The sequence below is a fragment of the Centroberyx affinis genome, unplaced genomic scaffold (assembly GCF_046629955.1).
Source record: "Centroberyx affinis isolate AG114_WGS23_722 - 3 ecotype Tasmania unplaced genomic scaffold, CSIRO-AGI_Caff_v1 ptg003635l_1, whole genome shotgun sequence".
NCBI lineage: Eukaryota > Metazoa > Chordata > Actinopteri > Beryciformes > Berycidae > Centroberyx > Centroberyx affinis.
This window is the reverse complement of record NW_027281544.1, coordinates 330,269-435,493: the sequence shown is the minus strand read 5'-3', so window position 1 is coordinate 435,493 and position 105,225 is coordinate 330,269. Positions and strand designations below refer to the sequence as shown.

Genomic DNA, 105,225 nt, shown 5'->3' with positions numbered 1-105,225 from the left:
GCATGTATATTAATAAGGAAGCAGAGAGGAGGAGGATGGAGTGGTGGAGGGAGAGAGCAGCACAGCCAGTCAACCGCAGTGTGTGGCAGGTAGGAGCCAGAGGGATGAATGAGGAGCTGACAGCTTAAACGGACTCGCTTGTTTGAAGTGCCAAACGTGAGTGGTGTTTTGAAAAAACTGGCGGGGCGGTTATGTCTAAACTGGACATGAGCTGTCCAATGCCCCAGTATTGTTTGATTGGGCCAGTAATGGATGGTTTGCCTCATTCCTATGTCTGCTGAACAGGCACACAAACTTGCTGCCACCCACACAAGCCCCACCTACCACCAAGCCCCCCTTTGGCCAGTTGGTGTGAAAAGTTAATCAGCTGTTCCTTGTCTCATGACCAACCTTTCCACAAGGCTTTATGGTGTTACGTGAATCTGTTCAGAAGTTATATGCCTTTTTATGTGGAGCCACGCCCACTGCTACGCCACGCCCCCCCTTTGGCCAATTGGTGTGAAAAGTTAAAAAGTTTCTACTTTGTGTATCATGCCACTGTCTTTTGTACTACTGGCCAGTGCTGGTGGATATTTTTGTTTTACGTTTCCTAGTAGTTTATATCTGAATTTTACACCAGTGTACCACACGATTGATGGATTCTTGCTCACCCCATAGCGGCTGGATACACTCTGGTGTACAGTAGCATCCACAGCTCCCAGGCGAACGTTTCCCTTAGTCTGCTCCTTGACTGCTGTGGCTGCAGCAGCCCACTCAGGCTCCAGGCTGGTGACAATGGAAGCGAGTGATGATAAGAAAAACCAAACATGATGTATATAAAGAGTTTCATCCCAAAGTGAGGTATTTACCATTTTAAACAAGAAGTGACATCTTGACGCAAAACTATGGAATATCATTCAAACTAATGTAAGACTTTTGATTGCAAAAATGTAATTAGGTTGAGGATGTAATCATCTGTGCTTCTGAAATACTGACTGAAAAATAGCTTGAAGTGAAAATGTCTAGAAATAGCTGCACAGGGTTTTGGAATGAAATCTCACACACTGTCACAACTGTAGGTGGTGTAGTTAATTCAAAGCCAACTACAGCAGTTATTTATGATCCTCAAGAGACTAAATGTGTGAAATCTGGTTTGCTGTAGTGAGACTGGACTCACTACTTACTACACACCAAGGCGGGCTGTGCCAAGCAGCAAACTCACTTCTTGCAGTGTCCACACCAGGGGGCAAAGAACTCCACCATCCACACAGCATCACCGTCCAGCACCAGCTTGTCAAAGTTGTCATCAGTGAGCTCCACCACATCCTTTTTACTGCCGCCGCTGCTGCCGCCACCGCCGCCGCCGCCACTCTGGTGGAACACAATTGTGCTTTAGTTATCCATGTGCCCTTACCATGTTTGATTTCCAACAACTGGGACAGATAATTGTGCAGGTTCACTACTTCCTGTACCTGTCTGCTGTAGTCAGAGCCGCTCAGCCTGTCCTTCACCAGGGAGCGCAGAGCATTCAGAGCTCCATCCACAATCGCCTGGCTGCTGCGTCCACCTGGGGGGTGAAGGGAATGCACAGATCAGTTTGAAAGTCTAGGTCCATACTTCATTGCAGCAAAATGTAGTACTTAATTACACCACTTGTGTGACCTCACCAACAATCTCACAATTTCCAAACAGGTAATGTAAGCAAATGATTGGTTTACCAGGCAAGCACCAGTGCTCATCTCTTTGTTGCATGGGCTTGGACTGTACCTTGGTAATCCTCTGGCTTGTTCTTGTTCACTCCAAAGATCTTGATGGTTGGGAAGCCTTTGACATTATACTGGCTGCCCAGGGACCGGTGCTGATCTGCGTCTACAGCACCAACCTTGACGACACCCTGAAGAATTTCAGAACAAAACAGGTTGGGATACGCTGCCTCAACTATTAATTACAGCAAAATCTAGCAATTGTGCCAAACATTTTTAACTCTGGAGCAAAACTGCTCATTTGAGAGGTTTGAAAATCTACTGATCTTCCTCAATGAATTGCTGTTCCTGATATTTATAGAGTAATTTATCTGCAGTTACACCTTTGGGTCCATCCCTATTTTTTCATAAAATGTTCAACAAATGTTTAGGGCAACAGAAGACTTGGTAGAGCTGTGCTCTCACCGCCAGTCATTCTTGTCAAGTGCTGGGCTATGAGATAAGATCCTCTATTAGCTGAGAGCACTGCATAGGAAAATGGATGCTTTAATTAGCTGTGCAATATAATCGATTTATTTTTGATATAATTAATAAGTGCATTAATTACATGCATTAATTATTATTATTTGAGTTTTTATTTGTAAAAGGTTGTGACCCTTTGTTGTTAAATAGTTTAAATTGTTGAAATGTTTAGGTTATCACACTGAAAATGCTTTTAACCCAACAGAGGAATTAATGTCAGGACTATCTTTATTAAATTAATAAATTCAATTAATTTGAACTTGTCATCTTCTTCAACATCCATTTATTTGTCAGATAAAATAAATTACATGTCTTAACAGGAAGGGCCAAAGTGTGCCAACTGTCATCCTATAGAGGAAACTATAAATGTCTACCTCACTGCAGGACCAGGGATAAATAATTGTAGGCATTGTAATTATTTACATAAGACAGGATTATTGTTTGGGTTGAACAGACAGGTGATGTGCACAAGTTTCACATCTCTGGCAGTCAGTCACTAAGTGTATGGACAACAACTTATTTGTATGTAGGACCTGTTCGCACAAACAATGCGGGTTCGAGAAATAAGATTAGAGGTGATAACAAATATGTGCGTAAAAGCACATTCCACCAAGCAAACAATGAGTCTTTTTTTATTTACTGATTTTTTTTATCTGAAACACAGTTCATATTATTAATTTATTAACAACTGACTGGTCCCATGTCTACCCACGGCTTCGGTCTGATTCTCACTATTGTATTACAACAAACTTCTGAATGTTTTGGTGGGATTGTAGACTATGACTGCTAAACATACAGCTACAGTAAATGGATGGTTGAAGCCTTTTCGTGGAAAACGCCTGTAGGTGAGACAGGAGTCAGCCAGTAGCCTGTAGCTCAACTGGTAAAAATCAGCAAACTCACTTGGCAACCAAGTGTGATCTATCATAGACCTTCAGTTTACCTTAAGGGCTGTGGCTGCCTTCTTCCACTCAGGAGCTAGGTTTTTGCAGTGGCCACACCTGTAGTGAGAAACAGTGGAGACACATGGAGTTTTTTCGTCACTAGAGGTGAATTATACATCAAATCCATACTGACGTTGCTGTGATAAAAGATTTCAATCTCTATATTGCAAAAACCACAATATGTGCACTTTCATAGACACTGTAGTTTTACAATAAACACAGACTCCATGAGTGAGTGAGCAGTGAGAATGAACATATGGTAGACATGCATCATCCAAGTCCAGAAATACTTCATAATATCAGGAGAAGGTCAGCCTTGCTAATCTAATGGGAGATATTCCCACAGTCTACCACTGTGAATGCATTCAAAACACAGAAGTCAATGTAGGCTAAACTTGATGCTTGGTATGAAGAAAATCCTACTGCAACTCACCTATTTTGCAGTCAGTGTTGTTCAGTCTTATTAGCCACTGGGGCAAATTATCCAATACTAACACAACCAGCAAATTTAAAAACATCTTTCGTCCATAAAAACACAATATATACGCTACCAAAATCAAGTAGGAACTACCAGTTTTGCATATAGGTCTCTACATACTCTTCCTTAACCAAGCGGTTAAGCAATACTGTAAGCTTCTGCCAAGATGAGCAGTTACTAGCAGCTGACTGAACCATTACCTGGTCTATCCACAGTTACTTGTGTATTGTAATGAACTTAGTCTACATTATGGTCATTGTGTGATTACTTGGGTCTTCTGGAGAGAGTTGTTAACATTGATTCGTGCCCACAGCAGTTACATGGACTCACCAGGGAGCGTAAAACTCAACCAGCCACAGGCTGTCACTCTGGATCACCTCCTTGTTGAAGTTGGAGGGGGTGAGCTCAACAACATCACCAAGTGTGTCGAAACCTTGGACAGCCAGGACCAGGGAGCACCCCAACACACCTGGAAAAAGAGAGGTAAAGAATAAAGAACAAGCTTCACGCTCTGCAAGCAAGTGTGTATGTCTGTGTGTTCAATAAATCACACAATTACACAGCACTGTGTAACAGCAGCTACTGAAAAGATACGACAAGCCTACCTAAGTATAGTTTATGCGCAGACTTATTGCACAAGTATTACACTAGCAAACAGTTAGCCAAGCAGAGTTTTGTTATACTATCAAACCATTGCTGTAACGTTACCAGCGGCCTACGGTGTATCACTGTGCACCTTAACTTGGCTGTTCTAGCAAACCAAAGAGGGAAATTGCAGTCAAATACCGCTGCTAATAACAAATTGGCTAACATAACATGTTTACATTAACAGAAATTGCGTTGCTGTTGTAGCTCACCAAGTAAAAGCGGTCTCATGGTTGTAGCAGCTCTCTACACGTCTCCTCAGTTTGCAACACACAGCGACTGGCGCTGCGCCGCCTAGAAAAGTAGATCGACAAATCTCACCGTGGCCCACGCTGATTGGTGCGCTGGTAGCGACGCTGCACCGCAGCCAATCAGCGTGCGCCGTGTAGTTCTATTACCGGTACCGAAGAAGAAAAGATAGCCGGGAGGGATGAACAACCACATGTAAGAGCACCAAGAGAGGATGTGAGATGTGTTACTGCTGACTCAGTCTAAGATTGGATGGAACGTAAACACACATGAAGTCAGGTTAAACACCTTCTGCAGTGTAAAACAGCACGTCAACATTTTAAAATGGTATAATTCAGTGATAAACTACACATTTGTAAAGTTACATTTTAGTAGGCTGCATTTACATCTATTCAGTGGAATCAGACTGCGTTACAAGAAATGGGTCTTTTCTAGAAAATAAAATACAAAATAGGCCCATAGGATAAATAATTATAGTTATATTAAATGTATTATAGCCTAGACATTTTACACGTACAACACGTCTATTAGGCTACTACAGCAAGACTATAGGTCCTCATAGGAATATTAGACTGTAGGAGACAAAAAAATAACCATAAAGTTTGATAAGTTCATTATAAACTAAATACATTTTTGTCCTTATCGTGAACACCGACTGGAATTCATTAGTCATAGTTCACCTTTTTAATTTAGCACTAAGTTACATCACAAAACGTGTCTGTATTGCAGGTTTTGTTTCAGAGGCTTTTTGTGGTTTGATGATATAACCAAAGCTTGTCCTCGGGATTTTATACATCAATTATTAATTTATTCCTATCCTCCATAGTTTGCACCATTTCTTACCAACTTAGAACTAAAGTTTTGGTCTCCTTTACTGTAATGTTAGGTTTGTCATCGCTAGGTGGAGACAAACAATAAGACACAATATGCAGGCCTACCATATTATACTGCTGAGCTGCTCTATGAGCAGTTAGTAGACAAGGAGTGATTCACTTGCCAATCAATCAATAATCCAGTGTGCCATGCGCAAATCTGTTCACTTTAAATCAAAAACAAGTCCTAAACAACCTTATCCACATTAGAGCCCATTGTACACGACATAAAAGAAAAATCACGATAATATTCCTATAATAGGCTATTCCTACTGGGACTTGTAGTGTATCGAAGGTAGACCTACTCGGCAGCTTGTATTCACCTTTTCTTACTTTTAATCCAATATGGTATCATTGTAATCCTATAATAATATTCCTTATAACAGGATATTTTAGTTTTGCTGATATATTTGTATAATATCTTTCTAAATGTATTAAATGAGTCGTTTTCGATATAGGGCTATTTGGTGATAGCCTATAATAATACATTCATATGGGATACTGGATGTGGGGTGGGATATTGGTTGCATGTAGCAAGGGAAGTAAGATGGGATAGCCTATTGATTGCCACAAGATTTTAATCGATTATCTTTAATAGGCTAATTGTTTTTCTTCGGGCTTATATAAAATATAATGCAGTCCACACGGAGTGCATATTCCTGTTTCCATCCACTCTTGTTTGCTACTTCACTATTCATCAAACGCCGTGGAGATTTATGATCTGCTGAGCCCCTGGTACACTGCGCTGCGTCAAGCCAGCCAGAGACAGCCAGAGTACAACCGGAAGTCAGGCAATTTGCCTTCAAAATAAAAGCATAGAATTCAAGGAAACAGAAGTAGGCCTATGTATTAGGGTGGACAGAACAACAAAGATCATATTCAATGTATCAGTCAGTTAATTAGATTGGATGTCGAGCGAAACTATAGCTGTAGAATAGTAACTGAAAAGATAACATTCTTGCAAGGTGTGTTCACACTATTTCTCATTTTTCAAAGTGCCATTGCTTTTTTTTTTACATTAAAGTCAATGGAGAGTGGAAAGCCACTGCAGCTGGCTGCTTTTAGGCTTCTTTTTAAGAAGAGCAGAACACTGTCTAGGATTGAGAACAGTTCCACTTTTTAGAGGTGAAGTGAACAAATAACACTAATAACAAGTAAAATGAGATCTGGTCATAAAGAGTCAGTAGGCTATTATATGGGGCACACTGGCTGTGAGTTTGACAGACAGTAGGCCTACTATTTAGTGGCAGCTTATGACGGAAGTGAAGATCTGCTTTTTGAATTTATCAGCATAAGATGTGATTGAGGGAGTGTTTTTATACAGCGATAATAGTGTGAAATGCCTTTAATCTTCACATTGGTTTGTATTACAAAAAAACCCCAAATCAATTAGGATTTTATTTTGAAAGTTATGACCGGATGTCGTACGGTTTAATTCTGGCTGACTCGACATTGCGCGCACTTCCACGCCAACTTTCCCAGCGCGCACAGGCGCACTCTTCACTGCCAAACACGGGTGTAGGCTACACTAGAGCAGACAAGTCTTCATATTGCAGCCACCCCCGAGCAAAGATACTTGTTTTTCCGATTAAAACACAGACGATCCAACGAGTCCAGGAGGTTTTACGCACGGCGCCGGGGCTTCTGGTGACCTGCGTGATCTAAAAGACTTTGGGAGTTGTTACGGTTTGGCGACAATTTCGATCAATTAGGCTATTTTGGGGCGGACTTCGTGTTAACATATAAGGGACATCATGTGGGGGATCCAGAGGACGCGGTATGCTGATTGCAACGGCTCCGAAGCCAGTGAGGAGACAGAGATTGTTGTTAACATCGGTGGGGTGAAACAGGTGTTGTACGGGGACGTGTTGAATCGCTACCCGGAGACCCGGCTGGCAGAACTGGTGAACTGTTCGCTGGGGAGTTCAGAGGACCTGTCTTCACTGTGCGACGACTACGACCCGGACACGGGAGAATTCTATTTTGACAGGGACCCCGAAGCGTTTAAGTGTATAATCGAGCTGTATTATTATGGGGAGATACACATGAAACGGGGCGTCTGTCCGATTTGTTTTATGAAGGAGATGGAGTTCTGGAAAATCGACTCGGATTTCCTCGACGAGTGCTGCAAGAGCAGCCTGAAGGAGGTGGAGGACGAACTTGCGGAGATCGCCGAGAAAGTGAGAACTATCCTGGTGGACCGGGAGGGGGATCCGTCGGCCGGGGGCTGGCAGCGCATCCAGATGTGGCTGTGGAGACTCATGGAGAAGCCGGAGTCCTCGTTCCCCGCGCGCGTCATCGCCGTGGTTTCGTTCTTCTTCATCCTCGTCTCCTCCGTGGTGATGTGCGTGGGGACCATCCCGGACCTGCAGGTGGAGGACTCGGAGGGAAACCTCATGGAGCATCCCACTCTGGAGGTCATTGAGACGATGTGCATCGGCTGGTTCACTGTTGAATACGTCCTGCGTCTGATCTCCTCCCCGAACAAAGTCAAATTCATGCTGTCTTTCATGAACATCATCGACTTCATGGCGATCATGCCTTTTTTCGTGGTGCTGACTTTAACCTCCCTCGGCGCAGGGATGATGGAGCTGGCGAATGTGCAGCAGGCGGTGCAGGCTTTGCGCATAATGCGCATTGCGCGCATTTTCAAGCTGGCACGCCATTCTTCTGGACTCCAGACCCTAACATCTGCCTTGAAGAGCAGCTTCAAAGAGCTGGGTCTGCTGCTCATGTATATGGGCGTGGGGGTCTTCCTCTTCTCGGCGCTGGGCTACACTATGGAGCAGAATCACCCGGACACCTTGTTTACGAGCATCCCACAGTCCTTCTGGTGGGCGGTGATCACCATGACCACGGTGGGGTACGGAGACGTCTACCCCAAAACCACTTTGGGTCGGTGCAACGCGGCCGTCAGCTTTCTATGCGGGGTGATCGCCATAGCGCTGCCTATACACCCCATCATCAACAATTTTGTCATTTTCTACAACAAGCAACAGGTGCTGGAGACTGCGGCCAAGCATGAGATTGAGCTGATGGCCTTGCGCTCCGGCGATGCCGAGCCGAAGGCCGCGGCCAGCTCTCATAAACCTGTTGGCGGAGCCGGGGTGTGGGACAGCGCCATGCGCGCCTCTCAGAGCGACACCCACATCCCTCTACTGAAAGACCCCCGGGCAGCAGCAGGGGTCCAGACCCCCAGCATGGACACCAGCTTCGACAGCACAGCCGAGGCCACTGAATATTTTATCTCATGAACAATTAAGACCCGCTACACAAGAAAAGACACTGCAAAAGATTAATAACAAGAACAATCTCACAGGATGCTTTTTTTATGTCTCAGTACATAATTAATTATTGTAGACATGTTTTAACTCATCCTGCACAATGTAGGGTTGATGATAAAACGATGACTGGTGAGATATTGTAAATAGCCTCGTAGAAATAATAGGCCCGCAGTAATCTACAAGGGCCTTGGATACATTGTGAGCAATTGCGCCTATTAAAGGGATGTACAGTGAGATATTGACTTGATGAGCTGCGTCTTTGCGCAGTTAGTCCCTGCGGGCTGTGGGGTGCTGTTTGAACAGCCAGCGCAGTGATTCCCCATGTAGGCTACTTATATAACACCCCCCAACCCCGATCCCCAAACTCATACTGTATGCACTGCTGTCCTGTAGCCTACTCCTCTGTACATCATATTGTATTGTTTTTTTTTTCATACTGCAGATAGACAATTCCTCAAACATCCCCGCCTTAAAAGAAGTGTGTAATGTAATGTAGTAATCCTATGAGTTTTAGAAGGGCATAAACATCAAAGCAAAATTCTAAGTCACTATAGGAATATAGGAATTTTAGTGATGAAAAAATGCCATACATTTCGATGAGGTCACTATAAAGTCACTATTGAGCACCACAAACACACTGTAAGTCCCTATAGGAACATCATAGGAATGTTATTGTTGGGGTAGCAAATAAAAGCAACATATTGTTGTCATCAGGTTTGTTTTGGTATTTCATGACATAAATGAAACTGCCCATCTTATAGGCTTTGGCACCAGGCAATGTATTTTTTGCATCTGTGATTCAAATTGTATGATTGTGAGTTAACATGTCACAGATTAAGCACGACTGGGGAACTTTACACTGTCAACTCATTAGTGTCTAGCTGTTGAAAGCAGTGGCTGTCTGTGCCAGTGAGCTGCAGTCCCAGATGGGAACAGCTGACTGACACCGGGACCTGCCTGCTTCCTTGGCTGCAGGACATGCTCCTAATGGGCTTAAATTTTGCAGCAGCCATCACCGCTGCTCCCTGGAGGATGAATAGTAGGCTAACTTGACCACCCAGTTGAGCTTGTGGGCGAGGGGAAGGAGCAAGTTGGAGTTTTAGTTATACAGAGATAATCTCATTGGTTGAGGTAAACATCAGTGGGCGGAGCTAAAGGAACCACAGTTTTTTGGAGTGCAACTTAGCTACCTGGCAAACTTGAATGGCAAAGAGCGAACTCTGGTCAAATAAATAAGGTCAAAATTTTTAGCTCAAATGTGATTTTGCAGACACCACTTGTCCGATTTTGATGAAAGTTGGAGGGATGATGCATTTCGACACTGTGTTCTGGTGTTTAAAACCTTACACTGATTGGCCTGATGGAGGTGCTATAATTAATGATCACAATTTCAAACTTTGAAAGGCCATAACTGCCACACCACCGGTTCGATTTTGATGAAACTTGGAGGAACGATGCATCTAGTTACTGATCATTCATGGGTCTGCATCATTCATGGGGAATGACATGTTTATTTGTTTCAGTGAGTAGCAAGTAGTACCGGTGTCTTTTACACTGGGCTTCAGTGTAAGTTACTTAGCCAGAGAGAAGGTCATGAAGGTTAGTCCTGGCCCGTCAGCCTGTCCACCCACACACGTCCTGCACCGGACTCTGCTATCTCTCCCGGCAGGGGCCAGCAGCAGATTCACACATGTCAAAGCCTGGGAGAAAGGCCTTTGTACAGCCTGACAGGTGGAGCTGGAATGTTAAAGGCGCGCATTGTGTGAAGGAACAATGTTCCTCCGGCTGCCTCAGATGCATATGCAAATACACATGCACCTTCACGTTCAAATTTAGATTTACAAGCGCACGCACTGGCGTGTCCAAACATCCCCCTCCACTCCACCGCCCACGCACAAGTGCACACACACACACACACACACACACACACACACACACACACACACACACACACACACACACACACACACACCTCTCTTTCTAATGCTCCTTCACCCATATCCCCACAGGCATGTGTGATCTACTCCACAGTGACCTACTGTGATCCTTTGCCTGATCACCAGTTTTTACACCCACGAACTAGCCATTCAGTGGGCGTTCAAGATCAGGAGTAATTATGAGCCATTTACAGAAAATTGTGCTCATCAGCCTTTCACCAAAATAGCCAAAATTCTTGTGAGATTTCCTATATATCAAATGATTATTGATACTGTATCACTGCATTTTCCAGGTGCTCATCAGGGTCTTGGTTATATCTTGAGGTTTTGGAGTGATTACTGAGCTTTTTTTCCACAATTTCTGGAGATTGGTGTAGGTGGAGTTGGTGTAGTTAATATGGATTGCGTACATTTGTGCATCAACCCAAGACTTGGTAGAGTAATTGATGGTAATGACTTTTAAATGAGGTCGATATAGTGTCATTTCTCACACACTTTTTTGAATTTGAATAGACAAGATGGATTAGGTATGTTCAAACATGTGAATGTGACAATATGAAGTTTGTCCACAGATTGTAACACTACCAGACTGCAGTTCAATATGTGACTGCTGGAGTCAAATCATAGATCACTGTAATCCACTGCTTGAAATCTCTGCTTGCAGGATGCTGTAAATAAAGACATTCTGACATTCAGCCTCTATAGTGCGCACTCAAACACGTCCAAATGCTATTAAAATTTTTTTTTCCAGATATAGATTATGCTTATAAACTGAAACACAGTCTTTGCTGACAGGACAGGAGTGCAACCAGCAGTGTGTGTTTTCATGTTTCAGGTATGCAAAGTGACTGAAGTCTCAAGAGCTGGAGCTCACGTGTCCCATCCAGCTGACTGCTAGATTGTTTTGCTGTGACACACAGGCATACATCAGTATTGAGTTACACCAGCCATTTTGATGAGAGCACGGACAGACAGACACCCCCCCCCCTCTCTCCCCTCTCCCCTCTCCCCTCTCCCCTCCCAGTCTCCCTCTCCCTCGACCTTTAGGACAGGGATTTTCTACTTGTCTAAAAATAGGGAAATCTCTTTAGCTATCCTGTATACGAATGGTACAGACAACTGGAAGCTAAAGAGAAATGAAAGATCATTGTGCATTAAATACTCGTGCATGTGTGTCCCTCAACAGCCATTCGAGTTCAAATTATACCAAATTTTGGGGGAACGTGATTACACAACGCACAACTGCAAAAGAGTTATATGCAAAGTGAGCACTGAAGCTCTCTTTCTAATTACAGACTTTTTTCCCCAACTCCCAAGTTTAAGATGAAAGAAAGTTTTAACTTAACGTTTAAATAGCTGAGCATGCATTCTCTTTTTCCGCACTGCGCTGCTTCCCATATCATTCACTGAGCCGCTCTACTGGCACAGCCGGGGGTTAAAATTGTTGCTCAAGGGCACCTTGTTGATAAGGGAGAGGAGAGTAGCACATTCACGTTCCCCATTCACACTTACACTAGTCTGAGGATCTGAAATCTGTGATCTTTCGGTCACAAATGTGGTATTATTATGATGCAGTGAAATAGGTGGACAGATCACGGTTTTGCTCAGATATACAGTATGTTGTCGGAGTAGAATGCAAACCCAACTCCAAAAGCAAAGATGCCCAAGTAGGGTCAAAAAAAGAAAGGAAAGGAAAGGAAAGGAAAGGAAAGGAAAGGAAAGGAAAGGAAGCAAAACAAAAAACTTGAGGCGTTCAAAAACGTTGTGGGTGAAATATTTATCTTGAGTCAGACTGCACTGAAGCCAGTTGGTGCCTACCTTCAAACAGTACAAATGAGATATTTTAATAGAGGGATTCATATTCACCAGAAGATGGTCAGATGCATCAATTTGAATAAGAATGTGGGTGCATAATGGTATGGCTTAACAGCCTAGCCCTGGTGGCACTATCTCTGTTTGACGGATATTTTCAGCTGAAGGAGAGGGAAAGGTAATCTCCCTGATGGCAGATTCAGAAGCAGAGGGAAAACATTTTCCAGGGCATTATTGTGTGCTGAATGAGTTTTATTCTTTCAGCAGGAAAGTTTAAAAAGCTGCGTAGGTGCACCCTGGAGCACTCTGATTCAGCCACAGAGCTGCATAAAATTGCAAGACAATAATTACATAGATTAAATATGACCTTCTACAAAGTAGCCGAACCCGCTGAAGCTCTTACGAGTCATTATTTCAAATGACTTCCATATCTGTTTTTTCTTCCATAGCCATATCACCTCTTCCATTTCTTTTTTCTTGCAAAATGTCTTTTTTTTCCCCTTGCAAAATCATCACACGGGCGCTCGTTGGCTTTTTAGAACAAATAGCAAAAATAGCTTGGGAAAATTTATGGAACACTCAGAATGTAACTCAATTTCATTTGGAGAACCCAATAATCTGTGCCCAGCCAATGTATTGTTTCAAATGCATTACTAAATGGCTTTGCAGCTGACTACGCCTGAAGCCACCAAGAGTGGAGTCAATGTAAAATGTTAAACAGTTAAAATCAATACAATTATGCCACTGCAGCCTTCATCTGAAATACTGACTACAGGACAATTAAACTGCAGGTTTCTCCGGTGCGTTACCCGCCGTCTGCTCATGGCTTTACTGGGCTCATAAAAGTGGAAAAAAATAGACTTGTGTAAATGCAACATGCTGTACACCAAGCATGCAAAAATACCAGAGAGAGAGAAAATTGATTTGCCTGTAAAATAGTTTGTCACTAGCCTTTTCATCAGAGGGTCTAATGCAGTGGCCTGATGCAATGCTTTTGCTCCTGCAGAAAGATGGATGAAGGCGAGCAAACACTGTAACACACTGCATGAGGGGGATGCAGGACCGTAGTCATGGGTGTACTGGTAGAGGAGGTGTGTGTACTGTGAACCCACCATTCAATATAAACCAGTAGTGATTAACGTAATGGATGGGGATCCTGTATTCAGCCCAGTGGGTAAACTCTCAAATAACCATTGTCAACAAAGACCAGATGTAACTTGTTCCCTATTTTTATTGATGAAAATAAAGCTTTGTGTGATTGAAGGGGACTACAGAGTTAGGGCTGCAGCTAATGATGATTTTCATTAGGGATTTATCTATCAATTGTTTTTTTTTTAATTAATAAATGACTCATTTAATCTATAAAATGTTAAAAATAATGACAAATACCCATCCTAAATTACCAGACTCCAAAGTGATGTCTTAAAACCGCTTAGTCTGACCAGCAGCCAAAAAAACTCCAAAGTATTAATTTTATAATGACATGGAACAGAGAAAAGCAGCAAATCTTAGCATTTGTGAAGCTGTAACACGCAAATGTTTGGTATTTTTACTTGATAAATTACTAAAATTATTAATCAGTTATCAAAATTATAATCAATGAATTTTCTGTTGAGTAATAGACTAATTGTTTGAGCACTAGCAGAGTTCAAAATTAAACTTTGTTGTTCTCGAAACTAAAGTAGCATGCAGAAGAGAACTTTAAATCCAAAAGCTTCTATAGACAGCCCGGCTCGGACCGAAACACATTCCAGTATGGTTCCGAGGATTTTAAGGAGCTGATATATCTCGCCACATTTACACTTCAAAAGCAGATCAGGTAGTCGGTGTGCGCTCTGGAGTTCAGCGCTGCCTTTGGTCTCTGTGTCTTGAGAGTTGGCAGGAAAGTTATGGCCTCATTTCTCCAGGTTGTTATCTGAAGAGTTTTACGATGCCTCTTACATGGTGTGGAGGGCGGGCGGCTGCGAGACAACAGAGTTTAATTCTGAGCCTTCTGGAGGTTTTGTGGCCCTAACTGTGCTGGAACTCACTCAATAACCCCGGTGATATACCGGCTCTCAGTCAGTCCTCTAAGAACGAGCCAGGTGTCTATGTCGGCTCAAGGGACAGTTACATCAGATCCTGTGTATTGTCTGATTTGGGTTATCACACCTAAGTGATGATAATATGATATGAAAGCAATTACAAGCTATCAATTAAATGCCAGTTTATGAACTTATTTTATTAACTTGCATTCAAGCCATATTTTTATTTCTTTCATTACACTATAGTAGTTTTGTTCATTTGTTTTTTGGGAGTCTAATACGGGCCTTAATGGAGCAAGCGATGCAAGTATTCCCTTTATTATAGCCGATTATTCGTGAATATGCGTGTTCTGTTCTTTGTAGTTTACACCCCTGTGTAACTTTGTTAAAGCTATGCAAGAATTTTTATGCGGAAATCCAGCTCTCTCATCAGCATAAACCCCAAAATCTCACTAATTAAGACCCTGTAGATTTGCCCAAATGAAATCAGGCATGTACACTTCTAGGCTCACAAGAAGGGATGAATCGAAACTTAAGAATGAATTACAAACCGAAAGTTGAACTCACCAGCATATACATCTTTTACCACTCTTGTCCCTTTGGTATAAAGCATCACAGATCAGCCAGGCTGGTAAACATGAGCATGTTGTGTTCAGTTTACTGACATCACCTTACAGGATTTCTGGATGCTGAAGTTCAAAGTTTTCAAACCGTTACCTCTCCCCCTGCCAACGTGTGAAGTTGCCTAGTGCCACTTTAAGAAAAGTGCAATTCAAAATATAATTAAGATTGCCCATCAGGATCAGACAGCCATGAAGGTCATAGGAGTGAGGCAGCACTTTTCTCTTCGGGCCATATTTGAACAGACCATCTTGAACGAGGCCAGGAACATAATTTTAGATCCCTGCCTTATACTCCGTCCTGAGCTTCAGCTTCTCCCTTCAGGCGCACACTGCAGAGTCCCCGAGTGTAAAGCAAACAAACAAGCATTCGACGAATATGAATATGTAAATCATGAGGCAGGCTCCTGGAATATTTATTTATATAGTTACCCGGTTATTATGTATTGTATTGTATTGTGATTTGGTTGTATTGTGCTGTGTGTTGCATGGCTTTCTGCAGTGTCATTGTGGCAACTCTGGGATCAGCTTCTGACAGTCTCCAAATAAAAACCGTGTCCACTCAATTAACTTGTTGAAAGCTGCTCTGGGTTGTTTAAAATTCAAGTTTATTGCATGAGATTTTACAAACTGGCAAATGAATATAATTATAAGGGTATAAACAGCAACACATAGAAGAAAGAAACTGCTTTTTTGCATACTTCTGCATAACAAAGACTTACGACTCTCAATCACTTAGTCTGTGCCCTTCTCTGACGCTCTGAGCCTCCAAAATGGCCTACGAAGGGCACATTTCACTGCATCAGCCATGTTCTAGTGGCCCTGTGTCACGTCTGCTGATAAATGCATGGACATCTAATTAAGGAAATTGGCCTTGAGAGACCCAAGCCATAGAGATAGATCTGTCCTGCTCGCTGATGATCTTGCCGCTGCTGATTATCTCATCCAAAGACAATGATTTTTTATGGAGCGGAACATCCCCCTCCCGCAGTGGCTTGCCACAATGATTACAATTAATTTAGGGCGGGAGGTCGTAAAAACAATATTTACTGGGGGGCCTCGTCAGGATCATTCCTCCTCCGGGACGTGAGATTTATTTCTGTCACAGGTTTGCTCAAACATGCATTTTCCATATGTCAAAGTATGGCAGCTGTGCATAATTGAAATGTGCCGCCCTGGGCGCGCACCCCGAGCTAATGCAACACTCCGAGGGAAGTTTCATTCCAAAATGAGATATCCATCTTTTTGAAAAATGCAACAAATACACTTACAAATTGATTGCTGGCACAAAAGTAAAATTCACTTTTGAGTATTATTGAAGTTATGAGCTATCTTGAGGCCCTTGCTTACAAAATGCATTTTAGATGTTGTGATTATGTGTGTTATTGTTACATGTAAAGCAAGGAAACCATTGTATAGCATTTTAGAATGAAGCCGTTCAATTTTCAAAGCTGGAGAAACTCTGTTGGAACATATGTCACACGCATGAATCAATAAGTTGTTAAACGAGTGCCTCCGCTCGTGAGGATTTCTCCGACGTTTCATCTCCGTCCGCCCCCAGGAAGCTTTGATCTGACCCTCTCTCTCACCGCCCCATTAGCGACACATGATCTTCCTCAGTAGCCCTGACCTTGTGTCTCTGTGCTGTGCGCGTAACAACAGGCATGCGATAGCCGCAGTTGCCTCTGCGGGGCTCAGCGCTGACCGCACAGACAACAGGTGAAGGGGCTGTTACGGGCCTCCCAGTAAAGCCCTCCGGGAAAAAAAGACGCACCCTGATGAACCGGGATGAGCTTCCAGAGGACGATAATCCATACGAGCCTGGTGTGAAAACCGGTTAACAATGGTCAGGGGGAACTTAAGGGAGCTTAGAGAACACATAATATAGATTTGGAGTTGCCCTGCAAAGGATGTGAGGAGTCACCGGAGAGATTTAGACATGGGACAGTGATGGAATGTGGTGTCCTTGCTTGTGTGTCGCGAGGTAATTAAAGTTTCCTGCGTGGGTCAGTGTGGGTGATTACAGACGGACGGCAATGTGGAAATCAATCCGCCTCCAATAAAATGACTGATGTGCCTGGAAAGAAAAATTGAGAGTTAAACATAGAGAAGAATAGCGGGGACAGTATGCAACATCCATATCGTAAGGAGCCTTAGCTAATGGTTTTTAAAGCCTTGGTCCTCTTCTGCTTCTGCGGATCAAACGAAGCTGCAGGGAATATGAACGCTGCAGTGTAACAGAGTTGTGGCGAAGAGTGTGACGGGAAGCGCTGAGGTTTAAGGAGAGAGGAAAGGTCAGGAAAGGTCGGGCATTTCTGGGCGAAGCTATGAGGATGCCAGTAGGGGATCGGAGAGAGAAGAGGGTTTGGTTTGGTTCTTCGTGGGTCAGCTAATAGCAAGACGTTCTGCCTCCTGTGGGCCAGATGATGGTCGGACAGAAAAGCGAGGCCTGGTGTTGAATTCTGCCCTCCGCTGTCCCATCAGGTGGTTATTTAGTCCAGCAGAGCCAAACATCTGGCTGCTCCAAACCTGATCTGTGTGTCGGCTGGCTGTCATCCTTGTCCTTAAATTCTAGGTTTTTTGATTCTGTTGAGCTGAGATGCTTTTTTGTTTTTTATTGCACCTTCACAATCTGTATATCTTCCTCTTCTATCTGCATTAGTCCATTGTGTGAACGGTGCTCATGACGGATAAATAGCTGTTATATTTCTTGGAAGGTTAATGCGTTCTCCAGCTGGTTTCACGTCTTACTCTGTATGTCTGAAGGTATTGAGTGGGCTTCCATCAAAGCCTTTATTCCTGCAATAAAAGCAGCCCAGATTTGTGGCACGGTGTTAAACGCGGCGTCCATCAGGGAAGAGCCTCCTAATAGCCCATTTCCCCGGGGAGCACTGGAGGCCATTTACAACAACCAATCATACAGTGGAGGGAAGCGGCCTGGGTCCCCATCGCCAATAACCAGATAATGCACAAAGGCAACAACACATTGCTATTCCTGTGTTTACGTTTTCAAGTAGAGAAGTGATACACAAATACGGGAATGAGATGAATAAAACGCATGAAGGATTATGATGCGGGTTAATGCATGCCGTTGTGCTATCATGAAAATAATAAATAATGAAAATAATAACAATCCCCTGCAAAAGCTCGGTGAGTGTTTTGCTGTTGTTCACTGATTGCACGGTAATGGCCCCAAGCTCCCAGAGGCCGCTACGACTCCTCTCACCCAGCTCCAGGTAGGCTTTTAATGAGTCTAACAACCTCCTCTCTTGTTTCACACTGAGCTTTGAACACACACAACGCAGAAGGTCACCGTGACCTGCAGACTCTGAAGGTGGACGATGAAAAGTGCTCTATGGCGTCGATGCTTTGTTGCAGCGCAGGTAAAGAACAGAGGGAACTTTGCCTTGGGATTTTGTAACTTTGGGATTAATTGTCCTTCAAACCATAATCTTAGGTTCAACAATCCGAGGAAGTTTTGGGGTTATACTGATGAAGGTTGTGTAGGTGGAACATGACGAGACTGCTGAATACAAACTCAACTCATTCATTCATTTTTTTTTTCAAGAGTGCTGCCAATTTTTTTTTTTTCTATTTTGGATATTTGAGCTCAGCATTTCCAACCTCTATTTGTATTCTACCCATGGATGCTGGCGATGATTTGTTTGCACTCTTTGACATTGTGCTATCCAAGTATTCCCAGGAAGGAGACAACAGCTTAATGGGGTAAGGATTTATTTAAACTGTGCAACGCAAGTCAAGATGTGCAATGTCACTATATGGTGCAGTGAATTAAGGGAAGTATACTGAACAAACTATAGAGCATACAGAAGACTTTGGGCATCAAGGAATGGGATGTTTTGAAATTTGGGATTTTATTCTGTTTTTTCATGGCATTTGTCATGACAAGGAAAAAAAGTTTCTATAATGGCCATTCAGCTTTCCCAATACACCTTTCTCTCATTAACATTCAGCATTATCATTTTGTATTGAAATGTATCTTAAAAACACGAAAAAGCGAGCTAATGAGCTAGCTAGAAGCTACTATAGCAATACTGTTAGCTTGAATTAGGAAAGCTAATGCTAACAAGCTGTTTCACAGGAGTGGGTGAAGAAATAATTTCACGATACTGTCACTTATTTAGTTGTAGTTTATTTGCACAGTAATGAAATGTAAAAGCAAAGGGATAAAAACATGAACAGAATAAATTTAAGTCAAAAAACAGAAAGAAGAGAAATAAGTTGCTAATTTGTGTGCAAGTACGAAAAAAAGAAAATCATCTCACTCCAAAATAAAACAATAATAAAACAAAATCAAGATGACTTGCAAAGATGCAACTGAATTAAGTCTGTTATCTGGAAAAATCATTTTAAAAATGTCGAGGTGTCCATTTTCCACCGGCCAATTATGACAAAAATGTCAACATTAATTGGTCCACTATTATGCGATCATGAGCAGCTAACAGACATGATCCCGTCTCAGTTATTACAGCTCAAAGTCAGAAAGGCCAAAGTGATTTTTACGTGCATGAAAACCTTTGCCAGTGACCTTTTTATTTCACCATCAGTCCGTCATCACAGCGGCAGGCTGCCAGACAACATGCTCCGCTCCCCCATACTGATCAGGGAGGAGGGAGGACTACCTATACCTACCCAAGGAACGTATGCTGAACACGCATGCTCTTTTTCTGTGACACCCTGCCTCAGCGGTTACAAGCGCCACGCCTGGGAGCTCAAAGGAGCAGATGGAGATTAATCAGACATCAGAGATTAATCAATCAATCAATCAATTGTGGTGCCTCGGTCAAGACTACCTTGGCTGAATCAGGGAGAACACACTCATTCACATTTCTCCAACCAGATTTTCCCAGCCGGTCTAGGGATTCGACCTTAACCTTTAACCTTTGGAATGAGTAGCGCTGTGTACCCAGTGAAGCTGAGGGAGGAGAACAGGACACACACTTCAAACCTCTTGAGTTTTGGTTCTGTTCTTTGGGGAGCTTTTACGAACAAGGTTTAATTTTCATAAGTAACGGCCTCTAGAGGAGGCAATGCTTTATGTTTTATAAGAGTCATAAATTACTGTCTGGCGCACTCACAGTAATCAAGGCTTCCTGAGGACAGGGGGACCGTGGGCATACAGAGGGCATACACACATATGCACACACACACACACACAGCATGAGTGAGAGAGACAGACACAAGGAAAGAGAGACAGAGCGATGCAAACACATACAGATGAGTTGAGCTGGAAGACTCAACCGTTGCACTGCCCACACACTCCCACATGCACAACATCATTAAAAACAAAAGGGCAAGACTGAAACAATGCTGCGGTCTATGATGCATCTAACAAGTGAGAAAGAACTGGGAGAGTAAGGATCCACCATAAGAATCTGAAACCACATTAAGACGAGGTAGGAAGAGAGCTGTTTGGTTGAATATCCTGTGATTTTCTGCCACCGTTGATGTCCATTTCTTTGCTTCATCATAGAAAAGTGTGTGCTGGAGAATGCTCCTCATTTCTAAAAATGTTATTTGATTGCATCCTTCATTCCATATTTCAATCATTTCAAAGATGAAAACATCTATTGCATTCATACTTTGAAAAATGATCATGATTTATCTTGTGATACATCACAGAAAATTGAAAAATCAATATAACCTACAAGTTTTGGCATCAATATTAATTTTTCGTAACACACCTTTTGGCTCGGATTTAGTAAGCACAAAATTGGTACATAAAAGTCTCTTATAAATGAGGCTCAGTGACTGTCCAGCTCATTGCTTTTGAAAATTTATTGTGTGTCTTACGCCACCCAGTGGGCTGGACAATATCCAAATAATGAAGTCAAAGAGAGATTGCGAGAAAGAGAGAACAAACTAAAAAGGGAAATTAGGTGAATTAACATGAGAAACCAAGGAAACTGATTTATAAGTAATAAGTTGAAATGACAGTATTGGACACAAGGGATGAATCAGTATACTTTAGGGGAACAACAGTGGAGTATCAATAATTCTTAATCTGACATAAGATTTTAATGGAATTTGGAGGCTAAATCATGAATAATGCAACTAAATATGCACATCTTTTCTGATCCATCCCATTGCTAATTATGAATCTTGCTTCATTTTACAAGACCAAGCTCATTCTCAGTCAAAGAGGCCACTTGTCGACGTTTGAGAGCCTCGGGTCCAGCACATATCACCTCCTCCAGAAAGAAGACATTCTGGGGATGGATACTGAGCCACTTCCACAGATACTCCATCTTCTCATCACACACCCAGGGGTTTCCTGTCAAGATCACCAAAATTGGGGAGTCTCTCTCACCCAGCAGACCTGAAGGGAGCTGCCGCAACTGGTTTTGATTGAGCAGCAGCATTTTCAGGTGTTGAAGGCCCTGCAGCAGGGTCGCAGGAAGCTCCTGTAACCGATTCTCCTGCAGAAACAGTTGAGTTAGTTGTGGGGTGTTGGTGAAGGTTGTGGGTCTCAGGGTGCTTAGATTGTTACCGGCAAGGTTCAGGGACTCTAAATGGTGCAGGCGGTCCAGTGCGTCCGCTTGCAGTTCTTTCAGATTGTTATCACTAAGGTCCAGATTCACCAGATGGGGCAGTTTATGAAGCAGAGCTGACGGGACGTCTGTCAGACGGTTCCCGGACAAGTCCAGCCAGGTCAGGCTGCTGTTGTCAGGAAGCCACTCGGCATCCGCTTTTTCAATCAGGTTGTTCTTGAGCACCAGACTGAAGAGCGGGGTGTGGCTGAAGACATTGGGAGGTAGGTGAACCAGTTGATTCCCTGTGAGATCCAAGGTGTTGAGGCGAGGAACGCCTCTCAGCAGGTCAGAGGGAAGGCTCTGCAGCTTGTTATGGTACAGATGGAGCTTGTTCAAAAGCGGCACCGCACTCAAATGACTGGTTGTGATAATGCTGAGGTTGGTGGATTGGATGGATAATTGAGTGGTGTCGCGAGATAAATCTTCTACGGGAAAATGTGTAAGGGAACTTTGGCTGCAAACCACCTCTGCCCCCGAAAGTGAGCAGGAGCACAGATCTGGGCAGCATTGGGTGCCTTGTTTTTGACAACGGCAGTCAGCCAGAACAATGAGAGCCAGGAGCAGCCACAGGTTCATCTTTAAACCACTGCACAGAAAAAACATGAGAGTACAGGATATAAGAGTTAAAGTATAGGATATCAGAAGAGTGCAGTAATATAAGTTGTATGTGTGAAGACATTCTTATTGCATTGTGAAAACATCCATACATATTCCATATTCCTGTCCTAAATTCCAGTTTTTTGTCTTGTACTAACTTGTAAAATATTTTGTTACTCAGTATGATCATAAATGTCTCATCTTACCTGAGAGGCACAGCAGAATTCCCTCTGTTTGTGATGGCGGACTTGCTTTTATATAATGTCACTCCTGTGTCTTTTTCATTCCCAGCAATGCGTGGGGAGGAAATGTCGCAAGAGATAAACAAAGCCAAGCAAACAATCCTGTTCTTCAATCGGTGAGTGATTTTTTTTTTCTGTACTTTCCAAAAAGATGTTGCCACACACAAATCAATATTTTTAACTTCTATTTTCATCCCTGTAAGAATAGTTTATTCATAGTATTATAAAAAAAAATGAAATAAAAAATGAAATAAAAAGTAATTGATGAAAAGTTTATTTCATTATATCCTTTCCTCCGTTTTCAAAATCACACATTCTTGTTATTTGCATATCATCTTGTAAAGAACATCTGATCAGTTGACAACACGTTTAAACCCTAAAAAAAGTTTCAGGACAGACAGAAAATCCTCAAAGCAAGAATGCTTCACTCACATTATCTTTATATTTTATATTTTATTAAACTTACATTGCACCGATAAAAAAGATGATTTCAGTGATTACATTTTTTAAGACAGCCGAGACAGACTGAATGATGATTTACTAGCATATCACATAATGAAAGGTAAGAGGATGAGATGAGTTAAGACTGGAGGTTTAGCTCGCTCTCTGTCAGTGACACAACAGGGCGTCCCGCTAGAGACTGAGGTTTAGCACATATGATGCTCTCTGCTAGGAAAGCGTGCTTCTTGTTCTTCTGCAGCCATCTCCACAGGTACTCAACCTTCCCATCGCACAGCCAGGGGTTGGTGGTCAAGTCCAGTCCCGCTTCATCCAAAGAAGACACCTGGTCCAGCAGACCTGACGGGATATGACTCAACAGGTTGTCTTCCAGACCCAGGACGCTGAGCTGAGCGAGGCCCTGGAAAAGGCTTTGGGGGAGCTTCTCGAGCCGGTTCTGAGGGAGGAACAGGTACGTCAGGTTACGGGTGTTCCGAAATACAGACGCATCCAGGCTGCCTAGCTTGTTCTCCTTCAGGTTAAGCCTCTCAAGCTTGGTCAGCGGGTCCAGGGAATTCGCGGGGATCTTCTCCAGACGGTTGTAGGACAGGTCCAGGTTCTCCAGATGGGGCAGCTTCCGAAGCAGAGCCGACGGAACTTCCGTCAGACGGTTCCCGGACAAGTCCAGCCAGGTCAGGTTGCTGTTGTCGGGAAGCCACTCAGCATCCGCTTTGCTAATCATGTTGTTCTTGAGCACCAGACTGAGGAGCGGGGCATGGCTGAAGACATCGGGAGGCAGGTGAACCAGTTGATTCTCTGTGAGATCCAAGGTGTTGAGGCGAGGAACGCCCCGGAGAAGATTGGAGGAGAGGTTCCTCAGCTTGTTGCTGTACAAGTGGAGCCCCTGCAGCAGGGGCGTGGCGCTCAGGTGGTGCTCGGAGATGGAGGTGATGTTGGTGAACTGGATTGTCAGCAGGGTGGTGTTCTCCGGGAGACCCTCGGAGGGGAACTCGGTCAGGGGAACTTCATTGCAGACCACCTCGGCACTTCTGTGGTAGCATTTGCAAAGTGCCGGGCAAGACAGAGTGCCATGGCCAAAATATGCCAGCCACAGGAAAGCAAGGCTGCACCAGGTTTTCATTACTAGGAGACAAGAAAGGAGGAGTAGTTTTAATTCTGAGGAAAACGACACATCAGAAAACTTAAAGATATATATAAGATATTTCCTTTTACAATGACCAAACCGATGCAAAATATTTGACCACAAATAAGACCAGTTCAGTTGACTAATCATTTACAGTCCATGCACGTAATGTCCAGTAACATGAATAACAAAATCAAACTTACTGTTGTTTTGAAGCTTAAACCGAATGAATGTCAGCCAAACTGCTCCTTATATCAGATTCAGCAGTCCTCACTTGCAACATACCGTGTCATTTGGGGAGCAGATTCCCACAGACATAATCATTATTTATTGAGTAAACAAGGACCCGTCACTCTGCTGTCATTTGCCAAGGACAGACAGTTGCAAAAGGCTGTATGACACAAACCTGCAGGGAAAGTACCAGATCTGGTAACCTAGTTTTTGTTGGTTTTTTGAAACATAAACAAAAAAATATGTTTTTTTTTGTGTGTGTTTTTGATGCTGAAATATGCTGTTGAAGTCTGTGCTTCTGAAATGTTGGAAGGTTACACTTTTGAAGTTCATGAATGTCTGATGGTTTGCTACTAACGGAAGATAAGTTAGGTGTTTACATTATTTTGTACTTTGGATTTTTGGAAAGAGGTTGGAGGGAGGGATTGAAGGAGAGAGAGAGAGAGAGAGAGAAAGAGGTTATAGAGCTAAAATCAACCATTTAGTTTATAATATATGTCTTATTTTGCAATTTTTGATTAGTTGGCATACACCATGATGCTGAGATTGTGTAAAAACCTTGTAACTGTTTTTACGTTGTGCTTTAAAGATTCAACACCCATGATAATATATGAAAAATCCATGATCATCAATCTGAAAATAAGATTTATTTGATTTTCTTTGTTGAAAATCAATTCAAAAATCTGAAAACTTTTTTAAGATACAGCGTTTTCGCTCAACAATTGCAAACAAAACTGCAAAATCCATAGCTCAAGATGCAAACAATTTCAGGTTGTCTGACAGTTCTATAGCAGTAAGCTTTACCCACCCAAACAGTTTTGGACCCGTCACCTGTGTGCTTGTCTAAGACCAGTTTGCATCTTTAAGGAATACCTTGACATTTTGAATTTTAGTTACTTATTTTACTTCACCAACGAACGTCTCACATTGGGGGAAACATTTTCCATTTGCTTGTTAGCATTGTGCGTATTCCTCATTTAATCCAAGGTACACTGCTAAGATGAGGCATGCCCACAATGTTAATATGCCATTTTAGGGAAACTAAAGCAGGAACATGCAAAGTGTCTAGTGGAGGACAAATAACCAATTAAATTCAAAATGTCAATGTATTCCATAAATAATGACAAAATCCAGACTCAGGATCCATTTATTCAGTATTGCCCACAAACTACCTTAACTCTCAGCTACAGTCTGGTGCTTGTTATTTGGAGTTTGGGCTATACATGTATTCTACTTGTACTTTTATTATCCATGTCTTTATCAGTTTTTGTGTTTCTAGTTTCCTGCAAAGTTCTTCATAAACTTGGACTGACTTTTCGAAGTTTATTATAAATTAACAATAACACAGAAATTGACATAAAAAGCAACATTACTCTAAAAAGTCAGAGTAATACTTAAAGAGGTATATTTCCCATGATTAATGTTATTTGTTATGATGGAAAATAGCAAAAGAACTATACCCCTCCTTCACACATTTTCCTTCTCTTTAACCCACACACACACAGTGGCAGCAGAGCAGTGTACTCTATACAATATTCATGTCTATTTCACTCTCAGTGATGTGATTGACTGATCTGTTAGAGTCCTGGGACGCACACAGGTGATAGATGATGGAGAAAACGTATTTTCCATCTTCATCTGAATTCATGAAGAACAATTTCATACAGATAACCCATCTCCTCATTGCAGGACCAGGGGCTCCCTGCTTGGTCCAGATTCAATAGAGGACAGCTGGTCCAGTAAACCTGCAGGGATGTGACTCAGCAGGCTGTGATCCAGCAGGTAGGAAACTCTCTTAGTCACTTGCTTGTGAGAAGCAGGTAAGACAATCTGCAGTTATTGTAGACCGCAGAGTTCAGAGGAGGGATAGACCAACATACCGGTTTGCCAATACATCGGGCCAATATTGGCCTTTATTAAACATCAGATTTTGGCTGATATGATGATGGTTCCTCCCTGACCACAGCTATATAAAACCATTCTGTAAAATGTATTTTAAGGAGCTGCTAACCACCTAAAAGGATTTCATCAGTATGGGTTTCAGTGGAGAGTTTTGGTGTCCCTTGAGGGTTTAAATGCTGCCAAGACTAGAATTTTGGGGGAAATTGTCAATGAAGTGATTTTCATAGGGAGACCGTCAGAAGTGAGGGGAACTCCTTTACAGCTCACTATGGGATGTTCTCAAGTAACATTTGCAAAACGCTAGGCAAGAGAGTTTGCCATGAAAAGACACCAAAACCATAAGAGCAGCAAGGAGCCAAATAAAAAAAGACAGATGACTTTTGCTGTACACACTGAGGCCGAGATATGTTTTCATTCTTGACAACTTGAAAATGTTTGATATTGCGCCTGTGTTGTTGACTAATGATTACTGTGGGTGCGTTGGCTGAAAAAACAAAGTTCAAAGACACCATCAAAAGAGAGAAGGAGTCCACATACCAGTTAGGGCATCAAGCCTCAAAAAAAGACACTGTAAAAAAAAAAAAGTTTTTTTTAATGTGACAAGGTGCATTCTTGATAAAATGATAAAATAATGAGGAAGGTTACAGATACATATGTTTTGATTTTTGCCTATATGATTCATGAGTGAATGGCTAGGACATGAGAAGAAAGACATTTTTCTTTTTTAAATCTACATTTAAAAACTTTAGGAAAAATAAATAATTTGAGGAATTAAAAGATGTACTTCAGGTGTGGGTAGATTACTGATGGTGATGATGGTGTTGATGATGATGGTGATGATGAGGCTCCTTGCAACCCCCTACAACTGTAGGTCATGGTGGTTGGTACAGTAATGCTATATAACAAATTAGAACATAGAGTCTGAGAGCTGATGGAGAATAGATTAGGCCGGCAGTGTGAAATATGATTTGAAGCAGTTGGGCAACACGATGAGCCATTACATTATGTATGATGAGTGCCAGTTTGCTTTAGGCTGTTCTGAAAGATTTATTTCAGTCAAGCCCACTCACTCCACATGCACTTGCAAGATAGAGACAGACCTATCCTGGCATAATTCTGATAGTTCCTTGAAATAAACTATAGTCAGATATTACACTTTTGGAGAATCACTGAAATATTCCTATAATATTTCTGGATTTGTAACATGTCTGTGGCCTTATATTGTCTTTTATACCATTTTTTTTTTTAATCTCCTGTGGTATCACTTTAATATTTCTATAGGATATTATAGATAGGCCTATTTTATAGTTTTGCTGTGATATTTGTATCTAAAATGTATTATAGTTTGGCATATAGTTCTTAAAGAATTTTCATAAGGAATGTGTAAAGAACTGTTGAATCACTTTAAGTTAAAAGGCCATCACACATATCAACAGGACAATATGTTGCTTTTGTAACTGGACAGCCAGTCCTATAGCTGCCCTGCATGTTTTTTCTGAACAGGCTCTCATGTTCTGGGTATTACTGTCACCTGTCAAGCCTCTGCCTGTGCGACACACTTCAGCTCACTGCAAAGCTGCACTATAGAGGCGATGGAAGTGCACGGCGCTCTTTTAAACATCGCCACGTACAGCACATTTCTGATTTGTCTGGTTCTTAAACTCCCACAGATTCTCATCCTGACGAAAGCGAAGTCGTCCAAAGGTCTGAGCTTAACGGGCTTACTGCTCGAGTTGGCAGGGTAAGTAAGGGAGACCAGACAATTGCACTCAGTCTCTGCATTGCTTCGGCTGAAAGCAGGCCATCTCGAGATGCGCACGGTGTGCCTCATCTAATGTGTGATGTTCTTCTAAGTAAGTTTTTCACTGGAGATTTTTACTGTTGTTGTTTGTTTTCTTTGAACTGCCCCTCTAATTGGTGTTATGTAACGGTAGGTGTGGGTTGGACATAATTGAGCCAAGAGTAATTATACCAAGCGAGCATCAAAACATTTCTATATCTGCTGTTTTGTTTGTTTTCTGTCTAAGACAGTAACCTGGTGCAAGATGTCAGTCTCTCAGCTGTTGAGAACAGAGCAGGCCCATACGGTTCAATTTAATTAAGTCTCAACCTGACCAGTAACCTTTACTTTAATGTAAATACCTAGACTTTTTATTCACAAGTTATATTTTCATTTGAGTAGGCTACTTGTTATTTCAAGGTATTGTGAGGTCTGTTATTTCTCCGCTGTTTCACATCTAATCATATCACTCCGCAGGCATGCGCAGGCAAGTCCGGTCCATTTTGCTCGTGTCTAATCAAATTAGCTCGCGACACAAGGCGTTACACCTTGATTAGGCTACTACCTTGATTATTAGATAAGTCTACTTCCAGACTATTTTTGGCGGAAGCTTGCAAGTTTACTTTAGCTTGTAGTCATTTTAAATCAATATTTCTTATCAACGATTAATGTCTTTGATATGTAGCCATATAATATAAGCGGGATAATTTAGTTAGCGTCGGGGTCATAATTGAATCACCCTGTCGGGGCCTATTTTGCGATAATGACCGGCTAGCTAGCTATACCGTAGGCCGATATTAACGACATTGTTTATAACGATGGTGACATGATTTTGTAAAGTGACACTGCAGAGACAGTCAGTCACAAGACATGAGAGGAGTTGAAGGAGAGGGGTCAAAGACTGAAAACATTCATCCTCTGCTCTCAGTATAGCTCTGCAGCTGTGGGACCCTGTAACTCCGACAGTCCCATACTGTACAGTAAAGGTCAGCTGGAGGCGGATGGGCCGGTGGAGGGTGAAGGGCAGCAGAGGGGCAAACAGGCTGCTGGTCGTCCATTTGAAAATATCACTGCGCTTTTAATTACTTATTTTTTTTAACGCTTTGTCCCAACAGTACCCTTACACTATAGCACTACCATAGTAAAGCCAAACTTTAAAGAACAGGCTACATCAAACATTTTAAATATGCAGTTAATATAGAGAAAAATGACAGCACAGACATAGTAATAGCCTATCATAGGGGATCAGAGTAGGATAAGGTCACTAAACTCACTTGAGTAGCCTACAGATATGGCATTAGTCCCCATTATAATAATATTATAATTATTTTTCGACAAAATGTTATTTTCATTCCAGATATATTGTGTTTGTGACCTACCAGCGGCATCATAACCATCCAATTTCCACATACATTGAATTTCCAGCACTGATTTTGCAAGGTACTGTGGCTCCTATTTCTCTGTTCACTGAGTCATGCATGCTTCTTATGAAATGTAGTCCTATATAAACAAGAAGCAACAAAACATATTAATACATTTTAAAAGGATACTAAACAAATGGCACAGAAAATATAGCCCAAGTCCCTATAGCAATATTATGGGAATGTTATTGTGATACCATAGTGTGATAAGGTCACTATAAACTCACTCTGGAGTGCCACAGTCACACTTACAGTCCCTACAGGAACATGATAGCCTTGGATATTATATATCTATTGATTTTTTGTCAAGGATACTTTGCTTTGATATCTGAGCAATATGATCCTCATATCAGGATTGTAACAATACCACAAGAGTAAATGAAATCCAACCCTCCTCTATTTCAGACACCATCCTGCTGATTCTCCTCCTCAACTACAGCGGCAGTTTGAGACAGAGCCTCGCCTACAGCGTGCTGTATCCTCTAATGCTGGGAATCAGATCTGTGTCCTTTATAACCATAACCATACTTTAATATCAATACACCATCATATTTTTTAGTCATATGTAGTCATATGCTTTGAATGGTTCATCCCACCTGTTGTAGTCTTTAATTTTTTCCTCCAGATTTGTATGCGGATGGCAACTACTGACAGTACAGGGATGGATCATTGATATGGTCATGGTGAGCTTTTGTAGTTGTACTGCTCTCGTAGTTGTACTTTGAATGCTTCAGTCTCACTCAGTTGTCATTTGATCTGTGAAGCCGCGAGTTGAATCTGTGACCTGAGACCAGACAGAACGAGGACATGAAACAGACAAAAACTAACTTCCAACTGCCCCCTTGATATCGTTCTTGTGGGGAAAAAAGTCCCTGTCCACTTTCAAATTCACAAACTGCTTGTGGCTTCAAAATGAACATTCAAAATCAGTGATAAAATGGTAGGTAAACTAAACTCTCTTTCACAAAAAGTGTAGGCACAGTAGACTGGGTTTATTGTAGATGAGTTTACCATCTACTGCATCCCTGTTCATAACACCAGCTCTCTCTCCTTCTCAGAGTGTGTCTACTGTCATCAGTGCCAGCAGTAAGTTTGTCCAGCTGCAGTCTCTGTGGCAGTCCCAGGACTCTTCCCAGGTTAGTGCCCTCTCCTGGGGCATGTCCACCTACACCTGCCTTGGTAAGCACTCTAAACACTGTATATCCATTCTGAAAGATTTTTGTTGTGTAACTACAAATGCTTCTACCCTCAGCTTTCTATTTTCGTAACCAAAGGTCTTAACATACTTAGAAACTTTGCTGAAGTTCTGTAGCGAGTTTTGCTTTCATGCCTGCTATCAGTATGTAAGCAAATGTGTCACAAATGATGACTATCTCTCTCTGGAATGAAACATTTTGTGCCCCTTCAGCAAGGACATTCACTACGCTGATGACAACAGATGACAAGCAGGGTCAGTATATTGGCTTGTAGTTAAAATCAATACTGTTGAATATACATGTAAGACTAATGCATTTGTACATGGAGTGTTAGCATACACATGTTCAAATTGCTGTGGGATACTCTTGAATTTTAGATTTGAAACATGTTTTTCCTATACGCTAGGACAGTTCCATCTGTAGAAGTTAGATTTTAATTAAATAAGAGAGAAACGCTTGCCCCTTCCCTGGGTATTTGGGCTACAAATTATATTTATATTTTGGAAGTAGAAGTGACAGCACTACTACTAACATAAGGCTTGTTTGGTTAGTAGAAATTCTGACAAACATTAACGAACGCATAAGTCCACAACTCAGTCTCCCATTCATTGTCCATGAGGAAGAAGGGTACTGGTCCTCTGGTTTCTACAACTGGGATAGAGCGGTCTATATTTGCCAATACTGACTCTGGTGTCTTCGGCTCCTCCAGTTCTCCTGCGGATCTGTGTCTTGACATCGTTGAATTCCTGGGTGCTGGCGACCATATTCCACTACAGACGAGGCAGCAAAAAGCAAGACTGATTGTAACCCAACGTTTCACGGGAGGTTGGAGAAGTTGGCTTGTGACCAGAACGTTGATGATTTGAATACCAGACAGGCTGGGATGATCTGGGTGGGGAAGGTGGATTAGAAATTCTCTCCCCATCCTCAACATCTACTGTTTAAGTGCCTTTGAGCAAAGCACCGAACCCCAAATTGCTTCTCCTACTAGCGACAGTAGAAGACAGTTGAAGACAGTTGAAGATATGTCATCAGTCAACTTTCCTGATATAAGTAAAAAAATGATTCCAGTGACAGAGGTCTTACACACTGGTCTTAAAGATAGATTTAATTAAGGTTTAGTGGTTTTAGCAGGTCCTAGCTTTTTTACCAGTAAACCAGATTTTGATCTTTCAGATTATTTTATGGGACACACACTTGCATGTGTGTGGTATCAGCAAGTAAACGTCTTTTAAGTCTCAAAAGTTAAAGTCATTAGGTTAAATAAGACATTTAATTTAATCCAGTATTAAAGGAAAACCATGATAAACATTTTTTGATTTTGTTTATACTGTGTTGTATTTATTATTGCAGTTCTTTAAAGCAAGCCTGTGGAGGATCTCAAATCCAAATTCATTAGCGCTACATTTTATCGCCTCTGTGGGCTTGACTCTGTCAGTATATTTCATTATGCCCGTCTCTGCTGCTTTTGATGCATTATGTACAATATACTGGAAGGGATTTTTTTTGTGTGGAATCAAGACTGAGCGCTCCCAAATATTACATAAAAGCACAAAGTGGATCATTAGGGCCGCTGTTTGCTATGGTGACAGACAAGCCTTTTTGCTGGCTTTCATCCCATGGCAATATACCGAGAAAATCCTGCACATTTTTAAATATGAATGCATTAATTATTCCTTGTCTGGGTAGCAGTATTTATTTGATTTTGTCATGAATGGCAAGAGGAAAATATATAGGAATACACTGTTTCTGTTCACATTATTCTGTCATGTGCTGTAACATTTTTTGCTTGTTTTTGCTTGAAATATGTCCAAAGAACGTCAAGACTGACTAGGATGTAAAACCGTCCATTCATTAAAACTGTCTATTCGTACATTTACAGGTCAAGAATATATAGTATGTGCTGAGATATATAGTATCCATAAAAATAAAACTATCACATACTGTGAGCTACAGTTTCTGTGCTGCAATACACACACACAGACCTCTCACTCATATATACAAATGTTCACACACATGCCTAACACAAAACTTCACAAAACCAAATTTAATTGAGTCAATGTATCTGAGAAAATACTGGTAAAATGTCCATGTCTGTCAGCTTGTGTTGAGGTGTTTCATTTTTCCTCCCGATGGTGAAAGTCTCACTGTAGATCATACATTAGATGAACACTGTGTTTATGTCCTTGTAAAAGTGACATGGAGAGTCCCAGTTCCCATGATGAAAGCCAGTTTCTGCGAATGTTTCTGTCCATGCTTGGCATTTTGCAGTCCATGTCCCTGAACAAACAACACATGTAGGCACTGCGTCCAGACCGTGGTCAATAATCCACATTGGTGAAAATACACATCTCTGAGCAGCCAGGGTTAACTGTGAAAAGAGAGGGAATGAAAATGATGTGAAATTCTGGGATGCTTGAAACAGCATGGCACGATTTCAAATGCACGCCCACACCAAATACACACATAACAAAAAGGAAGCTACCCAGTAGCCACACAGTGCTTAAGTAAAATATGCCTAAAAAGCAGACTGAATTGAGAATAATCTTGGTCTGTGTATTTACAAGAGGTAAACTATATGCAAAAATCAAGTTCATCGTTGATTTGGACACAAATTCAAAACCACAGAGCATGCATCTGGCCACATGAAGGCCTCCTACTAACTGCAAACACACATCTATCAGAGGCGTCTCATGCAGAGGTGCAGTTACCCTCTGTAACCCCTCTTTCTCTTCCTCAGAAGAACATATCATCATCATCATCGACATCATCCAACGACCAACTCCAGTCTTTCAGGCCAAACTCAAGCAATCTGAAACAGTACGGGGTTCACCAAGGGGGTCAACCTTCAGTACTACACAAACCTGTTGGTACAATACATGCCTCGTTCACCAGGGGGCAGTACAGAGTTGTAAGTAGTTCATGACTCCTGCCTAGACATATGCTGCTGTATGTGAGGAGAAGTTTGGCAGGTTAATAGGCACAGCGTGGCACAGCGGTGCAGCGGACGGACAGGCACACTGCAGGTCTGCTACTTACAGTCTCCCAGCATGAGAGACATTAGAATGGTGAGGGTCAGAGGTGAAGAGGTCAGAGGTCAGTGGAGGATGATGCGGAGCATGGGGCCAGCGCTGGGGGATGAGAGCCGGTTAGTCGTGGCTGAGCTGTGAGAGGGCATACTGAGTGTGTCTTAATCAGTCACACTTATGTGCAGAAAACAAGAACGATACCGTCAGCAACTCCCTTAGAGGTTTGGTACCTTTGCTTCCTTCCTTGCCATTAACACAAATGTGATAGACTCTAATGGGAAAGAACTATTGGGGGATGTGATGTGCTCAAAGCATTAGTGTGTGGCTATCTAGGCCCAGTTGGAGCATTAATCCTGCATGTAGCATTATGCAAGTACTAAAGGTTCAATAAGCTTGCTTGTGTCAGCCACAGCTTTATGCCCTTTCTATTGCACTCTACTGCACTAGACAGCATAGTAGCCGCAGTGAGTGTGAGTTTATGAATGAGATTGTCTAATGGTGTGTGAACAGTCAATGCAGTCAGATGAAAAGACTACAGAAATAAACTGGATTTTAACATGGGCGAAAGTTGCGAGGGACTAACTTAAATGCAAACAGTTTGTGAACCCAGTAAAAGCCCGGAGAGTCCCTCACCTGGGCTTCCCTGCAGGCTGCTGCTGTCTGCTGCTGGGCTGGACCTTGATGGCTCCGCGGTGGGACGACAAGTGAGGGGAGCCCCTGGGTGAATGGCGGGGGGAGATGAGCGGAGAGGAGCGCGACGTCGGCTCGGGAGGGTGGGCCTGCGCCGCGGAGGTGGGGCTGGTGGTCGGGTGCTTCCTGGGGATGCGCTTGATGAGCCGGCTGACCCAGCGCTGCTGCTCCTCCTGAGAGTTGGCCAGGAGGAGCAGCTCTTTGGCGGTGGACATGTCGTAGTTCACTGTAGAAGAAAACAGATAAAATATGGATTAAAGGGCATGTATTGCAAGCAGGGATGAGGAAGGTTTCTTTCCTTTCACTGAGAGATCAATTCATTTGATGTACCGCTCACATGGTTCTGTGGTTTTTAAGGCGTTTTTCATGATTTTTGGCAGCCAACTCAACATCACTCTTTGATGGATAATTGCCTAACTGTGTCACGCAGGCTAAACTTCATTTGGATGAGATCTTTCAGTATGTTACTGTAATTGTTTAGGAATCTTCCAGCCCATCTGTTAGATCTATCAGCCAAGCCAGTTCTCAACCAGTCACATAATCAGGAGAGGCAGTGGGTGTTGCCTAGTGTGGAGAGGCTTAGAACTCTGCGCCTACTCTGTATACTTCTGTTATTAAATAAAGATGATAGTCAACTGATAAATTGTCAACAAATTTTATATTGTTTAAGTCATAATTCCAGAACAAATGGCAGCAGCAGAAAAAAAGCAGATTGATGGTGTTTGATGGATTTCCTATACTTACTAAATTTCGCATTTTAGTTAATCAAGCAACATAGCTTAGCTCAGTGCACTTTGGATGCATTTTTTGTGCGTTATATACATATGCACACAGGCTTGTACAGTTCATGTTTTAATAAATTAGTTTTTAAAATGCATTTGTAAATTGTTTTGCCACCTGCATCACTACATAGATTTTAGGAACCCCACTGTTGGTGAAAACATGTAGGCCTATATATGGCTTGCCAAATGGGTAAAAACGTGTATACATTACGCTTTTCTCACATAACAAACACATTTGATAATGACCAATCAAAACAATTTCACTGTCAGACTGGCCAATCACATTCTTCTCTGTACATATCTAAAGAAATGTTCAGAAAAGAATGTGATTGGTGCATCCAAGAGTAAAGTCATTTCGATTGGTCATTATCAAAACACGTTTGTTATGTAGGTAACATGTAAATGCGTACATGTTTTGACCCATTTGGCTTGCCATATACCTATACTCCAAACGAACATTAGAGACACCATGGTACCATGGTGACATGAAAAAGCTCTATATGAATTCTGTGTGAACCCTCGACTCAGTAGACTCACCCTTGCAAGGCGCGATGACCTCCTCCTTTCGGTCCACGTGGTCTTTGTGGCACTTGGTGTGGCAGCGGCGGCACTCGAGGGCCGGCGGGGGCTTGAAGACGTTCCACAGCGGGCGGGTGCACGCCTCGCAGCTGGAGGGGAAGTGATAGAGCGTGGGGATGAACTCGTGGCCCTTGTGGCCGATGTAGGAGGGACGCTCGCCGAAGGGCAGCGGCTCCACCGCGTACTCCTGGTCCCGTTTGCTCTCTCCCTCGTTGGCATACAGGATCTGGGAACGGGAGGAGAAGGCAATTTTATTGAAGCTTTACTGGAGCGGACAGGTGAAATTGAGAAAAACAAACCTGATTTATAGCGACACGCTGGCAAAGAGGGAGAGGGGACAGAAAGAAAAGGGAACGGGGGGGGGGGGGTCTCAGTTTATGGGATAGCTCCCAGAATAACAAGCTCACTGAGAAAAATGTATTATTTATGTGATATGATTACATTACCTGGAATATCCTTGGGATTTCTTTGGCTTCTGCACGGTACACATCGGTCTGAGTGACTGAGCGGACGTGGAACAGCTTACTGTGTGAGGGAGAGATATGGCAGAGTTAAGCCTCCTTCTCACCTAGGACAATAACTGTAATGATTAAAGTATAGAGAGATTTAAATCATTCTAAGTAAACAGAATGACTGTGTTCCCACCACAATAACGACTACAAACACTGACAGAAGGAAGACTATTTTCTTGGATCACACTCCAGTGACTTTTGTTGATGCACAAAAAACAATAAAGCATTTGCAGCGAATCACAATGGGTTCTTATCTCCACTAAGTGTGCAGAAAATCATTGTGTATGCTGAAGACACAGTTATAGTGAAATATTGAAGCCAGAGTTACAGCGAAATACTCAAACTGTGCACACAGGACAGAAGGAGGGCGTTTGAGTGACTCACTCGATGTCCAGGATCATAAAGGGGTTGGACTGCTCTCTGTCCAGCTCACTGTGGTAGAACAGGATCTTCTTACTGCTCACCACCACATACTACAAAAGGGAGAGGGGGGAGGGGGCAAGGGCAAAAAAAAGGTTATTGGGAAAAATGACACTATAGCAATGGTGATTAAAAAAAATAATCTGTGGAGACAAGGAATAATGATGGGGATGTCACCTTTTTGTCCCAGCCAAATCGCTTTGTGTTCTTGGCAAGCAGGGAGAGCCAGCCCTCCAGTCTGGTGTCTATGGAGAGGAAACGGGAAGATGTTCACACAGAAGGGAGAGCTGCCTTTGATTGTGTGAAGAGCTTAAAGGAATACTGTGACATTTTGAAACTGAGGTGGCAGCTTTTTTTTTTCTCCTTCACCACACACTCATCGCATTGTGGGAAACGTTTCCTCGTTGAAACCAAGGGGCACAGACAGCCTCAAACCTGATTTCAATAACAAATGCTAATAATGCTAACAAGCCACTCTGAGGAAACAAAGGGACAAATACAAAAATGTTTTCCCACAAGTGCCTGGTGAAGAAAAATAACCTAAAAGGTCAAGGTATTCCTTTAAGTTTAGGAGTAACGCCGCACAGCAAACTTCACTCTCTCAAACAGTCCAACAATGTGGATGAAAACATGTTTTTTCCCCACATCTCTTGTAGTGGAATTGATTTTAACACAGCAGGGGAAAGTCAAGCTGAGTATTTGCATGTCTGCTGAACATAAAACAGGATTAAAGCACAGCAGAGATAGAGACAGAGTCAAAACAGAGACGGAGGAGAAGGGTTATGCTGGAACTTTGTCGGGCTTGAACCAGAGTTGGGGGGGGTATTTCACTCTCAATTCCAAAACACTGGAAATGTTTTGGTGGATAAAGGCTGTAAAGTGTTTGAGAATCAGGACTACCATTATTATTGCAGTTTCAATTTTCCATTTTGAAATGACTGAACCCCAACCCAGGTTTGAGCCACCATGCAGGGTCACCTGCACGCTCAGGCTCTGCGGGCTGCTCGTAGGTGAGGGCCAGGGGACGGCGGCCCTCCTCCACCCGCCCGTCCCCCCCGCAGCCTCCTTCTTCTTCCTCGGAGTCAGAGTCCGAGTCGAAGAGGGCGCGAGCCGAGCGGAGGTCGGGCCGGGTGCCGATGGACACCGATTTGTGCGTGCGCTGGTAGGTGAAGGACATTGACTCTGAGGTGTGGGAGTGAGTGATGCGCACTGCGCCGCACCCAGGGGAGAGGTGTTGAGGTGAAATGAGGGGAAAGGAAGTGTATAAGGGAAAACAAAAACAAAAAAAGGAAGAGGGGATAAGTGGAAAAGGTCAAAAACAACTGGCCTGGAAGATAAAGGGGACGGCAAGTGAAAACAGGAGGCGACTGAAAGGAAACAGGAAGAACACAGGAAGGGAGACTGCACAAAGAGGAATGCAGAAAGTGCAGAAAGAGTTTGCGTGTATTTTTTTCTTTGAGAAATGGGCATTGAGAATTTGAATGGACATGTTGGTGCCAGATCATGAGGTGATGAGTATGAGATTGTTGTCTACCTGGGTATCCGTCATCCATGTCCAGGTCGTTGCCGCTGCTGATGCTGGTGGAGTCCAGGGAGTGAACGCTGAGGGAGGTGATCTGGCAACGCAGCTGCTCGATGTCGCTGTCCTTGCTGTCCAAAGCCATCTGAAGCTCCAGACGAACCTGGCTCTCATCCGCTATCAGCTGCACCACACACACACACACACACACACACACATGAACAGAGACTAATCAGTATTGGTTCACAATGGAAGAGATGGGAATACAGAGAGATCCTTCCTCCTACTAATCTCTATTCAGCTGCACTCGCTTTTACACAATCCATGTCTCTGTTGGTCCAAGGATTAAAGGGGCATTAGGTAATCTATGACCGTTAACGACTTCTACTAGTGACCAGTAGGAATTGCAACAACATTGCTACAACTTATCTCTGAATTACTGCAGCCTGTACCTGACCCAAACAATAAAGTCACATTTCCACAATTGAGGCAAGTAAGCTAGCTAATTACAGCAGAGATCCAACAGAAACGTCTAGCGAAGATGTAATATATCACAATGCAAAATACTAGAATAATAATACTGCTTTGTCATCTGAATTGTTTTGACTTGAGAACGAGGCGTTTTAGCCTTTGCAGCTGAAATGTCCTGTGACGCCCGTCGCTTGCTCAGCAGCACCGTCCTCCATTGTTGAGCAGCTGAAAATGCCAGTCGGGGAAAGGGCAAATCTCAGCACCTGGCAAAGTAACTGTTGAGTCACTGGTACTGATCAACAATCCCTATCAACCCCTGATCATTTAGTGCTATGGGGCAGCAAAAATCGTGCTTATTGCCCCTATAAAATCCTTTTTCTACAGTATCTCATCCCCTTCCTTTTTTTTTACAGTATCTCATCCCCTTCATTTCCATCTCCCCCATCATGAAGTGGACTCCCAGATCCACCTAGTCAGTATCTCACAGAAGCAGCAGGTGCTATGTTGGCATTTTGTATCGAGTGATGCCATTCGCTGGTGCGCTGCCAGTGTGGGCGTACTGACCGCCTGCATCTCGTTCAGCTCCCTCTGGTATTTGATGATGGTGCTGTTGAGTTTCTCCTTCTCCGATCGCAGCTCCAGTTGCAGCTTCCTGTTCTCCTTCTCCTTCCTGCGCACCTCCGTCTCGTTGCCGCGGTGACCGCCCCGCACCGTCTCCCTCCTGGCCATGACCTCGGCCAGCTTGTTGACGGCCTGGGAGCGACGATACAGTTACAAATGTATAATAATGATTCTTTCCATACTTTAGATAGATCTGTAAATTATCAAACTGATTTTCCATATTTCTCCTACATTTCCTGACACACACACACAACCACACACCTGAATCTTTAGTGTCCTCTCATTCTGCAGCAGCTTTTCAAAGGAGATCTTGACACAGTTCATCTGCTTCTCCCCATCCTTGGCTTTGTGGAGCTCTGAATAAACAGCGAGAGATGAATATAAACATCAATACAGAGCTCCTATATATTTTTACATAACAGAGTCCATGACCTTTCCATAACTATTGGATAACATACAGCATAGTGCAATTTTCAAGATCAATATTTTGCTAGCATCTGTGTTCAGATATTTCATATTTTGTTGAATAGTTGGAAAGCCCCAGGTCTTCATCTATTACATACAATACTTTGAGTTATTATTCTTTGAGTTAACTAGCTCTGCCAGCAGCCAATCAAACAGACACTTGCTGAAGAAAAGATTATCAACAAATTTCTACAACATTTCTAAAACTTGTTCCCCGTAAATCCTCTGGGCATGTAAAACACAATTTTACATCTCTGGGACATCATCATCATCATCTCTATTGCACTACAGTAGTCCTTGGCTCAAAGAGACACTCACGCTGCTGCATTTCCTTGAGCTGGTTGTTGAGCTCCTCTTTCTCGCTGGCCAGGTTGGCCACATCCACTGTCAGAGTGCGATTGGACTCTTCCAGCTGTAGGGGGCGTCAGGGGAGAGATGAGTGCGCCTAATAACTTGATAAACAACCATTTGAATGATTTCTTGGAGGAAACCATGTCACAACATATTTGTACCAGGACTATCATTTGACTAAATTCAAATGGAAATTTAAAGTCCTACTCAGATAATAACAACAGAGCCTCCGTTCTTAAATATTTCTTGGTGGATTGGATGTAAGATCCTCATTCTGGCCAAAGTCTTACAGTGTTGGAATTTCAAGAAAACCCACTTCCTGAATTAAATCAATTGAAAATGATTTGACCCAAACTGCCAACTACCCAAATTACAGGGTATCATCATATTTGCTCTTTATTGATCACCCTCCTGATCCTGTCTAGTCTATTCTAGTCTAGTCTTTTTTATTTATAGAGCCCTTTATCACAGTCAAGTCTCAAAGGGCTTCAGATACCATCATATACTATATCATACACTACATTATGTACTACATAATATACCATCATATCTCATTCCCACCGTCTTCCCCAATCTGCCTCCTTCCCTTGCTCTCCTTTCCCCCCTTCCCTCTCTCTCTTTGTCTGTCTCCCTCTCTCTCTCTTTCTCTCTCACCGAGCTGATGGTGGCCTCCTTGTCGCCGAGCTCCTGCTTGTGTCTCGCCATCATGTCTTTGATCTCCAGCTCCTTCATGATCTTCTCCTTCTCCAGGTCGGAGTACTGCTCCTCAGCGATGGAGCGAGCCAGCTGCTCGGAGTCGGCCTTGGTCAGACTGACTTCCAGCTGGGTTGTCAGGGAATCCCTGCGGAGGGAAGGCGGGAGGGAATATGAAAATTGTTAGTATTGGATAAAAACTCAGGGACTTCTCCGCAAAAATACTGACAGCTGTCATTAGGCCAGAAGGAAATTACTTATGGTCTGGACGTAATATCTGACTGACCTCATCCTCAAGGCGTGGTTTCAAACAGTTTCTCTGAGTGAGAGCTACTCTGGATCCGCTATGATTGAACCAGTTGTGTCCACAGTTATTGTGGGTCTTCATGCTGCTAATCTGGTTAACCCTCACTTATCCACTTAAAAGTCCAAATCCTCTTAGCTGGCTGTGATGTGAATTTACAGTTGGCTAATAACACTAATCTGGATAAGTCTGTTACATTATTAAAAAGTCAAACAAATGTCGATATTGTGGTGTTATGCTACGGGTCCCTCAACTGTATTTTATCTGTTTATCTGTACTCTGTAGAGTAGTAACCAAGAAGTGACAATTGCATCCCATAATTCATTGCATTCATGGGGAAGGTGTCCTCTATATGGGACCATAATCATGGCCGGAAAGGGAGTAAAAATCTGACATTTAAGTGTAAAAACTCACCATCTGTGAGGATTATCAGGTAATTTCACTGGTTCAAAGACACCTTGACACTTGATTTATCAGCTGCCAGCAATGTTAATTTTCCATAACGGATGATTTCAGATGATTTAATGAGTCAAAAGAATGCGTTTACCGAAAGCATCGCCTATGCAACACTACTTGCCGACTCCTTGTTTTAGTGCTTCTAGACTGGAAACAGAGACAGCTGGTGGTCCAGGCAGACCAGTTACCTCTCCTCCTGGTACTCCTCCAGTCTCTGCTGGGCCTCTTTGTACATCTTATTCCTCTCATCACACTCCTCCTTCAGCTCACGGATCTGTGTCTTGTAAAGGGTCTTGGAGGAAGACAGCAGAACATTCATTTCATAACACAAGTGAGGTAGTAGAGTATGTATAATACATTACAAAGACAAGAGATTACAGATAGTTTACATAGATACAGGCAGAGAAATGGGGTGAAGTGGGGAAAAGACTCATAGATTCCCATTCAAATCACATATTTTCAGATAGTATTGTATTTTTTGTGATGTTATGTCATGTTAGCTATGCTGACGTTCACAACAGGCTGTAAAATTAAATAATAACATTGTAATGATAACTGGCATGAAGAGAGACTATGAGCAATGCTAACGAGCTGTTGCATCCCACAAGTACCAGGTGTGAAACTGGGTCGATGGACAAAGGAAGCTTGATGGGTAGAGTTACCGTGAAATATTGCTCCGCCTCCAGTTGGTCCTTCAGCTCCTTCAACTGGCCATCAGCCTCTTGCCTCTCCCTGCGATTGGACGACACAACTGTCAATCATTCCTACGGACCAACCGAACACCTGAGCCAAAGCATTTGTACTTGTGTGCGTGTTTGACCTGCGTAGCTCCTGGTTCTGCTTCTCCAGGCTCTGCTTCATGTCCAGCAGGTGGTTGAGCTCCTGTTTGAGCTGCTTCTCTGAGGAGCGCAGCATGGACACCTGCTGGCTCTGCACCTTCAGGTCGTTCTGGCTCAGACTCCGCTTCTGGATCTCCTGCTCCAGGCGCAAGCTCAGGGTTTTCACCTGGGACAGGAACACACACACAAAATCTTTAACGGTTCTCTCACTGGCACAGTTAGGGGGGCATATGTTAGGAACTCAATTCAAACTGCAGAAAGAAGAAGCAGAGTGACACACACCTCATCAGAGAGTTTATCCTTGTGTGCCTGCAGCTCATCCAGCTTGTTCTGGGCCTGCTTGTAGTCACAGTCCAGCATGGAGTGCTCCTTCTCTAGTTGGAGCATCTTGCCCTCCACCTGTAGCTTCAAGCTGCGCTCCTCGTGGAGGGTGCACTCTATCTCTGGACCACAGAAAATGGCCAGGAAAACAATCAGAGAGGTTATCTACATTGCACTCAATAGCAGAACTGGGTCACACAGTTCTCGCTGTTTGTTTTAACCTGCTGGGAGAAGTTTCAGAAAGACAATCACAGCAAAGTATCTGAAGGTCAATTTATTATACTTTTCTGACAGCTTACCTGACACTAACTAAACTGAACAAGACAGAATTATTTGCCAATGCTATTTGACCAAGGTCTGCTCTATCAATCAACCCTAAGTACCATTGGAGGTTTCTCCACCCTTCCTTAATAGCTGAAGATTTATGTTTTATGTTTCAGTTTTATGATTGCTAATACTTCTTTGCTTGATTTTTTTTGCTTTATTACCTCAGTGTATTCAGACACTTCTGTGTAAAATACACTTTAAACTACACTGACTAAATGCCTATGCTTTAAATCCCCCAGCCCTGTTGCACTCTTTTGTCCTCCCTCTCGCTCACCTTTCATGGCCCCTGACTTGGCCTCCTCGATGGACTGGTAGATCTTGTTTTTATCAGCGAGCTTGGCTCTGGTGGCCTTGTGCTCTGCCTCCTCCTGCTCCAGACTCTGCTGGAGGGACTTCAGCTTGAACGTCAGGTCAATCTCCTGGTTGTTCTTCTCCTACGGAGCCAAGGGGGATATTATGGCACTTGCTGCTATTATTTCATATACATTTTGTATTGATTGTGTGTACTTTTTAAACTTATTGCATAGGAGAAGCCAAAGGCAAATTTTCACAATGCTGGACAACAATATCTGGCCTAATCTAAAAAAAGTCAACATTAAGTTTGTGGAAGGAGCATCTATTGAACTAGCCTGGAAACTCATCCCATGTTAGCAATTAGCCATTGGAAATAAAAACCGACCTTCTCAAGGTCAATGAGCTTCTGCTGGAGCTGCTTCTTCTCATTCTGGGCCTTGGAGAGAGACGACTTGACCTCTTTCACCTCTTCTTCCAGGCCAGAGATACGCCCTGAGATGGAGGAATGGAAACATGGAGGAGGAAGGGAGCAAAAGAGGGCTTGTAACATTTGACATGGTGTTGATATTATTGCTAGGATTTAACTGTATGATACATCTGTATATTTCATCTCTGTTCAATCTGTAACAATCTTGTCCAGTACGTGTGTACGCAGACTACCGTTATTGAATTGTTATTTGTCGTGCGTGTGTTTTAACATTTGCATAACATGTGACACAAGCTTGTAATGAAACATAGAAACTACATGGAAATGTGTGCACCTGCACAGTTCAGCTTCAATCATACACATGATCCTAGGTGAGACATTACATAATGCCCCTGCACACATTTGGCCTCTAATGTGCCAAAACAACACACCAATATTTATTTTCCCTCTCCCCAGCTCCACCCAAATGGAGACTTTTACCAGGAAAAAAAGCATGAGGCATCACTGCAAACAGGCGACACTCTTATTACGGTCCGTCCCCTCTGGCTGTAGTGAATGGCCCAGTCTGCATGGACTGAGTATCCTGGAGTTTGCAAACAAAGGGTCTCACAAGAGGTGCTGGCTCTGGTCTGGCTTTGGCTTTTACAGCCTCTTGCTTCAGTCACTCTAAGCCTTCTGAACAGATGTTTCCATCTATGATCAGATCTTTCCCCAGGCCTGGTCCAAAACAACAATCCACATCTAAAACCCTGTCCAGCTCTAAGCTCCAATTTCTGTGTAATTCCTTTTCCCTGCTACCCAGTGGACATGTAGTTCAGTAGCTTTCCCTGTGCCGGCCCATTAAGTCCTGTATTTTCAGATCCTTAACAGTTTCATTACCTGTAGTTACGGTAGTGAATTAACTTTTTTGCCTGGTGGATTCCAGATTTGCCAGCATTTAACTATTTTTAAAGCCAAATTGACTTTTGGAATAGAAAGGAACCTCTAAATAATGGTTGGTTGCCTGCCAAAGTGGGGAGTAGAGTAGAAACTTAACAGCCACACATTAGCAGCATTTTTCTCGTGTTTAGTGCCCCTCTCTGTCTGTAGAATGTGTGTAAACAGGCTTTCTCAACTCTATGGGGTTCATTATTCAGCATATTAAAACACCTCTGAACCCTCCAGTCTAACAGATTGTCACGTCTCACCCTGCAGGTCAGCGATGGTCTCTGTCCCGAGGTTGCGGTCTCTCCTCTCAGCCTCCAGCTCCGCCTGCAGGCCCATCAGCTGCTTCTCCAGCTCCATCTTGCCGTTTTCCAGCTGGCTGCACCTGTCCTGCATCTCCCTGAGGCTCACCTCCAGGCCCTGGGCCTGCTTCTGCACCTCTGCGTGACTCTTCTTCAGCCGCCCGGCCGCCTCCTGCTCAGCCTCCAGCACGGCGGTGGCCTCCTCTAGCTGGAGATGGAGAGCACAGGGAAGATAAGGTGAAACTTTATTGATCCCTGCGGGGGGAAAAAGGTTGTTGCAGCAGCAAAAGTGAAAGGATTCAGTGAGGAAACAAGACAAATACAATATAAGCATACAAATAGAATATAAAAAAAAACATTAAAACAATAAAGCAATAAATTAGAATCCAAACTGTGAGGTTATATGGTTATATGTTGGTAACAATTTAAACATGTTAAGGAGCTTAAGTTACAGATATTACCAGTCACAACTGCTTGCTTAAATATGGATTAAATTGGAGAAGTATCGATAAAATGTAAAAAAAAAATAAAAATAAAAATATGTATACAGTATGAAACAATGGAACCATTATGAAAATATTAATATATGCAGAATATAACAATGAGGGAGCTATGTGAAAACTATTTCATGGCATACATAATAGTGCAATTTAATATTTGCATTCAACATTCAAGGAAATGTATTTTTCTGGGTTAACTGAAGACATGAGCTGAAGTCTGAACAGCTCCTCCTCACTTGTCTCTGCAGCTGAAGGTTCTTCTCCGTGGAGATCTGGGAGTTCTGGTTCCTCCTCTTCAGCTCCTCCAGCTGGTCCCTCAGGTTGTTCACTGATGAGCGAATGCAGACAAATAAGAGAGAGGAGATGAAAACAACTGCAGCCCTGCGAGAATACAGAGTACGTCTGCGTGACTGGGCTGATTTCTCACCGGAAAAACAGCTCACCAAGAAACCACAACAATTTTAAGACCTCTGCATGGGAATTTAAGAGTTATAAAGCTATATTTAACGGCATGCGAGACCTTTTAAGGCCTTGGGTTTAGATATTAGACAGATATAGACACATTTTAAGACTTCTCCAGACACTTCTTCTTGCGGACACGCTGGTTTAATTAAAATAGCAGGTTCCTCACGTTCGTTCTCCAGGCTGCGCTTCCTGTCCGTCTCGATCTCCACCTTGCGCAGGTTCTCGGCACTCTGGTGCTGCAGCAGCGCTCGCTCTCTCTCCAGCTGCCTCAGAGATGACTCCACTCTCTGCCTGCTGCTCATCTGGGGGGGGGGGGGGGGGGGGGGGGGTGAGTTCACAAACAAAGTCACCAAGATGACAACGTAGCAAGCAAATGGTTAAAATGGCATCCATCCATTCACCCGGTCCTTACCTCCTCGTCTAATTCTTTGACCAGCTTCTCTAAACGGTTGGTGGTATTTCTGGGGAGGGAAGAGCAACGGGTATCTTACAGACAAGTATTAAAAATTACTGAGAAGTACATTAAAATATGCAGTGTGTGTGTGTGTGTCTGCGATAGAGCCAGCCAAGGGGACGATTCACTGAAGTTAGTTTCAGTCCTTAGAATATTCCTAATTCCTGCTTGCACCATAACAAATAGTAAGTTCTTCATGCAGTGTAGGCACATTCTTCTGATCGGGAGCGAGAGCAGAGAGTGTGGCTGATAGAGAACTTGATTCAAAGTGGTATCAATTTGGAGTCAATTAGGCTAATCGTTTGTGTTAAATCTATGGCAGTCGTATCGAGTTTGCACTGTCAAGAGGCAGGCAAATTCATTTTTTAACGATTTAGCCCCAGCTTCAGGCTTTTTATTTTAGACACCAGAATCAATCCCCAATTTGAGCTAGATAATATTAACACCCCTAATACACATTCAAGACAGGACCATCTATTTTTATGTGTGCAATCATTTCAAATCTGCTGACTGGGCAGAAGTTGGATGACGGAAAATCATATTAAATGACCCTGTCGCTGACTTGATCGAGGTTTGATCTCCCTTATATGACAGCAGGCGCTGCTCTGCCATCAACAAAGACGGGCCGAAGATTCTTATGTTCTGTTAATGCTGATCAACATAATAATTATACACTAATATGTTTTCTGTTTCTGTAGGAATCAAAAAGGTAGGTATCAGGTAGCATTTTTAACATCAATATATTATCGTCAAATTAATTGTGATACCTTGGTATAATTACTGTAAACAAATGAGACCATGGTAGAGGTGACTGGAAGCCTCTATCTCACACCAGTGGCATTGTTAGTGCTATAGTGTGTCCCAAAATAAGCACCACATTTCCCATAAACCCTGTTGCTTCCTGTCATAAAGAGGATGTTGCTATGTACAAAGATCTGACACAGTGGTACACAATGTAAAATACAATGTAGACACTGCCAGTCTTCTTGATTCAGTTTAGAAAAGCCAACTGCATGTAAAAATGTAACACAGACAAACACATGACTTGGTGATTTACCGCATAATGAAACATTCCAATGGAAAGGAAGCAGAAAGTTATGATTTTAGAACTGGTATAAAATTTGAAATATTTTATACCAGAGCCCCATGTGTGTGTGTGTGTGTGTGTGTGTGTGTGTGTGTGTGTGTGTGTGTGTGTGTGTGTGTGTGCTTCAAGTCCAGCCGTACTTGCACTTCTGTTCCAGGTCATCTTTGACCTGCATTTCATGGTTGAGCTGCTCCTCCAGCCGATGAAGCTTCTTCTGCAGCTGGTCAGACAGAGGAACAGCAGACAAGAAGACTATTATCTGATGGCACAATCTATCCTGCATCTGTTCTCCCTAATCTGTTACCATATTACCAAATAATCTGCAAATATACATTCTATTAAAGGTGTTTGGTGTTATTCAGGATTGCTTGAGCATCTTTCTTCCAAAGTTGGAGAAGAGAGAACCAGGACTCTTGATCTGCTCCACTGACCATTAATGGGACTTTGACTAAACTGAATGTTTGATGGGATTTTACACCCAAATAAGCTTTATATTATGGAGGTTCTATAAATGATGAACCAGAAAATGTATCCCTAGCCTCTGAAAAACCATCCTAGGTAGTTTAAAAATCTAATTTTCTATCTATTTCATTGCATCCATGGTGGTGTATATCAGTCTGACATTAAGGAGAAAGACAAACTACTCTGCTTAGTCTCTGTCCATGCGGGACAATCCACTAATATGAACTTGCTGAAGTTCACTGGTATTTCAGATGAATTATACTGAGAATGATGTGTATTATTTCAGTACTGCGGAATTAGTATTGTCAAGTGAGTTGTAGACCTTCCACAATATTAAATTTCAACTGCACATTTCTCTCATCTGCTCTGAAAATGCAGTGTGGCAAACACACACATGAAAGCACCTACCTCTCCCTTACTGTCTGAGCAATACTCCTTTTCCTCTGAGTTATCCTTGCAGTCTTCTGAATCCTCCACAGAGCCGCCTTTATTTCCACTCAGCAGCCTGAGAGGGAGGGGAGGGACAGAGGAGAGGAGTGGGTGTACGGCTGTAATTGAATTTACCTGGAGGTGCCTGAGGTGGTTTTCCAGCCATGACGGCTTCCCTCGCTGTCCGAGGGCCCGCCTTCTGCAACCGAGTGACACATCTTGCCCTAACCATCTGCAATGCCCATGCCCATTGACTGATCAAGGCCAGGGAAAGGAGGGGTATGCACATCCAAAATACTGACTAGGTGCTTGATACAGAAGGTGATAGAATGAATTAAAATATACAGGGGGTGGACAAAATAATGGGAAAAACCCATGAAAAAGGACTAACTTTGAAGTGACTCAATCACAATTACAAAGGCAGCTACACGCAAACCATATTTAGCTGAATGTGAAGTAGAAATATGTGTCAGCTTTAAAAAAAGGTCTGACAGGCACCACTTTTATAAGCGAGTTTTCAAAGCAACGTGAGGCAACTAACAGATCCAAAAAGGCCAAATAGTTGGTGCCTGATCAATGGTATATCGGCCACAAAACCTGTAACATTATTTACTGTGCCAAGAGGAACAATAACAAAAATCATGACAACATATGCCAAATACTGACTAACTGCATTGCCAAAGAGGAACAGTGGTTGCAGGCAAAGCTCACTGACAGCCATACATGGACACTTAACAGGACAGTTGCTAAACACCACAAAACTACAACCTCAAAAATGAACACCAAACTGAATCACCACCTCTATGACACAGTCTCAACAAAAGCTGAAAATTGTGAGCTTCACAGAGCAGAGATAATATGTCAGGGCTGCCAGTGCCACTAAGAAACAGTGTGTATCCATAAACACGCATAACCTGGTGTAAGGAGCACAAAACTGTACAATGGAAAAAAAAGTCATAGTCGTTTTCACCCTTTTTCCTACATCTGGATGGGTTTACCTTTGGAGAAAGTCAAAGGATGCCTACAACCCAGAATGTCTGTTGCCAACTGTTAAACATGGTGGATCTTTAATGGTGGGCAGCAATCTCTGGGAGTCATTAGTTCCAATGATTGCTCCACATGGTTATTTAACGCCCAAGGAATCCGAGGCCATTTTACAGAACCAGGTGCAAACCCTGTTCCCTCATGATGTTTCCATATCCAAAGATGATTATGCCCCCCATATACACTGCTAAACAAATTCCAGAGCGGTTTCAGGAACACCAGGAACGGCTTACATCGCCTCCCCAATCTCCAGATCTAAACATCATCGAACCTTTATGGGAAGCACAGTGTCTGAAGTCGATTTCCCCCGTCTTCATCCTTCAGAGAACTGGAGGCTTTCCTCACTTTTGACCTAGACTGTTTTTCGCCAGAGACTAAAGACTCATGTCAAAGAGAAGTACTGTAAAAGGCGAAGAATGTCTGATTGAGTCTTTAGATCCTTCAGCTTTATGAATAAATGGCTGAAAAAAATCCCTTGTGGTTGAAACGTTGCCGATTAAACCGCTAAGGGAGCGTCAGTCCAATACACAGGTATCGTTTTTTTCTATTACATTCAATGATCTAGACCGGGGTTTACTAGACTTTATCATGGGCGAAGAGCGCTTAGTTAAAGGGGGTGTCAGAACAAGGCGGCAGTGTGGAGCTGGAACAGGCATACAGTGTCTGACTGGTGTAGGACTGTATTAAAGGTATGGGTGTGAAGCTGACTTTCTGTACCGCTCTCAAGCTTTAGGCACAGTGCTGACCTTAAGCCCATTTCCTGAGAGCACAGAGGCCCTTACAGCAGTACACGCACACATGAAAAATGTAGCTTTTATAAAATTCCAATATTACTAACAAATGTATATTATGTTCAAAATACACAGCAGAAGTATGAAGTGAGCAAATATAACCTAACCCATATGAATCATGAAGAAAAAACAACTATGAGCACAACAGCATCGACAAGATACAATACTACAAGACAGTATTAGAATAAAACAGAACACTTACTGGTCTTCCTTGAAGTAAGTAAAGCCCACAAATGGTAGCTGGTTGCCAACAAAGGCTCTGGGTGGAGGGAAGGTCTCACCGGCGCCTTTATCATCCTCTATTTCATCAAAGTTGCTGGTGTCTATGTCACTGCTCAGTTCTGGCACAACTGGAGCCACAGCTGGGAGAGAGAGAGAGAGAGAGAGAGAGAAAGGGGGAGAGAGGCAGGGAGGGAAAGGGGAGAAGGAAGAGGTGGAAACAGAGGAGGGAGGGTGGGGGGGGTGAGAAAAGGGAAAGATGATGTCTTACATTAGCTGACTATCAGTGAAATGGCTTTCAATTAGAAGACATTACTGAATAAAAAGACATGGGCTATTTGAATTTAAAATACTTTGATGATCACTGAACACCTATTTTTCAGCAGTGCTTTTGAGTAAACTCTATGCCAGCTTTGGCGCTGGTAGTAGCAGTGAGCTCTCCGCAGGTTGGCGTGAGGCTGACACCACTCCTTTTCCCGTACAGTGCTCGCTTTGTGCCCCACACACAGCGGCTTTCACAAACGCAGCCTAAACACACACCAGGAGAGAACGCCGCTTCTGCTCTCCGCTCAGAGGGGCAGGCGCTCTTTAAAAGGCCCCGGCACAGCAGGCGGACAAAAATGTGTCAAAGGGCCAATCGGAGGAAACTGAGACGTATCAGGAGCACCTTATTAAGGAAAAAAGAAGACAATTCCTCCGACCGGAAACAACCCTGGCTCCGAGCAAAGAGCAGATTACTGTTGAGTCGAGACACAAGCCTCAGCGTGACAAATGTTACTCACAACATGGTGGATAAAACACAGGGAGAGAAGGAGCGATAGATCAAGCGGAGGAATGAAACAAATGAAGGGAAATAAAAAGGAAGAAAAAGAAGAAAAAAAAAGCCAAAATGCGGTGAGACAGAAAGAGACACGGGCCGCTCCACGGAGGCCCTTGTGGCACGACTTCCCAGCATGCTCTCTGATAGCGGGCTGCTAATGACAGGCAGCCGTGGCCACAGTGAGAGTGAGAGAGAGGGAGCAACCCTCCAACTGGGGCGCCCCTCTCATTAGGCCAGTCCACACCGGCCGCACACCCTGCCCCGCCCGCCCCTAGGGGGGGCTGCCGCCTCCCTTTACATCCATCCATCCATGCATCCAGCCAGCCAGCCAGCCATCGCTCATTCTATCACAGGGCAGGCTGCTGGCTCCTAGGCGCTCCCACATCCCAAAGTTTTATTTTGGGAAATAGGGAATGGGGCTCTGCTTGATGAACTGACACACAGCAGGGAGAATCTTAGATAGCTAGCTAGAGTGCAGAGGCCAACCACAGACAATAACACTGGAGTCAGGCTCTCTGGCTGGGGCCACACACGGCAGGGAGCAGTGTCATGCTAAAACTGACACATGAGGGGGGAGAGGTTCAGCTCTACGGGACGGGAACAGTGTCATGTTGTGTGTGTGTGTGTGTGTGCACGTGTGTGTGTGTGTGATGTGACATGCACGCGCACAAGCAAGCCTGTATTGAGCTGAGCGGTGCGGTAGTGGCACAGTAGTGGTTTCATGTTCCAGACTGCCAGGCTCTGATCAGAAGTTCTGTCTGTTGTCTTAATCAGAGCCAGGTGAAGGAGAGAGGGAGAGAGAGGCAGAGAAAAAAAAGAGAGAGAAGCAAGGAAAAAGAGCCTGCATGTAATTATACACAGACACAGAGGTCCTGTTCAAATTCCTAATATGTCCTCTTCCTCTTTTCCTTCCTTCCTTCCTTCCTTGGTGACATGTTAGATCTGATACAGCTATATAAGGGGGAGTTTCAGCCATGAGTTTGTACATGATACTGAGTGCAATGTCCAAATAATAAATAACTTTTTTCAAAGTATACAAATAATGGCATGTGCAATGTAGCAACTGATAACATAATAACTGCTGGATAACGTAATAACTTGTAATAAAATGTCTCTCCAAATGGGTGAAAGATGTGATAAAACCTGGTAATGTTTTATTGATGTTGCTGGATAATGTCATAGCATCACATTATTACATTAACCAGCAATTATGATTTCATAAAGGGGGTAACATTTTTAGCTGATGTAATAATATTCACTAATAATGTAACAACTTGAATTATTGCATTCTTCTTATGAGTTACATTATTAGCCAATGTAATTATTACATCATAAGTTAAAACTCTGTAACAACCATTATGAATTAATAACGGCCAGTTATTCTATTAACAGGCTTTGTTACATTTTTGACTAATTTAGAGGGATATTTTATTACATTCTGACACGTTTTTACATTATCTGTTGCTACATGCCATTTAGCAAAACATATTCCATTTGGTGGATGCTTTATTTCAAAAAGCCTTACAGTTCCATCAGTGTGTATGTTGTTAGTACTGGTGGCATCAGTGACGGGAAACCATCACCTGTGCAGTGATAGTGCCATGTTTCACCCATTGAACAATACAGGGCCATGACATTTGGTCATACTGAACCAGCCACTGTCAACTTGCACATTCAAGAGGTGTTACAATCCAAACTCATCAGCCAGTCAGTACAACACTGGGTTATTCTACATATCACTCCTACAGTATACACTGTAGTGTTTTATAGTTTGTGTGTAATAAACTTAATCTCAATTCTGTCTATTCTGTGCTTTTGGAGTGTTACACATGTGCAGTGAGGTTATCCTGTAGGTTTAGTGTATCATGTGATCTGCTGCTCTGCACAATATCTAGTCATATACTGTAACATAAGATAGCAGCAGGGAGCATATGGAGAACATGTGTAACATATACCGTAGGCTTAATGGCTTAATGGGTAGGAGATGGAAATAAACTATGATGTGCAAAGGCTGAAAAGAAACAGGCCCAGACAGTAATGGACTAGCTCCTTAAAAATAAGGAGTAGAAGATGGAGAAGAACTTCAACAAGAAGGAGAAAAGCTTTGGGAACACCTGCACCTGCATTGCCGGGATTCAGAAAGAACACAGTAGACTGAAAAACATGTACATACACACGCATAACACACACTTACTCTCTCGGATGGTGTCAAAGGTCCACTGGTCATTCTTGAAGAAGGGGTGGCGTTTGATCTCATCCACTCCGGTGCGGCCCAGACGAACCTCCCTGCACACACAGCAACACAGGACCGAGCGGTCAGACGGCGAGCACGGCAGCGCCGCCTCAGCCCGAAAACACAAAACACACCCCCACCGCCCCCCACCACCACCCCACCCTCCCGCCCCGAAAACACACGGCCAATGGAGTGACCACTAGGCGCTGACCACAGGCCTTCCACTGACCAGCATGGAGAGCCGCATGACCGCCGGTGGACAGTAGACACGCCTCAGAACCTCTGCTGGCCAGTCAGAGCAGCGAGGAAACCCCAAGATAATATAGATCCGGGAGAGAGAGAGGAGCCGGTGGAGACAGAGGGAAGGAGTGAAGGCAGCAGGGCCGGAGAGCAGAAGACAACATCAACAACACTGACTAACTGGAGAGTGGCTGCCGTTGCACTTTCCCCTCCCTCCTTCTTCTCCCTCTCTCTCTCTCTAAAACCCTACACGCACTCTTTCTCTCTCTCTCGTCCCTCTCCTCCCTCCTCCGCCACTGGGTACAGGGCTGGAGGGGTGCGGCAGTTTGGGCTTGCCACGTGTGGGACATTCCAGACCCAGCCAAGGGGAAGAGAGGGCCGGGGCGGGGAGGCAGAGAGAGAGAGAGAGAGAGAGAGAGAAGGGGAGAGTTTTTCAGCCCCCGCAGAAAACCTATAACGTAAAAAAAAAACCGAGCCAGACTTACAGGCCGTGTCACAGCGCCCGGAAAACAGCAGGAGCGAAACGGAGAAAGTTACGGCAGAAAGAGGGGATGGAGAAATGGAAAAATGGCACCGAGAATAGGTCGAAAATTACAAACGGGGAGTGATTAAAAACACATGGGAGAGTAGGGCAGAGGTCTCGAAAATCAAAGAGAGAGGATGTAGTGGCTGAAGGGACGAGTGAATCAGTGGGTGAATCAGGGAGACAGGGCGGCAGTGACAGAATGTGTGGGTAAAGCAGTGAATGAATGTATCGCCCAGTGTGCGAGATGTGTGTGTGTGTGTGTGTGTGTGGGCACCCGCACGCCTGTGAGATTCTGTCTGTGGTGAGAGAATAGTGAGTGAGAAGGTAAATAAACTGAACGCAGGAGAATGAAAGGCCGCTCTGTGCTGAGGCAGAAAGGGCCTGTGTCTGACTGAGCCCTCCTGGGGGCGGGGCCACCAAGGTAAACAGGAAGTGGTTTCTTCCTGGGGGATGGGCTACTTACCCAGTATATGCCCCCTCCACACCCATCCATACAACCCCTACCTCCACTACTAACAATATATTACTACTACTATGGGAATGCTACTGCTTGGTTATGAGCTGGTAGTTTTTATTCATTGGGAGCAGCACCACAATGGGCTTCAATGGGCCTTAAAGTATTACTGTATAGTCAGATTTGTCAATTCACTTTCTGTTCAATCAAGTCAAAATGGGGTAGGACAAAATAAGTTTTACTCCTTCCTACTCCTTTTTGAACATGCTTTTTTTTTTTTGTTTAAGAATCTGCCGAATGTTTTTTGGTTTTGTTGTATTGGATGGATTTTCTCGTTTTCTTTATTCTATTTATTTATATTTATTTGTTTATTTGTTGTTACATGAAATAAACACACTTCATTCATTCATTCAATGATAGAGCATTTGTTCTGAACTAATCCATTCAATTCATTTTTTGTGAAATCAACTTCCCGAATCAGTTGAATTAGAATTGAATTGACACCATCCCAACTTTGTCAACTTTCTATTTCTAGACTACTCTTCTTTGTCACATTCCTCACACTGTTCCTTTTTGCTGTTCCTCTTCTCAAAGGTGCTTCTGCAGTGAAGTGTGAATGGAGAGATCACTCACTTCAGAGCGGCAGGTCACCTACCTACCGCCTATCAGGGGAAACTGGGTACAGATGGAGGAATCGTGTGGTCTGCATGCTTTCCCGATCTGCTAGAATTTCATCGATGTATGTTTCACATTCCAAAAATTTTACTTTTTACAAGCAGCTGTTTTCAAATTCTTTTTTTTCCCCAGAGAGGTCAAGTTGAGTTATGACTTGCGTGCTTTCTGTTCGGTACCGTGATCCAAACAATGCAATTTCATGGGTCTGTTTGAGCGAGTCCAACAATCACTCTAAAATGAGTAGAGTGGGAAAGATTGTGCATTTGACCGTGTGTGTGACTGTGTACAGAGTAAAGGCAGGCTAAAATTGTGAAATACTCATTCTGAATTTTTGTTAAAGCATGAGATTTTTTTTTGTGTGACACAGGATTCCACACACGTACCTGTCAGAAAGAAACGCAGAGATGAGGTCTTTGGCATCCTGAGACATCTGCACATCATCTGGGAAGTTGAGGGAGTTCTTGTGGTCCATGATCTTCCCGTAAGTTCCCACCAAGGACTCGGCGTAGAACGGAGTTTCGCCTGCCAGAAGGGAGGGAGGCTTATTACTGAACATGACTTGGCGGGAGGGAAAAAAACTCATCAGACTTGTGAAATCATTGATTAAAGTAAGATTTTTACTGGCCTATTGCACAAAATGACCATGATTTCTGGCTTTCAAAGCTCACATAATATTGCCTCTTCACTAGACATTTCTCTTGGATCTCTGCTCTTACTAGCTAGCTTACTCTTCTCTATTAGAAAAATGTGACTTTATTTTTTGTATCACTTGCAGGCCACTGTAGATCAAGGGGACAGAAAGGGTGGCGGCTGTACCAGAGACTTATGTAGGAGGAAATGAGTTCGATCAATGTTGTTGTAATTCCTACTGCTCACCAATAGAGGTCAGTAAAGGCCATAGATTACCTAATGGCCTTTTAAAAAACTGGGCAAATTTCAATAATGAGTAGTACGATTCCAACATTGTCAAAGTAATAACAACCGAAGTGTAGATGAGTATAGTTCTGACTAATAGGGATGCCAGAACTTACTGTTGAGCGTGATGCCCCTGCTCTCACTCACCCCTCCTTACTCTAACATCCAAGACAGGCTTCTACACAGGTGTTCACCCACAGTAGCACAAGGGAGAGTTACATCAGATCCTGTGTATTGGTCACCGTCCAACATGGCTGAATGCAGTTTACTCACCGACCAGCATCTCGAAGATAAAGACGCCCACAGACCACCAGTCGCACTCGCGGCCGTAGTAACCGTCGCCACCCTGGGACTTGAGCACCTCGGGGGAGATGTAGTCTGGAGTGCCAACGGCTGTGTCACAGTGTACCATGCCAGACTACAGACAGGCAGAGATAGAGAGAGAGATAAGAGACGGAAGAGCAGTGGCATCGTTGTGTTAAAAGGTTGGCTGAGTTGGGGAGGAAGTTAGGCAGAGAAAAGCAGAGAAGCCAGGACATTTAAACAGAGGTACATAGCGCAGGGTTTCCCGCCATGGCCCTGATTTAAAATTCCATGACTTTTCTATGCCTTTCCATAACTAAGATGACCTTAAAACTCTATTCCTCCTTTTTGTTTGTTAATGCTGAATTTCTAAAGGGGTGAATTAGTCTGGCTTCCACTGCAGTTGGGCTTGCTGTGGAGAAAAAACACTACACCTAAAGCAATGAATGTATGAAACAAAGTTGAAAATACATTCTGGTATATTCCATTTGTAAAATTCACTGATATTCGCTGACTTCCCCAGAGAATTTATCAAATTCCCTGTCTGGAATATAACTCTCAAAATTCCATGATATTCCAGAAACTCCATGACCGTGACAGTAGGACAGATCATTTTATAAATGTAGTTATATACAGTCAGTCTAGAGTGCAGAGGTCTAATTTTGCTAGACTGTTTTAATCATGTTTTTTACAGGAGCTAGAAATTATATGACTTTCTGTGTCTACTGGTAGATTTTCAGACCACTTGAATGTGTGGAACCACTTGGGACCAGCTATTATGAAATCGCTATGGTGAAAACAAATGGTGGAAAAACACTTCCTGGAACCACAGTGGGGCGGGACCTCTGTACTCTACATTAGTTGTTTAGCACAATAACTTCTGGGGCCTTTCAAAACAACCTGATGCAATAGTGCTGCACTGAGCTTCACTTCACAATGTGAACACTTGGTGGTGCACTGGAGCACTGAATAAAGGAGACTTGCCCCAAGAGAGGTTGGGGTTAATTCACTTCAGGAAGTGGATTTCCTTCAGAATTCAAGGACTGAAACTCTTTTGACATTAAAGGGTTGCCAAATCCAATCTAGAAAGAAATTATTCACAAAAACACTCTATCATTAGTAAGTGAAATGTTTCAATTTTCATTTCGAACTGAAAGAGAACTGATCCCCTACTCAGATCTGAGACATTTGACAACAACAAACGCAACCCACCGAGTCCATCTTCATACACGTGCCAAAGTCAGCTAACTTGAGGTGTCCGTGTTGGTCCAGCAGCATGTTGTCGGGCTTGACGTCGCGGTGGATGAAGCCCATGGAGTGGATGGCGTCCAGCGCCAGCACCACCTCGGCCGTGTAGAAGCGGGCCCACTTCTCCGGCATGTCGTAGTTCATGGTGAGCGTGACCAGGTCTCCTCCGGGCATGAACTCCATCAGCATGTAGAGGTGGCGGTCGTCTTGGAAAGCGCAGCACAGCTAGAAGACAGTACACCCGAGTCACTCGCAAGAAGATAATACACTCTGGTCATAGATTGTAGCCTCAAACCAAATGCCACAACCATGATGCCGCGCTGAATGTACAAAATATTAGGGACATCCTCCTGATATTGACCTGTAGCTCCTTTTTCACAATCCACATCTCAATTGTCTCAAAGCTTCAAAATCCTTCTCTAACTTGTCTGCTTCTCTTTATCTACATCTCCTCCTTTGTGGTTGGTAGAGATTTAATAAGGGAAATCAATAAGGTATAATGGCTTTTACCTGGATTCAACTCATCAGTGTACTTCATTGAGACACTTCAGTGTGTTTTTAACACCTCCGCTTCCCATGACATAGACTAAGCAGATAAATCCAGGCTATGATCCCTTATGATCCCTTACTGAGCTTCACCTATTAAATCCACTTCAGTCATGATAGAGCAATGTAGATAAAGGGGAGGAGACAGGAGAAGGATTTTTGAGCCTTTTTTAAGACGTATGTGCGTGGCTGTGTGTTTGTGTGTGTGTGTGCACACCTGGACGACCCAGGGGCTGTTGGAGAAGGCCATGATGTCCCTCTCCTCCCAGAAGAAGGCCGAGTCCGAGCGCTTGATCATCTCAAACTTGCTGAGCTTCTTCATGGCGTAAACCTTCTTAGAGGCCTTGTGGCGGACCTACAGTAAAGGAGGGGCGAGGCAAAAACAGGAGACGCTCCCATGTAAACAAGGATAACATTGCGGTGCAATGAAAGAACACGGCGACCACGACATTGTAAGAATGTCACGATAACCAAGATAACGTGAGAGAAAGGGGAGAGAGAGAGAGAGAGAGAGAGAGAGAGAGAGAGAGAGAGAGAGAGAGAGAGAGAGAGAGAGAGAGAGAGAGAGAGAGAGAGAGAGAGAGGCTCCCATAATAATAGGCACACACCCATAGAAAGACATGCTTACACAAGATTGGAGTACAAACTCATCGCGTCCCCCCGCTGCACCCCCACACCAGACTTCACACACACAACCGATCTCTCCTCTCCCACACACTGGGCCTGTCCAAACTCGTTTCTATAACAAGGCGCTCAGTAGAGGCCAGAGTCAAGCTGCTACCAACACAAGAGACAGACATCTGGGAGTTTTTAAAGAATTACTGCTTGCCACAATGACTTTTTTTTTTTAAACTCAAAGTCAGTGAACTTGGTCATGCTGTAATAAAAGACGACAATTATGTTTTAAACGCTGACAAGAATTTCCAAACTTGACTTGTATCTGTAGATTCACAGATTGCTGCTCCCTCTAGTGGTTCACATCTCTTTTGTATTTTGATGTAAACTGTACACTTTACATACTATTTGGATATCACAGATGTAGGAATTTGCACCCTTCTCTATTCTCTCCTAACAACCCCTCCTGCTCCTCCCTTCCTCCTCCCTTTGCGCCAAATTGCACCCGCTGCATCATTTCAAATGGCAGAGGGCCAGAGATCAGCCAAAACTGGGGGTGGCGTTCCATTTTAAACCACAACACACTCATTTAAGAGCGGGTAAAAACATCTCACCAGTTGCACTTCTCCATAAGCTCCTCTCCCGATCAACTTCACTTTGTCAAAGTCTTGCAGCTTCACCTGCAGTTCCCGTAGTCGACCCACCGCCTTTTCATCTGCAGAGACAGACGGACACACACACACACACGGGTCACATAGAGTTACCGTGGCAACACAAAGGTCAAATCCCAGCCATTAGGTTCAAAGGAGAGGGTGAGTCGCTAACAGCTAGGTCAGAGAGGGGTCGGGGACAGTTGTCGGTCTAAGGCCAAGATGTTGTGCAGGGCATGAAACTATTTCATCAGTCAGTTACAGTGGCAAGTGAACTGAACATTCCAGCAGCCCAAGTACTTTTTTGCAGCCACAGTAGCTTTCAAAAGAAAGTGTATTCTGTGAATTAGTGTCTTTTCAAGGTGCAGCCAGAATTTAGCAGCAGGTTGGTCTTTGGTATTAATTTCAAACCCTGTATGTGTCTCTAGTCTAAACAAAGATACAGTACAGGAGGTTTCACCAAAGCCAGAACTGATTGGAAAGAGGCTGCAATAATAGCAAAGCAGTCACATGTATGTAACCTTTGATAATATTTTGGCTGTAAAATGCACCAAGGCTGAATAGTGGTTAATTTGAACAGCAACATTTTCACTGTTAATCTTAGTGCTTGTTCATATATTTCTTATCTAGTCTATGGCCTTGTCCAGAAACCGCTGCTACTTTTGTATACTGTGTACTCACTCATTGTGCGACCTGTGGAAGAGGGATGAGGCCTGATTTTGGCCAACGGGAGATTTTCATGGAAGGTCTAGAAAGTCATGCTTCTACTTGCCTAATCCATTCCGAGGTAGAGAAACGTCTAGACAGGGCTTATACCTACTGTATCTAGTGGTTAAGTGCATGGACAAACAGCAGTTTCATGAATTCCTCAAGAAGAGATTGCTCTGGTTTAGGTTTCTTTCAGTATCTAACATCAATATGACCAGTATTTGCGAGGCATGAGCATCTTGTCCTAGTCCACATGCACACAGATCACAAAACGCCACTCTTACATCGGTTCAGGAAGGCATCTATGTTTTTGTTTTTCCGCAGGGCAGGATAGTCCAAGTCAAGAGCCAACGCATTCACAGAATCCTGAAAGACAGAAAGGAAAAAAAAAAAAATTTCATTACACACTTTCTGAAAAATAAATCAGTAAACAAATAAATCTGTAATGTTCCTTGGAAAAAAAAACCTTCTAGGATTTCCACCAGTGTGTTACAAGTTATATTTCATAACAATTTTGCCTCTCCAACTAACCAATGGAAAAATAAATATTATCCAACATTATCAACATGGCTTGGGTTTGGCGGCCTTTTCCGATACCAATTTGAGAACCATGAAAACACAAGTCATGTTTTCAAATCCTCTTCCAGCTTTGTACCACAGCATTTCTGTTGGACCTGATGGAATATTTCACGAGTCTGTCATCATCCTGTCATAAATCTGCCCAGGACAGGTCGCTCTCGCAAGCGGGGGAAACCCTGACTTCATCATAGAGATTTTGCTTTAAATCTTTTTGTTGGCTGATAAAACCAGACACAACTAAATGAATGAATGAATGAATGAATGAATGAATGAATGAATGAATGAATGAAGGAAGGAAGGAAGGAAGGAAGGAAGGACATTTTTGTGAACAAACGAACACTTTCTCACTATTATAGCGCTCAATCACAGTGTGGTCCCAAATGCAACAGGCAGGGTAGAGAAAATGAGTCTGCTAATGAGCAGCATAACGAGGCAATGACAGAGGGACAATGGAGGGTCTGATGGAAAGACGCGGCACGTCATCAACAAAAACTAGCCACACAGTGACATCACCGCCCCTGCCCACACCCTGTTCACACCTGCCACCCTAACACACCGTCCATCAACTAGTCCCCCCAACACCCGTCCCACTCAGAAGCTCATCACAGAGGGGCGGTGGCAACATCAAACTAAAAGCCGGGGGCCTTAGCAGTGTCATCGGTGCTTAAAGTAGTGGTGTTGAGTTTCACACACAACCAAAATGTCCCCGCACCCTCATCCAAATGCGTGAGGCTAGCAGGGCAAGCTGGGCAGGTGGGTCGGAGGGTGAGGGGGGGGTGTAGTGTGACACGCTGTTCCCCCCCCCAAAACCAGAGGTCAAGCGGAGTCATCCAGGGCAGGCGGTGGCTATCGGTGTGTGTTTGTCTGGGGCCATGTGAGTGGGTGGGCCGGGGGCGTGTGGAACAATTCTGCACCTTTAAATAGCGGCGGTGAGGAGAGAGATCCCCCGCTGCAGACGGGTGGAAATAGACCCGAGGCTCAGAGGCTATTGTGGGACAAACAGCTTATGGGGCTGGATTCAGACTGAGCACTCTAGGATCTGGGGTCCTTTTACATGCCGTGTGTGTGTGTGTGTGTGTGTGTGTGTGCTGTAACTACCATAGTAACTTCAGCAGGGGGTACTATGTTTTTGTCTGTGAGACGCATCTATCACTCCGTAATATTTGAATCTTATGTAAATCATAACCTACTTTTAGTGGATTCAAATGAAGCATCTGACGTGTGAGTATATGAGTGGGAATGTGTGAACTCATCTGGGCCGTATCCTCTCTTCAACAATATCTTCACATCTGAAACCATTTTGCCACTTACTGGCTTGAATTGACAAGGTTGAAAGTCAATAATCGGCCCATATTTAATGAAGGGTTTGGCTAGTGAAAGCATAACTCAAGAGCTTCATTCCAAAATGACATCTACCATTCCAAAAAAGATTTACGGACATTTACAAAGTTAAAGGTAAATTAGTAATTCCTTAGTTTACTTTAGATTTATTGAATAATTACACTCCAAAATGTATATATATATATATATATATATATATTTTGGAAATTAACTTTCAATCAATCTCAAACAGAAAGCTGTATTTTAATTTACTTCATTACATTTATTTCCAAGATTTTTTTTTTTATTTCAGTGTCAATTAAGGGTATTTGTGATTTGTGTCATGAATATTTTGCCATCCATAACCTCAGCACCTGCTAATTAATGAGGCATAACCTCTCCAGGTGTGACACCACCAGGGTGAAAAACTGTTTTAACCCTACAGCTATTTAGAGCATGTATGAACATACATACATACTGATAATGTCAGATTCCCAGGCAGACAACGTTCACTACATTGGCTACAGGCCCCTCGGTTTTATGTATTCATGTGTATTGCAACTGTTGCATGTGTTCTTTATACAGTGTTTTAATGGGCACTAGCTGTAAAACAAATTGCACTTTAGGGGCAAAATTAAAAATTACCATTAGCCTATCTAACAATATATATCTTGCTGACTGGCAATCAGGAGTTTGTCAATTAATCACATTGATTTAGTTGACAACTATTGCAGCTGCTCTTGCATTCTTCTCTGGGAAGAGTTGATGAGTCTGGTGCAGGGTTTGGTCCGGTGGTACAACAACAATCTGCAGCTCAAAACCAGTAAAACAAAGTATGTGGTTGTGGATTTCCAGTGGAACAGGAAGCTGCTGAGACCCGTCACCAACCAGGGTGAGGATGTGGAGAAGGCACCGTGCTACAAGTAGCAACAACTAACTGGACTGGAATGACAACACAGAGGCATTTTACAAGAGAGGACATACCCTGTTCCTCTTGAGGAGGGTCAGGTCTTTCAACGCATGTAACAGACGACTCAGCATGTTCTATCAATCATTTGTGGCCAGTGTACTGTTCTTTGCTGGTAGGATTAACAAACTGGTGAAAAAGGATGAGAACACCTTAGACTGGGGGACACACTGGAAGATTTTTAAAATGCTAGACCATTTTGAAAATGCCCTGCATCACTCACAACAGATTTCACAGATTTTCTGTCTCCAAGTTGTATCTGCTCACACTAGGCCACTAGGCAAAGACGGGGTGTCACACGCTTAACGATATAACTGAGATTATTCTGATGACTCCTGATACTTCATTGATGTCAAGACCTCTAATCTCATATGATCATGAATTAATATCTATTATGAGGTTTTGGGTCAAGCCGTGGCTGCTGTACAATACAGTGAGAGCTGGAGGTGAATAGGCTTCATCCAAAAAAGGTAATGGTAGTTAGGCTGGTAACTTCCCACATGTTGTAACTTTCAAAAACCTTATGTGGGTACACACATTATTATCATTACTAAGACTTTTTAATACAACACTTCCTCCTCATCTCACTGCTCTCAGGACGTGTTCAGGACTTGATATGATCACATATATGGCTCACATCAGTCAGCCAGTCAATCAGTGTCATTAACAGTGAATCTGAACTCCTCACACTACCAGATAATTTTTGCCCACCATCGCTCCTCACCAAGCCTCCTATCAGGATTTCCCGCCCAATTGTAAGGATGGGCAAAACTGGTGTAAATCATCCCAACATTCCTGTAGAGTGTCCCATCTTAAAACCCAAGGTGCAACATGGTACTCTTTTGTGTTTTGTGTTTTTTGCATTTCTACACTCTGGACTAGATGCATTCGCTTGCACAGTTTCTGGTCTGCACATATTTATATACATTCTCTGCATATAGGTTGTCACATATCTCAGACACATTTTTTTTTATGTACGCTACCTCTATCCATCATTATATGTTCTGATGATGGTAGTGATACTTAGATACAGCACATGAGCTTTGCACATTGTCACTTTTCTGTACACATGGTTCCTCTATCTAGAGGTTTTGATAAAGGGACAGCTAGCCATGAACACACATATCCAAATCAGCTCATTCAGTATGTATGTTATCTGTAAATTGATTATATTGATAGGGTGAATAGTCTTTTACAACTCCCATCTACACTTCATCTAAATATGGTCTTGTTAATGTGAATATGATGCATATATTTGCACATATATTCTGTAAATTTACATATTTGCTTTCTTCAGATTCTCATATCCTACTCATTTGTTATACATTGCATACATATTGATATTTTTGTCATTTACCCACCCTTTTCATACTTCATATATTTCATATTTTTGGTATATTTTCATATCGTACATGTGCTGCATTCATTTTTCTCTCATCTCAGTAAGTTCTACTATTGTTGCAAACCCTCATAATCCACGTTTTTGTATATTTTTCATTCATACATTGTACACAACATGTTTCTTGTGTTGACATTGTCAGCTGCACATGTTTATATAACACCCATCTACTGCATTCTTCCATATATCCTATTTTTCTTTGCTGCATCCTGTGACGACTTGCTGCGATCCTATAAGTTCTGTTCTTATATGTCTTATCTTACACCTAAATCCTTTGTTCTCCAGATTAAAAAAAAAAAAAAAACACTTCAAAAACATCTTTGTACGTACACAAAAAAATGTGTGGACAAACAGGAAATAGTACTGTGAGGTCACGGCGGGTTATCTCCAGAGTCAATGGCAGGATGTGACTTCAGCTTCCTGCGTGGTCGTTCCCTGCATCAGGCGGCACGGGGGGCATTGTTAGACCCGCTGCAGAGCGGACCGGCCCCGAGTCTCTCAAAACTGAAACTGGCGAGCGGTGAGGTTTGGGTGGAGAGCCGATACAGGTCGAACTGGATTCATATCAGTTTGTTGCCTGATAAGAATACATGGCAGTAAAACTCTTATAGCGATGATCTTTATCCTGCTCTATTTGTGGTGTTTCTATGGGCCTCTATGGGCCTTGTGACTCATCACCACCCAGAATAGACTCAGTTCCCAGCGGGTAATGTTGGTAGAAAGAACAGTCATTTTTCTGCAGAAGTTCATATGAAAGTGAACAATCAGGTCAACGTAACGGCCTCGGGTGTGATTGCTAAACATGTTTGCCTGAGGATTTGTTTGCTCCAAATGTCTAACCTGACAGACTACCAGGGCTGCTAGTGCTCTATGTATCTCAAACCTATGCAGTTTCCTCATGGATGTTTGCAAAGTGCCTGAAGGACCTAAACCGCGAAGAGATTTTCCCTGAGCATAAACCAATCAGATTATTTCAAGACGTTTCCTCGAGTTTGCTGAGCACGAGCATGACTGAGCGCAATTCTAGAAAAACATGTTCATCCAGTCTATACGTTTTCCTCTTGTTTTCTTTGCTACGGCATTGCTGCGCCGCACAGGACGCATACCGTTACTGTACCTCCATTAAGTGGTTTGCCATAATTACACTGTTGTGTGTGAGAAAGCGTTTTGCGGTGGAGGTTGAAGCTACCGAGGTGTGTGCTGCTGAGAGTCTGTCAAGGCAGAAAGGCCCGTCAGGAAAAGTCACTCCCTATCAGTTCATATCAGCTGAAAAATGTGCCATATTTGTTGTCAGAGGTTGGAGCACAGAGCCTTAGCAGGGGCAGCTGTTTAATAATACTTGGCTGGTACATTCTTCAGGACAGGTCAGAGAGAGGTCACTGAACAGGTAGTAATCACAAGCAGTGATGCAGTGGTAATTAAAAGGTGGGTTACCCTCCAGGCGGGGGTCATCACAGGGCAAACAAACTAAAATCAATTATATTTTCAGGGCAATTTATGTTTGTTTGCTCCTTACAAGACCCTATCCGTGCATAACTTACATCAGTTTGACACTAATTACTATGATAATATGATTTGTCAGCCTAAAAAAGTCTGATAAACCCTATGCCACAAAGAAAAGGGTGGGTACAGTGAGTTTAGGTGGGGTTTCCCTCTCCTAGAGTCCTGATTACAAGCCAAAGTAATGGTGACAGAGCTTTATAGAGGCATGTATCTTATCAGTTTAGCCTTTGATGACTCAGCCATAAAGTGACACCTGAGAAAAAGAGCAACTTTTCTTTTCTCTACATTGTGTGTCTGGTTGTTGTTGTTGGTTGTTGTTGGTGGTGGTTTGTGGACTACAAAGTGCTCTCTCGCACAGCAGGCCTGTCTCTTCTGGTATTTCTAACACACTGATGACTCGACGCACCCCTACGTATCTTATCAACTCTCAGTCAACATTATGACACCTTTCAATCAGCGAAGGCCTGCTTGGGAATTTACACAGTGTCGGTACTGTACAAACTCACCAGTAGGGTTTCCAAGTTTAGTGCCGACTGCGGGTCCCTCATCATGGACTCCAGCTTTTTCAGCCGGCTTTCCAGTCTCCTCTCCGCTCCAAACATGATAGCAATTTTCTGTATCCAGTTCCAGTGTCTTCAAATAGCAAGCAAAAACTACAAAAACACCTGTATTTTGGCTACACACACGGGCGGCGGGCGCACTCCGCTAAGCTGCCCGGGTAAATATCATGTCAGCTCTTCAGTAAACTACACGGCTTGCGGTGACTGGACTGCCAGGTTAATTATTTAACCGCTGCCAAAGCTGTACGTTACCGTAGTCCTCTTAATTAATATCTCACAAGACGTTAAGACCGAGCAGACAGAGCGGAATGAAGTCGCGCTCCACTTCCAGGTGCGCCCTGTCTGTTCCCAGGTAAGCACGGCAGAATCTAACCCGACCGCAACGTGTCCAACCTGTAGGACGGACCTGTGTCAAGCTGGCCTGAATAAAACAACGGGACTTCCGGTTACAACTTTCAAAATAAAATCCTTCTTGTTGAATTTAGTAGCCTAATACAATGTACCGAAGTGACAATTAAAAAATATATTTGAGAAAATACCATGCACCTCCATAATATAATAAAAACTAGTGATTTTCTGTCAAACTTTTCAAATAAAACCCTTTTTGACGAACACCTGTTACAATGTTTGATACAGAATAGGCATACTAAAGTGCAAATTGAAAATGTATTTAAAGAAATAGCACAAATCATAACACAATATAATCTAGGATTCCCTGCCCAAACTTTTGAAATAAAAGACTTATTGACAAACATAAATCGCAATATTGTTGTTGTTTTTGAAATTTGTAGGTAGCCTATATATTTTTTTTACTATTACAGTGTACCAAAGTGAGAATTGAGAATGTATTTAAGGGAATACCATAGGCCTAAATCATAATACAATATAGGGCTAATGTCAGACTTTCTGTCCAAACTTTTAAAATAAAACTTTTATTGACGGAACATAGGTCATTTCATTTTTTCTTGCCTTTTTTTTTTTTTTTACAGTCGCCTATCAACGTGGAAATTAAGAATAGAAAGAAATGAACCATAATGTTATTGGTGTCTGTTTTTCTGCTATAAAGTGACTCTATAATTAATCTAATTATTCCTTTGATACGATGTTTGTAGTTTCATACAGCACAGGGCTTACTTTCTTTTTTTAAGAAAACATTTACGCTTTTATTTTGAAGGCAACATCGCCGAACATCCGGTCTGATTCTATCTATCTTCAGCTGACTTGACACAGTGTAAACCCAGACATGTTCTGTCTTTTACCCGGACTGAATTGTTTTTCCCAGTGAAGGGTGTCCAGTCCTGCAGCTCTGGTCTGTGTCATTGCCCCAGGCCGGGCTACCGCTAGCCCTCTCTGAACTGCCCCAGTCCTTGCTGCCCTGCTTACCCACAAGCCCTCGCCAGAACAGGAATTCCTCCCCTCTTATCTCATTGATCTGTTTTACCGTCAGCCCAGAGCCTCGACCAACTTTCAGTATTTTGGGAATGCTGATGCGTCGCCCTGCAGACACGCTGGGGCTAAAAATAAACGTTTGCATAGGGTACGACATATGAGCAGTCCTGATCTACAACTCGGAGCTCTAATTCATTCAATTAGAATGATTATTTTGTGTGTGTGAGAGTGTGTGTCCCTTAGGGGAAAAAATAGTAATCCTGTATTCAATTTTAGAAGGAGCTATCAGCTACTGTTGGCCAAAAAATAAACTAAAAATACCCTTAAGTACAATAAAGTCATTATAAACTCACTATTGAGTATCACAGCTTGTTATTGCTTGTTATTGCTTGTTATTGCTTGTTATTATTGTTGTTGACTGTTTTAAACAACATTTAAAAACCCACTTTTTTAGGATGGCCTTTCTATAACTTTCGATATCTTATGTGCATTATGTCTGTATGTACTTTTGAATGTTTTTTCTTGTATGTGCTTTGTGTTTGTGTTCTCTTTTTCTCTTTTCTGTGCCGATGTTGATGTATAGCACTTTGTAACCTGTGTTAAAAAAGGTGCTATATAAATAAAGTTTTACTTACTTATTATAATTATAAATTATTTAAAGGCATACATATAGGCCTATAGGTCACACAGCTATACATGATAGTAGTGACTGAGGAGCTTTATCAATAAAAGCTGATACAATACAATACACCAGACCTTTTCTTGCTCTTAGAATAACTTTTATTTATTTTACTTTACAAATAGGTCTTCGCCAAAGCTCCTGGTTACTGAATTTGTCTTCAAATACAAACAATCTGTGAACAATCTATTCAGACAGTAGGCTACATGTTGAACAGGGAGGCCACAAGGTACCTATGGATTTCAGGCAATGACAGCAATATAATTCTGACACAAAGTATTTGTCAAAACATTGGATTAAGAGACGCGTGGTCAGCAATGGCAATGATTAAAATGTGCAATAAAACCAATAATGGCAGTCTCAATTGTCTTTTTTTTTTTTTTTTTTTCAGAAGAGAGGACCACCTAGTGACACCGCATCTATTTGCATGGAGTGATGTCATCAGTGAGTCAGACGAGCTTGTTGACATTAGAGTCCCCTGGCCAGCCGAGGATGACACTGACATAATGGCATGACCTATGGTGAGGATGCGGCCTGGAATGAGTGGGGAGACGGTGAAATGTGTTGCTGCTGTAGACACACACACACACACACACACACACACACAGACACGCACACAAACTGATTGGCATGTACTTTTGGAATGCGGTTCTGTGATGGCAGGGGTGGGTCGAATTTGGAGTTATTCTAGGCCATGATGACTACTTATCCCAGGAGACTGTTGAACTCTTCATCAAGGAGAGGCTTTCTAGGGCAGCTGACGGACAGCGCCCTGTGTTTTCTATGTATTACACTGCTCTAATGGTAGGCGAGACTCGGCTGTAGGGTAATATGAGAGTAACATAATGGCAGCAAGGAGTGTGGATAGATCAGAGTATGGGGGGGGGCTATCTACTTGGCATTGGATATCAAACATCAGTTGGCATTGAGTGCAGCGTTGCTTGCTGCATGATCGTATGGGTTTCAATAGACTGTAGGGTAGGCTTCTCAGTGCCTGTTCTGTTAGCTGCTTTCTTGCCAAAAACAGGCAGGTGCAAAGTTACAAAGGCAAACACTGCTCTCTAGTGGGCATACAGTATACAAACATTTAGACAAGGGGCGTTTAAGAGCTTCGGCACTCGCAAAATACAATCATCAAAGGAAAAAAAAACAAAAAAAAAAGAACAAATAAAGCACTTTTTTAAAATCTACAGATGTGTCATCCATAAGTTAATATAACATCAAAGTAGTATCTGTGTAGAGTTCAACTAGAAAAAAACTGAAACCGTACAATGGGACAAGTGTTGACAAAGCCTCTAAATGATCTAGCTGGATCAAATCTCGTTAGGTATCCCCATTAGAGGGAACTGTAATACTGATCGCCGCATACTGCAGCCTTTGACGGTTGAAAATAATACCACGTTTGGTAATATGACAAGCCTGTTTTCCAAAATCGTCCGATCGGAGCCGGTAGCACAGATAACACAGAATCAGAATCAGCGTCAGTTTAGCTGTCATGTGCAATAAATGTGCAGGAATATATCGCCACGGTGATTTATTGAACTTGGCGATTAAAGTGAGTCTAATTCTGATTTGCTATGACAGGTTTGGCAGATCAGGTGGATGGTGAGGATGCGTCTGTAAATCACACATTTATGGACCAGCGTCATCAGGACGACCGAATGTTCACAGACCATCTCAGCTATACCAGTAGATGCCCCCCACCCCCTACCCTCCCACACACACAGCCAGTCCATATAGTTTTACATAGTTGTGAGGAGGCAGAAGGAGCATCCTCTCTCCTCTGAGACTGTGTTATGCTGCTCAGTCCTCCCTCTTCACAGCCCAGAGAGACTCTCTCCACACAGCATGCAAACCGCCCCGAGGATGAAGTCTTAATCTCAGCAGAGTTTCTCTCCTCCTCTCCTTGAAGGGAGTCGAAAGGCGGGAGAGCGGGGTAGGAAATCACAGGCAATCAGTTGTGAGGGATCAAACCTCAGAACTGGTGTGTTTTCTGTGTACCGTATTTAGATTGGGTGGAGAGACGGAGGGGAGGAGGAGGAGGAGGAGGAGGAGGAGGAGGAGGGTATATATTCCTGGCTGTCGGTCAAAAAAATAAAAAAGCTCCTGAAGTCTGAGCCCCCGTCGGCCAGGTAACCCAAAACCTGGAGTGGGGAGTCAGCGTGGGATATGGGGAGAGGAACAATGTGGCTCTTTGTGCAAGCCGGGCAGAGAAAACAAACCGTTTCCCCTGGAAAGAGATCATGTTCGGGCTCCATCTGAGAAGACCACACAAGGCTGATCAGAGCCCTGTCTGCTGCATGGAGCAAGGGGAGGAGGAGGAGCGCATCTGGGCAGCCACACTCACTCGCGCGCACACACACACACACACACAAATATACACTTTGGGGCCGATGTCAGGCAGGGAGAGGGTTCAGAGATGCTCCACATCGCGCACTCGCCGAGCACAACATAACACACTGGCCAGTAATACTCTTTGGTCCGAGACAAGACGTGTGACTGTGCTGTGTTCTTCCCCCACATTGGCTCGTGATAATATGGCCATCTGGACTGCTTCCTGGGTTGGCATCCTGCTGGGCTGCAGGCAGAGCGACACTCTGGTGGGCTGACAGGCTGAGGGAACAGGCTGGAGGGTGTTAGCGCTGGTGTTGTCCACAAGAGGGCGTGGCACTGGATCTGGCACCACGGTACAGTGTTAAACAGGGAGTCTGTTCATTAGATGGAGAGAGGTGGGGGGGAGAGAGAGAGAGAGAGAGAGAGAGAGAGAGAGAGAGAGAGAGAGAGAGAGAGAGAGAGAGAGGGAGGTATTATAGATTCTGGACTGATTCTGTGTAATTTCCATTTCTACCATATCTTATATCACCCCCCCCGCTCTGCGCACCCCCTTCCTTAATCCGCCTATTCCCCATAAACACTGTGAGAATGAGGCTTTTAGACATGTCAACACTCAGATAACTGTCGCACAGGGCACAATCAAACCAAGAACATCTGGCCTCTCTCTCTCTCACACACTAACACAGACTTCCATTCAAACACGCATATTAAACGTAAACAGACACACACACACACACACACACACTCACTCACACGTAAGGGCCAAACCAGGGTTCTGTACTCCCTCTGTCCCACTGCGTTTTAGTTTCAAACGCTCAGCGAATACCCATGTGGTGGGATCGGATTACACGGGGCTATAAAATATCCCAAATAAAGGCAAGGAAAACTGAGACGAAAAAACGGGCTGTTTCCTGAGGTGAAATCCTCCAGTTGGCTGCTGATTCTGTCAGGAGTGGGAGATTTTTTTTTTAAAGACTTTTAGCAGCAGAGACAATAGAACAGGACAGCAATGTTCACCTCGGAGCGGAGAGGTGGCGAGCTAAAGTCATTCACGTACGGCAGCCGGCTCCCATTACACACAAACACGGGGCCATAAATCCGCCTGCACGACACGAGCAACACGCTGTGATTTCATATGTATCGGTTACTAAGGGGACGCATGAAACCACAACAAATGACAAAGAGTAAAGTGGGACCTCATTTAGCGAAAGGGAACCGTTTAATGCTTTGGCACATAACAGTTGGGGTATAAGATATCGGTTTATATGGCGCTCTTTCTATCAACAGCCATCATTTCCAAACACAATTATTAAGGTGACCCTTGGCCTTTGGAGGCCCAGAGGGGAAAATCGAGAGAAAATCAGGCCAGTAGAAATCTGAACCTTCTCTGTAATATCAGCGGATTAATCTCAAGGCATACAGTAAAATGGTAACATGACCACATTATGGCCAGATACCAGTGGGTGAAAACGATGGGTGGTGTTACGGCCATTTGGACTACCAATCAGGCAAGTGAAATCAAGAGGCCCTTGATTGGTCCAAAGTAAGGCGGCTTTTCTGCTCCGCTCTAACAACAACATCTGGTTGGCAGGAGACAGCAGTGGTGAGTGAAGAGAAGGAAAAGGGAGGAAAGGGGAGAGGAGAGGAGTGCTAAACTCATACATGGGAGTGAGACGAGGCACAGCCAGAATAGCGTGTCATTATGACATGTGTAACCGGATCGCCCCGGTTCTGCCCCTGTGTTTTCTAATGAAGCCCCAGAGCTCTATCACCGAGGGCTGGCTCTCATATTCACAGCGCCTCGCAGTCTGCCTGACGATCACCTCTGTCTCCACAGCAACCTCAGAAAGACATCTGCGCTGCCTCACTGTTCATACTGTAGGAGGCAAGAGGTTGACTTTGGGGGCACGCTCAGTCAACCTTGCTGTCTCTCCCTCTGTCTCTCTCTATCTATCTATCTCTCTCTCTTTGTCTGGGCATCAGTGTAGCCTAGCAGTCAGACACGCCATCTTGTAACTCTAAGGTCTCAGGTTCGATCCCAGCCATGTGTCCTGTCAAAGTGTCCTTGTGTAAGACACTGAACCCACTACCTGCTCACTCCCTGCAAGTCGCTGGGCTTATCGCAAGTCGCTGGGCTCAGCTAAATCACTAAAATGTAAATGTGAATGTCTCTTTCTCTCTGTCTCTCTTACTCCCTGTCTCCGTTTCACACACACACACACACACACACACTCGCGTGTCCTGGCAAAACTGAGCCTATGAAACAGGCTGCCATGCAAACAAAGCATTGTCAGGCCGCGGTGAGGTGATCTCCTTTCAAAGTGACTCTCACTGTCTGTGCCCTCCACCTCCTTCCCCTGCTGTAACCCTAGAGCCCTGAGTAGTGCCAGGTTACTGGGATTCTCTCTCTTTGGCGCCATGCTGTTTAGTGACCACGCGCATACTGTGTGACCTGTGATTGAGCTTGCCCTGCGTATGTGTGAATGTGTGTATGTGCACATTTATCAAACCCAGTCAAATGGCATTTAAAAATACTTGTTGTTGATTTAACCTGTGTGGAGAACCACATTTGCCACATAGGACAATGCAATGAGTACTAGAACATTTAGGCAAATAAAGTGGTTTACAGTCAACTTAGTATACGTTTCTATGCTTTACAATTTACCTGACATTATCTGAATTGCCCTAATGTAAACCCCACCCACATGGTGCTTCTGGCATCAGGAATTGCAAATAATATCGAAACCCAGTCTGATGTGTCTGCTGCAGATGTATGAGTAAGAGCTGTTCCCTTTCCTCTTCCCATATCTAACCTCATACAAGCAGATAGTAATAACAATAACATTTATCCCTTGTCTCCCCTTGTAACAGAGTCTCTCACCTCCATCCTCTACTTATTCTGATCACGGATGCGTAGGCATCGCCTCTTCAGAGCCGGCTCCATGTCTCCTGCACCAGGCATACTAGGGGGGCTCCGCAGGCTACCCTTGTCCCTGAGTTTGGGCAAGAGCAGTGCGGTGGTGGTCCCCCCTGTCTTTGGCGCTGTGGGCAGGGCATAGGCATGGTCCTCATCTGGAACATGGGGGTCCTCTCCCACCTCCGCGACTACAGCTATGGGCTCCTCTGATTGGCTGACTGGGCCCTCGACCCTTACTGGGCCAACCACAGAGCACTTATTCTCTTTGATGGCCTCCAGTTCGCTGAGTGCGGGGTCATGGGGTGGCACAGCTCTCTGGGCTAGGGAGGAGTCCGGACTGGGAGGGGCGGATGACGGGGATGTCCCGTTTGGACTGTGGTCCTGGGATATCAGGGCAGAGGACATGGCATCATATGGAGGGCTGCACCCTCTGGGGCTGGGTGGGGTGTGTGAAGGCGGGGTGTTGGAGTCCTGGTGGTGGTAGACAGTGTCATGTGATGGGGACTGTGGGAGAGGAGGGGTGGGTCTGATAAAGTCGTGGAGCCCCGATCTGGTACCCTGCCCAGTTCCTGACTCCGCCGGCCCCGATAAGTCGACCACTCCATTGGCGTTGGGCTCCAGCTTCACTTGGGTCCTTTGAAGAACCCTCTGGATGACCTGTCGTTCTGGCTGCTGCTGCTGCGGCGGAGTCAGCTTATAGTCTGTCAGCCCCTCTGACCCTAGAGCTGAGGAGGGGGATTCGTTGTACCGTGCACTGGGGGAGGATGCTCCACTGTGGGGTGTGGATGTTGGGGATGGGAATGGCCTTTCCAATTTAACCCAATCTATGTCCCTTGTGTTGGGGTCACTGGGTGAGGGGAGACCCTGAGTTGAGGTTCTGCCCAATTTGTTGGCTAACAGTCTGCTGTCCCCTACAGAGATCCCTGGAGAGGGCGGCATGGTGGCCCTGGATCTACCCCTGTCTGCCCCCTCCGGCACAGGCTGGATAACTCCACTGTGGCTCGGGACTTCTACAGTTGCCTTAGAAGGGATTGGAATGGGGATAGGGATGGGTATGGGGACAGGGAGGGGAACAATGATAGGGTAAGGCACTAGGACAGTGGGCTGGGGGAGGAGAGGGCTAAAGGAAGGAATACCATAGTTCATCATAGGAGGCATAGGGACCGGGCCTCTAGGCATCATGTTGAGAGGAGGGGAGTGCAAGCCAGGGAAGTAGGCTCCTGGGAAGGGATGCACCAGTCCTGGTGGGTTCATGGAAGAGGCTGTGGGGGGCTGCAGGTGGGGGGAGTGGGGAGGCCGGTGGATAGGGCTGGAAGGGGGGCCTGGGTGTCTGGGGGGGTTGGCAAGGGGGCTTTTCAGGCCCTGAGCATGAAGAGGAGGTCTGATGAAGGGCATGGGGATTTGAGGCACCGGCTGGTGTTCCAGAGGGGGACGAGGAAGAGGAGGTGGGGGAGGAGGAGGAAGGGGAGCAGGGTGGGACGCCATCTCCCCAGCATGGGGAAGCAGAGGAGGCTGGATGGGCCTCTCCAGGGCCCTCAGTCCTGAGACAGGGACCTTGGAAGAGGAGGAAGACGCCTCTGAAGGGGAGATAGAGGTGGATGCCGCCGATCCGTGGATGGGTGTAGGCCCTTTAGGGGAAAGATTTCTATGACGGTTTTCTCCTGTGCTGCTGTTCCAAGACTCAGGAGTGAGTAGCTTCTGCCCCACTACACTGCCGTCCGCCCTCCCCTCCTGGCTGCTTCTGCCTGGGCTGGAGCTGGTGAGAGCCGCACGGGCCTCTCGGTAGAAGACGTCCATCTTGTACTGATTCAGACACTTAGTGCTGCAGAACTGGAGCCTCTCCTCACCAGATCCGAAGTCCAGGTACTCTTTAGTGTGCCGGACATGCTTGCACCAATCACATACCTGTGGCACAGGGGACAGAGACTGTGGGGGGTCATTTAAGTGATAGATTGCAGTTGGAAACTTAACGACTGCTGTTCAAATATAATAGAACATAGGCTATAAGTAGCAATCGCTTCACCCCAACCTTATAAGGTAAGGAAAATGCGAGCTCAGTGAGAGTAAAGCTGTTTTAGTTTTTAAATTTAATAACACATTTGTATTAAAACACTACATTGGAATACAAATGATACATTGATATTGTGCTCTTACTCTGACATTGCTGTTTATCTTCAACACCAATCTGGGGGAGTCTTCGGTATGGGGGTGCTGGGGGGACCTCTCACCATGCAGGTCTTCATCTCTGGCCTGACACAGAAAAAAAACACAGTGTGACGCATATGACATAAACCACTGTGCAGCAGTTTGTCAGACCTGGACTCACCCTGCTCTTGATGGATTAATACTCCAATTCATGATGATGCAGCAGCAGTTGCTTTAAATCAAAATGCTATATTGGAATCATTCTGTGGTCATTAAACCAAATTTGAGCTTCTTACATAACCAGACTGAAAATAGCTTCCAATGATTTGCCTTGTCATCGAGGTGAGAAGCAGTGTGAACTTCATGGAACCGCAGATTTAAGGTCACTGAGACAAAGGGAAATCACTGTTGTGTTGTGAAATAGATACGATTGTACAACTGAGCGGGGAGATAATGTAGATGATGAATTGTCATATTGTTAATGGCCTTGCCAGTATTAATATAGGAAATTCCTCTTGATTCATGTAAGCTGATCCGCTGTGGATCTGAGTGCTCCCCCTTCTCTTTGACCCATTGAGTCGTGTTGAGTTACGAAACATGAGGCAGCTGCAGGTAAGGTATGCACTGAAAGTGGACACCTCGCCCCAGGCCCCCTGCCCTTCCTCTCAGACAAGCAGGGACAAGCCAACGGCAACGCTTTCCTCCCCACCTCCGAAAAACTAGAGGGCTTGTTGCACGCAGACTCTGTTTACCCCTCCTTTTTGTCTCTGTTGTCGTGTGAATAAACCAAGCGCGGTATAAACAACAGTGAGGGTGAAAGGCGATACCTCTGCCTGTCACCTCGCACCTCTAAAGAGGGGGTATTCATGTCGTAATGGAAGGTGAAAAATCATGGTAATGTGTATCAGAGCAGTTCTCCATAGCTGCCGCTTCCCTGTCCTCCAGACCAAAGCCACTTAATGGCTGGCCCCTCCTCCATTAACGCGAAACTGATACTAAGTGTCCTCTACGAACTTTGACCTCCCTCCCACCATTCCTATACTAACCCCTCCATTATAAACTAGAATGCGTGCTCCCAGAGATCCCCCCTTTTTACATTCCTGTAAATTAATCCATCCGATATGACCTCACAAGATCAGGGGTATCTGTTTCTGAAGGTCTGTTTACCTGCCAGAAATCACTTCACGCCTGTGTCTTCTGTGTATGAACAGTGAACACCTGGCACAAACTCTGCGCATATGCGTATATTCATGTGTGTGTGCGCATGCTTGCTTGCATGTGTGTGTGACAATCTGCTGAACTCCACACATCCCAAAAAAATCTACACACCAGTCATCTCCGGCTGTAGAAAACCTGACTTCCAACATCCTCACCTAAGGGACTGGCCATGGATTAGCAGTATTCTAAACTGTTTCTGTGCTTTGGCCTGACTTAATATAGCGATTATATCTAAGAGGAAATAGATCAGAGCTTTATTTTGATTATTGGCATGACAGCTAGGTGCGAAGAGTAGCCAAGTAAGCATCACTGAAATAGCCATAGTAACAGTTAAGAATGTCCTGTGGGGTATTATGGCCTTCATGCAATGGCTACCAATGCATGTGTACTGTCTGAAAAGTTTTCTTAGATATAGTGCAGAGACACAGAAAATTAAAAAGAGCCAGTAAAGCGACCATTCCATTTCTGTTATTGAGTACTATAGCGGTGATTTATGGGAGTTATCAGCACAGCTGAATGTGTTTTTCGTGTGTACTACTGACCTTGTTGCGTTTGAAGTAGGCCCGTCTGCAGGCGGCGAAGCACTTCTCGCTGCAGAAGCTCTTGAGCTCTGAACCCATACACAGAGAGTAGCGCTTCACGCCCTCCTTCTGACACCACACACACACTATTTGGACATTCTGTACATCCTCCACTGCAGGGGGAAAGAGAGAGGAGAGGTGGTGGAGGGGAATCAGCATGTGCAAAGGTACTCCTGCTCGGTTGTCATGCTAGAGCTCAACTCTGAATAGGTGTGTGTGACTGTTGCATCTGGGAGATTTTAGAAGGATTGGAGTGGGACTGGTGCTGATAATAGAGGGATTTCAAGTGACGTAACAGACCCTCGGGCAGGTCCTCAGCTCTTGGGTAACATCTGTGAACAGCTCATTTTCTAGCTACAACTCTTCCTTCTCAACATGTTTAATTTCTGTGTTATTTTTGACTGGGAACTGACTCATTTTTACCACTGATGCATCTGATTAAATTTGTGTTTGGATAATATCAGCTTGTTAGCTAACCATTAGCTATCTGTCGCACATCTGCTTTGTATGCTAGCTAACATAGCTACACATCTAGTAGTATGTAGCACCTACTGACTGTTGCTTTGATAAATTAGCTTGCTGGCTAGTTAGCGAGCTAAAAAGAAAGCCAAAAACCAACAGTTTATAACTAAGCTGACTCTTCTCAAGCTAGTGTTTTGGAGTAGAGACTTAACTGGCCTACATAGCTCCCAAGACTAGTGCCCTTGAGCAAGGTGCTGAACCCCTAAGTGCTCCTTCCACAGCACTTGACCCTGCACTCTGACCTCTCAGCATATAAACTGCGTACATGTTGGGTGCTGTGTGTGCATCTGTGGATCTAGCAGAGATACGCTGTAAGCCAAATTCATATTATATTGTATGAAATGGGCAAAAAAATAGTAATCATCATCTTAATGGTTTCATGGCAGTGTAGTATAGTTCACTACCTGCAGATGGCTTTATAAGGGGGACAATGACAGGGGCACTCTTGTGCTCCTTGGGGCTGGTCAGGGATGAGCTTGTTGAGGAAGAGGAGGGTGAAGAGGAGGGGACACTGGAGGACTCCCTCTCTCCGCTCTTCATGGCCAGAACTGAGTGGCTGACTTTGCTGTCCAGGCTCTTGGGTTTTGGCAACGAGTTCTCTGGAAGACATAAACATACCATAATGACAATGACAATGTATTTTTTGTGGAATCCGATACCATAAATCCACGGTGTGTGTTGCGCTGTGCCACAATAACTTTTGTACCTCTAACAATGCTCCATACAGTTTTATTTTTAGTACAAACGTGTTGTGAAAGCCATACATGTATCATAATGTATGAAACATGAGAAGACCAAGTTGCTGCTACATGAGAGTATGTCTAGCAAATCCGTGCAGTGACTCAATGTCTGCACTGAACCTGCAGAACCTGTTACAGTTACCTGTATATTGAGGACGGCTCTGTTCTAACATTAAACTGTACCCAGACACCTGCCCTCACCTTTTAGCACAGACACATGCTGACGTCTCTCTCTGTAGTTCCTGATCTCGCTGGCCTCCGAGTCTCTGAGCTCTACCTTGTCATAGCCGTACCAGCCCAGCAGCTCGTTCATGGTGCTCTCTGCGAAAGTCTGGATGAGGAAAAGAGGAAAAGAAATCACTGATTAGCATTCTATGTAAGGGGATAGGGTAACTGAGCCGCAGCCTGCCTGCAAATAGGAAACTGTGACCTTATATCTTAGGGGTTGTTAGTGGAACTTTTTATCCCGCGTTTAAACATAATCAGACCTTCCTACGCTGAATCAATGCATGGGATTCTTTCTTAGCCCCGGCCCCGTCGGAGAAATGAATACGAGCACAGTGGAGTACAGTATGACGCTTTTTCCATGATGTATTCAAGTTGTTTACTCTTGCTAAATCTGAGACGGAAAGGTTTAAAACCTAACACCAGTGTGAAATCTATGAATCATCCTTTGTTTATCTCTTTTAATTGGAAAAAAGAGGGAGAAAAGAAAACTGTTCTCCACAGATGGGATGTGTGGTCCTTTTTTTTTTTTTTTTTTTTATTACGACCAGATGAAAAAAAAAAAAAACACAAAGGTCTCTCTCTTTATCCACCCACCTCTCTCTGTGGCTTTGGGAGAACCGGATTGGAGGAGAAACCTGATCCGGAACGGGCAGAAATCAGAGCGGGACACCCTACACCACAGCGAGGTCCCACGGTTCTCGGAAATGCCCCGCTCCTCTCTCCCCTCTTCTCTCTCCAATGTCCAGCACTCTCACTCTCTCTCTCTCTCTCTCTCTCTTTCTCCAGCCTTGCCTGTCCCTCCCCTCGCCTGTCTCTCTCTCTCTCTCTCCTCTGCCCCCCCCTTCACACACACACACACACACACCACCATCCTCCCCTCCACCCCAGCCACCTTCCAGCCCTGACACCCGACACAGCGCTGCCTCTCAGGTTTCACCCTTTTCCAGCACAGCCAGTCTGCTGTGGTGGTGTTGTAGTGCTGTAGTACTGACTGCACATTCTTTCCCCCTGCTTTCCTCACTCCGACCTCTGCTCTGCACTAGGGCCTCAAAGAAATGGATCTCTCCCTCGCTCGCTCACTTTTCTGCTGTGTGTGTGTCTGCGTGTGCGAGTGTGCGAGCGGCCGTATCATATCCAGCTAAATATGCCTAACGATGATTAAAGTCAAGTATCTGGTGTCTCTGGGGCTGCGCTCTGGTCTGACGTGGAGGGAGTGGGTTCGAATGTGGTGTTGAAACAGATTCATTACTGAGACAACACTGGGCCGGACCTCAGCCGCGCGAGAAATCACACTGTTTGTCTGCCTGTCTGTCTCTCTCTCACTGTCTCGCTCACTTTCCCCTTGCCGCTTCATAATTTGACACTTTAAAGGCCCACATCCCCAGGCTTTTACCCTAGTGGCTTACACTTTAAGCCCCGTTTGGTGGATTCTTCTCCTTTCCACATCACGTCTAAAGAGTGCTCTAGTGTTCTTCTGTTGGACTGTATTGATGATTACATCGGGGCAACCTTCCTATATGTTACAGTACACACAGCTCAGTGTCATTTGGTCTTGCTATTTTCTCATTAGTGAAAGACAGGCGCTTTTTTTTTTTTTTTTTTTTTTTTTTTTTTTACCCTCCCCTCCGCTTCCCACAATGTTGTTTTTGTTTCTTTTTGGCAGTTCAGACAAACATCTGCTTTGTGAGAGTGACAAGCCATATCCCAAACCACAGAGAGAGTTGCAGCCAAAGGCAACAAACCGGGGCCGACCCCGAGGTTCGGCCCAGGCAGGCTTACATCAAGCGGGGATAGCGTTTCACATGTTTTGATTAAAATTAGTTAAGTTGTAACACTACACCTCCCCTGGATATCAAACGCTACAATCCAAACCACTTACACAAAAAGAGCACATTTCCTCTCTCTCACGAAGGCCAGAGTCTCCCCCGAAAACTTGCTTGTCCTTTTAGATTTCTCAGCTCTGACTTGAAGGAGCCTTGGATATCCCTTTACCACCACACTCAAAGGTCTCAAATTGCCAGTGTCCAAACCCAAACAAAGCAGACAATCCATGGATTTGTTTCCATGCAGCCATGGGTCCATGTTGGTAGGAGGGAATCATTACTTTGAATTAACTTAGCTGTGCAGCATCTGTCATTTTGACTAAAGAACAGTGGAACATTGATTTGAAGGAAGTGTCAATAATGAACAGTCACTATAATGTTCCTGTAATACTCCAAATGGGACTTTATAGTTTTGCTGTGATGTCTGTATAGTATCCTTCAAAATTCTGCAATAGGATTACTACATATATATATTTCTGTAAGGGAGACGTAGGCTATTTTAAGGCTATAAATGCCCTCTCTCTTTCGGGAGGTGTGATGGTAAGCCTATGTGGTGCAGCAAGTGTGCGCACTGCAGGAGCGGGGGAAGAAGTGACGCACATCTGGATCTCCGCTGGACATTACAGTGTGCGCGTCCGGCCACAGCTGGCCTGACATGGCGTCACTAAAAGGCAACGGCTGACCTACTATTCACTGCTAACATCTAAAATTAAAACGCCTCGAGTGCGTGTGCGTGACATTTCAGTTTAGATTACACTGAAACCTAAATAAATAAAAGTTGATTATTTCTAGTTGATTGGCCAACAAGAGGAGAAAGGTCAGGAAAAGCCCGCTGCCTTTCGTAAGCAGCAAGAAATGTATCCCCGAGTTGTAATTAGCCTACTTCAATAAAAAATACAAGGAGCGCTTTCATTGAAAATACAATTTGTCTGATCATTCCCAACACTGATTTGTGCGCAGTTGACTTATTCTAAGTAGTTGTGTGCGTAAAGAAGTTATAGCTCCGTCTGTAACAAATCTAAGAGGATCAACACCAAGACAAACAAAACTATAAACAGGAGTCAGACAGACAGACAGACACTCACCTTCATCTCCTGGTTGATCTCCCTCTTGACGGGGTGCGCGGGTTTCCTGCTGCGTTTGTTTTCCGGTGGTCTCCCTTTCTCCATCTCTGGCATAGTCCTGGTCTGGCTGGATCCGATCCGGCTCAGTGTTTGGTGTCACCTGGAGAGTTTTAGGCGAGGAGCGGAGAGCGAAAGCTGTCACTCCCGGTGACAGCGGCTGTCATTCCCGGACGTCTGAGTCCCTCATCTGGGGCTTCGCACCATTCAAGTCCACTGAACATGCGTGCGCTCCGGGCTGAAGGCTCCGCCGCCGAACAATCCCCCCTCTCTCTTCTCTCAGGAGCGTCAAGCCGGACACAATACAAACGATATGACTTCCGTTCAATAGTTTCAAATTAAAAGCTTTATTGAAGAATTTGTGTTAGATGCATCAGGATGAGGGCCCAGTGTCACATCTTATCAGTGGTCCACAATTTCTAGTGCCGCTCCTGCTGCCTTGCACATAATACCATAATACAATATAATCTAGGATTGCTGATCAAAACTTTTTTTTTTAATAAAAGCCTTGCTAACAAACATATGTTGTTTAAAATGCAAAATTAAGAATGTATTTAAGGAACTATACCTTGCACCATAATACAACACAATCTAGGACTATCGGTCAAAACTTTCAAAATGAAACACACACACTGATGAGTAAATGTTGCAAGTTTCTTTTATTGAGTAATAATATAAGCAATATGGCAAAATCTTAATCCGACCGCAGCATCTCTAGCCAGAGACTAGTGTCAAACTAAAAGGGATAAAAGAGAATGACTTCCAGTCAAACTTTTATTTATGAATTTTCATTTAATTTCAACATATATTGCAACTTTTTACCAATACAAAGTACCAAAGTGAAAATTAAGGATATATCTTATTTAAGGAAACACCACCATAACACAATATAATCCATGCTCTCATCAAAACTTTCAAAATAAAACTCTAATTGATTAACAAATGTAACGTTTTTGGTTTGAGTAATGTAAAGCACTAAAGTGTAAAATAGAGAATTTGCATAAGAAAATGCCATGCTTATTGTGGAAATATAAGCTTTTTAGTAGGCCTATTTATGTTAAAGCTATAGATTCATCTAAAGTTCCATATTTAATCTAATCAGTCCATAGAGTATTTTTGATTAAATTTTTGTTTCCCTTTATATGCAACACATTTGTTTTACAAGACAACAAATGTTATGCTTTTATTTTGAAAGCAAATTCGCCTCACTACCGCTCTTATTCTTGCTCTCTGTGTGTGTCTTGACGCCGCTCTCCCTCTCTCTCTCTCTCTGGGTCTGGATGGGGAAGGGAGGGCCCTCCGATTCGATGTAACCCAACACCTGGCGCCCACCCCTCCCAAATCTCAACAGATACATTACACGAGGAATGCAAGGACTGTGTTTTATCTGAGGGGACACAGTACAAACACTGTCTCTATATTCTTGTCTTAAAATAAAGAGATGAAACGCGCCGTGAGGGAAATGATACCGTGGCAGAATGTTTGGGGCTTTCTCAAATGGCATCTGTTTGATCAGTGTATGTGTGTGTGAGTGTGTATGTGTGTGTCATAACTTAGCCTACACACACATAACACCTGAAATCTCCACATTTGGCCCCCGGGCCACCCTTGCCTGGGGAAAAGTACCACAGGCCCGAGGGCAGGGTTTATGTTGGCAGTCGTGGAGGATGGTGTGTGTTCCTGTGTCTGCGCACAGACGCGCGCTTTGGACTGAAACATTTGTCTCAACACACACAGCTATGAATTTGGAACAACTGATACTTTTAGAACTGGACTTAGTTACTCTGTGGATGGTAAAGACTCGACCAGAGGATTACATTATGTCTCCCAACTGGTGATGTAAATAAAAAGGTGGATAAACTATTTCAGAAAAGTATGAATTCTATATTTTATTTTTCCTTAAAAGACCGTATTCATGCATCCGTTTGATGTAGGCCTACACTCTGAATTTGGCTCATAACGATTCATGTCAAACTAAAAAAAGAAAGTAAACTCTATTCCGCAAATAAAAAAGGTGCGGTTTAGGTGGCTCCACTGCATCCCTGCTCTTCTTTCCTTTCTCTCCTCCTAAGTTACACTCACTCACTCTCTCACTCTCTCTTGTCTGTTTCAGTAACAGAACTTTCACTAGGTCACCAAACCCCGGAGAGACAGACAGGTAGACAGGCAGAGAGACAGGCGGGACAGGACAGGACAGGGCACGACAGGACAGCAGGGCCGCTTCAGAGCCTCCCTCCCTCTCCTCCCTCGTCCCATGCAGCCTCCCTCGGCTCTGCTCTGGTTTGAGGAATCCAGGGACCGCGCTCGTGTAAACAGAAACCCGATCCGGTGCGCAGGGCTTGGGTTTCGCCCCCGCGCGTAGACCCACGGATGATACCCGATCCGGCCCGGCTTTGGGAACAGGGCTTATCTGATGCCTCACAAAAGGCCCCTCTCTCTCTCTCTCTCTCTCTCTCTCTCTCTCTCTCTCTCTCTCTCTCTCTCTCTCTGCCTCTCAATAACAGCGCACATCTGGCACATCCCTGCCTCTGCAGGGAGCGTTGTCCCTTTAGGTTCCTCTGGGGGGGGGGGTCAAGCCGGCTCACCATTCCCTCAGAAAATCCACTTACACAAATGGCAGAGAGGACTACAGACAGTATTTATAGGCCTAAAGTTACAATCCCCAACATCTGGACTGAATCATAAAAAATTGGCCACTTACATCGTGTATCCCGATGTATCATTATTTGCGTTGACTGTCCACGGACGCATGATTACAGTGCGCTCGCCCTGTCAATTTAGGAGATGATTGAAAATGCTGGTGTACAGTCTCCCATATTAGCAGAGAGGGATGTAAGATGATCCCTCTGTGATTTGGAGTGACACGTTGCCGCCGTTGGGGGGCGGTATCTACCCGTTCGTCCTGAGCGGCCGTGCTATGTGGCCAGTTCTGATGTTTGCCCTGCATCAAATTACCTCCAAACACGCCCATGATTGGTGGGTTGTCTGTTTATGTCCCAGAAACCAAATATCTGTAAACTGTCGACGTGCATAACGGCGTTTCTGTGCTACTTCTCCAGGTTACAGCAGATTTTTATTCTAGTTGACTAATGACAACTTTAAACATATTTCTTCAAATGTTCTTTTGTGGTGGCAAAAGGACATTTAACCCAAACCCAGCAAAAGAGCTATTTCAAACTGTGGCTCTCTAATGATATTACATCAAACAACTGATATTTTAAGAACCATTTGTTCCAGCTGAACTATAATTTGGAGAACTACAGGCCTAACTTTTTTTTCTTTCCAACAAGCCCAGCCTTAAACACTAGGTGTCGCTGTTGTCATAGTCACTTAAAACCTACAGAGGCTGTGCAACAGGTTGGATTCAGTTTTGAATGTTTTCTATTGATTATGTTTCTACCTTTTCATTCGATTTTTTTTCTCTCACCAATATAAGTCTAAATGAGGCTTTTGGGGTTCACCTGTTGAAACAGAGATTAATCTTATGTTTCAATAATAGTAATCATAGTACTACTACTACTAATTATAACAATAACAATAATTATAATCATAATCGTAATAATAACAATAATAATAATAATAGCCTATAATATAGAGGTGGGACTAGTCGCAAGCTTATAACCAGAAGTCATCGGTTCGAATGAAAGTGAATAAGAAACTCCCTCTTGCCCTTGAGCAAGGCACTTCACCCCAAACTGCTCCAGTGGAGCCACCAGTGAACTGCTGTGGTTGTACTGGGAATGTGGAAGACAGCACGCGCGCTCAGTTGACTTTCACTGGGTACCTTAAATCTTTAAAACCATAATTAAACCATTTCCACGCTTCAAGTTCAACACTTCCCCATAATTCTGTGTTTCCCTTTACTCACACAACTCCTCCCAGTATTACAGTTGTATTTACATATATCAGTATTTGCCACCATGTTGAGGAGCCTGTCTGTATCTATAGGCTACGTCACATCAGACCTGCTGCTGGTATAAAAAGCTCCGTCAGTTGCAGCGACCACATTAGAGAGAAGCAGCGTCTGTGGGCAGCGTCCTCCATCTGGCCAAATCTTTGCAAAAATATATAAAAAAAAAAATGTCTAAAATGACGATTGTTCAACTTGGAGTGATTGTGTTCGCCATATGTTTATCAACACAGGTAGGTTGATATTGATATTGTATTCCTTGATGTATTGCTTCTTTGGAGAATTGATTTTATTTATTATAGATAGAAGTTTATTGTGTAGTGGTGGGTAGAATTGTGCTTATTCAGGCTATTATAGATAGAAATGTATTGTGTGTTGGTTCGTTATCTGGCTTGCTTATGTGTTGGACAGGTGGCTAACATCCTACAAATTAGTCGGTCGATGGTCTAGACTGCAACAGGCTAGACTGAGTTCCCCCCCAGGGAAATTAACAGGATCACGAATCCAGTCTGTTTCTTATAAATTGGCTCGGCTGTTAGTTGAATTAGGACAAGATTCCCAGTCATATTTTTTCACTTTCATTTTTTATCTCTTATGATCCTATCTTACATTCGACCGAATCAATGATTCAAGGGGAGTGTATCGTCTACCTGTGCAGAGGTGGGGAGGGAGGCTAAAGTTTCTCTCGGCGCGGTGTGCCAGAAGAAACCTGAAACGGACGCGCCGGCCATCCGTTTGCGCTTATCTGTTTTGCAGGCTTTGTTGTTAACAAGGTAGACGACATCATTAGCGAGAGGAGTTGCCAGAAATAACGGCAATCGTTTGAAATTTCTTAAAGGAATGATTCACATTTTAATTAGTGTTTTGGAATTCACTGGCTTTCGCTACTGCCCCAGTATCACAGTATGCTCCATTCAGGTTTATTCTAATGATTTCGTTTTTGTGAAAGCTCACCAGTTAAGCCTAATTGACAGTCTATATGGAGCATCTGGTGTTCATCGTTAGTTTATTTCTTAAGAAGCAAGCAGAAGCTTTGTAGTAGAACTCTCTTCATCCTTCATCCTCCTCCTCCTCCCTCCCTCCCTCCCCAACAGGTGGTCTCCCAGAACACCACAGACCCCACGGCGGGGGGGAACTCCACCAACGCAGGCTCCAACCCCAACGCCACCACCATGGCCACGGACACCTACAGCAGCTCGGCCAACTCCACCTCCCCCACCGCAGCGGGCGTCTCACTGCAAGCGGGCGTCTTCTCCCTCCTGCTCCCCGTCATCATGGCGACCTCTCTCCTGCACCACTACTGTTGAAGCCTGGACTCCCCCCCTCCACCCAACCCCACCCTCCTTCTTCCTCTCCCCCTCACACCCGCCTCACCTCCCATCCCAGCAGCCCTCCCGACCCTCTCCACCCCTCCACCGCACTGAACAGAGACCACAAGACTAACTAACATGGATGGACTCCACAACCCTCTTCGTCCTCCTTAAAACAAAAAAACAAAAATACAGGTGTCATTTCAAGAGACTGACATTTCTCTCAAAAAAAAAGGGGGGTGTACCGTCACTGGAGACCATCACCAAGTCCCGCCCCCCCCCCTCTCAGCCCCCTCAGCACGGAGTCAAGAGGAACGCGCCCCAGCTTCCCTTTTGGCTTGCGTTTCCATAGTCACGCCATCACATTTTGGAGATGCTCAGGGCTGCGCGGTTGTTATGTCACATGTCTTGATAAAAAGAAAAGAAAAGAAAAGAAATGCGGACCACTTGAGTGTACAGAGGTTCTTTTTGTGGTTTCAATTTCACCTGGCGATGAATATCCAAACGCTTTTGTATGTAAAGTGAAGTTTGGGCACATAGGAGATTCAAAAAAAAAAAGAAAAAAAATTGAGCCAGATGACATTTCAGTTGGGTTTTCAGAATTTGGCTTCATGAGTCTTTTTATTGGAAATGTCAGAGAGATGTATGTAGCAAATGAGTTGCCACAGGACTTATGTCAGTTTTGCCTTGTGATTTTTAAAGAGTTCTGGTCTTTTACAAGGAGGGTATGACTGGCACCTTTCCCCCTGCATCCATGGGTTAGACCCAGGAAATGACTGTACGTAAACATATGGGAAGGGTTGATGTTAGATTTATATTTCCCCCTTATAGTTTATATTTTGTATAAATGGAAATGTTATAATGTTTGTTAGTTTGGGTAAGGTAATGGAAGAAATGACAATGTACAATAAATTATGAAAAATGACAACTGTACTTGTTTCTTTGATTCTTGTTTTGTCCAGTTTATAATAAAAATGTTTTACTTTTACTACTGCTGATACTGATATTTTAGCCGGTAGTCGATCTAATAGTCCATCATGATCCACTCTGTCAGATCAATGTAACTTGTAACTTCTCTGCTGGATCTCTGTCCATAGAATCATCCTGATATAGCTGGTTAATGGGGTGTGGTGATGATGTATTCATTATTATTGAGCTGCCACAGGGTCTAGACAGACAGCTGCTGAGCTGGCTAGGGCCAGAGATGGACTCAGCATTCCCTGATGCCCCCTTGATCTCCTCTGGATTAGAGCCAGAGCAGCACACACTGACTGGGATTAAACCAGTACCAGCCTCCATGGTATTCTACTGATGTACAAACTCTATACACAAGAACTGGCTCCAACATTTAGATCTTTCTGGTTCTTGGTAAATTGTTGTGTACGATGAAGAGAGGAGGCATGTTAAAAAACAAACAACTCTCTGAAAGCCTGTGCAGACCTGTAATAATATCATTATTTATATCTCTCTCTTACCAATGATTGCGTGATTTTTCAGCCTGCCAATAACTGGAGGAATGAAAAAGAATTTAAGGATCGCCTGAGGGAAAACCATTTCACATTTGATTAGGTATTGAAACAAGTTTGACTGTTGGCTGTTACCCGACACTGCCTAGTTTTGTCTATGTCCCAGTGCTTAATTTTCCTGAGAACAGCTGACATATTTGTATAACCATACACTGATATCAATACAATTAAATAACGATTTCAAAATGAAAATATATCTCTGTAACATACTACAATGGGTGTAGAGTTTCACTCCAAATGGGATATGCACTATCTGGAAAAAGTGACTGAACTTTTATGGAGTAATTGCCAGCATGAAAGTCAAATATATAATGAAAAAACATTTTAGTCAGTATAGTTAGTAACTATTTTAACTTTCACACATAGAACACTTAGAATTTGGGGAATCAGCTGTATTTTTTAGATAATGAGTGACGAATTTCAGTCAGTAATGTTTTCTCTAATGGGATTTTTAGCATTTTGGGATGAAACTCTTTAAATGTAAACCTTCTGCCTTTGATTAGAATGACTGTAACAAGTAATTCAGTCTTCATCTGGTTTTCTGTGTCCATTTTAAACTTTGATTTGTGTTCTTCGCTATTGGTCTTTCTGAGAAGTCCAGTAAAAATACTAGAAATGATCAACAACTGCACCCAAAACAGTGCTATGTGGATTGAGCGAGTGTGGTGATGGCAGAATGAGTAGCGTGCGGCTCGGAAATGCCTCAGCACCAGTAAAGCCAGCCTCACGACTCATTAGACAAGGCTATTGTCTCTCTATCCTCTCTGCACTATTAACCTCTCCCCACACAACTCCATCTCCCCACCGTCCGCCCCTCCCTTTCACATCCCTTTTCCGGATCCATCCATTTACTGTTCTCTACCACTCTGGTCTTCAGGGGTTGTATGAATGATGAATCTTCTCAGAAACGTTTTTTCCAAATGCTGATAAAAAAGTTATTTTAGAATGGTGTTCAGACCAATCTTTAGTAATGACGCAGAAGATTTATCAGCTGTTACAATGGGTGGATTGCTGGGGAATAAGGGATGACAACTCATTGAATGATTGTTTTCTTTTTATACTTAGAATATTTATGCAATACTTGGAAAACACATTGAGGGACAGGGCCCTCTTTTTAAAGAATGCAGAGAGAAACAAAACTGAGAGAAAGACATAAACAATATTTACAAACATCAATGAAAACATTCACAAATCATCAATTCAAACATTCACCAATCATCAATTCAAACATTTACCAAACATTAACTGAAACATTTAAATTTCAAGCTAATCAGATTCTTTATCAGATTTCTGAATTGTCCCATTGTAACCAAAGCGTAAAGCTTCAGGATAGTTCAGTCCAGATATGGAGCACAAAATCTAAAAGTGTGCTAATGCGAGGAGCCTGGAGCACCAGCCCGTCCTGAGAGGTCTGATAAACTCCAGCTCTTTAGTCAATAAGCAACATAAGATATGGTGGTAAGTTTTGGAGAAGAGCTTTATAAATAAATAATAACCAATGCTGGTCTCTTCTCATATAAAGAGAGGGTCAGCCCACATTTGGATATAAAACAGATAAGTACCATAGGCATCTCTGGTAATAAATCTAAGTGCTGCATGTTACGCAGCATCTAGGGACTTTAGAGTGGAGGTGGCTGCATGTCTGTAGATTACATCACCATAGTCTAAAGCAGACAGAAAGGTTGCTCCCACAATCCTCTGTCTACAGAACATAGGGAACCAAGCCTTGATTATACAAAACCTGAGCTTTATTCTAAATTCATTCTAAATGCTAAATTATGCTGAGCGATTCTGTCAATATGAGCAGTATTTAAAGTACTGCTCTTCAAGTTGCTGTAATCAATATTTCAGGCTTTAGAGAACAGCATATACAGTATTTAGTTTTATCGGCATTTGTTTGAGGCTGATAAGAGCTTTCTGTTGGCATTGAAGGAGAGCTGCAGGTTTAATAGACAGCTGAATCAAATCAGCATAACTGTAAAGTAGTCTAGTGTGTCGTCAGCATAGAGATGTACATTACCACCGGTGGGTAGAGGTCCACACTCTTCAGCAACAGTAGCTGTGGGCAGCTGATTGCATTTCTTAAGGTACAACTCTTCCTTCTCAACAGAATTCAAGACATGATTAACTTCTGTGCTGATTTTGACTGGGAACTGATCATTTTGTGTTTAGATAATGTTAGCTTGTTAGTTAACTGGTATCTGGTTAGCTAACTATCACTGTCTTGCGTCACATTTGCACACTGCTTAACAGGTGGTTGCATGCTAACATTAACATGAATTAACATTGGTTGCTGTGTTAAATTAGCATGCTGACTACTTAGCTAGCTAACAATCCCCAAAACCAGCTATTTATTCATGTTAACTGACCTGGCTCTTGAAGCTACAACTAGTGCTTTAGAGTAGCCATCTGGACCAATATGGGCTTGAGCTAAAGACAAGACAGTTTCCTGTGTCACAGTAAGTCAAATTTGGAAATAAATCCACCTTATCATACTATTCACTGTTACTTATAATATTACTGAATGGAGCTACACCCAAACTAAAGAACATCAATCTTTTTCAAGCATCTCACTTTTTCTTGCCCAGTTATATATTTAGACATTATTTGCACACAGCCATTTCTTGGTGGACCTCCATGATGGCGCCAGCTGTGATTGCTAGGAGATTTGTGAAGCAGCTGCAAAGCAAAGTGTTTATAGTGAACAAGACTGATCTAATATTGAACCTGGAGGAACTATCTTTCTGACAGGTAGTTTTGAAACCAGCCACAGGATCAAGGCCAATGACGGAAAATCTCGGTAATAGCAGGAAATGATCAACATTAGCAAATGCTTTAGAAAGGTCTACAAAAAGAGCAGCACAATCTATCCAAAGCAGTTACAATATTGTTAGACTGTACACCCAGTGAAATAGCAGAGGTGGTACAATGTTCAGCCTTAAATACAGATGAATGAATTCTTAAAACAGAGTGCCTAGCAACTGTGGCTAAGCAGGACAGTTTGGAGATTGGGCAAACTCCAATATATGGAATGGGAGTACATAAGCAACTTTCCACACTTTAGCGATTATTTCTGAAGTAATAGTTTCCATTGAATTTATGTGCTATGTGCTCTGTAATCAAAAGAGCAGCGAAGAAATGTCTTCAAGCTATCCACCCCAGTTGATTTTGTCAGAGTCAATAGCACTAAGTGCAAAAACTTGATGATGTAACACGGGGCAAGGTAAAGAGAGGCACTATTCTGTCCATGAAAAGCACTATTCAAATTACTTAGATGAGATGGCCCTTGCGTATCAGCAAAGTTGTCTTTTTATTCATTCTCAAAGAGATGGCCGGCAGCAATAAAATGCCTATTAAAGGCAGAGACTATCTCCTGTTGACCCGTTATTAGTCATGAGCAGGAAGAGAGGCAATGCCTTTCCTCTTAGTGGCATTTACTGTCTTCCAAAATGTTGCTGGGTTAGCAGCAGAGTCAGTGACTGAATTAATGTACAGTCGTATTGTGATTCGCCTTTCCTCACAGAGGAAGATTTCACATTATGCCTCCTGAAGGCAAGCTGAAGACGTGGGATCCCCTGAGTATCTAGACAGTGTGAAAGATTTGTTTCTTTTTCCTTGAATTTTCTGTTGATGACATTTGGGTTTCTGTATTTTGCTCTTTTCTTTGTCTGTCCAGACATGGCTATCGCTGGCCAAGCTAACCCAGCTCTTCTTTTATTTATTCCAAACATCGGTTGGTTTACTTAATGCATCACTTCTTGTGTTCTAGGGGATTTTTCCCAGGAAAGAGCTACCAGACACCAAGTGTTTAGAACAGCAAATGTAGAAGCTGCCATGAACTGGCTATTGGTTGAATCACTGTTGTGTTATATCAATCGGTGATAGAGAGTAAGCAAACTGGAAATGTATTTGTCTGAAAATGTTAATACGGTTTATTAATGCAAGCCAAGATCATCTCAGGAATATGTGTAAATCTTAGAAAATGACAGAAATAGTTCCTAAATGCTTTCTGGGCTTAGAGTTTCACCTAATAATTGATTAATAAATGTGTTTAGACTTTAATAAAAAAGTGGAAAGATTCCTCAGCTGAGGTGATAGGTGGGGATAATGTGGTTGATTGGGAACTTCATGTGAATCTCATTCTATTCATAGTATTCCCATGATGTCACATTTCCTACCAATATGCTGCTTCACCGTATACACAGCTCATTGGCTGTGGCTGCCATCTGATTACAATCATTTATTTCCCTGCCAAGACAGCCGTGTGGTGATGTAACAGAATACTATGAATTCCCCTTTCACTCCCATGTCCTTTCTCCTCTACCTCATCTTGACTGACACTTTACCTTCATCCATCCATGCCTTCCCTCTATTCCTCGTCAATGATCTCCCTCCCCTTCCTGTTCCTGCTCACTATAGCGCACTCCCCCGCCCCCTCCCCTGCCCCCCCGTCCCATCCTCTTAATACTGAGTAACACACAGTCACCTCCCATGTGGTGTCAGGCGTGACACATAACAGACCTTTAATCATTGATTGGCTTTATGAATTATTCAGACCGCCGCCCGTGTTCTTGTTACAGGGACTATGTGACACACACATATACATACATACATACACACGCCTCCCCAGCCCACACACACCTGTGCACCTTCTCTCAAGGGCCTTTCACACCTTTCCTTTCTTTTTGTTGTGAAAGCGAGGAGCGCTATCACATGATCACCATGATGTCGTTAAACGGGACAGAGGTGTTTGTGTGTGCGTTCGCGATCGCTCTTTGAGAACAAGTAAAAGTGTAAACGTGTGTGTGTGTGTGCGTGTGTGTGTGTGTTGATAAGGTAGGGTGGTGGGGGGATTGATATTAGATATAGTCAAGTTTCTTTCTCTATAGGCTGCTGAGGCCCCCTGACTTGGCTCAAGTTTCTAATGAAGGCCTCACTAATGGGTTGCTTATAGCCTCTCGAGAAGACTAGAGAGAAAAGAAAGAAGCTTTGTGGCTAATTCTCCTGTGTATTTTCACATTACTCGAGTAGTATTTGAGCGTACATGAGACTTTACTGGTCTAAATCCGAAAACACACATTGAAACTGATTTATCTCGTAGCGTTCAAATATACATTGCGATGTGACGAGATGTTAGCTGTATGGGCGAGAGTACGCTTCCCCTATCCAGGAAGTCGTTCAGACCTCATGAATTATCCAGCCCACACCTCAGACTGATGCACAGCTCTGTGTCACACCTGTCCAGCCCTGGGCTTGTTGCCTAGCACCAGAAATCCTCTCTCTCTGCGTTGGCTAATTCACAGACACAAGATGACGAATGTGAAGATGGCTGAGGCCTCCGAGGTCTTGGACTGACAAAACAATTACCGAGACGAGCAGTTGCTCACACAGTGTTCCTACAGAAGGGTCCGTACAGGTCTTTGATTCAAAGAACATCAAGTAGCTTTTACTTTGCTTGCCAGAGAGGGAAAAAAACAAGCAGCAGCTGGAGGCTCATGTCAGTAAGCTTCAAAATAGTATATTCCATGGAATATACAATGGTAAAAATATTAGCTTGGATCCTGCTGTGTATACATAGTTTTAATGAGGTACCCATACATGGCACATATAGTACCCATTTAATCCAGAGAAGAGCAACACTGAAGCAACCCAAACAAATGTTTGAGTATTTGAGTGTCTTGTGTTCCTGAGCTAATTTGCTTAAAAAAATAAGCTCATTCTAATGGCTCAGCCTTGGGGTTTGTCACGGGCGAAGCAGGGGCTGTAGGGGAGATAAAACATTAAGTGCATCTAGTAAGGGGTATTTATACAGTCCCAGCTGCATATACTGTACATGGGATGGAACAGAGGTGTAAAATTTAGGTTAGCTGTTAGCTGTGGGTTCGCTGTTGTCTTGCACAAAAAACTCTCAACTCCAGTTGTGGAGTTTTAATGTTTTAACTTTGATTGAAGGATTACATGCTCCTCTATGGGTTTAGAAAATTCTACCTCCCTTGGTCTTAAGAAACCCTTTGAAAACCCTTTAGAATTTGGATAAAGTCTAAAATGCATGCTGGTCAATCTGAGAACAAGGCTGTTTTTCCTAGTTCCTGAAAAGTTGACATGTTAGAGCTATAAGGTTTATCTAGCCTATATAAGCCAGTCTTATGTAGTAGGCCTATGTGAAAAATTTCACATTGGAACTTTATCGAATTAAGAATGGATTCTGTTGAAGAATTGTGTAAGATGCAAACTCAAATCCAACATATACAACAAGGGAAGGGCCTCAGTCAGGGAATTTGCTTCAAGGCATCAACAGGTTTGTTGGCAATACAACCAAAGTCATTCAAATCATGATGAGCCGTCCTGCTGGTGAACCAAACAACAATCTTGTCTTAAGCAACAAAGTGTCTTCTGTGTTTTCTTCTGTTTAGTCTACATAGGATCACAGGGAGCAGGACAATTTGCACAAATTTACATATTTTCAAAACCTCTGTCTCAGATTTGCAAAGTTTCCATCTTCGGAAGATTACTTTGCATTTAAAATCCATTTTATCTACAGTCAAATAAACAGTTTATTTCAAATTACTGATTGTATCATCAACCATTATGTACCATGTGTTTCAAAAGAAGGTAGACATTTTTTAATAATAGTAACAATGAAAAACAAAGCTGTATAATTTTAATCATTTCTAACTTATTTTGTAATGTTAAGAAAACAATTCAATAGTCTGCAAATAAGTATACCTAGAAAGAGGACAAATATTTAAGAATATTAATAAATTTATATTTATATTGTGTAAATATTCATAATACTACATAGTAATAATAATAGTACATAAAATGCCTACTTTTGAAACACTTGGTAGGCTAATATGGCCTAATATGTTTCTGAATAGTCCACCAATTTATCATTTACTTTTTTCTAGTGTCTACAGTCTGAGTGCTGTGTTTTTTTCACTTTTTGATGATCAGATTTCTCTCTCAGGTTCTTGCTCCCCCTGTTTATGACACTCCTCTATCCCAGGTTGTCAGTATTTCACTTTGTAGAGCTATCAGCATTGAAACAAGTAGTTGCTCACATAGCCTTTGCAGACAGCTTTAGCCCGCAGTTACTATAGTTTACAGCTATTGAGACCATAGATAATCTTTTTGTTCTGCTCTAAAGTGAAAGGTCTTGTGAGATTTTGATTCAATTTCATTAGATTCTCGACGCTCTGGCTGCCAGCCTGAGGAGAGAGCTGTTCTTGTTTCCAGGTTCTGATTAGGTTGTTTCTGCACTGCAATCAATCATGTGTGAATTCAATGAGTGATGCTCACCAAAGACACACAACAACACAGAAATCAATCAATCAATTTATTCTCTCTTGGAAAATGTGGTTTGCAGACAGAGTTTGCAGTAACAACATGATAAACTCACATTATAAGGAACAATAAAACCACAATAAACCCACTGCCGACAAAAAAATCACATAAAAGCGTAATAAAACACATAAAAAAGCCACATTTACCCATACAGACCGACACCAGTTGATAAGAGCAGACAAGGAGTGAATAGTTCAATAGAGAGTAATAAAAGGTCTCATTGCTGCAAAATACTAAGTTCTTGTAGAGGCATAACACACCACCTGGTTTCAAATAGAGCAATCTAATCACAGTGGGGAGTCATGAATCCCTTGATCTTTTACTCTTGAGTTTAGGCATCTGATGCAGACTGGCCTATCAGGGTCTGACCGGGGCTGTGGCCTTCCTCACCACATGCCTCTCACAGATTTCAGCCAGTCATGTCTGACTCACAAACCTTATTTCACCAAGCTCGCCAGTTTCTTTTCACTGGTCGAGCTGCCGAACAAGGCTCCGATACAAAAGGTTTAAACAGACTCAATAAAACTCCCCTCCAAAAAAAAACAAAAAAACAAGGTCATCATTTTACCACACACACAATGAAGGAGTTAATTTTTTATAGGAACAATCAAACCTTCTCTCAGATTGCATCTGTCTCACAGCAAAGTTTGCAAGCAGTAATAGTTTCCAGATACTTAAAGTGGGTCACCGATTCAATTTCCTCGCCTTTTATTACAGGGAATAGGTTTTAAATCTCAAAAATCTATTGCTACCTATTGGCTCTGCCCTTTGTATTGATTCATTCAACTCAACTCAAAATGGTTTTTACTTATCTGATTAGAAATTAGTAAGTTGTACCTGGGGGAACACACTGTGTTCGAGAAATAGGAATGCATGAAGCCTGAAGGTCTAACAATCGACTGTGTACACAATAGTTTGAGGCTCTGTTTGTCTTTATGTTTAGAAGACATATAGGCAATGGCTTATGGTATAATAGGCAACAACTTACAGGATGCTACTGTATCTGTGCAATGAAATCAATCAATCAATCTTAAATGATAAAAGAAAAACAAGTTACAGGAATATTTCTGGAGCATGAGGTCCATAATGACCTGGAGGAGAGGGATACGCTCTTGACAGAAGAGGGGAAAGGCTGACACCAGAGATAGTGTAAATCTATCAGTGACAGGACCAAACAGCCCATAGCTGAAGGCTCCTTCCTGCCAGATGGTCACTTATATTTTAAGAAGCCTGTTGCTTTTGGACACATTGAGCCTCTCCTTTGCTGTATCAATAAGTGGATCAATTAGCATAGATGAGGCAGACCTATATGAAGCTGTTTGGATTCTCTCTCCTCTCCACTAATCACATGTATCTTGTGAATTAGGACCGCACATGGCTCCCCTGTTCCTCTGTACAGTTTCTCTGATTCATATCGAGTGGCTGCTGTCACCATGGAAACAAAAAAAAAAAAGAAAAAAGGAAAGATGTTCGACAGCGATCCCGGAAAACTGTCCTGTTGGGTAAATGTGTCCTTGCTAAATTGCACCCCAGAGATTAAGAGTATTTATCAGCCGACCAGAAAAAGAACATATCGTGACGGTCGACTGCAACGCTAGACTGCGGCTGATTTCTGACCACATAAATAAATATGTGCCTGGTTGTTCTTGCTGTCACAAAACGGCCTCGTCCCTCCGTGAGCCACCACAACCCTGCATGACCTGCTTCACATGACAGCAGCGAGCGCCTGCTGAGCTAACCTGATTTCATAAGCAAATCAGGTTTCTATCCCAGATTTACACTGCTGCCGTCCCCGCTGTCGGCGGCCACCGAACCCAGTCGAGCGTCCTGGGAGACCGGCTCTGATCTAGCTAACTGCATATCTAGGACGAGCTCCATCCTCCCATGTCTGCCTAACCTTTTGGAAGGACACCTGATGCCACCTGATGCCACCTGTTCGCTGGGAATAGCTCCCACCCACTCTGCGTGTCGAAAGAAGGCCATATGAGAAGCCCCGGCCGGGAGCCTACAACGTACATGAATTAACCCCCGAATACAATGACTGTTGAATATGCGTGAGAAAGAGAGAGAGAGAGAGAGAGAGAGAGAGAGAGAGAGAGAGGGAGTCTGTGTACCTCAGTGCCATCTGTTCTGGCCTGTGGGCCGACAGAGACACAATGTATCTCTCCAAGCTGCACTTGCCTGTCAGAAACATCTGACAGATTTAAAAAAAAAAACAGCACACATAAGTCTTAAAATTGGCTTCACTGCCAAGAATCTCAGAGGAGATCTCATTAAAAGCAAAAGAAAATCTGAGGAATTCTGACAATTAGATTTTTATTATGCAATATCTCTCATAGGCCATTTGAGTATTGGTTATGCAGCTGAGATAAGTATGGATGTTGTAAGCTCCCTGTAGTTTTATCATCCAACTGTGAATGACAATCTGGTATTTAGGAGTACTGATATGGGTTTTTAAAAGGCTGATACCAATAGTTTTGTATTGAAGCTGTCAATAGTCGATATTTTGTGCTGATATCTTTAAATCTGACCATTTTCATCCCAAAAATTACAAAAAATGACAAGGATTCAGTGTTTCACCCAAACTTTTTATTCTTGTCAGGGTGGAAAAGCCTCTGAAACAGAATTTAGACCATCATGGGACACTAAAACGCTTCACTGAAACCCAGACTCATTGTTGGTGGGTTAGCATCTCTATAAGGCAGGGTGAGGCAGATTTCATTTCAGGATTTACAGCCTGACACCCACTGAAGCTGTTGAAAAGGAACAGGAGGAACACAGACTGTCCAATATGCAATTTTTCATAAAAGTCCAATATCAGCCCCAAAAATTGGTTTCAAAGCATGCTTAGGAGTAATACTGGATGTAGGCAGCAGTTTCATCCTTCAGGACTGACGATTATCATTCATCAAGTACAGCAGGTATGAAGGTGTGCCATGAGGTTGAATCTCAAAATGTCAGTGCCTAATAATATTTAAAATTAAGGTTGTGTTCAGAGTGAAATCCTAAGCTTTTTGCTTCCCCCCCCCTATTTCATATGGGCCCCTTTTTATTTTTAAATGTCAAATGCATTGCAGTTTACCTGGTGATCTTATCCTAATGTCGTTGGACCTCTGATATTGTAATTCAAATTGTGCCATATGTCACTCTTAACTATTGACCCTTAAAAAAATCTGTTACATTCGTGAATTTATGGTTTTGTTGTGTTTTTGTAGAAAAGCTTTTAAAACTGTTTTTTTTTTTTTTAATGTGTTTTTGTGTAGAACAAGAAAAGAAAATGGGCCTTAGTTCACCCGTTTATATCTGCCACATGGTGTTGATAGGCACATTGATATTCAAATCCAGTAAGATTACCTCCCATTGCCCAGACTGGAGTATTTCATGGCAGAGATGCATGGGATCCTCTTCATAAAGCCATACTGTGTCACCCACTGCCTTTCTAACAGTGTTTATGTATGTGGTTCTGGTGAGGAATATAGATGAGAAGACCATTAAAGATTCTAATAGACAAGTGCTTTTTAACTGGTGATGGTAGAACCCAAAAGTGGGTCACAAGATATTCGGACAGATAGGGAAATATCGTTTTACAGTATCTGATATCGGCTTGGGACTCCATGACCGAGGGCAAAAAAAGAGTCACTGATATCATTCACCTCCTTTCCGCTCTTTCTTTAATTTCATTACTTATTATTTTTAGCTACAATTAGTGGTGCACCGCTGTAGGATTTCTGCTGTCAACCCCGACTCACATCTCTTACACGGGAAGCAAAATGAATCAATCCCTTGACCGCGACGTCCAAAACGGAGGCCAACTGGTCATTTTGGCACGAGAGCTGCTGACTCAGCTGCTGTTCCCCGAGCTGATGGCTTTCTCTTCCCACAAGCTTTGTTAATTTGATATCTAGCACCTATAAACAGTTGTTTTCACTAGGTCAGCCACAGATTTGCATTGAATTTTTAAACTGTGGGTCAGTAAGTTGACTTCTGCATTTCAAATCTCTGACTCCCTAACCAGGAGACATCAAGGAATTTACTTTATTCTCCATCACCAATAATTTTATAGGCTCTAGCCATGAATATGAATAAGTGGGTTAGTGTTAAGGTCACTCTGAATCAGCTTGGTCTGCTGCTGCTGTGTCTCACCTCACCTCAATTTGAGTCTCTATGTATTCTATATATGCTGTATTTGCATTTGCAAATTGCATGTTGGTATTGAGTTACACTAGACATTTACATGAAGATATTCTCTGCAGTGATATACAACAAAAGGTGAATACTATTAGTACTACTCACCTTTAACAGTGAGTGAAGCTCTGCTCTAATTGTATCACACAGTTTGCCCAGGAGCTCTTCTTCTTCACAATGGCTCTACTTGTCTTTCCAGCTCATCATGATATCAGACAAGACCCTCCCTCCTGTCCGTACCTACAGATCACACCGACCCCCTCCTTATAAACAGGAAGTGTGTGTCTGTGGATTTGAATGGGAAATGCGATGTCTGATTAGGAAAGAAAATATTAGAGCATTGGTGGGAGTGTTGGAGCTGCTGTGTTGGAACGTCTTTAAACATAAAGGGGATTGGCTAAGCTTAACTGTTGTAGATGAAAACCTGGTGTGTGCACGGCGATGGAGATGGTTTATGATTACAAAACTACAACATGTCAACCATAATTCCGTGGCTCGTCATTATAACACATATACACCCAACCGTCTTTGAGCCTGTGCCTATAAAATCGACTGAAGGGCCTTTTTGCCTTGATGATATCTCATTAGCGGCCTGCCAGTTCCACTCTCCACCCTACGCGCCTCCTCCCACCCCTCTCTTCTTCGCCTACACTCCACCAGCAAGCCAGTGACATTTGTATAATGAATGTGGTTCGTTTTCAGACGTCTGCCCAATTAGGTGTCAGACACCACGGCCGTTGGGGAAAGTTTAGTGTGTTTGTGGAAGTGGAATGTTCTCCGGCATGAGAGTTTGCGTGTGGATCCAAACAGGCATTTGCTCTCTGCAGGTGTGCAACAGAATGAGGAAGACTTCATAAATTCAATATTTGATGCGATAAGACACTATATGATGTGATACACATATAACAGACAGTAGACTATATTCAGTACTCACCATTTAATATCTATGTGCATTCATGAAACATAGCATGTATGGATTTACACTGGCAAAGTTACCTTAGGCGAATAGGAATAAGGAATAACTTTTTCTTCAATATAGATTCTTGGGGTTATAATAAGTATTGTAGTAATAAGTACTGTACCTTGCTAACATTTCACTAAAGTAAAAAGCAAAGTAAAAGCAAAATTATTGGTGTAAAAATCCTACTTCAGTAAAAGTAAAAAGTAGCTCAATTAAAATGAATCAGAGTAAATGTTACTGAGTTACTTAAAGAAAACCCATACAAACAGAAAAATACTAATAAAAAATGAATAAAATCTGTAAAAAAGCATGAATGAACACAATGATTTGTTGTGTGATAGGATAGTATTGTGATTAAAAAAGAAATGCCCTTCCCAATTATTCAATGACATAATTATATTTATGTTTAATCTGGTTATAAGCTATCCAACTAGACAACAACCAGGCAAACCAATACCAACTAACTTTTGGGCGAATGTTAATTAAGCTATGGTCATGGATCAATTTGAGCATTTGATGTTAGCAGTTTGTTAAATTAATGCTTCCTCCAATGCTTGTGCAAGTTAGATGCAGATGCCATTTACTGTTTACTGCCAGTTTCTGACACAATGCTAATGGATGAGAGCCTACAACATTTGTACTAACAGATGTGATTTAAAATGTAACATAACATCCAAACAATACTAAAGTAAAAGCAAAGGTACTGACAAAAGGTGTGTACAAGTACACAAAAAAGCTACTCAATTGCAGCACCAAGAGTAAATGTGATTTGTTACTTCCACCCTTGGTTTCAGCGTCACTTGGATGCGAGGGAGGTGAGGTTTGGAGTTGTGGCAGGGATCGCCCATAAAAGTGACATCAGGGCGCAGCGAGTGAACACTCCCTCACACTCCCTCACACTCCCTCACACCTGGGCCCCTTCCAAACCCACCGCCCTCCTCCATTCCTCATGTCAGGATGAACTGGATGCTGCTCACACAAACAAAAAGGAAAACCCAGCCTCCACGCCAGGCCACTTGCATATAGGAAGCAGAACTCTTCCAAAACAACAACCAAAGAAGAAATGTGTGAGAAAAGCAAAAGTCAAACTTCATTTTCAAAATGATAAATATATTGTATATATATATAATAGAAAAAAAATTGTCAGCAAGTGATAGGCTATCTTCTATATTTGAAAAAGTACCAGAGTGTGTTTTGATTTAGTGTTTTCCTGTCAATCCTTCTGTAATAGTAGGTGCCACTTTTTCAAATGATGTATATCTCATTTTGGAGAGAAACTCATCATATCAGTGTGTGTGTGTGTGTGTGTGTGTGTGTGTGTGTGTGTGTGTTTGGGAGCAGTGTGTCAGCGTAAAAGTTCCAGTCTGTACTTTCAAACTGGGAGCAATAACTCTGACGTCAGCATATATAGTTCTTCCTAATCCCGGGGATAAACACAGACTGAACTGTGTATTATATTTCCAATGCTGCCCTTGCAGTGTGGAGGAAGCCTGCAGATAAGATGCTATCTGTCTGATGAATGACAGACTGCATTGTGTTTCCTGTGTCACCGCCTCCATCTGTGTGGTGACCATAGTGTGTGTGTGTGTGTGTGCGTGTGTGTGTGTGTGTGTGCCAGAGGCAGTGCATGTGCAGACACATTAGGAATACACCAGTCGGAGATTGTGTCACATTACATTATGTTTTCATTGGAAAAGCAGACTTTTTTTTTTTTTTTTTTTTTTTTTACAAATGTCTCTTCCTCTTTAAAAATAACTTATGACATTTCTGCTGCATCAGACTGAATGTCTATCTTCCCATAATATATTTGCATATATTTTAACAACAGATATATTAGGTATTGCCATACATACACCATATACACCAACACACACACACACACACACACACACACACACCAAACCACATACAAACCTTATATTGTGTATCGTTTAACAATATATGTACAATATGTACAAAAATATTTGGGGGGAAATTGCCATTTTCATACATGGATTTATATATTTGATTTGAGTATATTTTGAAATGTAAGCATATCCCAGGTTACATTATTCATGAATATATTATAGATAGTTTCTATGTGCTCATATCTGGAAACATTATGTACAAATATATTCACTTACATTTTGAATTTAGATATATTTTTCAGGAATATACGATGTATAATTTGAAGTATATGTCAGACTCTGTGGTGTATCTGGCTCTATATGGCCATTTTTTATGCATGGGTTTCTTGACAATGACTCAATAACATGGAAATATCTGGAACAGATAGATCACTGGTGTGTAAACTCATTTGAGAATGAAAGGTTAACACTGGATAACCGATATACAGTAGATACCATATACAGTGAGTCTGGCATCGCATCCCACGTTCATCTGTTATCATCTGTAATCATTTATCTAAGCCATGTTCAAAGAGAGACTGCCCAGTAACCACAAGGTCACAGGTTCGGTTCCACAGCAACCAATAATCCATTCATGTTGAAGTGTTCTCGAGCAAGACATCGAGTTCACAACTGTCTGTTCTCTAACCCCCACTGTCAAATGCATACATGTATATGTGACACTGAGGCATAGGTCAACAAATAAATACCCAATTACACAGTGTGCAATATGGCAACTGAAGTGCCCTTAAAAAATCTCAAACATTATTCCTCTGGTTCCTCTGTGTGACCTGCAGACCCAAGCAAAAAACAGGCCATTAAACACATCTGCTAACACAAAACAATGGTGGGTTGATCTCACTGTGCTGAATATCAATAGCCTGTTAATTGGGCAGCATCTAGAGTTCCATGCAGTTACCAAGAGGGATTCACTGCATAAAAAAAACGCCTTTTGGTTTTTCACTGCACTAGATATCCGCTGCACTGGACCATCATGTCTGACCTATTCACGAAAAGAAAAAAAAAACAGGACAGTTTCCAAAGAGAGAAACCACTCGTTCATTCTAAAAATATCATCTGGGAGCCCAACTGGTGAGGGGTTGTGGTGCGCGGCCCTCCTTTCTCTCTGTGTCTCTCCGTTCTGTCTCTCCGTGAGCAAGGCTTCTGCTCATTATCCCGCTCTTCTTGGGGAGCAGTGGAGTGGCTATTCATGCCCAACCTTACCACAGGCTCATTATTTAGCCGCGGTGTGCCAAGCATCTGTAGATTTGTTTGTTAATTGGTTTGTTTGATTCTGAGACAAAATTGGAGGGGGGGGATGACGGGAAAGAGAGAGAAAAAGACAGGAAATTGCTACATGGAAGAAGGGGCGAGACAGGTGAACAAGAGAAGTCGGTTGCATGTTAAATAGATGAGGTGTGTTTGCTTGTGCGGGGGGGGAGAGAGATGGCCTTCAGGGAAGGATTAGTCCGTCCTCCATGAGGGTGAAGTCCTCTGGAGTCCTCGGTCAGATGTTGACAGTGCTTTCTTCCAGACCAGACCATTAAATTAGATCAATTATAAAAGGCTTATTTTATGTGGAGCAAGCATGTGATTTGGGCCACAGGTCCCAAGATGGTGAGGAGGCCCAGATAACAAGCTGCAGAGGGGGTTTCTAGGAAAGAGGGACAGCCATTCTTACAAAACAGGCGTTGAAGACAGACGCTGCTCCGATAGTCTGACCCAATCTTGTCCTTGGGTAGCTGGGCAACAATAAACTGTCAATACTGGTTATCCTCCATGGGGTGCTGAGAG

The 105,225-nt window shown here is 43.2% G+C and overlaps 7 protein-coding genes across 7 annotated transcripts; 2 read left to right on the top strand and 5 right to left on the bottom strand.

Annotated features, from left to right (window-relative positions):
* Window positions 1-624: 624 nt before the first annotated feature.
* On the bottom strand, window positions 625-4,574 carry LOC139661865 (protein disulfide-isomerase A6-like; the record flags this gene model as incomplete). Its single annotated transcript, XM_071540430.1, has 7 exons — window positions 4,484-4,574; window positions 3,957-4,095; window positions 3,148-3,205; window positions 1,747-1,873; window positions 1,452-1,546; window positions 1,202-1,350; window positions 625-765 (listed from the first exon to the last, which is right to left on the bottom strand). Coding segments are annotated over exons 1-7 (728 nt in total), but the record flags the coding sequence as incomplete, so codon positions are not given.
* A 2,572-nt stretch (window positions 4,575-7,146) lies between these two features.
* LOC139661881 (voltage-gated potassium channel regulatory subunit KCNF1-like) lies at window positions 7,147-8,646 on the top strand. The gene has a single exon (XM_071540450.1). It carries the CDS (start codon window positions 7,147-7,149, stop codon window positions 8,644-8,646), a length of 1,500 nt encoding a protein of 499 aa, XP_071396551.1.
* Window positions 8,647-21,197: 12,551 nt separating this feature from the next.
* Window positions 21,198-22,454, bottom strand: LOC139661864 (leucine-rich alpha-2-glycoprotein-like). Its single transcript, XM_071540429.1, has 2 exons — window positions 22,427-22,454; window positions 21,198-22,209 (listed from the first exon to the last, which is right to left on the bottom strand). Exon 2 carries the CDS (start codon window positions 22,197-22,199, stop codon window positions 21,198-21,200), a length of 1,002 nt encoding a protein of 333 aa, XP_071396530.1. The 5' UTR covers window positions 22,200-22,209; window positions 22,427-22,454.
* A 588-nt stretch (window positions 22,455-23,042) lies between these two features.
* Window positions 23,043-24,041, bottom strand: LOC139661863 (leucine-rich alpha-2-glycoprotein-like). Its single transcript, XM_071540427.1, has one exon. The coding sequence runs from the start codon at window positions 24,039-24,041 to the stop codon at window positions 23,043-23,045; it is 999 nt and encodes a 332-aa protein (XP_071396528.1).
* Window positions 24,042-27,769: 3,728 nt separating this feature from the next.
* Window positions 27,770-31,542, top strand: LOC139661862 (solute carrier family 66 member 3-like). The gene is made up of 7 exons (XM_071540426.1): window positions 27,770-27,918; window positions 29,315-29,397; window positions 29,784-29,853; window positions 30,004-30,061; window positions 30,437-30,557; window positions 30,787-30,828; window positions 31,284-31,542. The coding sequence occupies exons 1-7, from the start codon at window positions 27,770-27,772 to the stop codon at window positions 31,373-31,375; spliced, it is 615 nt and encodes a 204-aa protein (XP_071396527.1). The 3' UTR covers window positions 31,376-31,542.
* Window positions 31,543-31,942: 400 nt separating this feature from the next.
* On the bottom strand, window positions 31,943-66,959 carry LOC139661868 (rho-associated protein kinase 2-like). Its single transcript, XM_071540435.1, has 32 exons — window positions 66,559-66,959; window positions 60,569-60,650; window positions 59,541-59,641; window positions 58,529-58,666; window positions 57,730-57,990; window positions 56,488-56,632; window positions 55,683-55,821; window positions 53,366-53,457; window positions 50,335-50,494; window positions 48,277-48,373; window positions 47,547-47,626; window positions 46,278-46,326; window positions 46,032-46,167; window positions 45,637-45,728; window positions 44,862-45,108; window positions 43,633-43,739; window positions 43,228-43,387; window positions 42,588-42,748; window positions 42,287-42,471; window positions 42,129-42,198; window positions 41,655-41,758; window positions 40,668-40,854; window positions 39,981-40,074; window positions 39,459-39,553; window positions 39,141-39,329; window positions 38,121-38,289; window positions 36,764-36,831; window positions 36,551-36,639; window positions 36,101-36,179; window positions 35,613-35,880; window positions 34,237-34,519; window positions 31,943-32,945 (listed from the first exon to the last, which is right to left on the bottom strand). Exons 1-32 carry the CDS (start codon window positions 66,652-66,654, stop codon window positions 32,942-32,944), a joined length of 4,227 nt encoding a protein of 1,408 aa, XP_071396536.1. The 5' UTR covers window positions 66,655-66,959; the 3' UTR covers window positions 31,943-32,941.
* A 2,085-nt stretch (window positions 66,960-69,044) lies between these two features.
* Window positions 69,045-82,499, bottom strand: LOC139661870 (sine oculis-binding protein homolog). The gene is made up of 7 exons (XM_071540438.1): window positions 82,274-82,499; window positions 79,339-79,468; window positions 78,802-78,996; window positions 77,837-77,988; window positions 76,086-76,181; window positions 73,896-75,836; window positions 69,045-71,388 (listed from the first exon to the last, which is right to left on the bottom strand). Exons 1-6 carry the CDS (start codon window positions 82,364-82,366, stop codon window positions 73,905-73,907), a joined length of 2,598 nt encoding a protein of 865 aa, XP_071396539.1. The 5' UTR covers window positions 82,367-82,499; the 3' UTR covers window positions 69,045-71,388; window positions 73,896-73,904.
* Between the last annotated feature and the right edge of the window lie 22,726 nt (window positions 82,500-105,225).

Bases quoted from the DNA above. Each gene is read 5' to 3' on its own strand.
- LOC139661881 (XM_071540450.1), top strand. From the start codon at position 7,147: ATGTGGGGGATCCAGAGGACGCGGTATGCTGATTGCAACGGCTCCGAA.
- LOC139661868 (XM_071540435.1), bottom strand. From the start codon at position 66,654: ATGTTTGGAGCGGAGAGGAGACTGGAAAGCCGGCTGAAAAAGCTGGAG. The intron at 55,822-56,487 runs GTGAGTAAACTG...CCCTTCTGGCAG, and splicing joins TATCTTCGAGATGCTGGTCG to GCGAAACTCCGTTCTACGCC. The intron at 36,640-36,763 runs GTGACATCCCCA...TCCCTTTTGTAG, and splicing joins GATTTGGCTGGGACAAAAAG to TATGTGGTGGTGAGCAGTAA.
- LOC139661864 (XM_071540429.1), bottom strand. From the start codon at position 22,199: ATGAACCTGTGGCTGCTCCTGGCTCTCATTGTTCTGGCTGACTGCCGT.
- LOC139661863 (XM_071540427.1), bottom strand. From the start codon at position 24,041: ATGAAAACCTGGTGCAGCCTTGCTTTCCTGTGGCTGGCATATTTTGGC.
- LOC139661870 (XM_071540438.1), bottom strand. From the start codon at position 82,366: ATGCCAGAGATGGAGAAAGGGAGACCACCGGAAAACAAACGCAGCAGG. The intron at 79,469-82,273 runs GTGAGTGTCTGT...TTCCTCATCCAG, and splicing joins AGATCAACCAGGAGATGAAG to ACTTTCGCAGAGAGCACCAT. The intron at 75,837-76,085 runs GTAAGAGCACAA...CCTGTGCCACAG, and splicing joins AGATAAACAGCAATGTCAGA to GTATGTGATTGGTGCAAGCA.
- LOC139661862 (XM_071540426.1), top strand. From the start codon at position 27,770: ATGGAAGTGCACGGCGCTCTTTTAAACATCGCCACGTACAGCACATTT. The intron at 30,558-30,786 runs GTAAGCACTCTA...GTGCCCCTTCAG, and splicing joins GTCCACCTACACCTGCCTTG to CAAGGACATTCACTACGCTG. The intron at 30,829-31,283 runs GTCAGTATATTG...CGGCTCCTCCAG, and splicing joins GACAACAGATGACAAGCAGG to TTCTCCTGCGGATCTGTGTC.